Below are 144,179 nucleotides of genomic sequence, written 5' to 3'. Positions count from 1 at the left end.
CAGGGTCTAATGTGTCCGCTTGAAAGAACGGTCCTCTGTCCTACCCAAGCATTAACCATCATGAAAATCATCTCCTCCGTTATTTTATCTGAATTCAAATACTCACCATTTGTGCTGCAGTTAGAGAAATGGGAAGCCTCATTCATTCTTTTTGTTTTAGTACTGCTGTATTTTTCAGTTTTCTTACCCTGGAGTCCCTGCACACCAGGGGAGACCGTTGATGGTTCTTTCCTGGTAATGCTGATTAACTTCTTTTTGTTTTTATGTCTTTATTTTAATTCCATATTAGTTTGCTGATTAACTTTTGAATCTCTCTGGTAGAGCTTGTCATTTAAGGGTGGGGTTTTCTCTTGTAGTAATGGAGTATCTTCTGCAGATGTTTCAATTTTGAATTTAGGGCTTGTTTCTAATTCCAGATTATTTTTTGATTTCTTAAAGGTACAGTTAAACAATATCACTATCATGATCTCTGTTAGAGTGCCTTAACTTTAGTAATTGTCTGGCCTAGCTTATTTTTAAAATTTTTCTGTTTTTACTTGAAGTCTAATTGCTTTCTATTATTGTATTAGTCTCAGGTCTACAACGTAGTGATTCAGCAAGCCAAGTGTTCAGAAATACGGGAGTTCAAAGATACAGACGTAGTGAAGAGAAGGGCCATATGCACCCCAATGTTCATAGCAGCAATGTCCACAATAGCTAAATCGTGGAAGGAGCCGAGATGCCCTTCAACAGATGACTGGATTAAGAAGTTGTGGTCCATATATACAATGGAATATTACTCAGCTATCAGAAAGAACGAGTTCTCAACATTTGCTACAACATGGACAGCACTGGAGGAGATAATGCTAAGTGAAATAAGTCAAGCAGAGAAAGACAACTATCATATGATTTCTCTCATCTATGGAACATAAGAACTAGGATGATCGGTAGGGGAAGAAAGGGATAAAGAAAGGGGGGGTAATCAGAAGGGGGAATGAAACATGAGAGACTATGGACTATGAGAAACAAACTGAGGACTTCAGAGGGGAGGGGGGTGGGGGAATGGAATAGACCGGTGATGGGTACTAAGGAGGGCACGTATTGCATGGTGCACTGGGTGTTATACACAACTAATGAATCATCGAGCCTTACATCGGAAACCGGGGATGTACTGTATGGTGACTAACATAATATAATAAAAAATCATTAAAAAAAAAAAAATAAAGTGACTGAAAGAAAAGAAAAAAAAAAAAAGAAATACGGGAGTTTAGCAAGATGACTGAATAGAAGATATCTATATATCTATATCTATATGTCAGTCTCATTTGGCTTTAATGGGTGAGTTGTATGGTATATGAATTATATCTCAGTTCAGCTGCATGTTTAAAAAAAAATCAGCTATTTGCTTTTGGAAGAGATGTGAAGCCATTCCTGTAGTTAGCACAAGCTGTAAATGCTCGGTGACACAGCCCCCGCTCACCAAAGCTCTACACTCACCAGCCCTCGTCGATTTCAAAGACCATAATGGCTGTATCGAGATATAATTCATATACTGTACAATTTGTCCATTTAAAGCCAATTGATTTTATAAATCAATCTTATATTCAGTCATCTTGCTAGACTCTTGTGTTCCTAAACTCCTGTCTTGGCTTTTTTTTTTTTTTTTTTTTTGATAGACAACTCTATCTTCTATGAATAATGGCATTTCTCATTTTCCTTTTCAATCCTTATACCTTTTCTTTCTTTCTCTTACTGGACTGGTGAGGATCTCCAGTGAAAGGTTGAATAGAAGCATTGATTGTAGGCCTTCTTGTTTGTTCCTGACTTAAAGAGTATGCTTCTAATTTTTTTTTTAAGATTTTATTTATTTATTTGAGAGAGAGAGAGAGAGAGAGAAAGCGAGCTGGAGGGAGAGGGAGAGAGAATCTGAAGCAGACTCTGTGTGGAGCACAGAGCTGGTCATGGGGCTCAGTCTCACAACTGCAAGATCATGACCTGAGCTGAAACCAAGAGTCGGCTGCTTAACCGACTGAGCCACCCAGGCACCTCTGCTTCTGATGTTTTAAGATATAATGTTTGCTGTAGACTTTTTTTTTTTGGTGGATATATTTTATCAGATTAATTTATGCTTGGCTAAAAGTTTTTATAATTGGGGGCGCCTGGGTGGCTCAGTCGTTAAGCGTCTGCCTCCAGCTCAGGGCGTGGTCCCGGCGTTCTGGGATCAAGCCCCGCATCAGTCTTCTCTGCTGGGAGCCTGTTTCTTCCTCTCCCACTCCCCCTGCTTGTGTTCCCTCTCTCGCTGGCTGTCTCTCTGTGTCAAATTAATAAATAAAATCTTAAAAAAAAAGTTTTTATAATGTGTATTGAATTTTATCAAATATGTTCTCTGTTTATTGAAATAATTAGTTTCTTTTGATTAGGGAATGTTGTTTATAGATTTTATAATGTTAACCACCCTTACATTTCTGGGATAAATTCAACTAGTTTATAGTATTGTGGGGAAAATAGTTAACGAAGCTGATCTGACTGCTATCCTTTGAAAGGCCTGCTTACCAGGTTAGCTCTTGGCTAGCATCTGGGAACCAGGGGTTTTGGAAGGGTTCTAACGCCCTAACTGATAAGAATGGCTCACTCTGCCTAAATTGTTTGTATAAACAATGGGAAAAATGCTAAACACTTGCTTTCCTTCAGAGAGTCTGGAATTTTGGAATTGCTAGGCAGAGGGTACCTATGTGACCAACCCCAAATAAAAACCTTGGGAACCACGTCTCTAATGAGCTTCCTTGATAGAGAACATTCCACACATGTTGTCACAACTTGTTAGGGGAATTAAGTGTGTCCTGGTGACTCCACTGGGTGACTGGTAGAAGCTTGTGCCTTGTTTCCTCTGGACTTTGCCCATGTGCCTTTCTCCTTTGCTTATTTTGCTTTGTACCCTTTCACTGTAGTAAATCGTAGCCATGAGCCTGACTATATGCTGAATCCTGTGAGTCCTCCTTATGAACCATTGAACCTGGGTGTGACCTTGGGAACCCCACCCCTGACACAATTACAAGTTTTATTATTATTATTATTTATTATTATTTATTATTATTATTATTATTATTATTATTTATTTTTATGTAGGCTCCACACCCAGCACAGGGCTTGAACTCACAGCCCTGAGATCAAGACCTGAGCTGAGGGGCGCCTGGGTGGCTCAGTCGTTAAGTGTCTGCCTTCAGCTCAGGGCATGATCCCGGATCCCTGGGACTGAGCCCCACATCAGTTTCCTCCTCTGGGTGCCTGCTTCTTCCTCTCCCACTTCCCCTGCTTGTGTTCCCTCTCTCGCTGGCTGTCTCTCTGTCAAATAAATAAATAAAATCTTTAAAAAACAAAAAACAAAAAAAAAACCTGTGCTGAGATCAAGAGTCGGACACTGAACTGACTGAGCCAGACGAGCGCCCCTAGTTTTATTTTAATAGATACTTTTTTAGAATAGTTTTAGGTTAATATTATAGTTTTTATATATTTCTGGACTGGCTTTGCATTTTTATATTTTATTTTTGTTTTAAATTTTTTAAAAGATTTTTTTTTTTACACTTTACATGGGGCTCGAACCTACAACCCCAAGATCAAGCGTCATATGCTCAACTGACTGAGCCAGCCAGGCGTGCCTTGGTTTGCATATTTTTAATGTTTTTATAGCTTTATTGAGTTATAAATGATATATGATAAAGTATATATTAAAGCGTTCAATTTTATTAATTTTGACATATGTATGTATCCATGAAACTATCACCACAGTCAAGGTATTGAACATAGCTATCATCCCAAATAGTCACCTTATGCCCCTTGGTTATCCTTTTCTTTTTCCCGACACCCAGCCCCCACCCCTGCCACCCCCAGGGCAACCACTGCTCTGGCGCTATAGTTTGCATTTTTGCATTCTCCAGGATTTTATATGAGTAGACTCATACAGTATATACTCTTTTTCTGAGTTCTTTCCTTTAGCCTGCTTATTTTGAGATTGATTCATCCGTGTTGTTGCGTGTATAAATGTTCCTTTTCATTGCCAAGTAGTAATCTATCATCTGAACTTCTTATGAATCATACTACAATTTGTGTATCGATCGCCTCTTAATAGACAGTTGGATTGTTTCCAGTTATTGGCTATTACAAATAAAACTGCTGTACATAGTCACGTACGGATCTTTGTACGGGCCCATGTCTTCGTTTGTCTTTGGTAAACCTAGAAGTAGGATGGCAGGCTGGGTTGTATGGTTGGTATATGTTTAATTTTTAAAGAAACTGCTGGACTGTTTTCAAAAGTGATTGCAACACTTGGCATTCCTACCAGCTCCGTACTAGAGTTTCAGTTGCTGCACATCTTCAACATTTGATGGAGTCTTTTTAATTGTAGCCTTTATTTATTTATTTATTTATTTATTTATTTAAAGATTTTATTTATTTATTTGACAGAGATAGAAACAGCCAGCAAGAGAGGGAACACAAGCAGGGGGAGTGGGAGAGGAAGAAGCAGGCTCATAGTGGAGGAGCCTGATGTGGGGCTCGATCCCATAACGCCGGGATCACGCCCTGAGCCAAAGGCAGAGGCTTAACCACTGTGCCACCCAGGTGCCCCAAATTGTAGCCATTTTTTAAAAAGATTTTATTTTTAAGTAATCTCTGCATGCAGTGTTGGGCTTGAACTCACAACCCTGAGATCAAGAGTTGCACGCTCTACTGACTGAGCCAGCCAGGTGCCCCTAAATGTAGTCATTCTATTGGGTATATAGAAATTTCTCATTATGGTTGCAATTTGCATTCCCCTAATAACTAATTGATATTGGTCCTCTTTTCTTTTCTTTTCTTTTTTTTTTTAAAGATTTCATTTATTTATTTAACAGAGAGAGAGACAGCCAGCGAGAGAGGGAACACAAGCAGGGGGAGTGGGAGAGGAAGGAGCAGGCTCATAGCAGAGGAGCCTGATGTGGGGCTCGAACCCAGAATGCCGGGATCACGCCCTGAGCTGAAGGCTGACGCCCAACCGCTGTGCCACCCAGGCGCCCCATTGGTCCTCTTTTCTTATGCTTGTTTGCCATCTTGGGTGAACGGTCTGTTCTTATTGATTGGTTGATAGGCTGATTTTAAGTAATCTCCACCCAATGTGGGGCTCGAACTCACAATCTCGGAGTTTCTAGTAAATTTATCCTGGATTCTGCTTTAGGCAATTGGAAGTCTTTCCTCTGCTCAGTGAATTCTTGGTAATACTGCCCCTACTTTTGTTTCTTTCTACTTCTTGGTTTGTCTTGTTGATTTGACTCTATACAGTTTTACACACACACACACACACACACACACACACACACACACCCTTTACTCAAACTAGGCATTTTATGAATTTAGTAACTTTACTAAGATCTAGGGTAGGATATTTTCAAGAAATGAGTTCTGTTGCATAGCCCCTGCCGAGCCCTCCAGCCCTCGTGTAGTCTAGGCCTCCGGCTGCTTCCCTCCATGGGCTTCTTTGTTAAAAGGAAACAAAGTCCAGAGCTTTTCCTTTTTGCCTTCCTCTCAGGTCCACACCCAATCTCATAATACTGTACAATAAAAGCCTTATATGAAAAACCCACAGCCAACATCATACTCAATGGTGAAAAACGAAGAGCTTCTCTCCTAAGGTCAGGAACAAGGCAAGGATGCCACTGTCATCACTTTTATTCAGCATAGTACTAGAAGTCCTGGCCGCAGCAACTGGACAGCATAAAGAAATAAAAGGCATCCAAATTGGTAATGAAGAAGTAAAACTCTTACTATATGCAGATGACATGATACCATATATAGAAAACCCTAACGACTCTACCAAAAAACTACTAGAACTGATGAATGAATTCAGTAAAATTTCAGGATGTAAATTCAATGTAAAGAAATCTGTTGCATTCCTCTACATTAGAAATGAAGCAGCAGAAAGTGAAATGAAGGAAACAATCCCATTTACAACTGTACCAAAAACAATAAAATATTAAGGAATAAACTTAACCAAAGAGGTGAAAGACCTGTACTCTGAAAACTATAAAGCACCGATGAAAGAAATTCAAGATGACACAAAGAAATGGAAAGACATTCCATGCTTATGAGTTAGAAGAACAAATATTGTTAAAATGTCTATGTTACCCAAAACAATGTACACATTTAATGCAATCCCTATCAAAATTCCAACAGCAGTTTTCACAGAACTAGAACAAACAATCCTAAAATTTTGTATGGAACCACAAAAGATCTTGAATAGCCAGAGCAATCTTGAAAAAGGAAAAACAAAACTGGAGGCACCACAATTCTAGATTTCAAGTTGTATTACAAAGCGGTAGTAATTAAAACTGTGGTACTGGCATAAAAATAGACACAAAGATCAATAGAACAGAGTAGAAAGTCTAGAAATAAACCCACAATTATGTGGTCCATTAATCTTTGACTGAGGAGGAATGAATATACAATGGAAAAAGACAGTCTTTTCAACAAATGGTGTTGGGAAAACTGGACAGCAACATGGAGAAGAATGAAACTGGACCACTTTCTTTCACCCTGCACAAAAATTCAAAATGAATTAAAAACCTAAATCTGAGACCTGAAACCATAAAAATCCTAGAAGAGAGCACAGGCAATAATTTCTGTGACATTGGCTGCTGCAACATTTTTCTGGATGTGTCTCCTGAGGCAAAGGAAATAAAAGCAAAAATAAACCATTGGGACTACATCAAAACAAAAAGTTTCTGCACAACAAGGGAAACAATAAAAAAAACCTAAAAGGCAACATATTGAATGGGAGAAGATATTTGCAAATGACACATCCGATAAAGGGTTAGTATCCAAAATATATAAAGAACTGATACAACTCAATACCCCAGAAAGAAGTAATCCAATTAAGAATGGGCAGAAGACATGAACAGACATTTCTCCAAAGAAGACATACAAATGGTCAACTGACACATGAAAAGATGCTCAACATCACTCATCATCAGGAGACGCAAATCAAAACTACAATGAGATATCACCTCACACCTGTCAGAATGGCTAAAATCAACAACATAAGAAACACAAGAAACAACAAGTGTTGGTGAAGATGTGGCAAAACAGGAACCCTCATGCGCTGTTGGTGGGCATGCAAATTGGTACAGCCACTGTGGAAAACAGTATGAAGTTTCCTTAGAAAGTTAAAAATGGAACTACCCTATGATCCAGCAAGCACACTACTGGGTATTTACCACCAAAATACAAAAACACTACTTCAAAGGGATAAATGCACCCCTATGTTTATGGCCACATTATTTATGGTCATCAAACTGTGGAAGCAGACCAAGTAACAATAGATAGATGAATGGGCAAAGAAGGTAAAGAATATATATATATACATATATATATACATATGTATATATATATGTATATATATATGTATATATATATGTATATATATATATGTATATATATAATGGAATACTATTCAGCCATAAAAAGAGTGAAATCTTGCCAGTTGCAACAACATGGATGGAGCTAGAGAGTATAATGCTAAGCGAAATAAGTCAGAGAAAGACAAATACAGTGTGATCTCACTCATGTGGAATTTAAGAAGCAAAACAGATGAGCCAAGGAAAAAAAGAGAGAGACAAACTGAGAAACAGACTCTTAACTGTAGAGAACAAATTGATGGTTACCAGAGGGGGAGGTAGGTGGGGGGATGATGGAAATAGGGGATGGGGATGGATGAATGAGTACACTTCTCATGATGAAAAAAACAAAACAAAACATGTCAAGGAAAAAGCAAGCCCAAGAACATTCAAACATTCATCCTAATACAGACACCTGCTACTCTCTTCCCTCTGCTTTTGGTGAATTGGGGTGTGTTACTTTTACTTCTAGGGCTAGAACAGGTCTAGCCCCAAACACATTCCAGGTGTGGAATTTTAACTTTTGGCTTATCAGTGCCAAACATGGCCTGGTCGTTTTTTTCTCTTGATCGCATTTCTTAGCCAGGGCTAAGAGTTTGCTGTATTACGAGGCTTTGAGAGGGGTTGTGGAATGTGAGGATGTGCAGTGTGGATTTGCTCACAGCAAGGTTGTGGAGACCTGGGATGCCTGGGTGGCTCGGTCCGTTAAGCGTCTGCCTTCGGCTCCGGTCATATCCCAGGGTCCTGGAATCGAGTCCCACATCGGGCTTCTTGCTCAGTGGGGAGCCTGCTTCTCCCTCTGCCTGCTACTCCCCCTGCTTGTGCTCGCTCGCTCTCTCTCTCTGACAAATAAATAAAATCTTAAAAGAAAAAAAGATTGTGGAGATCATTGATGAATACTTACGGATGATTCAGCTGCACAGGGAATGGAAATGTTTTGAGCTAAGGGGGAGAGAAATTGCAATGGCCTTATCACAGATCCAAGGACTGAGGACATTTTCAAGGCCAGGATGCTTGGGCTCTAGGAATCATGGTTTGTTCAGAATCTTATCTAGCAAGCAAACATTTTCTTTATAATACAGCCTTTGGGCTTATGGCTGGAAAAACTTTCTACCTTTTTTTTCTCTTTTATATTTGTTTTCTCTTTTTTTTCATATATTTTATTGGTCCACTTGGAATTTATTTTGGCTTGAAATTGTATTAAATTGTATAGATATAAAATAATAAATGTATAATTAAATGTATTAAGTATATACATTAGATGTATACAGTGTCAGCACACTGACATTTCATGTTTGCAATTTACCAAGCGTTCTCGTTTTCATTTTTATTTTTTATTTTTCTTTAATATTTTATTTATTTATTTATTTGACAGAGATAGACAGCCAGCGAGAGAGGGAACACAAGCAGGGGGAGTGGGAGAGGAAGAAGCAGGCTCATAGTGGAGGAGCCTGATGTGGGGCTCGATCCCAGAACGCCGGGATCACGCCCTGAGCCGAAGGCAGACGCTTAACAACTGAGCCACCCAGGCGCCCCATGCGTTCTCATTTTTAAAATTCTCTTTCAGTTTTTGTAACTTCATAAAAGTCCCATACATTTTCAAAGTTTATCCCTAGATATTTTTGTTTTGTTTTGTTTTGTTTGCTGTTGCAGATGGGATCTTTTGTCCATTATATTTTCTAACAGGTGGTAGTTTTAGGAAAGCCATTGATTGTTTTAGGCAGTTGCTTGCTGGATTCTGTAACCCCCCACCTTGCTGAGCTTTGAGTTCTAGTAGTTTTCCAGGTGATTCTCTTGGGTTTCCTGCTTCTCGTCTGCAGGCGGTACTTCTCCATTGGTGTCTGGGATGTTGCAGAGCCCCGCACCTCCGCGAACACATTCTTCTTTGCTACCCTTTTTCTTCTTCCTTTCCTCGAGGCCTTTGCATTCGTGAGGTTTCAGTCCCTCAACTACTCAACACATAGTCTCTTCCTCAGAGAATTCATCTACATTTTTAAAAAGTTTCAGCCTCAATGCCAGTGGCTCCCAGTCTGTTTTGAGCCTTGGCTCTCATTCTGAATGTGCAACAGCATATTGGATTTTTCGAGGACCTCGCAATATCTGCTTCTCTAAAGCTGAATAAACTGGCTACTCTAGGATTTCTTTATGCCAGTTGTGGTATCCACCTCCTAGCTGTGTAGGTTTAAAATTTAAAAAATTTTGTGGTGATTCCTTTTTCTTTGTTCACACTTCCCTTAGTTAACTGATATATATATATATATATATATATATATATATATATATATATTTTAGATTATATTTCTTTATTTGAGTGTGAGGGTGAGAGAGAAAGAGAGAGATTGTGTGGGAGCACACGAAGGGGGAGAGGCAGAAGGAGAGGGAGAAGCAGAGTCCCTGCTGAGTGGGAAGCCCACCCTGGGGCTTGATCCCAGGACCCCTAGATCATGACCTGAGCCGAAGGCAGGTGCTTAACCCACTGAGCCCCCCAGGTGCCCCAGCAAATCTTTTTTTCTTCTCCCTCTCAGATGGCCTATATTCATCTATCTTTTCCTTCTAGTCACACTGAGTGCAGGTCATTTTCATCCCTTGTGGACCATTACAACTTCCTGCCAACTGGTTTTCTTTCTTCCAGTCTCCCTTTCTTTCATCGGTTTGTCTGTTCACCGGTAATTGAGCTCCTCCCATGTGCAGGCACTATGCAGGGTGCTAGGAATTTGCAGGTCAGTGACAGGGGCCTGCTGTCAACGAGGGGAGATGAGATGAGTTGGGGAAGCAGGTAGCCCAGCAGTCACAGCATGGCGTGATAGGTGCCATGGCACCAGTGTAACAGCAGGTGCCACCAGAGTATAGAAGAGGAAGGACTATTATCATATGATTTCTCTCATCTATGGAACATAAGAACTAGGAAGATCGGTAGGAGAAGAAAGGGATAAAGAAGGGGGGGTAATCAGAAGGGCATGAGAGACTATGGACTCTGAGAAACAAACTGAGGGCTTCAGAGGGGAGGAGGGTGGGGGAATGGGATAGACCGGTGATGGATAGTAAGGAGGGCACGTATTGCATGGTGCACTGGGTGTTATACGCAACTAATGAACCATCGAACTTTACATCAAAAACCAGGGATGTACTGTATGGTGACTAACATAATATAATAAAAAAATATTATAAAAAAAAAAGAAGACGAAGGACTAGGAATGGACAGGAGCAGAATCCTAGGGCATTAGTGTGAACTGGCCAGGAATGCAGCCCTCTGAGGTTGTTAACTCTTTGTTTGACCTAACTCTTCTTTGGGACATTTTTGTGTCGGAATGCAAGTTTTCCATGTATCTTATTACTTTTTTCTTTTTTTTTAATAGTAGACTTTAAGGTTCTTAAAATGCTATTTTCAGGTTTCAGTCATTGTAATTCAAGTACAGGACCAAATTTCAAGCTACCAAATGACTATGTTTACTAAGAAACTAAACTTCAGGTATAAATTTGCTAATTATCCCCCCTGCCATACCCCAAATACTATGCTATTTAGAGTGTTATGATGGCATTTTGGAGATCAGCCAGGTTCTCATAGATTTGATGTTGTCCTAGCCCATCTACAGATGTATAATCTGACCAAGTCAGGTTTATTAACCCATTGCAATGGGGGAGGCTACACACCAGAGGACTCCCCCCCCCCCAAAATAAAAAAGGAAAAGATAAGAGTTAATATAAGATTTGGGGGAGGGGAGCAAATAAAATTTAAATAAAGCAGTATTTTGATAGGCTAGAGGCAAAACAGACTCAGGTAAAGGGATCAGTGTTAGGTCTAAACTGTTGAGTGTTGTTTCCTTGGAAACTATAGAGTCCACAACCCCTTTTCTGAAGCTTTGCACCTAGGTTGTAAATCAAGACTGCTTCTCTATGTCCAGGAATGGATGTTTCCTTTTTAGTGATAACATTTTAAATAGCAAAATTTCTTTTTTTAAAAGAGATTTTATTTTATTTATTTTTCTTGTTATTTATTTATTTTATTATGTTATGTTAGTCACCACACAGTACTTCATTAGTTTTTGATGTGGTGGTGTTCCATGATTCATTATTTGTGTAAAAGATTTTATTTATATATTTATTAGAGTGTGTGTGAGTGAGCAAGAGGGAATACAAGCGGGGGGAGGGGCTGAGCAGGGAGCCCACTGGATCCTTGGACTCCAGGATCATGACCTGAGCCGAAGGCAGACGCGTAACTGACTGAGTCACCCGGTGCCCCAAATAGCAAAATTTCTGATAATCCACGACTCTGATAATCTAATCTCTAAAGAGAACAAAAGCTTTCAGTGAGGTAGAAAGCAGCAGTCACCCAAAGAAGGGGGTTTAGATACTTTAGAGTTATAATGTGTCCTTGGGAGAGTACTTTCTCTTTATTTTGTGGCTGCCTGCGTCCGTAACTGTTATCCTGGCCTGGGCAATGGCAAGGCAGATTTTTAATTTTCACAGTCCTGCCAAATTTTGGCTTTTGCAGTGCTCACAGCACAAAAGAGCAGGATCTGTAGCCAGAAGGCAGAGGGGTCTGATGAAGGCAGGTGCTCCTCCGTGAGGCCTGGGCTTGGTGCCTGCTGCTCCTGACATCAGCTGCTTAGCTCTGTAGTCGTCAGCGATTGTGTGTCATCACCTGTTCTGTGTTTGGGCCATGAGCTTCTGGAGAGCTGAGCCTTTCAAAGATTCCCTTTGTACGGCCAGTTCTTGGCACATGACATTGAGCGAATTCCCACATGAGTCATCAGGATTGCTCACCTCCAAGTTTTTACCAATCTGTCTGTGGCTCTTTCAACATATCCAAGGTGGAGGTAACAAGTGCTGCCTCTCTCCTGAGCAGTGTGTCCCCAGAAGCCCAAGGACTGTAAGAGTGCTTTTGACTCCCCGGTGTTGCTTAATCAGTGGAGAAGAAGGGTAGGCGAGTCATTTGCATATGTGTCAGAATCAGCTAAGCCCAAGTCTACATGCAGAGCCTTAAGTCATATTCTGAGCTTCTTGCAGAATCTCTGGCCCCGGCCTTTAAAACCACCTCCTGTCCTTTAGCTGTGGGGGCGGGGCACCAACGCTCACTCCCGCTCCGGCTTGAGCTGCCCTGGGAAAGTGGGACGCTCTCCCGGAACTTCCTTAATAAAATGCAAATATGGAAGCAACAGTCATGGATTTGTCGACTCACAGAGTTTAAAAGAAGCAGTATCGTATTTAGATGAACTCTTAGCTTCTTAAACCACCTTCACTGGGTGTGTAATCTGTATTGTTGTAGGAGCAGTCAATGAGTCGCTTAAAAAAAAATCCCCCCCCAATAATCTCTACCCCCAGTGTGGGGCTCAGACTCACATGCTCTTCCCACTGAGCCAGCCAGGCACCCCTAACACGAGTCACTTTACAGGCCTTCAAACCAAATCACTTCTTCTTGGGTTTTTATTTTATTTTTTATTTTTTTATTTTAAAATATTTTATTTAGGTATTTGACAGAGCGAGAGAGCACAAGCAGGGGGAGTGGCAGAGGGAGAGGGAGAAGCAGGCTCCTTGCTGAGCAGGGAGCCTGATGTGGGGCTGGATCCTGGGACCCTGGGATCATGATCTGAGCTGAAGGCAGACGCTTAACCAACTGAGCCACCCAGGCGCCCCATTCTTAGGTTTTTAAATTGCCAGATGGAGTGTGCTTAACCCAGGGCTCCTGTGCACATGCAGAAATGCCAGCTTTTGTGGGGCCCTAGGTACTAGGACCAGGGGGATCTTTCTCTTTTTACTGTAGTAAGCTGCTTTATGAAGTAACTTCAGCTTTCAGATTTCAGCTTTTGGTCCAGAATGATTTTTTTATCAAATCAAATGTCGTGGTCCCTGCTTATTAACTATGTGCATCCATCCACGATGTGACCATAATACACCCATTGCCAGGGCAGTTTTCTGCTATATAATAACATGATAAGTAATTCATAGGATCGTAGTCTGTCAGAATATACTTTGTGCCTTTGTTAGCTTTTATCTGGAGATCTCAAGAGAGATTTATACAGATGATCTAGACTGGCATGAAAAGTGTCCTTTGCCAATGTGTCTTGAATAAGAGAGTGATCTTCGTCTTTAGAGAAGGCCTACAATTTTGCCCTTTATCATTGCAAATCTTGGAATTAAAAAATTTTTTTTGGAATTTTTAAATTTTAGTTTTTATCAAGTTAATATGTAAACTGTTTTAAGAATAATACTAACACACACAAAAACAGTGTTTCTCTCCTGTAGCTATGATGCTGCTACCCACAGGCATCTCCTTCCAATTTAGTTGTTTTTTCTGGTATTTACTTTTCCTATCTCTATAATATGCTTATACCATGGATTCTTGATGCATCAACTTTAGATAATAGTGCTTACTATCTCTCTGGTCAACAAAGGCCTAGAGCAGCAAGACACCCCCCCCCCCCCCCCCGCCCTGCCCTGTTCGTGTGTGTCAGGCACGCACGCTTCCTCTAAAATAAATAAATAATAAAATCTTATAATGTATTTTTTGAGGGGGGAGGGGCAGAGGGAGAGAGAGAAAATCTTTTTTTTTCTTTTTTAAAGATTTTATTTATTTTTGTGACAGAGAGACAGCCAGCGAGAGAGGGAACACAGCAGGGGAGTGGGAGAGGAAGAAGCAGGCTCCCAGCAGAGGAGCCTGATGTGGGGCTCGATCCCAGAACGCCGGAATCACGCCCTGAGCCGAAGGCAGACGCTTAACAACTGTGCCACCCAGGCGCCCGGAGAGAGAAAATCTTAAGCAGGCTCCACACCCAGTATGGAGTCCTACGCAGAGCTTGAGATCATGACCTGAGCTGAAATCAAGAGTCGGTGTAACCCACTGAGCCACCCAGGCACCCCTAAAGATAAAATCTTAAAAAATAAATAAAAATTACCTTTATTCATTTGCTTAATTTTCTTGAACATCTAAGCAAGTCTTCCCACATCTTCAACTGCTTTTCAATGAATCATTTCATGTGGTCAAACCTGTCAGATAATCAATCCCTTCCAGGTTTTCCTAGAAACTAGGCTCCTGGAGTCCTTGATCTTACTCTGCCTCTCTCTAGCTCTGTCATACACTTGCCATTCTGGGCCTTCCTTTTTGCCATGATGTGGGGAATTTTCTTTGTTTCTCTCCTTTGTCGGATCTTGCTTCTGGGATTCTATGTCTTTTTTTTTTTTTTTTTTAAGATTTTATTTATTTATTTGACTGGGATTCTATGTCTTAATCATGTTTGGCTTAATCCCTCATTTTTTTTGCTAGAGCATACCTTTCAATACCTGAGAAAGGCTATATGGGACCTAATATGTAAGAAAGTTAGGCCAGTTAAGAATTTTGATGAGATGGAGCTCCTGGGTAGCGCAGTCGTTAAGCGTCTGCCTTTGGCCCAGGGCGTGAGCGCAGCGTTGCGGGATCGAGTCCCACATCGGGCTCCTCGGCTGGGAGCCTGCTTCTTCCTCTCCCACTCCCCTGCTGTGTTCCCTCTCTCGCTGGCTGTCTCTCTCTCTGTCACATAAATAAATAAAATCTTTAAAAAAATTTTTTTTGATGAAAGGGGCGCCTGGGTGGCTCAGTCGGTTAAGCATCTGCTTTCGGCTCAGGTCATGATCTCAGGGTCCTGGGATCAAGCCCCATGTTATTGGACTGTTGGGCTCCCTGCTCAGCGGGGAGTCTGCTTCTCCCTGTCCCTCTGCCCCTCATCCCCCTCGTGCTCTCTCTCTCTCCCTTTCTCTCGCTTACTCTCTCTCAAATGAATAAATAAAATATTTTAAAATAATTTTGATGAGAAATAATTGTCACTAAGAATTTTAAAGCCATTGTGGTCTGTACTCTAGTATCTGCGGTTGCTGTCAGATGCCATTTTGATTTCTTTGTACGTGCTGATGAAGGTACCTTTAGTGCCCATTTGTAACCCCTCCACGATCCCATTTTCCCGTGTGCTAAACGCTTCTCCCTGTACATGCCTGAAAAGCTCTGCCCCAGGACTTTCTCTAGGCCTTGGAGCCCGCAAGGCCCATGCCCACCGCATACTGAAGTGCCAGGCAGTTTTAATGGCTTCAGAGTAGCCTGCAGCCAATGATTACAGGAGTTGGTGGCTAGTCCCCCTTGGGTGGGGCAGCCCTGAAGTGTCTTCTACACTGTCTCCAAAAGATCCTGTGTGGGACTGAGTTGTCCGCATTAAAGCTTCTTTCTCTCTCTGTCTCACTACTTCCCTCCTAAGGTTTCTTTGGGATTATCTCCCAAATAAGCTACTTGTACTCAGCTCCCAGGTGTGCTTCTGGGGATACCTAACCTAAGACGGCCCGTATTCTACCCCTGTTCTTTTTTCTGTGATATTCTGACATTTCACAGTGATGTGTCTTTAGTTTAGTGGCTGTTGTTGTTGTTGTTTTTAATTCGTAGAGTGGGTCACTCAGATGGCCAATTCAATCTGGATCTTCAGTCGTGGAAGTGTTTTAGTTTTTTATAATTTCCCTCCTGCTAGGTTCTCTTTTAGGATCTCTTGTCAGATGTAGGAACTTTGGGATTTATTCTTACTCTGTGAGGTTTTCTTTAAAAAATGAATGGCTAAAATTTTGTTCATGTGTTTGTCTTTATTCCAGCCAGGATAAGTATTGTCCATCTCTTCATCATTTTGTTCTTTCTGGGAGATTTCCTCAACTTAATCTTCTAGTACACTCGTATTGTTTTCTGTGTTATACCTTAGTGTCTTGCCCGGGATTAACAGGTGTTCTATAACAGCTGCCACCATAACAACAGAGATGCTTTGGTCAACTCAGTTTGGGACACACTGAGTTGAACAAAGGCGTTCTAAGAGCAGTTGATATGTTAATGAGCATTATAACTCTCCAAGAAGGACCCCCCACCCCTTTCTTTTGAGAATACCCGTATTCCTTGGAACGTGTTGGGCAATCCTGAACTTGGTTATTTCAATAACTTCCTAATGGGGTTCTTCCTGTCTCCATCTCTCTTATCCTAAATCCATGATTTATATTGTTGCCACAATTTTATTTCTAACTCAAAGCCAATCTTGGCACTTCAGTTCTCAGAAAGCGTCCTCATTTTCATGAAAAATACAGTCCATACTCAAGATCTTTAAGACTTTCTGTGTTTTGTCTCCAACAGGTTTTCCTACTCATTCTTCCACCATTTACCTTATGCACCTGCATGTTTCAGCCAAATCAATCACGAGTTTTACCATTGGCTCACAGAGTAACATAAAGGTGCTGCTCCGGTCATTCCTTTACCCAGAATGCTCTTCCCTTACCTCCCACTCTCTTTCATGACGCCCTCTGTGATCTCCTTTCTCATTTGCCACACATGTTGGAATGACTTACTCCCTTCCCTGTGCTTCTGCCATTTTGTTTGTGACTCTGTTAGACTTATCACATTTAGCCTTTCAGCTAGTTGTCTTTGTGGTGGAGTCTGAGACCCCTCAGGGCAAGACACTGTCTTTCTCATCTCATAATTCTAGAATGTCTTGTATTGAGTACTCAATGAAAACTCATTCTAAAATAATTAGAAATAGAGGGGCACCTTGGTGGCTCACTCAGTTAAGTGTTTGACTTTGGCTCAGGTCATGATCTCAGGATCCTGGGGTCAAGCCCTGAGTTGCGCTCCCTGCTCAGCAGGGAGTCTGCTTCTCCTTCCCCCTCTGCCCCTCCTCCAATTCGCGGGCTCTCTCTCTCAAATGAATAAATAAAATCTTAAAAAATAAAAATTAGAAATGAAAGCACTCTTTGGGGATCTAATGTTATCCAATAAGAGTTGCTATAGTTAACATTATTGAGGAGTCGATTCTCAATTTCTAGGTTACCTGCGCACCGTATTAATTTTTCCCCCTCTGAATGGCCTTTTAGCAGCAGCTTCACCCCTTCCAGATCAGGGTGAAAGGGAACTGAGAATGAGATTACTCTCAGATTTGCTGCTGTTTAGCAATTTTTAAAAATGTAAGTATTTAATTGGAAAAAAGGTTGAACTGGGTGTTTTAGATTCCATTAATTTTATTCGTGAGTTCCTACCCCTCACTAGCACAAATTATCAAGATCTAACTGTATGTTGCCAGATGCATCTTTTATTTATTAAGCTACTGAGATACTAGCCTCAAACTCTTTCTCACTGTTGCCCTAACCTCGTAGAACACTGTGACACACTAAGGCCTAAAAGGAATCTAAAATGAGGTAGACTTTATTTTTTTTAAATGAGCATGATAAATTTGAGTGTCATAAATGAAAACACCCACAAAATCTAATTCTGATTGGTACTCACATCAATGTGGTTAACTTTGAAGTAGAAAATTCATCAGGAAAAGATTTTACGCTAATTCAACATATAAAAATGGTACTTTGTTCATCCTATAGGATGCCTGTATAATTAGTTTAGGCTCTTCACTTCCTAGTGCTGAGGAGATGTGGGAGGAGATGTAGCAAGAGGATGGGCCCCCTGGTCAGTCTTGCAAGTTGGCTTTCCTCTTCTCGAAAAGCTTTCTTGGTTTTCTGCCTGTGTCTCTGGCCTCCCCTTCTCAGTTTCTTACTGGTTCTTCCATCCCTTTTGACTTTAATATGTTGGAGTTAGAGTTTCTTGGCTGTGGTCCCAGCCTCCCTGTCTGGGCTCTGGATATAAACATCTAATGACCCATGCGGTTTCTGTACCTCGAGGTCTCATAGGCATCTCAGTCCCATCACGACAACTCAGCTCCCCGGCTGTCTCCCTCCTGCCTCTGCACACTTTAGCTGGATAACTTCTATTTATCCTTCAGGCTTCCCCTTTATTTATCTAATAATGCTAACTGAATGCCCAATATGTGTGTGTGTGTGTGTGTGTGTGTGTGTGTGTGTTTAAGCATATAATGTATTATTAGTTTCAGGGTAGAGGTCAGTGATTCATCAGTCTTTTTTTTTTTTTTTTTAAGATTTTATTTATTTATTTATCTGACAGAGAGCGAGCACAAGCAGGGGGAGCAGCAGGCAGAGGGACAGGGAGAAGCGGGCTCCCCGCCGAGCAGGGAGCCCCATGCAGGGCTCAATCCCAGGACCCTAGGACCACAACCCGAGGCGAAGGCAGACACCCAGCTACAGCCACCCATGCGTGCCAGTGATTCATCAGTCTTATATCATACCCAGTGCTCATTACATCACATGCCCTCCTTAATGCTCATCACTGTAACGCCATTCCCCCACCCCTCTCCCCTCCTGCAACCCTCAGTTTTTTTCCTATGATTAAGAGTCTCTTATGGTTTGCCGCCCTCTCTGATTCTGTCTTGTTTTATTTTTTTCTCTCTTCCCCTATGATCCTGTTTTTGTTTCTTAAATTCCACATATGAGATCATATGATAATTGTCTTTCTCTGACTGACTTATTTCACTTGGCATAATACCCTCTAGTTCCTTGCAAATGGCAAGATTTCAGTTTTTTTGATGGCTGCATAATATTCCATTGTGTATATAACACGTCTTCTTTATCCATTCATCTGTCGATGGACATCTGGGCTCTTTCCATAGTTTGGCTATTGTGAACATTGCTCCTATAAACAGTGGGGTGCAGGTGCCCCTTCAGATCACTACATTTGTATCTTTGGGGTAAATACCCAGTAGTGCAGTTGCTAGGTCCTAGGGTAGCTCTATTTTCAACTTTTTGAGGAACCTCCATACTGTTTTCCAGAGCGGCTGCACCAGCTTGCATTCCCACCAACAGTGTAAGAGGGTTTCCCTTTCTCCGCATCCTTGCCAACATCTGTTGTTTCCCGACTTGTTAATTTTAGCCATTCTGCTCAGGGGGTTCAGCTTCTCCCTCTCCCTCTCTGCTCTCTCACTCTCTCAATAAATAAAATCTTTAAAAACTGAACCAAATAAAACAAAAAAACAGTGCTGAGAGTGGACATACCTGCCGTGTTCCTGACCTTAGGGGAAAAGCTCTCAGTTTTTCCCCATTGAGAATGATACTCGCTGCAGGCTTTTTGTGTATGGTTTTTGAGATATTGAGGTGTGTTCCCTCTATCCCTATACTGTGAAGAGTTTTAATCAAGAAAGGATGCGGTACTTGTCAAATGCCTTTTTTGCATCTATTTAAGAGGATCATATGGTTCCTGTTCTTTTATTAAAGTGGTGTGTCACATTGATTTGCAGATGTTGAACCACCTTGCAGCCCAGGAATAAATCCCGCTTGGTTGTGGTGAAAAATCCTTTTAATGTACTGTTGGATCCTGTTGGCTAGTGTCTTGGTGAGAATTTTGGCATCCATGTTCGTCAGGGATATTGGTCTGTGATTCTTTTTGATGAGGTGCCTCATATATGTTTAAAAGTCCCATCCTCAGCGTGTCTGGGCGGCTCAGTTGGTTAAGCATCTGCCTTTGGCTCAGGCCGTCATCCCAGGGTCCTGGGATCGAGTCCCGCATCAGGCTCTCTGCTCAGCAAGGTGTCTGCTTCTCCATCTCCCTCTGCCTGCTGCCCCTTTCCTGCTTGTTCTCTCTTGCACTCTCTCTCTCTCTGTATCAAATAAATAAATAATATCTTAAAAAAAAAATAAAAGTCCCATCCTCAGAGAAGCTTTGTCTGATGCCCCGGATCAGGTTAGGTGCCTCTGTTACCAGGGAAACCACGTGCTTCCTATTAGAGCACTTATTACAGTGGAAGTTACATGACTTTAAAAAATAGGCCTATCTCACTAAATTTAAATCTGCAAGGGTAGAAATAATGTCTCTCTATCACTGTATCCCCAGTGCCTAGGATTGTGCTTGGTACAGAGTCGGTGCTCAGGTACATGTTTACAGAGTGCATGAACATAGATTTAACGGAACTGCTTATAATCTAGTTGAAGAAAGACAAGGTTTTCACACGCAACAGATGCTTGCGAAGCAAAGTCGATAAGGAGGTGGTTAGACTGTGTGACTTTTATTTTTTTTTATTTTTTTTATTTTTTTAAAGATTTTATTTATTTATTTGACAGAGATAGAGACAGCCAGTGAGAGAAGGAACACAGGCAGGGGGAGTGGGAGAGGAAGAAGCAGGCTCCCAGCGGAGGAGCCTGATGTGGGGCTCGATCCCGTAACGCCGGGATCACGCCCTGAGCCGAAGGCAGACGCTTAACCGCTGTGCCACCCAGGCGCCCCAGACTGTGTGACTTTTAAAGTCCTATCTGATCTTGAGACTCTGTAATTCTTATCATCATATCCGAGTTACTGTAGCGCTCTATACATTCTGAGGCAGTGCAGAGCAAAGGCCTAATCAGAGTTGGGTATAGTTAATTTGGGAATATTTCCTAATTGAAATAGACTAACTTAAAGAGGCGTGTTTTTTTTATTATGATGTTCAGTTAGCCAACATATAGTACATCGTTAGTTTTTGTTGTAGTGTTCGACGATTCATTAGTTGTGTATGACCCCCAGTGCTTATCACCACACGTGCCCTCCTTAATGCCCATAACCTGGTTACCCCCTCCCCGCACCCCTCTCCCTTCTGCAACCCTCAGATTGTTTCCCGGACTCCATAGTCTGTCATGGTTTGTCTCCCCCTCTGATTTCCCCTCCTTCAGTTTTCCCTGCCTTCCCCTAACGTCCTCTGTGCTATTCCTTATGTTCCACATACGAGTGAAACCATATGATAATTGTCTTTCTCTGCTTGACTTATTTCACTTAGCCTAATCCCCTCCAGTTCCATCCATCTTGATGCAAATGTTGGGTAATTGTTCTTTCTGATGGCTGAGTAATATTCCACTGTATATATGAACCGCATCTTCTTTATCCATTCATCTGTTGAAGGGCATCTCGGCTCCTTCCACAGTTTGGCTACTGTGGACGTTGCTGTAAAGCAGGATTTCTCAATCTGGGTACCACTGGTGCTTTGGGGCCAGATGATTCTTTCTGTGTGGGTGCTGTCCTATGTACTGTAGGATGTTTCATAGTGTCCCTGGTCTCTAGCTAGATGCCAGTAGCAGCCCTTAGTTCTGATAACCAAAATGTCTCCAGATATTATCAAATATTCCCTGGGGGGAAAAATCACCCCTGGATGAGAACCAGTGACTTACAGGAGGAGAATAAATTCGATTGCCTGAGGGAGATGCTTTTTGGAGGATGGCATTTATAGAGGCACTAATTTGGGAATGAGCAAATCGTGCTTAGGAAATGGCAAGATTCTCTTGGTTAGAATGGGAAGTGCTAGGATAGAGTGTTGATCAAGCTGGCGAAAGGAGCTGAATTCTGTTCACAGAGTGTTGTTTGGGGGCATCTTGAAAAAAAATGCAAGTTCTAGGGAAGCAGTAAGTATGAAGTCAAGGGCAGCCTGCTGATGAAATAGGGTGACAAAATGAGCTCCTTGGGGAATGGGTGGTGCTCCTCGCTGGGCTGGGTGGCTCCCATCTAGGCTCCGATGGCTCCCAAGTAAGCCTGCATCAGAGCGGTTATGGGAGACCTCTCTCAGACCACACTGCGAGTCTCACGAGCACAGTGCCTGCCCAGCACGTTGAAGAAGTTCATTAAACGAGCTCTTGGCTGGGCTGACCTGAGCAGGAGGAAGCAAAAAGCTGACCGACAGGGCGAAGATCTTCCAGTTTGTTGGTTTGATGCATATCCAATTAAGTCCTTAGAATGATATCCGTAAATCAGACACTTACTTTTTTTTCTTCCAAACAACTCCTTGCTAGTCATCAGATTTTCATACCTTCTGATTTCTATCTTTATCCCAGGCTGGAACAGGAAGAAGAAGGTGATAATTTCTGGCTTGATTCGTCATGCCTATTAGGTGTTTAAGTATGACACATTTTTAATATGTTTTTAAGTCAGGGGATGGTACCACTGAAACCTTTGTATTAAAAAAATGACTTTTCCCCCATGAGATCCAATGTAAGTATAATATGCCACTATTTTTATTTTTATTTTATTTTTTAAAGATTCATTTATTTATTTGTGAGAGAGAGGGAGAGAGAGCATAAGCAGGGGGAGCGGCAGGCAGAGGGAGAGGGAGAAGCAGGCTCCCCACTGAGCAAGCACCTTGATGCAGGACCCCATCCCAGGACCCTGGGATCACGACCCGAGCCGAAGGCAGACGCTTAACCGACTGAACCACGCAGGAGTCCCAATATGCCGCTGTTTTTTAAAATTAATTTTATTCTTTTTTTTTTTTTTTTTTAAAGATTTATTTATTTATTTATTCGACAGAGATAGAGACAGCCAGCGAGAGAGGGAACACAAGCAGGGGGAGTGGGAGAGGAAGAAGCAGGCTCCTAGCAGAGAAGCCTGATGTGGGGCTCGATCCCAGAACGCTGGGATCACGCCCTGAGCCGAAGGCAGACGCTTAACCGCTGTGCCACCCAGGCGCCCCCAAAATTAATTTTATTCTTAATAGCAGCGACTTTGTGAAACTGTGTGCTTATTATCCTGATGCTATTGTTGGTAAAATATTCTAAGAGCTCTTCATTCTTTTATTTCCTCAACAAACATTTGTTGAGAAAGGTTTTGTCCCAGACATTGCTGGGGACATAAAGATGAAAAGGCCTATGGGGGACACGTGGGTTGCTCAGTGGGTTAAGCGTCTGCCTTTGACTCAGGTCATGATCTCAGGGTCTTGGGATTGAACCCCGCATCTGGGGAGCCTGCCTCTCCCTCTCTCCCTGCCCCTCCTCCTCCCCACCTGTGCTCTTGTGCTCTGTCAAATAGATAAATAAAATCTTTAAAAAAAAAAAAAGATGAGAAGGCCTAGGGCTTGTCCTTCAGGAGCTCACTGAATGGTGGGGCGACCGTGACAGTGCAGTGACAGTGACTGTGGGTAGTAGGTGCCCCAGGGGAGGGGTGAGCTAGGTGCCTTGTCATTGTGGTGGGTGTGAGGGCGGAGGGCTGCTTGGGGTCTGGAGGAGGTAGAGAGGCAACATGAAAGAGAGGACTGTGGAGCTGACCCTTGGCAGGTGAACTGGAGTTCAGCAGGATGCAAGGGAGTGGGGACTCACGTGCTTCCTGGCAGAAGGAATAACAGTTCTTTTATGTAGAACAGGGGAGTGAGAGGGTGTGTTCCACAGAGAGTAGTGATCCTTCAGTGTGTGGGGGAGAGACAGGGCAGAGCAGAACCTTGCCTGTTGGTGCTGAGATAACAAAGAGTCATGGAAAGATTCTTAGAAAGTTCACTCCTACAGTAGTGAGGAGGAAGGACTGGGTTCGGGAACAAGACGGGGAGATGACGTACGGAGACTACTGCCGCTCACCCACACAAAGTTGGGGGCACCATGGGAGGGCTGAGGGAGTAAGCACTGCCCCCCCCCCCCCCCAGTTCTTAGGGGAGGTGAAATACCTTTGTAACTCTGAGGACGTGTTAGGACTATCCAGTACGTGAACCGTTTATGTGCATGGTGAAAAGTAGCCCCTAGTTGCATGTGTCCTTCAAGAACATAACAGTTAAACATTATTTTTTAAGATTTATTAATTTGAGGGGCGCCTGGGTGGCGCAGTCGTTAAGCATCTGCCTTCGGCTCAGGGCGTGATCCCGGCGTTCTGGGATCGAGCCCCACATCAGGCTCCTCCTCCGGGAGCCTGCTTCTTCCTCTCCCACTCCCCCTGCTTGTGTTCCCTCTCTCGCTGGCTGTCTCTCTCTGTCAAATAAATAAATAAAATCTTAAAAAAAAAGATTTACTTATTTGAGAGAGAGAGAGACGGAAAGTACAAGTGGGAGGAGCAGAGGGAGAAGGAGAGAGAATCCCAAGCAGACTCCATGCTGAGCACAGGGCCCGACATGGGGCTTGATCTCACAACCTTGAGATCACCACTTGAGCCAGAATCAAAAGTCAGTCACTTACTGTCTGCACCACCCAGGCACCCCTAAACATTAAAAAAACTTAAAAAAAAAAAAGTTTTTAAAGTAATCTCTGAACCCAGTGTAGGGCTTGAACTCACAACCTCAAGATCAAGAGTCTCATGGTCTGGGCGCCTGGGTGGCTCAGTCGGTTAAGCATCTGCCTTCGGCTCGGGTTATAATCCCAGGGTCCTGGAATCGAGTCCTGCATCGGGCTCCTTGCTCAGCGGGGAGTCTGCTTCTCCTTCTGCCCTCCCCCCCCCCCCGCCCAGCCCCACTCGTGCTCGCGCTTGCTCTCGCTCTCTCTCTCTCTCTCGTAAAAATAAAATCTTTAAAAGAGAAAAATGAGTCTCATGCTCCACTGACTGTGCCAGCCAGGCACCCCAACGTTTTTTAAGATAGAAAATGATAATCTGGCTTCCCCCACCTTCCACCCAACTAAAAAACGGATCAGTCATGTTGCACCTTTGGTTTATCCAGGTGAGAATCAATGGTTAACCTAAGTTCAGGACTCAGAGGAAAGGGATGAGGTAGCCAGGACAATGGAGTCTTTCCCTTCAGTGGTCAGGGAAAAAATTATAGATCTTGGTCAGTAATTTAAGGTGAAGGTAGAAGCAGAGGGAGTACCTTGGAAAATTCCTGTATTTCTTGCTTTGTCACTAACTTTTAAAACTGCCTTCTGAGGGTCGCCTGGGTGGCACAGTTGGCTGAGTGTCCTACTCTTGGTTTCGGCTCAGGTCGTTATCTCGGGGTCTTGCGATGGAACCCTGTGTCGTTGGGCTCTGTGCCTAGCGGGAAGTCTTCTTGAGATTCTCTCTCCCTCCCTCTGCCCCTCCCCAAACCCCCTTGCATGTTTGCGCTCTCTCTCTGAAATAAATAAATAAACCTTGAAAAAAAAAATTGCCTTCTGAGATCTTTCATGGGCGAAGACCCATGTCCTGCCTTTTTTACTCAGTCTATAGAGCATAAAGATGACTCATCTCGTCTTCCTTTTTACTCATTCCATAGTGCATGAACCAGTTTGGTAACCCACATGAATCATTAGATCATTCTTTAATTGACTTTGGGATATTTACAAAAAAGAATCTACTTTCAAAGGATAAGGTTTACGCCCCCAGGAAGGATTTGCAAGAGAACATGCCCGAGTTCTGCCCTATTCTTTAAAATGTTTTCTTTTCTTTTCTTTTTTTTTTAAAGATTTTATTTTTATTTATTCGACAGAGATAGAGACAGCCAGCGAGAGAGGGAACACAAGCAGGGGGGGTGGGAGAGGAAGAAGCAGGCGTATAGCAGAGGAGCCTGATGTGGGGCTCGATCCCATAACGCCGGGATCACGCCCTGAGCCAAAGGCAGACGCTCAACCGCTGTGCCACCCAGGCGCCCCTAAAATGTTTTCTTTTATCTGGAGTTGGGAAAACATATCATAACTAGAAAGATTTAGTGAAAATTCAGTCTTGAACTGAGCTAATGTGTTTGGTATTTCGAAGAGGCTTGGGCCTTTCATGTTTTCAATGCCTCTGGCTCAGGCAGTTTCTTCTGTCTGGAATGTCTACCCCGCCCCCCCCCCCCCCCCCCCCCCCGCCATTTTCCAACTTCAGGCTGGGGAATCATAACACACCTTTTGAGGCCCAGTCCACATATTGCCCTTCTGCCTTCTTGACACCCTCACATTGCAGGCGGAAGGATCACTGCCTCTTCTGGACTGTTTTCTCCAGCAGACTGTGTGCTCTTTTAACACAGGCTCCGTGGGCCCATCTTTGAGTTGCCATTATTCACATACCTGGAAACAGCATAAGTTTAATTCATTTGGTCGAGGTGTACAGGATTCAGAAATGTGGTACCTGGTGTTCTATCTGTCTGGGAAGGTTGGAACCCAGAGCCCACCACGAAGAGGCTACCTGAGGGTGCCCTGCCAGGGGGCAGGACCCCCTGGCCCAGGGCAGCAGCGATAGGTGGGTGTCAGGGAGGACTGGCAAGTACGCAAGAGGACGCTGGGGTTCAGGGCCAGGATCGTCGGAAGACCTGGAGGGACAAGGTAGACAGGGACCAAGACAGGGACTTGGCATGGCGTTGGGGAGTGGGAGAAGGAAAGGGGCCACTGGGATGGTTTAACAGGGGCTTAGGGACCAGAACTAAGGCATGACCCAAAATGTGAGAAAAAAATCAAGCGACCGGCCAAACTGTTAGTTAGCATAGGCTTCAGCTCTCACCTCATTCTTGAAGAGCAGGGAATCGTTACATTTGAGAAGGAAAACTTCAGCTGGGTCTGGAAGAACATGAGTTGGGTGTTTAGAGGTGAGTGGGAAAGAAATTCCAGGCATAGAGGTGGGAGCAAGCATGTCGTGTTTATAACTGGAGAGGCCATTTGTGAGTGTGGGACCACCAGCAGGTGTGGGGACTACAGTAACCAGGAGGACTCTGTCCAACCCTGGAGACTGAGGAAAACACGACAAAGGAGTTTGTGCCAAATGCAGAAGGCAATAAGAGGACCCCTATGCTTTTTTTTTTTTTTTAAGATTTTATTTATTTATTTGACACAGAGAGACAGCCAGAGAGAGAGGGAACATAAGCAGGGGGAGTGGGAGAGGAAGAAGCAGGCTCCCAGCGGAGCAGGGAACCCGATGCGGGGCTCAATCCCAGGACCCTGGGATCACGCCCTGAGCCGAAAGCAAGACGCTTAACGACTGAGCCACCCAGGCGCCCCCTCCCATGCTTTCTGAGTAGAAAGAAGAGTGATAAGGACAGCCGTGTGTTGGGGGAGATGGTGTGCATGGTTGATTGAAGCCAGGGAATCCTGGAGCCGTGGAATTGCCGGAGACATTGATTATCACGTCTGAGCTGGAGGTGAGGTAGGACAGGCTGCTGTCACGTTTTTAACTCAAGTCTCAGTTGGTGTGTGTGCTGGGGATACTTGAAACCACCATATACACAGGTCCCATCTTCCTGGAACAGAGGATTTATTTGGGAGATTTTGGGGGAAAATACTTATATACTTTTATATTGAAGCAAATGCAGAGGTGCCTGGGTGACTCAGTGGGTTAAGCATCTACCTGCTGCTTTGGCTCAGGTCGTGATCTGGGGGTCCTGGGATTGAGCCCCATATTGGGCTCCCTGCTGAGCTGGGAGTCTGCTTCTCCTTCTCTCTCTCCCCCTCCCCTTCATGTGGTCTCTCTCTCTCTCTCTCAAATACGTAAATAAAATCTTAAAAAAAAAAAAAACCCAAACAAATGCAGATATAGGGTTTTGAGTAGAATGCAAATTTAGAATAAGATTTCAAATCCACGTTGTGCCACCTCAGAGGTAAAGGGTGGAGAGGGCCAGTGAGATATTCTCTGTGCGGTGCTGGGAGAGTTGAGGCTCACAGACTTGTGATGGCAGTGCCGGAAGGTCCAAGGCTGACACCCACTGGGGCGGTAGGGCCAGGAATCCCTCTCTGTTTCGTGTCAACTTTTCTCCCACTGTCACTGGGTAGCAGCACTCCAATGCAAGTAAAAAAAGGACGCTCTCCACTTTCGACATCACCCACGAGTGTCCTTTTCATACCATCCCTGAATATTAATTTATGCCTCATTAAGTGCTTTAGCTACTTTATGTGTTGGAGGAATGGGAGTTTTTAGGTATCCAAAGTTCCCATTACTCAAGACTTAACACTTGTGGACCTAGAAGTAGATGTGGGAAGTATTGTTCATATAAACAGGCATAGTCAAGGAGTCATACAGTTGCTAACTGTAAGTTTTTCCTACATCACTTAGAGACTTAGAACAAAATGGCTGGAGTGAAGTGGTTAAAATGAGAATAACTTGAAGGATAACAGATTGTAGGACATACACTTATTTAACCCATATTTTTCTTTTTTTAAAATTAAAATTCAATTAGTTAAGATATAGTGTATTATTAGTTTCAGAGGTAGAATTGGTGATTCATCAGTCTTATATCATACCCAGTGCTCATGCCATCACGTGCCCTCCTTAATGTCCACCACCCAGTTACCCCATCCCCCCAACCCCCACCCCTGCAGCAACCCTCAGTTTGTTTCCTATGAATAAGAGTTTCTTATGGTTTGTCTCCCTCTCTGATTTTGTCTTGTTTTATTTTTCCTCCCTTCCTCTGTGATCCTCTATTTTGTTTCTTAAATTCCACCTACGAGTGAGATCGTATAATTGTCTTTCTCTGATTGACTTATTTCGCTTAGCATAATACCGTCTAGTTCCATCCACGTGGTTGCAAATGGCAAGATCTGATTTTTTTGGATGGCCGGGTAGTATTCCATTGTACATATATGCCACATCTTCTTTATCCATTGATCCGTCGATGGATATCTGGGCTCTTTCCATAGTTTGGCTATTGTCTACCCACATTTTTCTAAAAACTTCAAGCTTTCTGCCCTCTTCCTCTACTGTATAAATGATCACCATCATGTTACATGCTTGTAAGAAAAGCTAAAGAATATAGGAACGTGTAAAGTAAAAAGTGGCCTCTTTTCCTTCTTCCTGCGGTCTTCCTCTTGTCAGGGTGAGCCGCTGTAACTGTCGTGTGTTTTTTAAAGACACACTGTGGGATTGCCTGGGCTACCAGGTAATTTTCCAGCTTCTGGGAGACTGCAGGGAACATAGTAGACAAGATTGTAGGCCTTCTAGATTTTTCTCCTTACAAACGTGCCTCCATTCAACAGATATTCGAGCACCTCCTTTGTTCGAGATATTGTTCCAGGCATTGGGGTGCCTCCGTGTACAGGCGGGCATGCATCCTGTTCTACAAGTCTTTTCTCTTTAGTTCTACCTCTTAGACACCACTCTATTTCAGTCTGAAATGGACCCTCCTCACTCCCTTCAAAAGCTAGTCCATCGGATGACTGTATCATAATTTGTCTAATCCCTTATAGGAGCACATTTATACTGTGGCCTAGTTTTTCACTGTTACAAACATAATACCAGACACATTTTCATGTTCTTAGCAGCATTTGCAAACAATCCCGCCTCCTAGGCAGACGTGGTCTGGTAAGATGTGACTGCAAGGGGGAATGCCAGCCCCTGGGCCTGGCTTTTTAAGAAGGGCCACCAGATTTCCTGAGTAATAGTGACCTGGGAGGAGCCACAGGGTTGGCCAGAGGCCCAAGTGAAGAGGCAAATCTTTGGAGGAGTTTTCAATAAAATGCCACTGGGAGATGTGACATCCCACCTGTGTTCCTACCCAGCCCAGAAATCCCTGTGTTCTCTTTGTGCCTGGATTCCTGGTGGGGGCTGCTGAAGGGGCAGGTAACATGTGCTAGTTGGCACCTGGGAAACCTGAGTCATTCATGGATGAAGCTGGCAGCCCCATCCTGGGTCCCATAAACGATGCTTATGGACATTTGCTCCTCCTTGTGGCTTTATTTCCTTAGGGCAAATTCCCACAAGTGAAATTTCTGGTTCTCACATAGCTGGTCAAAATAACCCTCTTTTGGAGGTTGTAACAATTTACACCCTCATTTAACAGGGATTAAAGTTTTCTCCCACCTCTAACCCCCACCTGTGATAACCCTGGCTAGTTTTCAGTCTTTTTGACTTTTGTCACTCTGAGAGGGTGAAAGTGGCATCTAATCATTGCTTTAACTTGAATTTCTTTAATTGTTGCTGATGTCAAGCATCTTTTAATGTTTATAGATTGTATTTCTTCTGTAAATACTTTTTTATTTTTTAAGATTTTTATTTATTTGAGAGAGAGAGCACAAGCAGGGGGAGCAGGAGAGAGAGAAGCAGACACCCTGCTGAGCAGAGAGCCTGATGCGGGGCTCGATCCCAGGACCCTGGGATCATGACCTGAGCCAAAGGCAGATGCTTAACCAACTGAGCCACCCAGGCACCTTGTGAAACATTTTTTCATTTCTTTTGCCCTTTAAAATATAGCTTATCTTGGGGCGCCTGGGTGGCACAGCGGTTAAGCGTCTGCCTTCGGCTAAGGGCGTGATCCTGGCGTTGTGGGATCGAGCCCCACATCAGGCTTCTCTGCTATGAGCCTGCTTCTTCCTCTCCCACTCCCCCTGCTTGTGTTCCCTCTCTCGCTGGCTATCTCTATCTCTGTCAAATAAATAAATAAAATCTTTAAAAAAAAAATAAAAAAAAATAAAATATAGCTTATCTTTTTTTTAAGGAGTAAAGTGGATTTTACTGAAGATTCTATAGAGAGAAGTTTTTATGTCACTAGTTTATCTTTTTTATTGTTGACTTCTAAGAATTCTTTGTATATTATTAGGCATATTGGTTCTTTGTCATATCTGCTGCAAACATTATGAAGGAAAAATTATAATTGCTAACTAAGCCAGATTATTTTAATGAATTAAATTATTTTATTTTTATTACTTTTAATGAATTTAATTATTTTAATGAAGATCCTTCAGTTTCTTTTCCTTTTCTTAACCTCCTCCAGTTTCTTCTGTAGTATATTCGTGTTTCATGTATTTTTCATTATATTTGAAATAGAGCATTATAAAGATATTAAGTCATACTTAATATGCAAAGTTTGAAACAATGAAAATCCTCCCAAATTAAAAAATAATCAAGAATCATACATTCTAAAAGAAGTTGGCTTAGTAAATGCCATTTAAGTATTGCTACATGACATTTCTTCTTTAGAAAATAAGCAAAAATAAAGGCCACCCTTTGTCAGGCTCTGTCTTGAATTAATGCTTTAAATTATATACAGTCTTTAGAAACACATTCCCTGCATAAAATCCAACAGCCCTGTATCCTAAATCACATTTTATTTCTTTAAAAAAGGAATATCTTATGAATCTCTTAAGCTTATCTTATTTTTGAATTTTGGGAGAAAGATTTTTTTTTTCCCTTTCCTCCCTTTATCTGAAGACTTTGAGGTGACTCTGACATGTCTTCAGAATGTGTTGATGCTGGTTGAATTTCAGTATTAATAGTCAACTAGCATAAAGATTTATTTTGGTAGCACATCGGAGACATGGAAGATTCCTAGAACTTCTTAGAGCGATGTCAGATAACCCAGCTTTTATTGTACAAATAATTTATAAAATCATAGTGACATGACATAATAATTCAAGGCAGCTGCTCCTAAATCCCTGGCCTGCATAATATATGCTCCAAATGGGCTTGAAATTCAGCAGTAGGAAGCTCAGCATTCTAGCATTAACGGCAGAAAACACCAAGTAGCTTTAATGAGCAAATGTGCATTTTGAGCGAATCATTGGAAACCACCTCCACCTTAAGTTTTGGACAAGCTCTTCCCAGACCTTAGGTTAGTTATGTCTAGCTTAAATAGCACAGTCCAAAGACTATTTGATATAAGTTTCAGAGTCATAGAAGGGAAGTGATTTTACTTTATCAGAATGGTTATTTTGTAGAATCTTGTCTCATAGTGAACTACTAATCAGTTCAGATATCTTCCTAAGTAGTCAAGTCCCCTGCATATGAATTTTAGACTTGAAAAGTACAGCATCCTAGGGATGCCTGGGTGGCTCAGTCCGTTAAGCATCTGCCTTTGGCTCAGGTCATGATCTCAGGGTCCTGGGATCGAGCCCCATGAGGGGGTCCCTGCTCAGTGGGGAGTCAGCTTTGCCCTCTCCTTCTGCCCCCGTCCCCCCTGCTCTCTCCCTCTCTTTCTCTCAAATAAATAAATAACATCTTTTTAAAAAAAGTACAACATCCTAAAACTTGATCACCTATCAGAATGATTCACTGAACAGCAAAGTTGTAAGGTAAATTATTTTGTATTCTATATTTGCTCCCTCAGAGGTTATTTTAAAGACTACAGAGAATGCCACAATAGGAATGGCCTGCTATTTATTTATTTATAAATTTCAAGATGCCTTTTATTTTTTAATTTTATTTATTTTTTATTAATAACATATAATGTATTATTTGTTTCAGGGGTACAGGTCTGTGGTTCATCAGTCTTACACAACATGCAACGCTCCCCACAACACATACCCTCCCCAATGTCCATCACCTAATTACCCCATCCCTCCAACTCCCTCCGTTCCAGCAACCCTCAGTTTGTTTCCTATGATTAACAGTCTCTTATGGTTTGCCTCCCTCTCTGGTTTCATCTTGTTTCATTTTTTCCTCTCTTCCCCTATGATCCTCTGCCTTGTTTCTCAAATTCCACATCAGTGAGATCATATGATAATTGTCTTTCTCTGACTTATTTTGCTTAGCACAGTACCCTCTAGTTCCATCCATGTCATTGCAAATGGCAAGATTTCATTTTTTGATGGCTGAGAAATATTCCATTGTACATATATACCACATCTTCTTTATCCATTCATCTGTTGGACTTCTGGGCTCTTCCCACAGTTTGGCTATTGTGGACATCGCTGCTATAAACATTGGGGTACAGGTGCCCCTTCGGATCACTACATTTGTATCTTTGGGGTAAATACCCAGTAGTGCAATTGCTGGGTTGTAAGGTAGCTCTATTTCAACTTTTTGAGGAACCTCCACACTGTTTTCTGGAGTGTGGCCTGCTATTTATTTGAGACCTAGAGGAGACTAAGCATGAAATCACTATTGTGTTTGTACTTGGAAATTAGGCAGAATGTGTTGGAGGAAGTGGGACCTATTAAAGTGAGACTTGTTGAAGTGGGGCCTCTTGTTTCTATACATTTTCTAAAGAGACAGGCAGGTTTGCAACTGATGACCTCTGAAAGGGCACATTTGGCCCTTGCTCTTGGGTCTCCCTGTAGGATCCTCCCCTGCAGCCAGACACTGCTCCCTGCCTTCCTCTTCTCCCAGTGGCCTCAGCCTCCATAGCCTTCTCCATGCCCCCATCCTCCTTGCCTCCTTGTTTCCTTGCTTACTCAGCTTCTGACTTCTCAAGACTCAGCTTCCTCGGTTCTCGTCTCCTTTCATTCTGCATCTCCCTCCCCAAGCCCCCCTCTTTGGTTGGTCTAGGTATGTGGATGAATTCTTCTCATTTACTTCTGATGGGAGGAGTGTAAGATCATGCCATGCATCTAGTCCCACAGGTCTGTGGACTTGCATGTGGGGGGCATGGCTTTGCAAGGAGGAGCAAGTTTTCATTTCCTTGAAGACTTGAGGTTGGAGTGGAGACTGATGGTGCCGACCGTAAGGGGTGGTGGGGGAAACTCCTCACTTCCTGCCGCTCATCTCCCAGGAACACCTAGAGCACTGGCATCTGGACTACATGTCAGCCGATATCAGGATTCCTGATCTACCAGTGCCACCTCGTTTGCTCCTTGGCATTTCCCTGAAGTTCCCAGTAGTCAGTCACCCGGTGCCAAACACAGTGGGAGTACTAGAAATCAGGCCTATCACTTAGTAACCATTCAGTAACGATTTGTTAAATGCACATATGAATGAAGATAGTGGTTAGATCGACTTTCCTGTAGCTTCTTTATCTTCAATCAAATCACTTGCCATATTTAGCCATATTTTAACGAAACGATAAGGCATATTTACCTCGGGAAACTGAATAAAAGAAACCTTATTCGAAATGGAGTTGGGAGGCCAGAAGGGGAGCCCCCGGGTCCTACCACTGATTGCAGCCCTTTGTAGACCCATCAGGAAGAGGTATACCTTGCATTCTCAACAGGAGGAAGCCTACTTTACCACCCCAGCAGGAGAAAGGAAGGTCGTCTCCTTGCCCAGCAATGGCCCCGGCAGAGCGAGACTGTGACAGCTGGGCCAATGAAAAGCCACTACACTTTCAACTCGCAGTTTACTTTAGTGGACTTTTTGTGTATAACAGCCCTTCCCAACTCCCCCCATTCCCTCTATAAAAGAGCGTTCCTGTCCTTGTTCTCTGAACTTTCCTGTGGCTTTTGTTATAGCTTGCTTGCTTGTCCTGAATTGTAATTCCTGTTATTCCCAAATAAACCCATTTCGCTGATAAAATTTGCTTCTAAGGTTGGCAACTTTTACACGTAACATTGCTGAGGGAAACTCCAAAATTCATCGTACCCCATTTGGAAGCACATCCATTTGCTAAACTCTCTTACTCCACAGGAACAATCCATTTGAATAAATTATATGCGGCAGAAATGTTGATAGTCGTTCTATCATAAATAAGCTTACTTTCTTTGTGCCTTTCTGTATTTGCTGTAATAAAAAATGCACTAAAGTTTTACCAAGCATTTCCTGTGTTTTGAGACCCTGTGTGACATGTTTGGAGGGTTTTCCTTCGTTTATGTACTCAAATGGACTAGCCTTGGTTGGACCCTTTCCTGCCATACCAAGCCACCATAACAGCACTTTCTCTACCCTGGGGACCAGCTCTCCCCCTGCCGTCCCCAGAGCCCATCTGCCCTTCATCTTTTCTTTCTCTTGCACCCACCTACCTTTCCCTCATTGCTCCTGGAATAGCTCAGTGTCTAGAGGCTCTGCCCAGCCCCTGCAGGAGACACTTGGGCCAAGAACCCCAAGGTTACTGTGGCTGCTGGTCCAGGAATATCATGAAAACCTTGTGGGCAGGACGGATCCCATGTTTCATTGCCATTATGTGTCTTCCTGTCTCTCTGGCTGGGCCATGAACTCCTTAAATGCTGGCTCTGTGTGCCCGCCCTACCACTCCTATGGCCCCTGGCAAAGGGAGGTACTTACCACGGTTAAACTTAATTATAACATTCTTTCTGAGGGACATATGGACATATTTCTTATTAGACCATAAACTCTGAGGGCAGAGGTCGTGGCATGCCGGTCTTTCTGTAACCCAGCACGGCACAGCCAGCATTGTAGGCATATAGCAGTGGGAGGTGAGTGAATGGATTGGTGAATGACAGGCTCATTTTCACTGAAGGGATGATTTAAGTGAAAATGTTCAGGAGGTAAAAACAAACAAACAAACACGGGATAGTTTCTTGAAAACCTGTCATTCTTTTCTCATAAATTAGAAGGATTTTCAGGAGGAACGTTATCTTGGAACTCAAGTACGTGGTTAACAAGCAGGAATAGCCAGGGGTAGCTGGTAAGCCAAGATGGGATGACAGTAGTCAGCTTGTTATCGTGATAGAGTGAAGTTGTGTGTGGATCTCTAAAATGGCAGATCTGACCAAAGAAGGCAAACCTGAGGTACTTGGGAGAATGACTCCATATTACTTAGGGACAGAAATCAGGGGTGGGAAGAGGAGAAGGGAATTAAAACTGGTACAAGGTTTCTGCCCTGGAGATTGAGATACTTTTTGCCATTAACAGAGATAAGAAAGTGAGATAAGAAAGAAGGTGCAGATTAGTTTGGACTTGACTATGTCTCTGAACTCCAGCGTCCATAATTATGAAATAGGGGTTGTGCTTGCTCTGAGGAAATGAGATGATGTGAAAGCACTTTGAAATTTGGAAAGGGAAGGACTAGACAATTATGTTAATGATAACCTTTATTATTATTTTAATTATATTTAGATATATTCTGCCAACAGTTAGAATAAAGACTTAAAGTGACATTCGGGATCTAAGGGGGATGAGACAACTGAGGAAGCAGACATCAATGGAGAGAGCTAGAGGGACCAGTCAGTAAGTCTTTAGGGATGGGAGAGAAAATAGGGTTTATCAAAGAGTACTCTGTGAGAACTCCCCAGAGAAGGTTGGATAAGGCAGGGTGGTAGAAACCAAGACTATGGAGGAGTTGGAGAAGCTGGAAATGTTCGGCAGTGTCAAATGCTACCCAGAGAGAGGCTGAGTAAGAAGAGGACTGATTAATTTGCATCGGATTTGGTAAACTTGAGTAACTGGTTTTAGTGGGGGGTGGAGGGAGAGCCCAGACTCTCTAATTTGGAGGGGTGGGTGAGAATAGGTGTTGGAGATACTGGAAGAGAGGAGGTGATGGCCCAGGGTATCACCACAACTGTAGTTGCTGGGCAGCAAAGGGGAGATAGCTTGATAAATTTTTTTATACTGTTATTCCAAAAAGGATTTGAAGGGAAAAATAGGGGAAGATTGCCTGAGAAATGTATGGAGGGTGCAGGGAAGCTGGGGGTGTGGGGAGAGAGGAGACTCTTGGGAACTGTGACAAAGAGTGACATTCAAAGTCTGAGTGGACGGGGTAGCTGTACAGATTAGGTACAAATCTACTGAAGCTGAGAGGGACTCTGACCCAATTCTCACAGCCGGTATTAGGATTGTTCGCTCTCCACCAACCTTCTTGCTTCTTTGTTTCTCTCTTGTATTCAGCCAGCAAGACTCCACCTTGGAGCAAGTCTCCTAATTCATCCTCTCCAGTTTTATACAGGGGTCCTTGTGGATCAGTGGTGAAAAGTGTATGATTTTTTTGCTTGCCAATCCCTAAGAAGCTTTAGAGAGCTTCTCCCACTACCCCATTTTCTTTTTCAAACCCTCCACTTCAACATCTTGCTCACTCTCAACAGAGGGCCTTACTTTAGAAAAGGCCTTTCTTTTTCTCTAAAAAAACCGACGCTGTTAGTAGGGAGTTCCTTAACTTACTCTTTTGTGTTTGTGTCTCTCTGACCTCCACCTTTCCCCTCCTTCCCCTCTTAGGAAAAGAGCCATTGGCGCCAGCGTCCTAGTGCTTTCGATCTGATCCCCCAGCTCACCATCTTCGCCTGTCTCTTTAAGCCCATAAACTTGCTCGCACCTCTTCCATCTGAAAATCAAGCCCAACAAATACCCTTGCTACCATCCTATCTTTTTCTTTTCTTGGGCAAGGTTCCTGCAAAGATAAATCTGATTAGCTCACTTCTCTTCTGACCTCCCCCCTCCCACTCCCTCTCTAATTCAGTTTTTGCCCTTATCATTCCACAATGAATGAGTCATCAATTGAGCCCCAAGTGGACAAAACAGATTGATCCTTCCCTTCCTCCTTTCTCTTGTCCTCCCTGAGCCACTTGATCTCCTGGGTGTCCCTTTTTTTTCCTTGGCTTTTCCCATAGGTCACTCCTCTTTGCTATCAAATCTCAGCTCCTCTTGAATGCCATTTATTGGCTCCCTTTGGACTCTCATCCCCTAAATGCCCGAGTGGCTGGGTTTATTCTGTGCTCTGTTCTTCCCATGCTGTGTACTTTACCTGGGTGACCTTATCTGCAATCCAGCTGCAATTACTAGGGGCTTATTGAAAATTCACTTGCCTCTAGCTCTTGTTCAGGCTTCTCTTCTGAGTTCTAGGCCCATATGCCCAACTGCGCACTGAACACCTCCACTTGAATGTCCCTCGTGTACCTCAGACTCAGCCTTGTCCTAACAGAATTCATGTCTTTTCAGCCAAGCTTCTTCCCCTGGGTTCTTTGTTATCATCCGGGATCCCAGTCTCTTTTCCCCATTTCTAGTCAGTTGTCAGTAATAGCAAGATGAATTTTTGGTCCCTAGAGTCCCAGGGAAGTTGAGGGATGCAGATTGACTTGGTAGGGCCGCACTTCCAAACAGGTGCCGTGGGTTGAGGAGCTACACACATTGGGGAGAACCGTGTGGTAGGAATGGCAGTTACGGAGCTGGCCCAGTAACGGAAGGGTAGCTCTGGGTGATGCTTCCAATCCTGGGTAAACCTAATCGAGCATCATTAAGTGCCGAGGTATTTGGAGTTCTTGAAGAAAAAGGAACAAAGCTTGCATGTACCCAAACAGATGTGAAAAGAAATACTTCAGAGAGGAATGGGGCCAGAGAGAAGCCCAACACAGTCAGATTCGCAAATGGGAAGTCCAGGTGTACTTAGATCTCTTAAGGGTAAAGAGCTCCGGAGTGAGTATGGGTGACAGTTGCTCCATTTTTGGGTTCTACCTCTGTAATGGCTACAACCGGATCCTCTTTTTCTTAGTATCTTTTAGGGTACTGCCCACCCCGAAGTCTTGTTTAATCTGATTAAGCATTGGCTCTCTTAACTTTTGTATATCCAGGTAAAAATTCCTTGACTTCTTACATAAGGTCCTTCAGGATATGGTCCCTGTTTACTATCTAGCTCCATCTCCTGCTACTCACTGTACATTCTTTTTGATTCAGCCACATGGAAGTTCTTCCAGCCCTTTAAAAGCATCACACCTGCCTATTGTGGTTCCATGTGCCTGTGCTTGGAATATCTGTCTCACCCTCCCCTCTCTAAACTCATTCATTCTGCCATTTCTACTTTTCCTTCAGTACTAACCTCAAGTACCATTTCCCAGAAGGCTTTTACACCCCTAATCTGATTTTCTCTGGACTTTCATGGCAGCCTACACGTAACATAAAAATAGCTTTTACTACATCTTACTGTAATCAGTTAATTTGCTTCTCATCCTTAGTAGACAGGGTACTTTATGAAGGCAGATCTCAGTCTAGCCAGCTATCCCCAATATTTAACTCATAAACAGCAGCTGATAGTTCTAAATGAATAAACAAAAAGTTATCAACCATGGAAGTTTTGAAGTTTAAGCAGTAGGATATTTAAAAGAAACTTAACATTTAAACAGCAAGCCATTTGTCATTTCACATGCTGTTTATCTTGTTCCTGAAAGTGAGTGCAGTAGTGCTGGCCCATTTGCCAGTGGGAAGATCTGGACATTTGCAAGTTCTTCTCCAGGAGGGATCAGCCTACAGACGGATCTCAAGCAGCCTGTCATCTACAGAACCCACCAGATCAGCGTCCTTTTCCTGGCCTTGACCTACAGAGTACCTATAGCCACTAAATGAGGTATGTGGATAGACATACTTAAGGTAATCTTTGTCTTTAGGTTAAGGAGTGCATGGGATGGGTATGTTGGTCGATGTGGGAGTGTTTGTGTGCGTGTGTGCGCGCGCGCCTGCGCGCGCTCCCGCTCCGTGGATGGGGGAGGGAGGAAGGAGGCAATGCGTGCATCACTTCTTCAGAGACGCCTTTCCTGACCTCTCTGACTAGGTGACGTTCTTCTCGTCACCCTCAGAGCACCTTATTCTCCCACTCTGCACCGATCACAGCTTGACTTGAATTCGTGTGGTTAGTGCCTGTCTCTCCCGCTACATCGTACACTGCGCGAGGTAAGGAACCTCATACGTTCCTGTCACCCCTGTAATCCCCCTGCCCAGTAGGACGCCAGTTATTCCACAAATATGTCTTCGACGAGCGTTTCTGGGCCCAACTGCAGGTACCAATCACTCCCGGGAGGTCTGGGCCGGCTCTGGCGCCGCGACCCCACCGGGGACTAACTCCCCGCCCACCAACCGCCGGGGGAGGTGGGGCGGGCGAGGCGGGCAGGGCGCGGCAGACAGCGCGCGGCGGGGCGCTTTCGCGCGGAAGGTTCTCCCGCTCCCGTGGGCGCGGCCCGGAGAGGGGGAAACCGGGGAGCAGGCGGGCGCGACGCGTGGCCGCCGATGGGCCAATGAGCGCCGGCCGGGCGGGGCTCGCAGTCGGCTGCCCGGGCGCGCGAGGGGCTGGGCGTGCTCACGGGTGACGCGCCGGGCTGGACCGGCCAATAGACGCACGGTGGCGGGCGGGCGGGCCTCGCGGCCGGGGGCTGGAGGAAGCTAACCGGAGGCCGGCAGGACAGACTGACGCTCGGCCTCAACGAGGGAGGCGCGCGGCGGGGATGGCGCTGGCGCGGGCCTGGAAGCAAATGTCCTGGTTCTACTACCAGTATCTGCTGGTCACGGCGCTCTACATGCTGGAGCCCTGGGAGCGGACTGTGTTCAGTATCCTGCCCAGGCCGCGGGCGCGGGGGCCGGGGTTGGGGGAGCGGGAGCCCGGGCCTCATCCTCCCCGGCTCAGGCGCCAGGGGCTGGGGGGTGGAGGCTGGGGGGCGGAGGGTGGAGAGCCGGCCCTGCAGGGACGGCGCGCGCGCGGACTCGCCTCTTCGCTGCGGGCACGCGGGGCGGAGGTCTGGGGCAGAGGGCGGCGCTCCCGTGGTTGGGGAGGGTGGGGGACTAGAACTCTTGAGATCCTAGGGGGGCTGTGAGTCGCTTTGAGCGGAGGTGGAAGCGGCTTTACTATTGGAGGAAATCCCCTAGGGCGATGTCTAACCAGGTTTGTCCTCGCCTGCACTTCGGCCGCGCCTGCCTTTGGTTCAGTCCCCTGCTGTTTGGGAGGCAGGGACTGTGTAAGTGGAGCAAATCGTTCCCGGCTGGGACGGCTTTGACCTTTAACTGTCCCCGAGTTAGCTGACTTTGGTCCTAATGAGAATGCTAACCAGTTTAGCAGACTTTTAATCATGGGAACTTGTGTTTGTGACACCCCAGTATAGTTTTTTGAAAACAGTTTGTTGTACCTTATTGGTTTTCAGGATGGGGAATTTAAAGAGTGTGTTTTATTCATTAAGTTGCTGTTTTCGCAGTCCGTAGAAGTCGAGCCAAGAAAGGAATTTGTGGTTAATCGTAGATAGTGTTTGATACTGTGTTTTCATAGATAGCTGATAGATATTTGTTAATGATATTGAAGGTTCACTATGAGCCAAGTAACTGTGCTAATAAGCACATTGCCTGTATCTTAACTCATCTAACTTCATAACAACCTCACTTAATACGCAAGGTTGTGAAAAATAGGCTTTCTGAGTCTGTGATGTTTGTGTCATTTGTCTGCGTTGACATGCCTTGATATTATTCTTGCAGAATACATACTAATAATGAGGTGTAACTTTCTTCTTCTTCTTCTTCTTTTTTTTTTTTTAATTTGGGGGCCAATATGAAACTTTTCACATAACATGCTTACTTCATACAGGGTCCCCCCTTTTCTTTAAATTGAAGTATAGTTAACACAATGTTACTTTAGTTTTAAGTATACAACAGTGATTTGACAACACCGACACGGCCTCCTTTTCAATGTGGTTTAGTTTGCAGTAGCTTCAGAACAGCTTTGCAAATGCATTGTTGCATTCAGGTGGAGTGACTGAGATGATTTCATTCCAAGCATTAATAAGTGTGTTTATTTGTATTGAACTAGCATAAAATTGTACTCAAAACTGTCTTTTGTTTCAACACTTTGGAGGAATCTTAAGCTGCTTACAAGGAAATTTATTTATTTTTAATGTTTGTTTCCAAAGCTTTCCAGAACTTAAGAGCCATAATTCATATTTTGGATTTAAAGTCTGAATGTAAAGTATGTTCTGATTTCCTGCACCATTTATTTGTAGTTGCAGTTCTATAGGTTAGAGCTCATGAAGTTATCTTTCTAAAATGTATACTAAAATATAGAAGCACATGCTTCTTGACTCAGTTAAAATCATCTTTTTTTTAAAAGGGGGGGCAGAGGGAGAGGAAGAATCTTTTTTTTTTAAGATTTTATTTATTTATTTGAGAGCGAGAGAGAGAGCACAAAGGGAGAGTGAGAGGGAGAAACAGATTCCCCGTTGAGCAAAGAGCCTGATGTGGGACCCAGTCCCAGGACCATGAGATCATGACCTGAGCTGAAGGCGGACACTTGAACCGATTGAGCCACCCAGGCAACTGAGGGAGAGAATCTTAAGCAGGGTCCGTGCCCGGCGCAGAGCCCAACTCGGGGCTTAGTCTCATGAAACTGAGATTATAACCTGAGTTGAAATCAGGAGTTGGATGCTTAGTCTACTGAGAACCTACTGAGCCATCTTTTTGTTTGTTTGTTTATTTATTTATTTATAAAGATTTTATTTATTTGTCAGAGAGAGAGAGCGGGGGGGGGGGGCAGGGGGCGGGGGGGATGGCAGGCAGAGGGAGAAGCGACTCTTTGTTGAGCAAGGAGCCTGATGTGGGGCTCCATCCCAGGACCCTGGGATTATGACCTGAGCTGAAGGCAGATGCTTAACTGACTGAGCCACTCAGGTGTCCCTTTTTTTCTTTTTTTTAAAAAAATTATGTATTTATTTACTTAAGTAATCTCTACATCCAGTGTGGCGCTCAAACTCACAACCCTGAAATCAAGAGCCACATGTTCTTCCAACTGAGCCTGCAGGTGCTCCTTAGTTAAAATCATCTTAAAAGTGAATTTAAGGGGCGCCTGGGTGGCTCAGTCATTAAGCATCTGCCTTTGGCTCAGGGCGTGATCCCAGGGTCCTGGGATGGAGTCCCGCATCGGGCTCCCTGCTCTGCTGGGAGCCTGCTTCTTCCTCTCCCACTCCCCCTGCTTGTGTTCCCTCTCTCGCTGGGTGTCTCTCTCTCTGTCAAATAAATAAATAAATAAATAAATAAATAAAATCTTTAAAAAAAAAGGTGAATTTAAACAATGTTGCAGTAAATTGACGCTCTTTAAGTCAGAAGTTGAATGTAGAGCCCACTGCAACAGTCTGTTAAATCTTTTACACTGAAAAGCTTTTGTTTGCATGTGAATACACGCTACAGTGTGAATGGTATTAAGGTTTTTCTGTGTTACATGGTAATAGTAACAGTGTGCTATAAATAACCTAGATGCTGGCTTTTTGGGGGGATGGAGGAATAAATTATGAACTGAAATGTAGTGTGTCTGTAGATTTTTGCTTTTGACTTCTCATTGGTTTATGTGACCAAGTAATTTCAGTTTTTAAAAAAACTAATGGGAACTGCAACCAACTAGCGCTGGTTCCTGTAGAATCCTGTGGTTTTAAACCAAGAATTAAAAAAAATCTTATTTCAAAGCTCACATAAATGAATTAACCCAAGGTAGAAATGTTTTATTTATTTATTTATTTATTTATTTATTTGAGAGAGAGAGCATGAGATGGGGGAGGGTCAGAGGGAGAAGCAGACTCCCCGCTGAGCAGGGAGCCCCCTGGGGGACTTGATACAGGGACTCTGGGATCACGACCTGAGCGAAAGGCAGTTGCCCAACCAACTGAGCCACCCAGGCACCCCAGCCCAAGGTAGAAATATAATTCTTTTGACATAAGCCGATCTTAAATTACTATCAGCTGTTATATTATTCTAACTCAACTTCTAGAGCTGAAGTCAGGCATTTAATTTTTGTATAGTTTGGAATATTGATTTGCGATGAATCTGCATTCTAGCTTGGAGGAAGGAACTGAATGAGAAAGCTGCATTTCCCCCCACTCATTAGGAGCTTTAATTACTGTGAAGTAGTTTGAATTTCATAAATTCATTAATAATTAGTAAGCTTCACATAGAACAATTTTGTGGCTAGTTAATGGTTTTGAAAAGACATACTTTCTTAAAAATCACATTGAAAACAGTTACCACTGCTAGCACCTAACATTTCGTGTAGGAGAAATTTGTCCGGTTGTCTGAGAAATGGTCTCTGAGTTAGAAGGTCCTAAGAGAAAGACTCTAGAACAAGGTAATGGCGTTAGATTCCACGTCTTTGCTATAACTCCTTTAATAAATTGAAGTTGTCCTTGTTTTAGGGAACAGTGATACCTTGTTATTAACTACTTCTGTACATTTTTTCTAGAGGCATCCTTGAACATCTGAATTTGCTTCTCTGTTTCTCCAAATCAAATAGCTAGAAGTTCATTAACAGTTGTAAATTGAAAGGTCAATCCCAGTTGAATATAAGGGTTTTTTGAAATTATCTAAGTAAGGAAATTGTGATTCACAAAAAATAATTTTCAGTACGTTTTTAAGGAAATGCATCTGTGTCAAGTCGGGCACACTGCAAGTGGTCTTGAAAGAGTAAGATGTAAAAATCCGTTTTGTAAGTCCTTCCATGCTAGGGCCCGTACCCTAAATTTTTCTCTTATCATCTGCTTTCTGTTACCACATTTGAAATGATACATTAGCTTTTGCTTTGTCAGCCAGTATTTGAACTTTTTCCACGTGCAGACATGGTTTCTCTTGTGCAGGAAAAGGGGATGTGACACCTGATTAAAACAGAAGGTAACAATGAAGTGAATCACGTAAGTGCGGAGTAGTATTGCAATGAATACTGTAGCCGACCTGTGCAGACTGAAATCCATCGAGCTCCTCCTGCTCCAGAGGAGAAGTTTTAACATGTTTCTAAAGCCCCCTTTCCCTACTGGCAGCCATCAGTGGGGAAGGAGAAGAGGAGGTTTTGTAACCGAGACAGGTTTTGTAACCAGTGAGACACTCCCTGTGGTGCCTCACTGAATAACATTGTAACCATGCTGTTGAGGAGAGGTGTGGAAAATTTAAAAATACCTTGTGAAAATTATTTGAAGCATAAGTAAAAGGTATTTAGCCTTTTTTTAAAAATTAAATTTATTCTGTAGTCACTGAGCTATATTTGCTATCTTTCTATGGCTTCTTATGTTTCCATGGCATTTTATGCTTCTATTTATTTTAAGCAAAATGTGGGCAGTTTTTTTGGTTTGTGTTAGGAATTCGATTCCCCCTGAAAGACAGTCTATGTTTCTTTGTTTCTTCAAGGAAATAAAAAAAAAAATGTTTTTTTTTTTTTTTTTTTTGAGAGAGCACACGTGCTTGCACACGTGCACACACACGAGTCGGGGGTGGGGTAGGGGCAGAGGCTGAGGGAGAGGGAGAAAGAGATTCTCAAGTTCATCGTGGAGCCCCATGCAGGGCTCAATCCCAGGACCCCGGGATCATGACCTGAGCTGAAGGCAGACGCTTAACTGACTGAGCCGCCCAGGCGCCCCAGGAAAGAATTTTTTTAAACCACTGTGCTGGACACACAGATAGTCCTTGAGGAACATTTGTTTGTATATTGATTTGTCATTTCAAAGGAATTGCAGAAGTGTTTGGGAATGGTAAAAGAGACCTGATTTTAAATCACTTTTAGGGTAGCTTTGGAACTTGGCTGTTTCTGGCCAACAGAATTCAGTTCTTAGAAGAGAGAATTCAGGGGCGCCTGGGTGGCTCAGTCGTTAAGCGTCTGCCTTCGGCTCAGGGCGTGATCCTGGAGTTCTGGGATCGAGCCCCACGTCAGGCTTCTCTGCTGGGAGCCTGCTTCTTCCTCTCCCACTCCCCCTGCTTGTGTTCCCTCTCTCGCTGGCTGTCTCTCTATCTGTCAGATAAATAAATAAAATCTTAAAAAAAAAAAAAGAATTCAGATTTTAAGAAGTAGAAAATGCTATAGATTGAAAGAACTTCTTTGATTTATTTTAACAGATGTTAACAAAATTTGCATTGTTATGTCTATTCATCTGTAAAATATTTGTGCTTGCTGAATTCTGCATTTCACAATTATTAGGTACTTCCTAATTGCCAGATACCATTCTAGATAGTGGGGGTACGACTGAACAAAACAGATAAAAATATTTATTCTAATGCTGCTAGATAAATAGGTAAAAAATATAGATTATTAGATTGTTATAGTTGTTACAGAGAAAAATAAAACAGAAGAGGATAGGAAGTAAGGAAGAAGGAATGTTTTTCAATTTTAGCTAGAGTGGTCGGGAAGGGCATTTAGAGAGATTTAAGCAGGGAAAGAATTCCAGGGGAATGAGCATTCTAGGCAGAAGGGACAGTAAGTATGAATGCCCCAAAGCATGTCTGAGCAGCATGTCTGTCAGGTGTCACATATAGCCCGCGGGCCGGTGTGGCTGGGGCAGAGTGAAGGAGGGTATCAGTAGTAGGAGACGAGGTCAGATCCTGTAGGGTCTCCTAGGTATTGGATTCAGAGTTCAGGAGATGAGGGGAGGTACTCATACCTCTGGAGTAGAGTCGCTCAAATCCAGTAAGAATTTTCTCATTGATATTTTAATATTTAATAAACTAGGAAAATAAGCCATGAAAACATACATTTCTCCATGAGACGTGGAGCTCTTTTCATTTTGAATGGGAAAAAAAAAAAAAAGTCCTGGAACAGGTTTTTTTTTTTTTTTTTTCTTTCTTTTTCCATATTCAATGTACTGAGTTCTATAACAAGCTTTCAAGGAAGATGGACTTCAAGGAAATTAGAGCAAGTTTTAGGGAAAATTGGGATTCATGCATGTTCTCAGATGGATCCACCCTGGGGTCGTTGCAGTAGAGTGAGCTGGGCAAAAAGTGCCCTGGGACACAGGGCAGGAAGAACATGGGGACTGGGAGTGCTCAGAGAACTTTCCGGGAGGTATTTGAGTGTTTTGATTTTTTGTTTTCTTTTTGTTCCCCCAAATGGGAAGAAGGTGTGGACTTGGGTGTAGAGGTGTGCGGGGATGAGGAGTACCCCAGGCTGACTGGCTGGAACAGGGATTCTTTAAGGCAGAATAAGTGTGAAGTAAAGTTGAAAAAGCAGGTTAGGGCCATTTATTAATTCACCAGATACTTCTGTGTGCATACCTGCTACCAGACGCTGGCTTAGGTGCTTGCAAAACATCTGAGCAAATGAGACAAAGATCCCTGTCCTTGTGGAACTTTTATAATTGAATTATAGAGTATGCTAGGTGGTAAGCATTATGGGAAACAGAAAAGTAGGTCAGTGTACATTTCTTATCCCACTGACCTACTTTTCTGTTTTCCATAATGCTGTTTTTAAAGAGGATGTCGGGAGAGGCTTCATTGAGAAGGGCTATTTGAGTAAAACATAAAGGAAGTGATGGAGTTAGCAGGGTGGAAATCTGAGGGCAGAGCATAGCTGGCAGAGGGAACAGCCAGTGCAAAGTTCCTGAGTCCAGACCCTGCCTGGCATGTGTGAAGGCCACCCCTGAGGCAGGTATGGCTGGAGCAGAGTGACCATGGGGGGAGAGCAGTAGGTGATGACGTCAGAGTCAGTGGAGATCTTGGAGGATTTTTTAAAAAAGCTTTTATTTATTTGAGGGAGAGAGAGAGAGTGTGCACGCACACATGGGGGGCGAGGGGCAGAGAGTGGGGGAAGAAGACTCTTCACTGAGCTGGCAGTCTGATTTGGGGCTCCATCCCAGGACCCTGAGATCATGACCTGAGCTGAAGGCAGGTGCTTAACTGACTGAGCCACCCAGGAGACCCTTGGCTTTTACTCTTCATTGAGAAGGATGCTCTTAGAAGGTTTTGAGAGAGGAGTGATCTGATCTGATCTTAGGTTCGAAAAGGTTTACTTTGGCTGCAGGGTTTGGGGTAGATTAATGGTGGTGAGAGGAGGCAAGGGTAGAAGCAAAGGTAGGTATTTCGGATTAAGGTAGGCTTTGCATGATAATGAAAAAAAAAGCGTTGCAAAATTCATGGTGTATGCTGTTTCAGCAGCAGCTAAGTTAATTTATTTTCTCAGCTTTTTGCTGTATCCTCAAGTGCTTACAGCTAGAATTGAAACTTTTTCTTTGTATCTTAATATACTAAAATATTTGAGAGTTTAGAAAATATGAATTCTAAAATTGTAAATAAAATAGATTATACATCCTCATGGTTCAAAACTCAAAAGGCACCAAAAACGTAGCTGGTAAAAGTCTTCTTTCCACTTCAGCCAGTCCAGAACAGCCAGTGTCACCAGTTTCTGTGCATCTCTCTTGAAATATCTCTGAACACCTGGAAATGCTCTTAATCCGTGTTTAATAGTGCCTGGTTTGGTGAAATCAGAGTTTTTATAAGCCAGTGTGGAGGTGATTGGGGAATACATTTTGCCCTGCCACTTTTGAAGGTATTAATAATTAAGTCAGTATCTCTTTCTGTGTATTTCCTATGTAACATATTTTTGTAAATAAACAACAAATAAAATTGACTAAGAAAAACCTATATTTTGGCCCGGGAGGACCTTTAGATCACTTTCTCTGTCTTTGGCAGAGCTTCCTCTGAGCTATTCAGCAGAAGGAATTATCATAAAAACCCCAATTCACCAGAGTCTTCTACTAGAACTTTCTTCTTAATGAGTGCCTCTTGAAGAAAATGTATGTACAGAATTCTTTGACACTTTAACTAGAGTTCCAGTAAAAATCAGCATGTGGTTTGATGATTAGGGAAAAATTCTTAACATTAGAGAAAGTTACTTCTAGAAAAATACTCTTAGCAAGTCAGCTTAGTGCCTTTTAGAAAGATTTATCAAGGTACTTTCAAACAAAATGTGATTTCAGAATAATGTTGAAATAACCTGAACATTGCCTTCAAACTTAAGGAAAAAAATGAATTTCTTCTCAATAATCTTCAGTCTTTTATATTTCATGCCATTTCCTTTTGAACTTCCTTTTGTAGAAATGAATGCAGTCTCTGTTACAAGGAAGGGCTGGGGAGGGGGGAAGCAAAGGTAAGAATAATTGTAACTGATACATTAATACTTGCAAGTCTCTGCCGCAAAGGTATTCAGACTTTTCGCTTGTGTAGCCCCTAGAAGATCAAAGAGCATGTTATACTGGCTGTCCATCATCTTGTTCATTTAAGTTCACATCCGAAATATTTCATAGTAAATTTAGACAGTTACAAAGGATTTCATTCCTTGCTTTTCTTATATGTATTTTATTATTGCATATTTTTGTTAAAACCTTAAAACTCAGTTTTTTCTTGTACAATTCATAAAAAGTGTTCATCACATAACCTAATTGGCAAAGCCGGTCCTCATCATGAAGCCAAGTAGGTGAAGTCAGCCTTAATTTCTGTCAGAAAAAGCTCAGTGCCATTTTTCTGCTCAAAAAATTGTTACATAAACACGTATACTCCTGTCTCCCCCCCCTTTTTTAATTTATGACTTGATTTGACAATCAGTGGTTAGTTCTCATCCATATTGACTGTAGATTTTTCTAAGTGGTAACAGGTACATAGATAACCAATGTATTAAGCTTGTTTGGTGAACCTTCATCCTCACTGTGTCTCCTGGACAGCCACACTTGGGTGTGCTATGGGACATTTCTCACTCCTCTGACTCAGATAGCTTTGTTGAGCCTGACGTCAGTGTGCACATCTGGAGTTCCATCTCCTTCATGGCACATTTCCAGATTTTTTTTTTTTTGAGTGCCTGAAGTGCACGCTCCTTGAAGCGCACTCCATGGGTGCACTTGTAACTGTTGACAGTGTATTCTCTCGTCACTACCTCACTGATGGCAGAAAGGCCCCTCTTCTCACCATCCTTCTTTGTAGGTGTCATTCTGTCAGGCCCAGGCTGGAAAGGTGTCTCACTTCTGAATTCAAATTATTAGATGGTTAGATAGGTGAGGCTTGCAGCTGTGCCAGGAGTTTGTTACCCGAATGCAATAAAGTACAACTCGAGTTAGTTATTATTCCTTTGTTTGCTGTCCCAGAGGTTATTTCATGCCCTGGGGAAATGCATAATTATCAGATTCAGGAAGTAAAGTGGGAGAAATGAAGTTGTGTGGGGCATGGGAAGGGCAACTAGCAGATGACTATAATTGTCGGATCAGTTTTAGGAGAGAGTACAGTGGCAGCTGAAGATTCTGTAAACCCTTCGCCTTACCCCATCTTAGCCTTCTGGAAAGTCTTGGTCTGTTTGAGGCTCCTGGGCTTTAGTTCAAAGATAGCTGCTCTAGCCTGTTTTACCCTGCCTTGATATTAGAATGAAAATGTTAGGGGCGCCTGGGTGGCTCAGTCGTTAAGCGTCTGCCTTTGGCTCAGGGCGTGATCCCGGCGTTCTGGGATCGAGCCCCACATCAGGCTCCTGCGCTGGGAGCCTGCTTCTTCTCCCACTCCCCCTGCTTGTGTTCCCTCTCTCTCTGGCTGTCTCTCTCTGTCAAATAAATAAATAAAATCTTAAAAAAAAATGTTAGAATACCCCCTTATCTATACTCCTTAGGATATGATAATTTCTTCTTTAGTAGCTTTCAGGAAAGGCGGAAGATGAATAAAACTGCTGCACAAGAACTGAGTGGTCTGCACCAGGATGGGCAGGGAAAGCCACACACGGTTGGCAGTGGGGACAGAACACACAGAGATATTCTGCAGTGTTTCAGCACGTGGTACCAGCGATTTGTCAGTAGAAGTGACTGTGGGTCCTATATATGTATTTTTATTTTTTAAGTAAGCCCTATGCCCAGTGTGGTACTTGAACTTGTGACTCAGATCAAGCCACATGCTCTACAGACAGAGCCGGCCAGGTGCCCCTTCCACTACTTCACATTCTTGAAGTCTTTGTGACCTACCCCTAGGCTTTGAGTGTTGTAACATTTAAGGTACTTAGGAGCAAAGATAAGATAGATTCTTTTGCTTAAAAAACAAACAACTACAGTGTTCAAATTTAATAATTAAAACTGTATATCCCAGAAGATCCACTAAATAGAGCATATATTCTTTTCATAAATTGGAATGCTTAAAAGATCGTAGTTATGAAATGATGGAAAGATATTAGTTATGATCAATAGCTATGAAAAGTAGAATTACTACTAAAACAAGACTTCTCGCCATGATGTGTTCCTGAAAAATCCCCAAATAATGGGGTTTATGGGAAAAGAGCACTAGAGCAGGGCACCCAAAATCAGTGCAACGTAGTAATCAAGCACTAACCAGAACAATATTTGGCATCTTGAGGGATAACTTGGATAGCCCAGGCAGGCAGGCTGGAGGCTGCCTCAGGGGCCATTAAAACTGCATGGACATCAGTGGTGCGGATGGCGTGGGCTGCCATCAAGGGGGCGCAGGAGCCAGTGTGGAGCTAGCCTTTCTGCAGACGGAGCCTTGGTGCAGATGCTGACTTTTAACTTTCTTAAGATAGAGCTCAAAGGACTCCGGTCTGTGCAGCAGCTGAGCTAAAGGTTGTTTCTTGAAGAAGGTTATAATTCTCCCACTAATCTGGCTTCCCTAACTTATGAGAAATCCCATATGAAACAATGCAGCTCCTATGCTGTGCTAGTCAGGTGTGAGATAGCTGATGTTCCAGAAATGTATTACAGCATATTTCAGAACAGACTGGGATTTTTTTCCCCCCTTGACCCTGGGACTTCAAATCTGCATGAAATTAATAGACGCTTATTTATAAACTATAATTATCACACAGTGATACACAGTCTTGGTGTCTCTGGGCTCAGAGCTGCAAACCATTTCCAGGACTGGTTCAGAGTTGAACATGCTGGTTTCAGCAGCATGCTTTTTTGTTTGTTTAGTTTTTAAAGAGTTTGTCATCAAGTTATCATTTCTAAAGTGAATTTCTATACTTTGGTATAATCAACACACTACAGAATGGTCAGAAGCTGATGTGATGTCCTTCAATAGGACCCATAAATATAAAATTGACTAACATACACAGACTGTAACAGTATCAATATCTTCCACTTGCTTTCATTTGAAGGCAGTTAGAAAAGTATCAAGAGACAGTTGATATGTTTGGTAACAATACACTTTCTTAACACTTCTCTTGGTGATCTCCAGTTTTGTTTTTTTTTGTTTTTGTTTTTTTTTTACTAAGCTTTAAATTTTGATTTGAGTATAGTTAACATACAGTGTTAGTTTCAGGTGTACAATATAGGATTCAGTAATTCTGTACATTACTCAGGGCTCATCATGATAAATTACTCTCTCTCTTTTTTTAAAGATTTTGTTTGTTTATTTATTGAGAGAGAGAGAGAGTGTGCTCGTGAGTGCAAGTGACGGATGGGGGAGAGGGAGGGAAAATCCCAAGCAGATTCTGCTCCAAACATGGAACCTGATGCGGGGCTCCATCCCACGACCCCGAGACCATGACCTGAGCTGAAACCAAGGGTCGGCCAACGGACTGAGCTGCGCAGGTGCCCTGATAAATGTACTCTTTAATCACTATCACCTATTTCACCCATCCCCCCAACCAACCTCCCCTCTGATAACCATCAGTTTGCTCTCTATAGTTAAGAGTCTGTTTCTTGGTTTGTCTCTCTCCCCTTTTTTGTTTCTCTCCTTTGCTTGTTTGGTTTCTTAAATTCCACATATGAGTGAAATCATACAGTATTTCTCTGATTGGCTTATTTCACTTAGCATTATACTCTCTAGCTCTACCCATGTTGCAAGTGGCAAGATTTCGTTCTTTTTTTATGGTTGAATAATATTCCATTGTGTGTGTGTGTGTATGTGTATGTGTGTGTATGTTTATATGCATACATGCATACACACACACACACACACACACACACACCACGTCTTCTTTATCTGTTAATCTGTTGATGGACACTTGGCTTCTTCCATAATTTGGTCATTGTAAATAATGCTACAGTAAATATAGGGGTGCATGTATCCCTTTGAATTACTGTTTTTGTATTTTTTGGGTAAATTCCCAGTAGTGCAATTACTGTATCATAGGATAGTTCCATTTTTAACTTTTTGAGGAATCTGCATGTTGTCTTCCACAGTGGCTGCACCAGTTTGCATTCCCACCAACAGTGTACAAGTGTTCCTGTTTCTCCACGTCCTCACCAATGCTTGTTATTTCTTGTGTTTTTGATTCTAGCCATTCTGACAGGTGTGAAGTGATATCTCGTTGTAGTTTTGATTTGTGTTTCCCCAATCATGAGTGATTTTGAGCATCTTTTCATGTGTCGGTTGGCCATCTGTATGTCTTCTTTGGAGAAATGTCTGTTCATGTCTTCTGCCCATTTTTTTAATTGGATTATTTGTTTTTTGGGTGTTGAATTGTATAAGATGATCCCCAGCTTTTTGAAGTCAAGGGAAAAAAAAAACCCATAGTGGTAAGGAAGATTTCCTTTTTAGAGCCTTATTCAGTAGTCGACAATTGTTTTCACTTAGGGTTTTGATTGCTTTTCACAAAACAGCCTATAATAATACTTTATCAAATGATTTTTCTTTTTTTATTAAGATGGTTCCTTAAAATAAATTAGACTTATCAGAACTTCTGCGTATTTCTACGGATAAAAGTAGCATTCAGAATTGACTTTACAAAAGGACTTTGACTAATAGAAGACTGGATTTTTTTTTTTTTAATGATTTTTTATTATATTATGTTAGTCACCATACAGTACATCCCCGGTTTCCGATGTAAGGCTCGATGATTCATTAGTTGCGTATAACACCCAGTGCACCATGCAATACGTGCCCTCCTTACTACCCATCACCGGTCTATCCCATTCCCCCACCCCCCTCCCCTCTGAGGCCCTCAGTTTGTTTCTCGTAGTCCATAGAGAAGACTGGATTGTTTTAAGTGACATTTTAGCTTTGTTTTTTGAGTGAACAGTGCAATCAGAGACTTAAATGATTGAAATTTATTTAGATTAGTGAAGAGGTGTAAGTCATACCTGCTGGAACAAAGGTCTCTGGGTTTTTTCTGATAAGAAACTACCTTTGATTTCTCCAAAGTCTTATGAATAGGTTATCAAGGTAGGCAGTGATAGTGCAGTTATTGGTTGGTACAGAAAGTGTTAGTTACTGTGGTCTTGCTTCTGACGTACTGTACTTATCATGAAAGCATTTCCTCTGTTACCAGGATTTTTTTTTTTTTTTCTTAAGTTGCTGGGAAAAGGGTTGGGGATGGCTCTTGTATGGGCAAAAGAAATCTTTATTTTTTCCTATCTAGCTGGAAACTTCCCAGCTCATGATTAGTTGGGGATCCCTGTTAAAGAAACAGCAAACAACATACAGAGATATGGTTCCACGTTTGCTTTTAAATTCATTTGCTTTTAAATCCGCTGAACCCATAAAATATTTATGTTATATCCAGGTTATAAATAACCTCTGATTGTTCATTCAGTCCTTGAACAAACATTGATCTTCAGTGCCTGCACATATCCTGGCACATTATCTGCTCAGTTCTTTTTTTTTTTTTAAAGATTTTATTTATTTATTTACAGCCAGCGAGAGAGGGAACACAGCAGGGGGAGTGGGAGAGGAAGAAGCAGGCTCATAGCAGAGGAGCCCGATGTGGGGCTCGATCCCAGATCACCGGGATCACGCCCTGAGCTGAAGGCAGACGCCCAACGACTGCGCCACCCAGGCACCCCTATCTGCTCAGTTCTTGAATGATTTATGAAGGCCCTGCTTTATGTAGTCGTGCACCACAGCTGGAAGCAAAGGTGCAGCTGAACCAAGGCGCTCTCACTCTTAAGCACTTACCATTCCGTGGTAGAGACAGTTACGAACACACAAAACAAATTTTTGTTTTTGTTTTTGAGGGTTTTTTTTGGTTATACTCGAGATGTCATTAACTTTATTCTGTTCTTCTCAGATCACATAGCCCCCTCTAGAATGTCATCCTGGTTAATTTGTGTACAACTACTGATATGTCTATTATTAAAGACAACCGTAAGAGTTTGGTAGATAGAAAGGTTGTTCTCTCATTTTGTGTATTACCTTCCAATGTATGTGTGTTATAAAATATAGATTGTTTGCATTTTTTTTCTGTGTGTGTGAAACAGAAGATTACATGAAGGGTGATTGAGAGGTGGTGCCTAAGGGCCTGCTCCATGCAGGTGGGATCCTAAAATGTTAATGCAGGAAGTGGCCTCATTTTATGGAGAAGAAACTTGGTTCCAGAGGGGTTGTGATGTCCCAGAATTATACTATAAATTAATAACAAATTAGGAGTAGGGTGACCTTGGGCAATTCCCAAGCATTGTCTAAGTCATGATGTTAAATGCCTGAGCCCTCCAACAGTGATTTTAATAAGGCTTATATTGCCTTTTGTTGCCAAATGGATTTGATTCATAATTCTCACACCAGCCCTGAAAGGTAGGTGATGCGTGTCCTTATTTTATAGATAAGGAGACTGGTGACCAGAGAGTTTTTTGCACAGTCGGGGATTGGCGGAGTCACAGCTCAAACTTAGGTTTCCTCCAGGGCCCTGGTGTTTCCAGTACCGGTTCCTTGTACTTCACAGGGTGTGAAGGATACTTTAAGCTTTGAGAGGTGTGTTAAAGAATGCAGTGGATTGAGAAATCCACTCAAGTACCAGATAAAATTAGAGGTAGTGTATACTCTAAATGGTATATGTTTAGCTCTGTTTGTAAGAACACTTCTAAGGAGGCGAACCTTGCAAATGTCATGATAAAACCAGCGCCTAAGAGCATCAGTAAAACTACCGTTTTAAGTGGTGTCAAGCATCGTCTCAGGGAATATTCAACTGAGTTGCGTGGCAGCTACTTGAACTACATCACTTCAATTGCATTTGTAGAAAGTACTTATAAAAGTGGCCTTCTTTTTGCATTTTTTGGAAAGGTGATTATTAAGGCTAGTAGAAGTCCCTCGTGGTCCCATTGTCTACTTACTCACCTAGTGTGTCCAACTGTGTAGTTAAGTTGGTTTTAAATATTTTCTTATGTTTCAGAGCTTTAAGATAATTTTTGGGGATACTTTTGGCATTAAATTGTACAGAAAACTCACTGTTAGAGGCTCATTTAATTATTGTGATTCTGGGAATAATTAGGAGAAAGGGGATCAGAACATAGAAACATTTTTTGGAGACACACAGGATAAGGTTAAATTTAATAAGTGGCTATGGGTAGAAGGTTAGGTTAAGTTTTTTATTAAATAATTTTTTTGAGCAGCTTATGAATTGGCATTTTCGCATCTAGGTTCAAGTGACTTTCAATAATTTTCTCTTTATCTTGGCCAGAATCAAGAATTGTTTATTCTGTTTCTGAGAGCTTATTCTGTTTCTGAGAGCTGCGACTTTCTATTTATTTCCTAGTAACAAATTAGACCCAATGATGTCTAACTCAAATTTTGTAAAGGGGGAGAATCCTTCACACAAAACAGGTTTTAGTCTAGTACTATATGTAGTTTCATTTTCTCTTACAGTTTTTATTAAAAAAACCCTGACTATTTAGGCATACAAAACCTCCATAAAGAATAATATAGTGAATGTGTATATACTACCAACTAGGTGAAAAAAAGCGTTACTAATACATGTGAAGCTCCATTTATGCCCCTTCTCGGTTACTTCTCCTTTCTTCCTCTCCCTATTTCACCTCACCAAGTAACCATCCTGCATTTAGCATATATAATTATCATTTATTTCCTAGTGCTTTTATTCACAGCATAATGCTATATAAAGCCATGACCTCTAGTACCTTATGGTTTTTTTTTAAAGATTTTATGTATTTATCTGAGAGAGAGTAAGTGAAGCACGAGCAGGAGAGGGGGTAGAGAGAGAGGGAGAAGCAGACTCGCTGCTGAGCAGGGAGCCCGATGCGGGGCTCGATCCCAGGACCCTGGGATCATGACCTGAGCCGGAGGCAGACGCTTAACCGAGGGAGCCCCCCAGGCGCCCCTCTAGTACCTTATGTTTTAATCAGGCAAAAAACCTTTTCAAGTCTGGTAATTCTTGCCTCACTTGCAAAACATAATTTTATATGCATACAGGAATTTAAAATTTTGACACTTTAATGTTCACAAAATAGAACTTAAGTTTCAGATTCTTGTCTTACAGTAAAGTAACCTGTTAAGGTAATTTATGCATGTTTCTTAACTGATCTAGTCTCCATACTAAATTAAAGAATTATAGTGCCATAAAGAGTATGTAATATAATCATTCAAATGGCTGTTTTTACTAATTACTGATTACTTCCTAGTTGACTTTGAGCCATTGACCTGACGATCTTACCATTTCATTTGTTTGGTGTGTACATTTTATTTATTTATTTGGTGGGGGGGAGGGGCAGAGGGGGAGAGAGAGAGAGAGAGAGAGACTCTCCGGCTGACTCCCTGCTGAGCACAGAGCCAGATTCTGGCTCAATCCCAGGACCCAGAGATCCTGACCTGAGCCAAGGAGTCAATGCTCAGCTGACTGAGCCACCTAGGTGCCCCAGTGTGTACATTAATAAGACTTAAATAAAAGTGTAAAAAGCCTTAAAAACATTCTGAAAATACAATATTGCCTAGAAATGGATTTTATTTTCCTTTTTTGTGGTCACTATAAAGTTTTTCATCACAGTAATGTGTGAAATGTGTAGAAAGTGTCACAACGAATCTAGAATCAAATGTTTCTTGAGGAATTTCATTATTCATCAAATGTTTATTAAGCATGTATTATGTTAGATGTTGGAGATACAAAAAAGAGAAGACATTGTTCCTATGCTCAAGAAGTTGATAAACTGGATGAGATAAATACATAAAAAATAGGGGGCGCCTGGGTGGCTCAGTCGGTTAGGCGTCTGCCTTCGGCTCGGGTCATGATCCCAGAGTCCTGGGATGCGTCCCACATCAGGCTCCCTGCTCAGCTGGGAGCCTGCTTCTCCCTCTCCCTCTGTGGCTCCCCCTGCTTGTGCTTTCCTGCTCTCTGTCAAATAAATAAATAAATAAAATCTTTAAAAAAATTCATAAAAAATAGATAATGTCAAGTAATAAGGGCCAAATTATATGAATAAAGAGCTTTATGTACAGTAGGGCCAAGAGGCTGGGGGGTAAGAATGGGAAAAATATGAAAGCTAAGGAAGGCCTCATCTGAGAGAGGATAACTAACTAAGCTCTAAGAATGATTGGGTTTTATTAGAAGGAATAGGATTTTCCACATATAGGAAGGTATTATGCACAGTGGTTAAGAACACAGATTTTTGGTTTGACTGATCTGGTTTGGAATTGGCTCCATTGCTTACTCTGATTTCAAGATTTGGGATTACTTGAACTGGCTGAAGGACTTAACACCGTGCTGGGCACATACTGGACATGCACAGAATGAATGCTGCGGTTACTTCTGTTATTCTTACTATATTATTATTAAACCATAAGCAAAAGCGGAGCAGTATGAAAATATAAAGCATTGTTTTCTGAGGCTCACATAATATGGCTGTGAGTAGGTTGTGCTTATCAGGGGAATTATTTGGGTGTTGAAAGTTACATGGGAAAGTAGCGTAGTAGGGGACGCTCTTGGTCTCCACCTCAACCCCCTCTACTCGCTGGTGTAGCTCTCCCCCAGCCTCTGTTGTCTGCTCATCACTTCTCGCGGTCCCCTTGGCCAAGGCAGCTGTCTTACCCAGGTCGGTTTTTCTCACTCAATTCTGCAGCTAATGATTGATAGATAAAGGGATACAGAAAGTCAGGCCTCTCGCCTCAAAGCAAAACCACCATGTGGTAAAATTCATGCTCCAGCGCGTCCTATGGGAGCTGAGCCCCTGAACCTACTTACCTTTTTCTTCCTGCTCAGTTCTGCTCTACTTACTCCCTTCTGCTAAAACTCCCTCAAGAATAACTTGTACAAGAATCCCTGTCCCGATCTCTGAATTTCTGTCTACTTCTATGGACTCCAACCTAAGGTACTTTGGACTAGATTGGAAAGGTTCTTGGACGTTTGGCTTAGAATTCCAAGTGCTGTCCTATTGCATTGGGAAGCCTAATGTATTTTAAAAGGATCACTTTAGTAAAGAGTGGCATGGAAAGTGGCTAGAGGCTTAAGATGGAAGCTTTGACATAATTAAGGAATGGTAAATACCTCACTCATTTATCATTGATTAGGGTAGGGGAACATGAGATATAAAAGTCATTTGTAGGGATTGGGAAGAACTGAGACGTCTTAGATAATTTGAATCTGTGGAGGAGGAATCGAAGAAGTTTCTAGATTGAGTGACTAGGCAAACAGTTAATCAGTAGTTATATCAACTATTTCAAATAGTTGAAACAATGACTCCTAGAAAGAACTGGATTAAGGGAGGCTGAAACTAAATTTAAAAAATGATTATGGGAGACTTCATCCATGGTTGCTAGATGAGGAGAATGAATTGGGGGTATAAGTCAGCTGGCTTCAGTTTGTGCTCTGGCTCTGGGGACAGCTTCCTGTACGGCCCTGGACAAGTCACTCAGTGTTCTGTCAGGCTCTGATGAGTAATGGTCATGATAAACATTTCACAGGAAAGCTGTTAGGGTCAAGCAAGATAATATATAAAAGAGGTTTGTCAACTGAACTGTTATGCAAATATTATTTGGTAGTAAGCACATTGTTTATTTAAACCCTATCTTCTTGTGAAAGAATGTCACCCATTTTCCATGGTCGGAGCGTCTGAAAGATAGGAACGGGGACAGGGGAGAGAGAGAGAGGATGTGAAGGAATGGATTAATAAAATGTGGTCCCAGCCCAGAAGCAGTTATTCCTTCGAACATGGCTACATGACAGCAAAGCAGAAAGCCCTTAGAGTTTACATAATTTTTGTTAGCAGTATTTTGTGTGGCCCAAGAAGAGGGCTTCTTGCTGATTTGCATGTATGCCATTTCAGTTCCTTTGGAACACAATACAAATGTTTATTGTTTAGGTTGTCAGGACGACTTTTATTTGATGTTGCAAAGTTCAGTGATAGCAATAATAATAATAATAGTAAGAGTAATGATAATAAATGTTTAATAGTGGTAGGTGCTGTCAGTTTATATGTCATGAGGTTTATGATTGATCTTGGCTTAGACAAGCCAGTGCTTTTAGCCAAACAGTCTAAATAATTTAAAAATTGTTGGATCATACATTTTTTTTTCATTGGTGGCAGAAGGTGGTAGACCTTCTGAAGTCATTAAATACAATTTTATTCTTATACATTTCTGTTTCTTAGGTTCAACAGTGTCACTTTCTATGTTTCATTTTAAGCTGTCTGGTGTTTCAGAGTAAAGCAGGGAGAGTAACAGGCAGGTACCTGTCTTGGAAGGTGATAGTGAAGATAAAGTGAGCTCCGGAACTTAGAATGGTGCCGGGCATAGTTAATATTAGTGGCTGTAATGATTATTTCTTGACACAGATGAGAAAGCAGTCAGTGAGTGGGTACTTCACCATAAAACAGTTGAAAAAATTGGGGGATTTCCTTTGGAATCAGTGAAGAGAAAGGAGATTGTTTCCTTAACTACAACTCAGATTCCATGCTGGTCTCCATCGTGGGGATGGCCTTGTACACAGGATATGTCTTCATGCCTCAGCACATCATGGCGATACTGCACTACTTTGAGATTGTACAATGACCAGCATGTGACCGGACTCGAGCGGCTCCTTGGGGAAGAAGCGTCCTCTGAAGTTGGGGTGAAACCTCATCAGATGTCATAAGAAACTCTACTAGATGTCACCATAACCAACCCTACGGATATAAAGACTAAAATTCATGAGTAGAACAGGAAAATAATCCTGACTCATGTGTTGTGTTCTTTATTTTTAATTTTAAAAGAGGCTCTTGTATAGTAGTTTTTGTCTATTTTAACATTGTAGTCATTTGTACTTTGATATCAGTATTTTCTTAACCTTTGTGACCGTTTCAATATTACCCTGTGAAAGCTTTTCTTAATGTAACTTTGAGTACATTTTAATTGCCTTCTATTTCTAAAACCCAAAGTCATTAGTTGGGCTCTGCTGTTCTTGCTATTGTACGGCACATCCATCTGCCTGGGTATATTTCTACTCTTGACCAAAGTTTTGTAAGAAACAATACAAGATTTGGGGCAGGGGGATGGGGAGGGAGGATATTTTATTGAGAACTATTTACTAAAGACTTATCTGTAAGTTTGAACTCAGGAGTACAGTTTTAGCTATCTAGACTCTACTCTTAACAGCTTTTGCTTTAAAACTATTAAAGTATTTCTTAACAATGAAAAAGAAAGATCTTGCTAAAGTTAAAATAAGGAACATTTCACCTTTTAAATATTTAATTCTTATGTGGACTCATTTCCAGAAAACTTTGGTGATGATTCTTATGACAATAGGTTAAATAGCATTGTTATGTAATGCTTATATCCATAGAGTTTTTAGTAGAAAGTAAATCAGTTTCCTTTGAGGGTTATTATTAGCAATGTACTTCCTTAAATTTAGTTTCCTGATTGTAACGGGTGCTGCAAATGCATTTGCACATTGCAATAAGATGAGATGAATTGTTAAAAACTATAGCAAAAAGAAATGTAAACTTGGTTAAAATCCTTTCACTCTTTGTATTTTTTTTTAAAGATTTTTATTCCTTAAATGTAAAATGACTACCTAATTTTTTGATGTAAACTCATTAAATTCAAAGAAAAATCAGCTGGTGTAGCGGTATATTTTCCCCCCCGATTGTTAAATATTGATCTAGTATTTAAATTTCTGAATTGACTGCTGTGGACAAGTAAGTAGTAAGTATATCTTGATATGCCTCTCAACATAAAAGTATTGCTAATTAAAAAAACGAGACCTATTTTAACATGCCTTCCATAATAAGTTTTGCTATTTAAAAATATGTTAAGTATTTTTGCCTCTAACTTTTAAGGACTAGCCTTTTGAAGTGTTTTCTAGTCTAGAGGTATGGAGTAATATATAAAAGTTTGGTATTTTCAAAGAGTCAATTTATATCATCACTATTAAACAGGGATGGTGACGTTAATTTGTAATTACGTAGTTTCGGTATTCAAGCAAATTAACGATTATGAGGAATTAACTTTGAATTTGTTTAATTAATGCTCAAATTTGGCTTTGCCCCAGGGACACCCCCACCCCCATAGAGAACCATTGATAAGTGGATGTCTAATATCTGAATCTCTGGTGAGTTGAAGACAGAAGTTGAGAATCACTAGCTTAGATGGGTATACAGATGACTTATCCTAGTCTTCTACTCGGAAATCTTTAATCCATCCTCACTCTTCTCTGAAATCCGTTAAGTTGTTGTTGCATAGCTGGTGATTATTATGAAACACTGGCCTGACGTAGATGGAAGTTTGGCTTTACAGAGAATCTTGAGAGTCAGAAAGAGAAATAGGAACAGGTCTATTAAATAGAAGGCTATAATGAGAGAGTGTCTCCATCTGGAGTAAAGGACACTGTAAAAGAGTTGGGTTCCCTGTGCTCAGGGTTCCTCCCTGAAATGCCACGCTCTGCATGTATCCTTATGACCTGGCCTTTCCTTTGATCATCCTGTTGGAATTGGGGCTTGGGAACCAGAACAAGACAATGATACTTTGGCTCTTGCTGTTAGTAAGAAAGTCCTTTTGTGTCCAACCCTAGAATCTCAGGTCTTCTGCCAGCACCCACAAAACTGTGCCAGACTAGCTTGTTAGCTTGCAAGTAGGGTCAAGTCTCTGACCCTTCGCAGTTCTTGACAGTTTGGGAGGTGAGGATGGGATGCTGGCAGACACATGGTCTCTGAAAGAGGAAGCGTAATGGCCCCACAGGCCAGACTGAGGGTGGAGACGACTCCTTGTGATCCAGTAGTAAATGCTGTTTCCCAGGTATTGGATGGGTTATGGGAATAAGGGTCCCCCACTATCCTACTTGTTAATTAGTGATTAGAGGCTGAGTAGTGAGAAGTAAGATTGAAACATGCCGCCTAAAAGGCACCTTCATTGTTGGTCATTCTCTGGGCAGGGGGAAGAAGGAATCTTATCATAATGGGACAACTCTAAAGACAGTGTGGCTGTGGCTGCTAAGCAAAGCATCTCAAAAACAAACAAATGCAATGAGCAATGAGGCACATTTTAACATTTTATTTAACAAAGACCTGAAAACACTAGAAGTTCATTCAGGTGAGCCCTGAATGAGTGGCCACTGAAATTGAACGCAAAGCCTTGCTTGTTGGCTTAGAGCTGCTCGCTCTCCCCGTGCCCTCTTCTCCCTCCTCTTCTACCCTGACTTCAGTTTCATTAGGGAGAAAGATGATGAAGCCTGGTTGGTCAGGTTACTCCCTAGAACCGTCTGTTTTATTCCGTACTCAATGAGAGAAGGCTAGGTTCGTAGTCAGTGAGAAAAATATGACAGCTTGGACCAGGGCGGTGGTGCTGGGGGTAGAAACCACAGGATATGGTGACTAGTTAGATCTAGAAGGTGATGGGAAGGACAGAGGCCAGGCTTCTGTCTTGAGCCACTTGGTAAAGGGTGACATTTACTAATACAGCTACTGGGGGGACGGGATCAGATATACGGTGATCATGCAAGAATTAAGTGTGTTGTAGTTGGTAAAGGACTTTGTAAGCCGCATTAAGGAGTATGGACACTATCCCTAGAGCTGTGGGGAGTCATTGAAGAGTTTTAAGTGAGCCAGTGTTATCAGATTTGCATTTTAGAAAGGTTGTGAGGTTGAACACGGAATGGAGGGAATGAAAACTCTAGAAGGAGGGCTATTGGGAGGCTGTTACAATAATACAGGCAATACGTGGTGACCAAAACTAATTTTGTTGCAATGGAGATGAGAAGTGGATAAAATTGAGAGATACCAATTTGAGAAGAGAGAAGATTAAAGATAGAGGAGAGATGGACGTCATGGTTGCTGACCAGATTTTTGGCTCAGTTGAATGGTTAGTGGTTCCATTCATTAAAAATTAGATGAACGAGTTTGGCATAGGAGGAAATGATTTTAGTTTTTGATATGTTGAGTTTGATGTTAGTGAAATACTTGAGTGGAGATACTTAGTAGTCTGATGAATATGGAGATATAATAATTAGGAAATGGATCTGGGCTGAAGGTATATATAGGTATAGATATACAAATAGATAGAGATGTCGATATGTATCATATATATATTTGCCTGTCTTGATAGGTGATGATTGAAAAGGATCATCCCTTGGAAAGGACGAAAGTTCCTAGGAAGAGCATAGAAAGCAGAGGTTCCTAATCTTGTGCCTAAGTCTATTAAAGCTCCTGAAAGTATATGCAAAATTATATGTAAATTTTCTGAGGAACTTTCCCATTACGTTAATCAGATTTTCAAAGTCATCATTGACTTGAAAGGATTAAGACACATTGTCATAATCTCTATATATATATATATATATTTTTGCAATGGACATGAATTAATTAGTAATTGAAAAACCTATGGTACTATAAGATAGATTGGAACATGACAAAAAAGGGGGAAAACTGGCAAAATCTATGAAAAAGGGTTTACTTTCCTAATCTACAAAAACATTTTGGCAATCAATAAGGAGTAGAGTTCCATAACTCCTTATTGAAAACCCCTGGGAATAAAAATATTTCATTTTTGGAGTATTTAGGAAGGTAAATGGTATATATTATTTAATATTCCCGGGGTAGTACATGGTTTATCAAATACATTTTATTTTTTTTATTTTTATTTTTTAAGATTTTATTTATTTATTCGACAGAGATAGAGACAGCCAGCGAGAGAGGGAACACAAGCAGGGGGAGGGGGAGAGGGAGAAGCAGGCTCACAGCAGAAGAGCCCGATGTGGGGCTCGATCCCAGATCTCCGGGATCATGCCCTGAGCCGAAGGCAGACGCTTAACCGCTGTGCCACCCAGGTGACCCTATCAAATACATTTTAAAAAAGATTTTATTTATTTGAGAGAGAGAGAGAGAGAGAGATCACAAGCAGGGGGAGGGGCAGAGGGAGAGGGAGAGGGAAAAGCAGGCTTCCTGCTGAGCAGGGAGCCAGATGAGGGGCTCGATCCCAGGACCCTGGGCTGAAGGCAGATGCTTAACCGACTGAGCCACCCAGGTGCCCCCTCCCTTTTTTTAAAAAAGATTTTCTTTTCTTTTTCCTTCAATTTTTAAAATAAAATTATTAGCATATAATGTATTATTTGTTTCAGGGAAGATTTTATTTTCAAGTACTCTCCACACCCAGCATGGGGCTTGAACTCACAACCCTGAGATCAAGAGTCACATGCCCCACCGACTGAGCCAGCCAGGTGCCCCCACAAGGCTTTTCTTCTGACTCTCACCCAACTCCCCCTCCCTGACCCAGCCTTCTTTCCACCTCAGGGCTCAGGGTGTTTACCTAGGCTCTTTGCTTCACCTGGAGGGTGCCTCCCCACCCTCCTTCTGGATGTTCTCTTGTCTACCCAGTACAGGTGAGGAAAGCTCTGTGACACTCCAGACCAAGGGAAGGGCCCTGGGATGCAGTGTCACTTAGCACGCTTCAGTGATTTCTGTTGCAAGTCGTCCCTTTCCTACTAGGCTATAGAAACTTTGAGAGTAGGTCTCGTGTCTGTCTTGTTCTTTTCCATTTCAATATCTCTAAATATAATTGGGACGAAAAAACTTATATTTCGAAGATATGAAAATTACTTTTTCCCCTAGTTCCTGTTGCATGACACAGAACCACATTCCCCCTCCTGTTGAAGATTTCAGTAGCAGATTCTATAATGGATACTTGAAGACCATGCTTTTGAGAAAGCAAGACCCATAAATAGCAGTACCTTTAATTTTTCTCCCCAAGTATAACAATGATAGAAATTTACTGGATGAAATTTCAGTAAAATTGGATGGCACTTATCACATTTCGTTAAAATCATTGTGCTATTATCATCAGTACGTTCTGTTGAGAATCTATTACGTGCAAGTGCTTCACACACAGAACCCTTAAACTCGTCCTGCGTGGGAGGCATCGTCTCTATCTTACAGATAAGGAAAGCGAGGCTCGTGGAGACTTTCAAAGGTCACACACTAATAAGTGATGGGGGTGTGTGTGTGTGTCTGCAGATTTATGCCCAGGGCTATTCGGCTAGAAACTCTTATGTGCCTCCCTCTGTCAAGTGCTTCCTCACCAGGATGATTGTCCTTGATGATTCTGATTCAGATCTGGCAGGGAGCCTGAAAATCCCTACTAGTCAGTTATGCAGTTCTATACTTAATAGTTCTTTTCTTAATTAGGAGAAAAGTACAAGCAGGCCTAATTTAATATCTGATCATTTCACTTAAGGTGCTGAGTTGTCTGTGCTCCTGTTACTGACCCAGCAAGTGAGCCCTGAACATGGGAGCCCCTCTCCTTAGATCTGCTTGCTCATGCTCCTGGGTGAGCCCTTCTGTGGTTAAGGTCTCATTTTATCTCCAGGATTCCTTCCTTCTCTGCTGCTCACCTTCTGATCCTGGGGCATCTTGCCTGTGGGCTGTGAGCTCTTGGGATCCTTAGGTTGTGGGTTCGAGTTGAAGAGTAAGGAAGGAGAGATCAGAACTAAGCCGGGCAGTGTTGGGAAATAAAAGGGAGAGAGAAGGCAGAGGAAAGGGACGGAAGAAAGAGAAGGAGAGGGAGAGAGAGAAGAATCTGACAAAAGAGTATTTTGTGATTATAGAGTAATAAATCTCATTTTTCTTGTATGGCTCATAATCCATCTCTGAAGACAGTTTTATTAGGGGAGTTCCAAACATATATTTTAAACAGTTTAGATTGTCACATAAAAGGAAACAGGACTGTGATGATGCTGTGGAGGAGAACGGTTGGGCTAGTGCCAGGATGGAAAGATTTAAAAAAAAAATTCTGTGGAATCAAGGTCATCTTTGGCTTTGAGGTCTTTGCATTTGGCCACCACTCAAGCCAACACTTGACAGCATGAACAGCCCTGAAATGAAGTGTCCAAGTCTACAATGTTCAGTCCTGGGGCACCTGGGTGGTTCAGTTGGTTAAGCATCTGCCTTTGGTTCAGGTCATGATCCCGGAGTCCTGGGATCGAGCCCCAGGTCAGGCTCCCTGCTCAGCAGGGAGTCTGCTTCTTCCTCTCGCTCTGCCTCTGCCCCCTGCTTGTGCTCTCTCTCCCTCTCAAATAAATGAATAAAAACTTTAACAATAAAATAAAATAAAAGTTCAGTCCCAGTGAAAGTTGGTGATGCACTTTCAAGGTTTTTTCAGATTTTATGTAGCACAGGGTGAAGTTGCTGGCCTGGGATGCAGGCGCCCCATCGGTTTCAGAGGCACCGGAAGGACCAACAACCTGATTGTTAGTGCCTATGTATGCTAAAGGAGAGCTTGTCCTGAACGGGATATATTTTGTAATTTCTTGAGATAGTCACTGAGTGATTCTAACTCTTCCAATATCTTCTTATACCTCACTGTCAAAAATGTCTTAAAATTGAAGTGTTGCTAAGTAATTAGAGAAATGGGAGTTTTCATTCGTTGTTACTGGTCAGAGTGAGAATTGGTATAATCATGTGGAAAGTAATTTAGTACTATTAAATGTTTTAATGTTTGCATCATTTGATCTAGTAGTTATACTTGTTTTTTATTTTTATTTTTTATTAATTTTTTGAGAGAGTGGGCGGGGCAGATGAAGAGGGAGAGAAGACTTTTTTTTAAAAAAAGATTTTATTTATTTGAGAGAGAATGAGGGAGAGAGAGAGAGAATGAGAGGGGGGAGAGTCAGAGGGAGAAGCAGGCTCCCTGCTGAGCAGGGACCCCCCCCCCCCCCATGAGGGACTAGATCTGGGGACTCCAGCATCGTGACCAGAGCTGAAGGCGTAACCAACTGAGCCACCCAGGCACCCAAGAGAGACTCATAAATAGGTTCCATGCCAAGCACAGAGCCTGACTGGGGCTTGATCCATGACCCTGAGATCATGACCTGAGCCAAAATCAAGAGTCGGATACCTAACCAACTGAGCCACCTAGGCACCCCCAATAGTTACACTTCTATAAATTCATCTTTCGGAAAGACTTGCTCAAGTTTATGATGATACATGTACAGGAACATGCATTCAATACTTTTAAAACATTTTTTTGGATAAAACATGTTTGAAATTCACATGTATGGTTTAATAAATAATTACAATGCAAGTACATAATCAGCACTCATCTCAAGGAAAATAATAATGTCATTTTCCCAGAATTTCCCACATGTCCTTCCCAGTTACAGCCCTGCTTTTCTCCTGTAGACCTAACCTCTTTCCTGACTCTCATGTCTGCTAGAATTGGGCTGTCCAATGTGGTAGCCACCGGCCGCCTAGGGCAAATAAGCCCTTGAAATGTGGCTAGCTGGAATTCAGATGTGCTGTAAGTGCAGAATTCACATTGGATTATGAAGACTTAGTATAAGAAGAAGACTATAAAGCACTTCCTTAATGATTTTTAATATTGATTGCATACTGAAATGACAATATTTTGACTATATTGGGTTAAATAAAATACGTATTTATTTTAACTGCTTCCCCCCCTTCATTTACTATGACTACTAGCAAATCTAAAATTATGTGTATGGCTTATTTTTGTGGTTCATGTTATATTTATATTGAACAACACAGCTCTACAAGTAAGCACCGTCTTGACTTTTTGATAGTCATGTTCTCCCTTTCTTTAGATTTTTACCGTCTGTGCACATATCCATAAAATAATATAGTTTCACCTATATTTAAAACTTATATAAATAGAAAATGCTTTATGTATTTTTTTGTATCTTGCTGCTTTTTTAAATGTTTGTATAATTAATCCTGCTCTTACATGTAATTGTAATTCATTCATTTTCGTTGCTGTGTGTAGTATTCCATTTTACGAGTAAACACTACAATTTGTTTATTGATTCTACTATGCTAATTTATAGTCCTACTAGCAGTGTTTAAGAATTACAGCATTGTTTTTAGTAGTGAAAAATCGGAAATATCACAAACGTTCATTAGTAGGGGTTGGTAGGTAAATTATGGAACATCTGTGCAATGAAATGCCACACAATTATTGAAAAGAATGAGCTAACTTTCTCTGAAATGACTTGAAAAGATGCCCATAATATATTGTGAAATAGAAAAAAAATGCATAAAAAGTCACAAAATCGATTTATAGAACCATCCCATTAAAAAAAAAAAAACCCTGCATCTGGACATAAGAGCAAAAGTCTAGAAATGAAAAGAAGTTTCTGCAGCAAAACAGTAGGCTTGAGAGCCTTGGATTGTACGAGAGAGAACGGTGCAGAGTGAAGTGGTTCAGCGGCTTTGACCTGGAGGTGGGGAGCTATGTTAGATCGAAGACAGGGGGGCTCTGGGAGACTACTTCTCAGGCTGCGCATCGCCAACTCGGGACATGGCCACAGCAAAGGATGCTTAGTGACGAGCTGCAGAGGGAGGCCTTGAATTTGTGTCTCCCTGGGCTGCTGTAGTTCTCTAGGCATTTATGTAGGACCCAGAAACTGCTGAGAGACAGATTGGGGAATCAGAGGGGACCTCCTAAGGCAGGGGGAGGTATCTCTGTATGTTAGGGAGGAAGCTATGGAGTGGCCCCTCCAGTCTAGGACCTCGTGGGGGTCACAGTGAGAAATTGGAGGGGCCTATTGAGACAGCAGAAGCTGAGAGGAGGTTGAGTCAACAAGGAGTTGGCCAATAGTACTTGAGAACATCGAGTGAGCCTAAAGAACAGACCATGGGGTCTTCAGGGGGGCCAGCAGATGAGTTACACTGCGCCATCCAGCAGACACACAGAGTCACCCCGGAGCTCAGGGCACACGAGGCTCGTAAACCCAAGGATCAGCACAGGGCTGTGACTCCCTTTCTCCCAATACTCCCCAAGGCCGTGTAAGTATATTTCAGAGGGAGGAAGCCTTCTGAGATTCTGAGCATCTTTATCCAGACAGAAGACTGAAAAGACTGTTTAAAATACTGGATCTGACTAAGTTTAAACTGCAGTAGATGTTCCGTAAAATATTTGTTTTATCTATTAGTTTGTAGGCGGTTAAGGCCTAAGAAGAGAACTGTAACACAAATTCATTTTCTCTGCAAATATGCATTGTAGCAAATGAAACTTTGCAACCTCATTACATATGTATGTTAGTATATATGTGGAAGAAAGCAAGAGGAGGAAGAAGTGCCGAGTGGTTGGCAGTGGTCAGTCTCCAGGGGTGGGGTTCTTGGTGACTTTCCCTTTCTACACTGCATAGTTCTGTAATGTTTGCTTCTATCCCCCCTCCAGTTTTATTGAGATGTAATTGACATATACCATTGCATTAGGTTCAGGTGTACAAAATAGTGATTGGATAGCTCTTCTTGCTTTATAGATCAGCTGCCTACCTTTTTGGGTTGCTGGGGATTTGCCTTTGCTCTCCATTCCTGCTATCTATCTCTCACACCAATTTTTAAAAAAGAGTCATTCCTGAAACATCAGTCTTTAGTTGGGAGCCTGGAAAGTAAAAGCTCACTTTGTTATTTACCATTAAAGTTTAGCTGGCAGGGAAGCCTGGGTGACTCAGTCGGTGAAGCATCTGCCTTCCGCTCAGGTCATGATCCCAAGGTCCCAGGGATCCCAGGGATCCAGTCCTGCATTGGGATCCTTGCACAGTGGGGAGCCTGCTTCTCCCTCTGCCTGCTGCCCCCTGCTCGTGCTCTCTTTCTCTGACAAATAAAAAAAAAAAATCTTAAAAAAAAGTTTGGCTTGCAGAAGAAACTACATTTCCAGGACAATTTTCCCCTTCTATTTATGTGTTTTCACTAAACCCTCAGCATAAATAATGTAAAAATATCATTAAATCTAGGAAGCTTTTATACTTCCCCCAAGTCTTCTAGAGCTTATTACAATTAGTGCAACCAGAGTTGTGTTTTATTTTAAATATGAGATGGTTTGGAGAATCACGGTATTTTTTAATGCAAGATTCTGGGTAAAAAAAATTATACTTATAACTGAAAGATTACTAGAGCAGACATAAATTGTCACCGAGTAATTAGAAGTAGATGTAGGCTGGTGAGACTTGGAGACGTAATAACACGGTAAAGCTAGCATTTCTTATCAATCATTTCGGGAAAAAATGGTGTCCGACAAGAGTGGGAGAAATCAGTGGGAGATTGCAAAGTAATAAATTTTGGACCTTTGAAAGTTTTCATGGACATCCGCTTCTGCCTTTATAGAAATCTATAGAAAAATTCAGTTTTGATTTAAGAAAATTTTGATTTGGTGTTAGGGTTTTTTCAACTAGCTAGGAATCCAGAGACAGTTTTGGATTTACATTTTTTTGTGTCCCTTCCTAGGCTTAGAGAATTTATCAGATTCATTCTCATTGCCTTTTACTTTTAAAGAATAAACTCTAATTTATGATATTTGTGAATAAGTTTCATTTGAGAAATACTGGTCATTTCTCATGGATTTAATAAAACTTTATGCTTTGTAAAGCTTAGAAAATTGATTCTTTTTTCCCCCTCAATTCACCTATGTTAAAGACCATTATCAGAGACAACATTATTTTTTGCCTTTTTGTCTTCTCCAAAGTCTTTTGAAACTGCTGAACGAGGACATAGGTAGGTTCATTATTTGTTGTGATCAGTATGAAAATGCTGATTGATAGATATTTCTCGTTTTTACCATGCTAGGTATAAAAACGTTAGTATATATAAAAATAGATACCATTTATTAGAACAGTAAAAATGCAAGTAACTATAAGAAAAACAGAAAGATGAGTACACAAAATTATTTTTATGAGTTAAACCACAGCTACTTTTACTTTAATACCAACCATGACAAGATCTTTTTCCAACTTCTGAATCAGAATATTTTGAGTCAAAACAGTTGAAAGAATGGTACAAGTAACACTATATGCCCTTTACCTCAGGTTTACGAGTTGGTAATATTTCCTGACGATTCTAAAAAGTTACAACACATCTTTTATTTGGGCAGCTGAGAATTGTATTTTGTTTCTGTTCTTTTTTTTTTTTTTTTTTTTTTTTTTTGTTAGTTTGCTTCTTGGTGATTAGTTACAGAGACAAAAAGATACTGTAACAATTATCCCCTCACTTTGGTCAGTGTCAACCTCATGGTATCTGCTACTTTCGAGCCATTCATTGAGGGCATGGGTTCTCTTGGATAGTAGCAAGAGAAGAAGAGTAGAAGTAAGAGTATCTTTCCTCCATAAAATGTCTTTTCACTTTGGCTGAGTACTTGCTGGTCTGAGGAATTAGCCGTGTGCACCAAGGCAGGGTGAATTCAATTTTCTTTTTTTTTTTTTTTTCTTATCAAGTGAAGAGAGTTCAGTCTTTCTAGGTTTTTCTGATATACTGTATTATCCATCAGAAAGTTTTGCTATGATTCTGGATTCCGTTATATTTCCCACAAACCTGTCTTCAGAGTTAATGGTTTATAGCACTCTCGTTCAGATAAGAAGGATTGGCGCTGGAGGATTTATGATATCTAACCTAATTTTCCATCACCATACCTTGGCCTTGGCCTTATAAGTTGTAGCCCAGACAAAGCAATCGATTGCTATCTGATAGAAGCAAATGACCCTCCTTAACTCTAGGGCAATAGCTAATAAGGTCTTGATAATTGTGATTTATCCACTGTCAGCTGCGATTGCGTATGCCCCTCAGAAGCCCCGAATTGATGGATGCCACTTGTATGACAGGAAGCCAGTTCCAGAGGCTTTCTCCTTTTATCCTTAGCCTCACCAGGGCTCCTAGAATGGGATTGATGTAGTCATTTTTCTTTCATTGTGGTCTTCTATCATGAAATATGGTAAAAATTCATCTTCTCTGGAGCATGCCATTTTTTCCTTGTCAGATCTACAGTCTTTCCTCGACTGAACCAATTTGTTATCTACAAAAGCAGTGGCCTTGCACTTCCCTTTGAGTCAAGGAGCTCTGGATTGGCCAAGAGGAGTTTCCTTCTATAAATTTAGGAAAGGGTCAGCTCTTGCCTTAGCCAAGACGTTTGGTTTCCCTTTTAATGAATTTGGGAGAAAAAAAGAAATGACCGTGATTGGTGACCCTCTGGAATACTTCAAACTGTTTCATCCTTCAAGCATAACTGGCCGAAACTCTGGAATAGGAGAAACCAAAACTTATTTTTCTATAGGTTCTAGGATCGGAGGATACCTTAGTCATCAGTAGAAATGAGGATGCAATAGTCTGGACCCCCTCATTGAAAGGCGTTATCACTTAGGAATTTGAGGAACCCTTAGAGCTAAGCTCTTCGTGCTTGAGGCGCCCAAAGTGGAACCCTCCTGCCGTGCCCTCTCAAGTACTGAATCATGGATGATACCAGATTTAATATTAACACGTGAAAGTGGCGGGGGCAGGAAGTGATCTTTTATCCCGATACCCAGCCCTGCCACGATGATACCTTTTTGCATATTTTTTCAACTGACTTTTGCTTGGCAGTACTGGATTTCAGTTCATGTGTATCTGAAGTTCAAGTGCACGTGAACTCCTGCTTGTTTTTGTGTTCGCACAGATTTATTGCCTAAATAAAACTGTGTGATAAACATGTCTGGGGCCCAGGAAAATGAAGACTCCTTATGTGTAAGCAAGGCCTCGTGTTTTGGTTGTCATATTAAATGCGAGGCCTCTTATCATCAAAGATAATGTTGATTGTAGCAGCATAATTGGGATTGGTGCTTAGGCAACATCGCCCATGTGACCCAAGATACCTGCCTATTAGTGCCAATGGGATCACACAATCACAATGACCCGAATGACATTGGTTCTTCTCCCACCCACTCCAGCAGGGCTTCACCCTGTAAAACATTTTTAGAAGTCTCCAGGAGGTTTCTCCTAAGTGCACACGAATGAGCCCTCTCAGCCTGGTGCTGCTGCTGTTTCCCCACCTCCCAGGGTACTCACCTTCTGGGTCCTGCTGTCTCCTGCTAGGTCCCAGTGCCATGTCTGAGTCCCGAGTCCTGATACTGTCCCTGCTGCCTGAGGCTTTTCACAGACCAGAGCAATGCAGCATCTGTGAGGTGGGGGGGATGCCCTCTGACCTAGGCGCTTGACGCTGCTCTCAGCCAGAGGGGTTGCCGAGCACGACCGGCCCAAACATGCCGCTAGAGCTTTCTCCTTCTTATGCTACTGTATCCCTTAGGACCCAGGTGTGTATTCATGGGTGGTGGGCTTGGGAGGGTCGTAATTGTTGATAGATAGTTAACAGTTACTGAGCATTTACTATCTGCCTAGCTGTGTGATAAGCCCTTTAGAAATTATTCCTTTTAATTCTAGATTCTGCAATTATTTTCATTCTACAGAGGAGGAAATCAAGGCTTCAGAAGTTAATTTCCTTGCCCGAGCTTACCTAGTCAGTACTGGCATTCTGACCTCCAGTCCACTATCTTTTTTTTTTTTTTTAAGAATTTATTAATATATTTTGACTGAGAGAGAGAGCGAGTGAGAGAGCACAAGCAGGGGGAGCGGCAGAGGGAGAAGCAGGCTCCCCGCTGAGCAGGGCTGGATCCCAGGACCCTGACCTGAGCCAAAGGTGGACACACAACAGACTAAACCACCCAGGCGCCCCTCCACTCCACTATCTTAATCACTAAATCCGAACTGCTGACCCGGCTGTTCTCAGCATCACCCCAGCCTCTGATAACCAAAACTTCCTTATTGTGTTAGTTTGTGGTGCCAGGTTCCTTCCTTTTAGGACAAGTTTTCTTGCAGGAAGATCCTCAGGCTCCTTCCAAATAAATTTCAGTTTGGTTCTTCCACCGGCTCATCAGACATATACAGATTTATGCAAAGTTTAGCAAAAACACAGCATGATTTTTCTCCCCCTCAGAAGGCGCTTCAGTGTTTTAGGCAAATAGGCTACATTTCTGGCAATTCCCAAATTGGGCCCCCTACCGCTGTCCCCCCTTACACACAGTGGTTTATGACTGATGTTGTTCCTTTCAGAGATAGGCGTTGTTTGTAACTCAGCGTTCTAGACTCAGGGTAAACCTGTTTTTTTTCAGCTATCAACAGGATAGTTTTACTTAGGTGTCCCACTTTAACTTCATATAATATATAGAAAAGGAACCTCATCCCAACATTTTATCTTTGTGGGTAGGACTTTCATTCAACCTTTTCCCAAGAATGAAAATTCAGAAAAGTCTTTGGCTCCTTCCTTACCTCTGTTATATCTGGTCAACTCCCCAGCCTTCCACACGAACTTTCTCTCCACCCTGATGCGTCGCATTATTCCAGTGAGGTTCCAAGTCCAAGTAAACAATTACTCAACATCCTACCCTGAAAATCTTCGACTGTCTCAGGTCTAATTGTTTTCCCTTTACTACTCTAGTCACTCACCCCATGCCACGTGTGGGCCGCGTCAGCGTGTGGCAATGTTCTGTCTTCAAACTCAAGCTCTGGGACGTGTTCTTCCTACCCCTTCAGACTTCTCCAGGCCCTCTCCTTACTGTACCCGCTTTCACAAGAGCCATCGGCCACACCGTTATAGTTGTCTCTCACGGTACAGACTGCTAGGCCCCCTCAATGTCATTTTCTCTTTCTTGTGGAAAGATAAGACTTTCTAATTTTGAGCTGGGCCCATGGTTAGAACAAAGGCTCTATTTCTCTGCATTCTTTGCAGCTGGCTGTGACCATGTGACTCCATTCTTGCCAGTGGGATGTGAGGGAAAGTGCCACGTGTGGCTTCCCGGGAGAGGGCACGCCCTGTCTTTTCCCCTTCTTTTACTCTACTGAGTACAATGTGAACCTGACAGCCAGTCATATTAGATCTTGTGGACAATGGCAGCCCTCAAGGGATGTTGGTGTAACAAGATAGCCTCGGTCTCTGGACCGCCTCATAGAACAGAGCGGCTCTGCCAGCGCTCCACCTGTCTCTGTCCTGTGTCACGAGGGAGAAAGAAGCTTATTCTATTCGACTCACTGCAGTTTGGGGTCTCTGCTTCATGCCGCTGAACCTGTGTCCTAATTACAACCCTGTTGTCCGCTTTCCCCAAGAGTACTCGAGCTCCTTGAAGGTGGGCACCATGTCTCCAGTCACCAGTTGTGTTGGTCTAGTTCAGGACGAGCTGGTTGGTTCCAGAGGTGGAAGGGGAAACAGATTAGTTTTTTTCCTCCAAATAAGAGGACCTTTTTGATAAGACACTGATATGGAGGGCATATGGCTAAACACAAAAGCAAATTTTATGCTGCCTCTTTTTAAAAAAATTTGATTTAAATTCCAGTTAGTTAACATACAGTGTCCTATTAGTTTCAGGTGTATAATACAGTGATTCAGCACTCCCATACAACACCCAGTGCTCATCACAAGTGCGCTCCCTAATCCCCATCACCCATTTCACCCATCTCCCCACCCACTTCCCTCTGGTAGCCATCAGTTTGTTCTCTGTATTTGTTAGGAGTCTGTTTCTTGGTTTGCCTCTCTCTCATTTTCTCTTTGCTTGTTTGTTTTGTTTCTTAAATTCCACATAGGAGTGAGATTTGTCTTTCTATGCTGCTCCTTGCCTTCCTAGACTCAGTGGGGAAGGAAGGAGAGTGTCCCCAGGCAGAAAGGCAAGGGCTTAGAGGGCAAAGTTCCACCCACACTGACAGTAGAGAGGGAGGATGGTGATGTCTCAGTGGGCCACAAATGCTGGACAAAGCCTGGTATTTCTTATCCTGCCTGGGGGAAGAGAGACCCTGTCAGCACATTGGAGCTGGCACCAGGAGCGTGTTCTGTTGCCTAAGGCTAGTCCGCGGGGCTCTCCTTGAATGGGGTCACTGGTGGGGTCCAGACTCTGGAAAGAATTCATGCAGGTGGGCTGGGCAGCCTGATTCTATCCAGGTGGTCAGGCATTTAGGGCTGGGCTACACAGTCACATTAAGGGTGACCAGATACTCAGGAGCTGGGACTCCCGAGGCCGAGATGACTCACTCATCTTAAAAAATAATGGATCTAAGCCAATTATATGCTTATATTAAAAACACCTGGTACCATCACTGTCCAGTCAAGAGTCAGAGACCATACTAATTGTTTGAACAAAGAGAATTTAGCATATGGACTGTTAACTAGAATAAAGTGGTTGGGGCGCCTGGGTGGCACAGCGGTTAAGCGTCTGCCTTCGGCTCAGGGCGTGATCCCAGCGTTCTGGGTTCGAGCCCCACATCAGGCTCCTCTGCTATGAGCCTGCTTCTTCCTCTCCCACTCCCCCTGTTTGTGTTCCCTCTCTCGCTGGCTGTCTCCATCTCTGTTAAATAAATAAGTAAAATCTTTAACAAAGAAAAAAAAAAGAATAAAGTGGTTAACTGGGTAGCCAGAAAGGCAGTAAAAGAGCGTTAAGTTATCACAGACAGAGCAATTGCAGGAAGCAGTCAGTGCTCACAAAGGCTGGGATTATTAAAATTTAGAAACTTGGAGGAGGGGCCAAATGGAATGTACCTCAGACCTCTAAGGGGGAGGCACAGCTCTGCTGGGAACAATGTCTCAGCTCAGAACAGGGGGCTGTGGCCTTGAGACTCAGACCTCTGGGAAGGAGAACATAGCTGGGATGAGGCTAGTAGCACAAGCTTTGGAAAATCTGCAAACTAGATCTCACTGCTGCTCTTGGGGTAGACGCCTTGCGGGATCCTCACAGGACTTGTGAGCAGGCAGGAAGGAGTCGCTTCTCCTTCCTCCAGCCTCCCAGTCTCCCCTCTAGCAGAGCAGAGCCCAACTGGGACACTACGGGCCAAGCAGAACTGTGGTTTGCAGACTCCCAGTCCTAGTGCCAGGGGCCTGAGTATAGGAGCTGGGTTTGGAGCTGAGAGGCCGTCTAGCTTAGTGATTGGCACACACCTTGATGGTGTCTAAATTCAGATTGGTTCAAGTTGCGTCAGTCAGCCTTAGAGGTAAGGCCTACAGATTTCAATTACTTAAGGGACAATCTGGTGACTAAAGAAAGAATGATTTATTGCAACATGACATTTGAATTGTTCCAGAGGGATAAGGCAGATAAAACATCACAGGGCTGGTGATAGGTGGTGAGTCTGGAAGGATGAAAAGGAGTTCCTTGGGCAGTGGGAGAACCAGTGGAAGAACTAACCACTAACCAGGGTAAGAAGGGTGTTCCAGTCAGAAGGAACAACAGGTGCAAAGGCCAGAAAAGAGGGCCTGAACCCTTAAGTAGGCCGAGTTGCACGAAAGCCTTCAGGGCAATACTACGCAAGCTTTTGGGCTTCTGGAGGATAAGGCCAGAGTTGGGGCATGGGTGACTGGGGAGAACAGAATGCTCCCCCAGGACCAGTGACCTCCGCGGGATGTCACCCTCAGAGTAATTAGGACTCTCTACCAGTTCTTTCAGTTTAAGAACAATGTTTTATGCTGGGCGGACTTGGACCAGTTTAATTAAAATCTCTGATTAGAGAATATTAATCCCATTTGAGCACTGTATGTTAACTAAGTAAAATTTAAATAAAAAAATTATTCCTGTTGACCCCAAAAGAGACTGAGGCTCTAAGAAGTTAAGTAACCTGCCCATGATCACAGAATCAGTGGCTCAAATCACCTAATTTCCTACCGGACATCCTCACCTGGCTCTCCCCACAGATCCTCCAACATGCATGCCTTCCTTCCTCCGTGCCTGGCTTCCGACCTCCCCTCTGGATCCCTGACATCATGTCCTGGGATCTTCCTGCCTCCATGCCCCCACCTCACCCCATGCAATCAATCACCACGTCTTGGAGATTTGACCTTCTAAAGGTACTTTCTCTAGTCTCTGTCATTGTTGGTTTGCTGTTGTTCAAGGACTGACTTGATTGTTTCTCAAACTTTCCACTGGTCCCCCTGCTTCCAGCTTTGTCCTCCTCCCAACCCCGTCATCATTCTGGGCCAGAGAAAGCCTTCAAAAACGCAAACATCATGCCATTCCCCTTCTTAAAACTTTTCAGTGGTTCCCATGGCTTATTTGAGAAAATCCAAGCTCTTTGGTTTCACAGTGAGGCCCCTGTCATAGGGTCTCTAGTAACTTCTCCAGCTTTGCTGGCCGTTGTCTCTCTATCCTGGGGGGAGACCAGGGGACAACTCTGGCCAAGGAAACAAGATCAGGGTTCACCTTCCTACCTCCACTGATGAAGCTACAGGCCAGAAATTGTAATGATGCCCCTGTGTTTTCTGTGACTTGCAGCAGGTCACCTGCCTCTGATTTAGTGGCTCTGCCACTTTAGTGGCTGCTCACTCAGTGTAGCAGTGGAGCACGCCCGCTGGCGTCTGCTTCCAGGGCTGGAATGACTGTGTGAGGACACCCCTGGGTATTGTTTCTGTTCGTTTGTCTTTCTTTTCCTTTCTTTTCCTTTCTTTTCCTTTCTTTTCCTTTCTTTTCCTTTCTTTTCCTTTCTTTTCCTTTCTTTTCCTTTCTTTTCCTTTCTTTTCCTTTCTTTTCCTTTCTTTTCCTTCCCTTCCCTTCCCTTCCCTTCCCTTCCCTTCCCTTCCTTTCCTTTCCTCCTCCTCCCCTTCCCTTCTTTCTTTCTTTCTTTCTTTCTTTCTTTCTTTCTTTCTTTCTAACTGTATTTATATTAGACAGGACCCTTTTAACGCAAAGGGCAGAAGCTCAGTTCAAATTAGCTAAAACCTAAAAAGGGAATTTATTGACTTATTTAGCTGGTAAATCTAGGGGCAGAGCTGAATCTGGGATATAAATATTATTTTCTTTCTCTTCCCTTCTGTTTTGCTGCTCTCTGTGTTGGCCACATTGTCTCCTATTTCAAGATGTGCTCCCTGTGTGTAGGAGGTGAGGGGCGGCAGGGCTGCAGCCTTAGGTCTTCTCATAGGAATGGGAAGCTTCTCTCAGCATCTCTCCATAAATTCCTGAGGAAAGACTCTGGGGGTGCCTGGGTGGCTCAGTCGGTTAAGCATCTGAACTCTTGATCTCAGTTCAGGTCTTGAGGGTCATGAGTTCAAGCCTCGAGTTGGATTCCACATTGGGCTCCATGCTGGGTGTGAAGCCTACTTAAGAAAAAAAAAAAAAAAGAAAGAGAGTTTGATAGGTTCTGCTTTACTAATTTGTCCTTGCTTCAGTTTACCCCCTTGCTTCTAATTCCTGGGGCCAGAGGAAGGGGAACACTGATTACAAGGGCCTGGATCAGAAGCTCATCCCTGTGATTAAGGGAGTGGGACACTGTGATTGATATTCATCCAGAAGCACAAAGAATTGGAGGGGCAGTTACCCCCCAAAATGGGGGTGCTACTACTAGAATATGGAGGAAAATCATACTGGGCAGATAGAAAAAAAAGAAAGACAGACAAAGTGACGTCTATACAACAAGCATCACCATCACTACTACCACCACCACCATTGTTACCGAGCAACTGCTGTCCCTAGGCCCAGGGCAAGTCCTTTCTGTACAAAGGCTCTTTCTGAATATTACACCGGACACTCACCATTTTAGAGAAGAGGAAACCGACACTTAGACAATTTAACATTCTTGCTTGAAGTCATGGAGCTGGCCTGTCTGACTCCTGGTCTGTGCACTTCTCGTCACACTGCCTTCTCTTGGGTGGGGAGTCCTCTGTCTCGCCGTTGCACGTTAATTACAGCCCACACATGACCCCATGGGGGAGCAGGTGACGAGTACCTGGCTTATTAAATTGACCTTCAGTCACACTGGCCGACTTATGTTCTTGCAACGTTGAAGGGGCATTTTTATGATCCAGTGTGAGGAGTAAGGTTCATGAACTGGTACTGTCCTCACCCGGGCTGAGTGTGACAACTGAGGGGAAGATGCGGAGGGCCGAGCTGTTTAACGGAACAGGGCTGCACATGCCGGGAAGACCAAGCCCACCTACAGACATATTGAGTTCAGTGTTGCAAATACGCCTTTAAGAAAGTAGAAGCCTACAAAACATTCTCGCATCTAGCCTTTTACTTTAGATTGTTTAAATTAAAAAATCATTGACTATTGGTTTGCCACTAGCTGTTAAAGACTTTAAGCATATGGGTACCCAGTAATCACAGACACATGCAATTTAGCCTTCATATATGAGCTATATAGTGGGTTAAGGGAAGGAGTCAATGTTATATACTTAAATACATATACTATATATACTTAAAAATATACTATATATCCTATATAGTACTTAAGTATACCACATACACATTGAAAATGTATGTACTTAAAATATGACTCACCTGTTCAGTGAAGAAACTTGGAGGTGTTAATATGGACTCTGGTCTCATTTTGATTAAGGTATACTTCACTAGGTGGGGGGACTGTCAAGGCACTTGAAAAACATGTATTTGACTTAAGTCTCCTGGTTATACCCCTTCAATTATGGTGGGCTGTCACAAAGGGGTTAGAGAGACTGGGCTTCTTTACGGGCTGGTCCATCATGGTACTGTCCCCTTCACCATCTCCTGCTAAGGGTGCGAGGTCATATTTCTATTTTCCTAGTCAGAGGTGAGTACCCAGGCCAAGCTGAGTCAGGCTATAGGCCGGTCAGTGGTCCCTTCCAGTCATTGTGAGGGCGGCGTACAGCCGCCCTTGGGCTGCCGTAATATTTCAGTATTTCTTACTACTGTGAGCATTCTTATCTCAAACCTCCACTAATTAAGATGAATTGAGTGAGTCTTTTTTTTCTTGTAGCTGAGAGTCTGACTAATGTAATAGGATGTTAGAGTGACTTTTTAGTTGTCTCCCCAGATACCTTGACAGGTGACAAATGCCCCACTTCCTCATGAAATGTTGGACCACCTGTGGAGGACATGCTGCGAGACTGTGGAGCTGGGGTGGCCACTACTGGCCCCTCAGATGCTCTGGGGGAGGGTGAAGAGGGTGAAGAATCTTCATGAGTGTGGGCAGTGAGAATTCTTGGGGAGACTTGTCTGTGTGCCTTGCTGAGGGAGGAGAGAGAGCTTCCCTGGGGTCATCAGCCGTGTGAGGGGAGCTTCCGAGATGGAGGTGAAGGGACTGGTACATGTTTCTGTCCTGCCAGAGCTGGCAGGTAAGGCAAGAAGGTGCAGACAGAAGACTCCTGGTGCTGGAGGAGGTAAGGTGGGAATAGGTGAGGCCCCAGGGAAGAGGAGGCGGGACTTGTGTTATCTTAAAAAGGTTGCTGTCCTGGAGGGCGAGGCGAACCCAGCATCAAGAGGCCGGAGGCAGGCAGGAGGGGAGCTAGAGCTGAGGGACAGCACTGGTGGCTGGCTGGAGGAGCGCCCACCTACCCTGGGGACGACATCGAAGTCCTCGGTGGGGAGGAGGGTCCTGTGAGGACGAAGAGCCAGTAATTGTGCATCCCCAGCACTGAGTCCCGCTTTCAGAGTACAACCCTGCCAGTGTTGGAGGACTTCGATGTCCCTGCCTGTTTTCCCTTGCAGCCCTAGGAGGGGCCAGAAGCAGCAAAGGGCACAGGGCTGGGGGGTGGGGTAGGCATAGAAGGGGCGGACTAGGCCCCCGCACTCCATCTTTGGCAGGTTTTCCTATTGAAAATTAAAGAACTTTTAATTGAATGAGCATTGTGGATTAGCAAGACTTTTTGCCTAAAAGCGACCGAAGGATTTTTATTTTCGGAGTGACTGGAGAATCCGTGAGCCTTAAGCTGGGAAGGAGCGGTCTACACAGTGGGTTTTCCAGAGGTAGCCATGCCTTTGGCTCGTTCAGTTCTGCACTCTACACCCTGGGAATCAGACAATCCTACAACTCAGTTTGAAAGGTTTATAAGTGCTTACACTGCCTCCTAAGTAACTATTGTGGACCTAAATAAAGAGGTAAACTGAGGCACGCTCAAAAAAATGAGTTTATTCAGGAAGGGCAAAGGGATTGCAATTCAGGAGAAGCAAACTGTAGCAAGCTGCGGGCGGGTCTGCTGCGGGTTCGGGTGGGCTGCATCTGTGGGCAGGGAACACAGGGAGAGGGGAGTTCAGTTAGAGTCCGTTAAAGCAAAAAGCAGAGACCAGCCTTGAAAAATTTCCCAAGCAGATAGAATCAGTCCAGTCACACACACAAAGCTCAATTCAACCGAGTTTGTGGGACCGATCTGACCTGGGTCATCTCCAGTTCATGCCTGTGGCAAAATTTCTCAAGGCTGGTCAGAGACAACCTCTGATCAACCTTCAGGCAGCTAAGAAAATTCCAACCCTATCAGTTTTCTGTAAATCAGGCAGGCATTTATGGGGACTCACTCTTAGTTTTGTCTTCCCGAGGGCACATACGTGAGATTCCCCATTTTATATCCTCTTGTTGTATTCTATTCTATTCTATTCTATTCTATTCTATTCTATTCTATTCTTCTATTCTATTCTATTCTTTTCTATTCTATTCTATTCTATTTATTATTTTTTTTAGAGAGAGAGAGTGTTGGGAGGGGCAGAGGGAGAGGGACAGAAAGAATCTTTTTTTTTTTTTTTAAAGATTTTATTTATTTATTTGACAGAGAGAGACAGCCAGAGAGAGAGGGAACACAAGCGGGGGAGTGGAGGAGGAAGAAGCAGGCTCCTAGCGGAGAAGCCTGATGTGGGGCTTGATCCCAGAACACTGGGATCACGCCCTGAGCCAAAGGCAGACGCTTAATGACTGCACCACCCAGGCGCCTGGGACAGAAAGAATCTTAAGCAGGCCCCATGCCCAACATGGAGCCCGATGCAGGTCTCGATCCCAGGACTGATGAGATCATGACCTGAGTCGAAATCAAGAGTCTGTTGCTTAACCAACTGAGGCACCCATGTGCCCCTCCTCTGGTTGTATTTTATTTTATTTTTGTAAGATTTTTATTTATTCATTTGAGAGAGAGAAGAAAGAGAGAGAGAACAAGTGGAGGGGTAGTGGGAGAGGGAGAAGCAGACTCCCCGCTGAGCAGGGAAGCCAATGAGGGGCTCCATCCCAGGACCCTGGGATTATGACCTGAGCTGAAGGCAGACACTTAACCGACTGAGCCACCCAGGTGCCCCCAGGCACTGAGTTCTTTTTTTTTTTTTTTGAATGTTTAGGTAATTGTTTTATTAAAATACACATACAGAAAAATATACAGATCAGAAGCGTACATCTTGATGAATGTAACCCAACTGAAAACTAAAACATTATCAGCTCCCACGAGCCTCCTGCTACATCCTGACTTCTTTTTTTTTTTTAATTTTTTTTTATAATGATTTTTTATTATATTATATTAATCACCATACAGTACATCCCCAGTTTCCGATGTAAGGCTCGATGATTCATTAGTTGCGTATAACACCCAGTGCACCATGCAATACGTGCCCTCCTTACTACCCATCACCGGCCTATCCCATTCCCCCACCCCCCTCCCCTCTGTAGCCCTCAGTTTGTTTCTCATAGTCCATAGTCTCTCATGTTTCATTCCCCCTTCTGATTACCCCCCCTTTCTTTATCCCTTTCTTCCCCTACTGATCATTCTAGTTCTTATGTTCCATAGATGAGAGAAATCATATGATAGTTGTCTTTCTCTGCTTGACTTATTTCACTTAGCATTATCTCCTCCAGTGCCGTCCATGTTGTAGCAAATGTTGAGAACTCGTTCTTTTTGGTAGCTGAGTAATATTCCAGTGTATATATGGACCACAGCTTCTTAATCCAGTCATCTGTTGAAGGGCATCTCGGCTCCTTCCACAATTTAGCTATTGTGGACATTGCTGCTATGAACATTGGGGTGCATATGGCCCTTCTCTTCACTACGTCTGTATCTTTGGGGTAAACACCCAGTAGTGCAATGGCTGGATCATAGGGTAGCTCAATTTTTAACTTTTTAAGGGACCTCCACACTGTTTTCCAGAGTGGCTGTACCAACTTGCATTCCCACCAACAATGTAGGAGGGATCCCACATCCTCTCCAACAATTGTTGTTTCTTGCCTTGTCTATTTTTTCCCAGGCACTGAGTTCTGACAACGCCACTCTCCCAAGAGCAGGCTGGGCTCAGGGAGGAGGCAGCAGGAATTTACTGGTTTAATGGTGGCTAATGATTGATGTGAGGAGCCCAGAGGAGGCCAGGTACCTGGTAACAGAATTTTCAGAAAAAGTCTGCAGGAGAAAATGGACCAGAAGCATGTGAACGGATAATTCTAATCCCCATTTAGCTGTTTGTCATGGACATTTGGACAAGAGTCTTGCCTTTTCTGTTGCCCTGATTATATAATTAGGACAGTCCCGACTTTTTTTCATAGGGTTGTTGTAAGGAATAATGAATGGAATCCCATGTTTGCACTTGGACACTTTATGAAGATGAGGTTTTCTTTTTTCCTTTAAAGGTGGGTTTTGGTTGTATGTTAAAAATGCAGAGTAAGTGGGAGAAGATAGTTTTTGTTGCAAGATGTTGGACTTAGTTTAATCTGGCCCTCCCTTATTGTGCATTGTTTATTTCCTTTATTGTTTGTTTTGATGACTCAGTTTACAGGTGTGATGTGATTTTAAAGTCAGTTGTGATTAGATTTATTTTTATTTTGTTTTTGTTTTTGTTGTTATTTTTCAATTTTATTTTATCTTTAAAGATATTATTTATCCATTTGAGAGAGACAGAGCAAGAGAGAGAGCATGAGTCGGGGAGGGAGAGGTGGGGGAGGCAGAGGGAGAGGGAGAAGCAGACTCCCTGCTGAGCAGAGAGCCTGATTCGGGGCTTGCTCCAGGAGCCTGAGATGACCCGGACTGAAGGCAGATGCTTAACCAACTGAGCCACCCAGGTGCCCCCCGACCCTTGTAATTAGATTTAAAAGAAATCCAGTGTGCAGGGCTCAGTCAGTGGAGCGTGCCACTCTTGATCTCAGGGTTGTGAGTTGGAGCCCCACGTTAAGTGTGGAGATTACTTAAAAAGAAAATCTTAAAAAAAAAATTTAATGTGGGAACCAGTGCAATTAGAACATAGGGTAGCTATATTTTTAGAAACTGAATAGGTTTTCAGGGATAACACAAAGGTGCAGAAGTATGCTAGGCAGCTGAGTATAGACTTACAAGCAGAGGAGTTCATACTCTTTTGGTTATTAATATGCCAAGGGGCCCTGAGCCATGAATATAGGTGAAAATCTATGAAAAAATTGACACGTGTGCTCAAATTGGGGCACTGTATCATCACCACACCCAAGTTATGGTGCAATAGGAACATCTTAAGTATTTAACGTCATGCTGTGCCGTCTAATTACATGTGTGGCATTATCTTTAATAGGAGCTGATTAATGGAGGTGACAGAAAGCAAGGATGAATGTTAGCTATTCCGACTCCAAGGTTCAGATAGCCACCTGAAAAGTCATTTTTCTCCAAGTTCTATTCCTTAAGGATTATAGAAATGTCAATTGTTTTTGCAGAGTTTCCATTTCAAGAAGCAGTTACTCATCCTCCCCAGAGAACTCTTCCCTAACAGACTACAATAAAATTTAGAAGTGATGGCAGTGATATTTTAGACCTAAATTACTGCCTTCGTGGCTTAAATAATTATCCTGCCGTGTCCATGCAAGAGACTTTCAGATTTTTCACTTCATTCCTGGCTTATCTCTCATCTCCCCTGCTTCTCTCTTACAGCCCAATGCAGGATGCTGAATTTCTAATTTTCTCCTGAAAACTCTTCTTCTTATTTTTTTTAAAAGATTTCATTTATTTATTTGACAGAGAGAGACAGCCAGTGAGAGAGGGAACACAAGCAGGGGGAGTGGGAGAGGAAGAAGCAGGCTCCTAGCGGAGGAGCCTGATGTGGGGCTCGATCCCGTAACGCCGGGATCACACCCTGAGCCGAAGGCAGACGCTTAACGACTGCGCTACCCAGGCACCCCTCTCCTGCTTATTAAGAGTACTTTTATGGTGCTTCATCTAAAATAGTTTTTCAACAAACTCTTCTCAAATGTCCTCTCTTGCTGTCCATTTCTTTCTTCATTTTGGTGTTGAATAGCTGCTATGTATTGGTCCTTTCTGGCATGTATATGTTTCTTTCTATTTTTTTGTTAACTGTATTCCTCAAAGGTGACCCCACTATATATATAATTTTTATATTATGTATAAGTCAATATATAAAACAATATATAGTATTATATATAATGTATTGTAAATTATATAAATTTATTTTTAAAAAAGACTTATTTATTTATTTGAGAGAGAGAGAGAGAGAGTGCATGGGGCAGAAGGAGAGGGAGAGAGAATCTTAAGTAGACTCCGTGCCGAGTGTGGGGCTGGATGTGGGGCTCGATCTCACAACCCTGAGATTACGGCCTGAGCCAAACCAAGAGTCGGACGCTTAGCCGACTGTGCCACCCAGGCGTCCCCACATGTAATTTATTTCTTAGAGCAGTTTTAGGTTCACAGAAAAACTGAACAGAAGGTACAATGATTCCTCATCTATACCCTGTCCCCACACATGCGGTCTCCTCCATTATCAGTGTCCCCCCCACCAGAGTGGGACATTTGGTCCAATTGGTAGAACGTACATTTATGCATCATAATCACCATAGTCCATATCTTTCATTGGGTTCGCTTTTTCTTTCTTTCTAAGTCTTGCCGACACACAGTGTTGCATTAGTTTTAGGCGTACAACTTAGTGTGCATTTGGGTTGACTATTGGTGTTGTACCTTGTGTGGGTTTGGACAAATATATGATGACACGTACCCGCCATGATAATATCTTATGGAGTAATTTCACTGCCCTAAAATCCTCCGGGCTCCACCTGTTCATTCCTCTACCCCAACTGTCAATTTTTAAATAAACAATTGTTAAGGGCCTGCTATCAGCTGGGGATGGACTCGTCTCTACAAAAAAACAAAGTAAAAATCAGGTCGCATGCCATTAAGAATTGTACAGTCTGTTGGGAAACCAGTTACATCAACAGATAACCTAATATAATGAGCTAAATTGCTTTAATGAGGTTGTGTGTCAGTGTGGACAGGGCCATTGGAGAAATGGAGCTCCTAAGTTGACCTGGGGAACGTAAAGAAGGCTTCCCAACAGACATGTCTTCTCTAGTAGGAGTGTGCTGGTATGAAGTATGGGGAGGGGTTGGTAGAGGGGTGGCAGGGGGTGGCATCTAAGCAGAGGGAATGGCATGTGCAAAGGTCCAGCAGCTCTGGAAGACACGGCATGCTTGGAATGACCACAGCAGTTTAGTATGTTTGAAGAACTGGCCGTGGCATGGGTGCAGAAAGAAAGCAGGGACAAAGATCACGAAAGGCCTTGGCTATCATGGCAAAGGAGTTTACTAGGTTTTACCCTGGAGACACGGGAGAGCCGCTGAGGACTTTTGAGCAGTACACTGATACGATCGGATTTTTATGTTAGAAAAATCCGGTCTGGTGGAAGGGTGGAAGATAAGGTAGAGGGCAGAAGACGGGAGGTAAGAAGGGCCAGTGAAGGTGCTTTCATAATATTTAGTTTGGGAGATGGCGAGGGAAATGGTAGGGCAGTGAGGAGGAGTCGAAGAGAGGAGACTTGTGAGGTACCCAGGGCTTGGTAGTTGATTAGATGGGGGGCAGGGAAGAGGAAAGGTTCTGGCTTGGTCCGTTTGACATTTATCAAGATAGAGAAGACAGATGGGGCGCCTGGGTGGCACAGCGGTTAAGCGTCTGCCTTCGGCTCAGGGCGTGATCCCGGGTTATGGGATCGAGCCCCACATCAGGCTCCTCCGCTAGGAGCCTGCTTCTTCCTCTCCCACTCCCCCTGCTTGTGTTCCCTCTCTCGTGGCTGTCTCTATCTCTGTCGAATAAATAAATAAAATCTTAAAAAAAAAAAAAAGATAGAGAAGACAGAGGGGCGCCTGGCTGGCTCAGTCGGTGGAGCATATGACTCTTGATCTCGGGGTTGTGAGTTCGAGCCCCACACTGGGTGTAGAGATTACTGAAAACAAACAAAGACAGAGAAGACAAAAAGAGGAGCCGGTTTTGTGGGGAGGGGGTTGGGAAGAGGAAAGATGTGTTTGGTTTTGAGGATAGTGAGTGTAAGGAGCTACTGGAACATTCGGGTGGGAATGTCAATTAGAGAGGGGGCTCCACAGGTCTGGAGCTAAGAAGAAAGTTCCAAGCCAGAGATATTGATTTGGGAGATATGCTGTGGGTGCGGGTGGTAAGTAAGTGGGAGTGGAGTAGGCGAGGGGGTATGAGTAGAACCGAGGAAGAGGAATGAGAAGACAAGAGGGAAAATGACAGGCCATCGGGCTGCAGACAGCATGACAGGAGATTCTCTTGGACAACCAAGACGTCAGTTCTCTATCCAAGAAAATCCACGTTACTTCAATAACATTCAAAATCTTGTCCCTGCTCAAATTCCCCAAACTGTACTTTTATGATGTTTCTTAAAATCCAGGCTCCCAGCCAGTTTCCTGCATGCATTTGACTGGTAGCTTTCCTTAGTCCCCGTCTGCGAAGTGCCCCTACCTCCCTCTGGTCTCCGAGCAACGAGGCTTTGGGAGTCCAGGTCTGTTGTTCTACAGGGCAGTCCACATTCTGGACCGTCATTAGATTTAGGTCAGCCGTTTCCGGCAGTTCACCATACGTGATGTTTGTACCGCCCACTGTGGCACATCAGAGAGATTCTAATGTCAGGGTCAGGCCCCTTTTATAGTCAGATTTTTGACTACTATATCTGAGACCATCCAGAGCACCTGACAAATACATATATATAAAATGTTAGATTTATAGGTGGCCTTTTCTGCAGAGTGATACATGTTCTGAGTCTTTCATCTTTGAGCGATGGCCTAAGTCGGCTTTGTAGCTGTTTATTCTGACTGTTTTCTCTTGATTTAATTTCCCATAGAAACCTGTGTTGCATACAGCGTGCTCGGAGTGAGGCCTCGGCTGGCTCAGTGCTATCCAAAGACTTTGGTCAGACTGGTTCACTGACATGACTACTTTTCTGTCTCAACAACCACTCTCCCCCACAGTTCTGCTAGGTAAACCGATGTTGAAGAGATGGACAGAGAAAGGGTTGCCTGCTGAAAAGACTGAGAAGGAGAGCCAGAGAGAGGGGAGGTGAACCAGGGGTGAGAGTACGTTTATATCAGTCGGAGCTCTTTTGGTGGTAAGTAAGAGAAGCCCGAGTCTTCCAGAAGCGTGAGCCAGGAGGCAGGATTCAGAGAGTAGGTGCTTCTGTGGGTGGATATTCACTGGAGTTAATTAATTTACAGTGAGTGATCTTTCTTTCTTTTTTTAAAAAAGATTTTATTTATTTATTTGAGAGTGAGAGAAAGTGAGAGAGATCACAGAGGGTGTTCCTTCAATGATTTTGAGCCAAAAGGCAGGGAAAGGGCTGGGGCTCAGAGTCTGGAATCTGAATTTCCCTTCTTATGGAATGATCTCAGCTCAGTCTTTCAGATTTCCCATGCCTTCATTTTACAATCTGTGAAAGCAAATCATATTATCCACTTATGTCATCGGGGGACGGTGTCTGTTGACGGTTCTGAGAAGACCAGCTGTGTTGAACGCATTATTGTTGAAGGGAGAGTTGGACACCCTTATAAGCCGCTCCTGTGATCTGAATGTTCTCTAAGCCCCAACTGTGGAAGAACTGGTTTCTGAGAGAAAAGCTTAGTGACATTCTTCAGAAAGTCTTACTCATGGACAACACTTGTCCACCAGAGAGAGTGTATTGATTTTTGCCATAAGGGCCTGTTTGGCCTAAGGGCATATATTTTCTTGCCTTTGATTTTCAGAAACCCTCGAAGCTGGTAACCTTTTCTGTAATACTGGGACTCTGTTTAAAAATAATTTAATAATACTAAATCAGGGATCACTAAGCTGCCTGGGACTTAGCTGTACTTAAAAAAAAAATGTTCCATTCAATTTATTCTTTTTTTACTTTTCAAAAATTGTGGTAGAAAAGACATCACATAATACTTCCCATTTTAACTGCTTTTAAGCGTACGGCTCAGTGGCATTACGTAGACTCACAGTGTTGTGCGACGAACACCCCTACCCATCTCCAAACCAGCTGTGTACTCCTTTAGAAGTGAAAGTGAATGATCTGTTTGTTGGCCTCAGGGACGCCTTCTGCGGGGGCCCTGTACTGGGGCGGCAGGCTGAGGAACTCCTGGCCCCTGGGAAGCCTCTGACTTTTGAGGAATGGTTCGGAAATGAAATGAAAAGATAGGAAGACCCCCGCCCCCCATTAAAGACTGACCTTGTCAGGGTCCACAGTAGTTCAGGATTTCTATCACAGCTTCGCCCGAAGGTTCCACCGCTCTTGTGTGCTGACGAGCTACGGCGAGGTTAGTTGGAGGGCAGAGCGTTCCCAGGCTTCCCCGCTGTCTGGAGCTCCAGCGGGCTTCGTGCCGAGTGGTGTGCTGGCAGCACCGTCTGGGGCCCAAATCCGTCGGCTTCCTCTGCTGCCTGCGTGGATGCTGCACTGAAGCAGAAGGAGGAGCGGGAAGTGGCTGTGAGCGGGTCAGGTGGGAGCCAGAAGGGCACTGTCCCCGCCTGCGGACCGGAGGGACGAAAGGTCACAGCCATGCAGTGGGAATCAGCTTCACCTCCTGTGGGAAACTGCCCCTTCTTCCCATGTAATCTGAGAACGCTGTGGGGTGGGAGTGGGATGGCCGGCGGGTTACAAGTGTCAAGCACAGAACTGTGGTGGTCTTCAACTCTTTCCCCACGAGTCAGTCTTTCTTTGGCATCACTTGAAAGAGAGATATCGTCTCCAAAATGATTCACTCAACATCCGTTCCCTAAAGACCTTCTTGTTCCAAATGTGACCTTACCCACACTCACCCTGTTGTGTTGAAGTGCATTGGTGGCAGGTGTTCACGAGCTCACAGTTTACAGCCAGTGCTCGACCGAAGGCCAACAACAGCAAGGAGAGGCCCGAGGTGTCTTCCTGACCGGGTTAAGTGTCTCCTTTGGGGGACTGGGTTGTTTTTCCCTTTGATGTGGAAATAAAAGTTTGCCCTTTCTATTTGTGGAGGAAAGTGCCTGTGGTGTTGCCAGGGATGGAGATGGGTGTCCTTCTCGTTGGTTAAGGAGCCCTCTGCAAATGAGTTTGAGGTCATGGGGTATGCACAGCCAGGACTGGACGGAACAAGGTGCTACACTGTTCTCCTTGAGGGATGCCTCCAAGGGCACCAGGACCAGCGAGTTGCCAGCCATGCACGGCTCCGTGATACCATGTTGGGTGTGGGCACCAAACCCCCCTATTGCTCATCTGTCCTCTGTAGCGTGGGAAGCCTGGTAGTGGGATATGACCTCCTTGTTTATCGTCTATGTTGATTTATGAGAATCATGCAGGGAAATATCTGGACCCACAGTAGGAAAGGAAAATCTAGACAGAGCAAGAGACTTGGTCATTGGGTTGATTGGTGTGTCTGTCAGTCTGTGCATCTGTCTGCCTTTTCCTCCCTCCCTTCCTCCCTCCCTCCCTCCCTCCCTCCCTCCCTCCCTCCCTTCCTCCCTTCCTCCCTCCCTCCCTCCCTTCCTCCCTTCCTCCCTCCCTCCCTCCCTCCCTCCCTCCCTTCCTCCCTTCCTCCCTTCCTTCCTTCCTTCCTTCCTTCCTTCCTTCCTTCCTTCCTCGTGTCTGTCTTTCCCTTGGTTTCTCTCTCTCTGTCTGGTGTCTTTCTATGTGTGTCTCAGTATGCCTTTCTCTTTCTATCTTGTTTTTCCGAGCATGTGCTGAGCTCCAACTATGTGCCAAGTATTTTGCTAGATTCTGAGTCTAAAGGCAAGTAAGACACTCTGAATAATAATAGTAACAATATAACTGGTTTTGTTGCTAGTTGCTTAGCATATACCAGACTCTGTGTTAAGAGCTTTATATATATTATTGCATTTAATCCTCCCAATAGCTGTATGTGGTGGTTACATTACCTGTTTGACAGGTGAGGAGACTGAGGTTCATGTAACTTGTAAGAGATTGTATCAGTCTGACTCGTGAACCCACGTTTTTTTCCTGCTACCCTCATTTGCCCTTTAGCAATGAACTTGAATTCCTGGGGTCTTCAGGCTTCCTGTAGGAATGTTTTATGATACTGAATTGATTCTAGATTATTGGTGTGCTCCAGGTCTGGAAGCATTGTGTGGCTCTGAAATTTAACTGGGAGAAGGAGTGAGGAGAAGGGAAGGAGAAGGAGAGAAAGAGACAGATACAGAGAGAGACAGCAGCAAGCCAGATAGTGATGGAGGGACCTAAGGGTAAAAAGAAATTGGGATGGAAAGAGACAGACATACTAAGCAAATTTGCCCAGCAAAAAAGTCAGATCGTCTTGGTCCCACCTTGCTTCTCCCCTTCCCAAACCAGGCGCCGTTGCCTAAGCACACTGGGCACTTTCACATGCTGGCACGTTTGATGATATGTCTCTGTGATCAGGACGCCCTTCCCTTCACTTTCTTGACATTTCCACCTGTCCAAAGTCCAGGAAGTGCTTCTGGTAGCTTTCTCCAAAATCCTCAGATAGAATGAATGCTTTTCTCTCCTGTACACCCACGCCTCTTTGGAAATACCCTTATCATGGCCCTTGTTAACAATGTGCCCGATTAGAAGCAGGTGTCTGTCCGTCCCTGTAGACTATGAGCTGTTCGCCGGTGGGCAGTGCCTTAACTGCTCTGTGCCCTTTTCAGCTAGGCGGAGCCCCAGAAGATTCCTTTTGCCATTTGTCGCCTTCTACAGCTTGCTTTCCTTTGCTAAGGTGTTACCACGAGAGCCCGACCAGCATGGCCTGGGCATTTCCATTCCCCAAGAAAACGACCAGGGCATGGTTGTAGATTAGTTTTCTATTTTACATCGGGCTTGTATTACATCATGATAATATTTTCAGCCTTGTTACTTTGAAGTGTCTCTGGCACAGATTAGAGGACGCCCACTCGTCAAGCCCAAAGGAAGTAAGAAACGTTGTGCGTGGAAACTGTCACTGAGAGGATAGGGAGGCGGCTCACCTGGAGAGACAAGGGCATTCTGGGTGGCATTCACTGTGCTGGACTGTGGGCACGGCATGGTTGGTTCATCCTTTCTAATTTGGGGGATCATGACCATGTATTTGGGCTTTAAAAATGTTGACAGTTTAAGGAGAGAACACCGAAGTTGGAAGTCTGATAAACTAAAGTAAGTCATATCTAAGTATTCCTTCCTATTAGATAGAAAAAAGGAGACTTCACTGTAAAACCCTTCAGACCAATGTCTCAGAGTCCAGACCTTTTTGCAACTTAATTTGTAAGAAGAATGTGGTTATCGTTTCTGAGGTTTCTGGGAGAAGGAAGACTGCTGTGATATTGGGACAAAACTGTCCCTGAAACACCAGGCTATATTACGGTCACAGTTCAGAGCAGGTGGTTGGGAAATGCTTACTGAACAAGAGAAGTTTATGTTGCTTAAAAGTGTTCCTTATGACAGATTGCAACGTCTACCGTTTTGGTAAGAGATGAGCCAAGCCCTGATGTAAGCCGAGGAACTAGTTTTGCATGGCCTGAAGTTGAACTTCTTTACATTTCACCACTTCATTACACCACGCTGATTCAGATCCTGGGAAGGAATTTAAATTCCTGGACCCACTGCGGACTCTGGGCAGGTGGCAACCATGGGACTCCACTGGTTTGGCCTTGACTAACTTCAGCCTGAGAGCCTGGGACTCTGGTGCAGTCTTAAGAGTTGCACAGAATGGTATGAGGTCTCCCTTCCCCCTGATCAACTGGAGAAATAATATGAGACCCTTGTCCCCTCGACCAGATCTGAGATCTGCAGAGAATGAGTTCTCATCTCCTTAGTCCGAGCTCAGTTTTTGGTCTCAATCTGGCCCCAGTAGAGTGAACTCCCATATGCCTCTGGCTACAGTGCTGCTCTGTTTTGCAGGAGGGGAGCGAGTGGGAAATTGCCAGAATCTTCCGCCATGTTTAATGAGAGTTGCTGGCTGCCCTCAAGGTTTGGAGCCAGGTTGTTCTGGGCAGTGGCTCGTTGAGCAACTTTGGGTTCACACTTGTCCTTAGCCCTTCATTTACAAACCGTCTTTTGAGGTTGGATGTGCCATAGGGCTGGCCAACCTGGCCAACCCGTCAAAGGGTGACTTCGATGATGATTTAGCTTCTGAATCTGTACGTGTCACTGGCCAGGCAGGGCAGAGAGAGTCTGCTTTTCCTGGGAGTCCTGAAAGTCCTGACGTGGTGTGCAGGAAAGCAGGAGGTGTGGACGAGGCCATAGGCTCTCTGACCCTCAGAAACCTCATCTGTTATTGTAACACACACCTCATAGGGCTGTGGGGGAAGGACCAGCGAGCCGCCTGTGAACAGCGGTGCTGCAGGGGCTGAGCTGGGCGGGGGAGGGGGGTCCTTCTTTCTTGCTGTTTGCGTGTCGGCATGTACTGTCTGTGGTGTGTGGTGCCGTCCTTGATGCCGCATGGAAGGAGACGCATGGGGTGGTCTTTCAGGAATTCTCAATTTAAACAGGTATTTTTTTTTTAATTAATGATTTTTTATTATATTATGTTAGTCACCATACAGTACATCCCCGGTTTCTGATGTAAAGCTCGATGATTCATTAGTTGCGTATAACACCCAGTGCACCATGCAATACGTGCCCTCCTTACTACCCATCACCGGTCTATCCCATTCCCCCACCCCCCTCCCCTCTGAGGCCCTCAGTTTGTTTCTCATAGTCCATAGTCTCCCATGCTTCACTCCCCCTTCTGATTACCCCCCCCCCCCTTTCTTTATCCCTTTCTTCCCCTACCGATCTTCCTGGTTCTTATGTTCCATAGATGAGAGATATCATATGATAATTGTCTTTCTCTGCTTGACTTATTTCACTTAGCATTATCTCCTCCAGTGCCGTCCATGTTGCAGCAAATGTTGAGAATTCGTTCTTTCTGATAGCTGAGTAATATTCCATTGTGTATATGGACCACAACTTCTTAATCCAGTCGTCTGTTGAAGGGCATCTCGGCTCCTTCCACGATTTAGCTATTGTGGACATTGCTGCTATGAACATTGGGGTGCATATGGCCCTTCTCTTCACTACGTCTGTATCTTTGGGGTAAACACCCAGTAGTGCAATGGCTGGATCATAGGGTAGCTCAATTTTTAACTTTTTAAGGGACCCCACACTGTTTTCCAGAGTGGCTGTACCAACTTGCATTCCCACCAACAATGTAGGAGGGATCCCCTTTCTCCACATCCTCTCCAACAATTGTTGTTTCTTGCCTTGTCTATTTTTGCCATTCTAACTGGTGTAAGGTTGTATCTCAGTGTGGTTTTGATTTGAATTTCCCTGATGGCTAATGATTTTGAACACTTTTTCATGTGTCTGTTAGCCATTTAAACAGGTATTTTTAGTGCACTTGAGACAAAGCTTACATAGATACACATAAAACAGTACAAACACGTTTAGATAATAGGTTCCTGAACAAAAAATTACATTTCGTATTTTGGTGAACAGAAAATCGCACTGATTGGGAGACAGATCTTCATGTGACTGCAAATGCGTCATTGGAGACTTCAGGACCCAGGTGGAAAGAAATCTTTGGTTAATAAAAGACAGAGAAGTTGTAAAATGAGGGAGAGGATGTTTCATGCTAGCACTTTCCCAAATGCCTCCAGAACACTTAACCTATAAGATTTTCTGGGGTAAAAGGGGTCTGTGCTCAAAAAGGGTTGGAAACAAAATCAGGTTAAGAAACGTCCCTTTACTCTGCAGGTGTCCTCCCCCAACTGCACAGGACAATGCATATTAAACACAGTAAGATTTCTGAGGGCCTGGTAGCAATAAAACCTTGCATAACCAGGCATTTTTCAAACTTATTTGAATAAGAAATCTTTTCCAGGTGTCTTCTATTGAGAACCAGGGGGCAAAGGTTGAGAAATGCAGCTTTAATTGTTGGGTGTGGTGTGAGGCTGTTGTATAAGACTGAGTTGTGAGTGGGTTTTCCTGGAAAATTCTAGAGAGAAGTAATACCGATGGAAATTATATGGCTTTATGAGTAGGTTTTTATCCTTGTTTAAAATTTTCCTCATTTCTTCACCTTTTTCTTATGAACCAGTTCAAACATACAGGGAAGCTGAGAGATTAGTGCAATGAACTGGAAGGTACATACACATTGTAACACATCCCTTCTCAGTTGTTCAGCATACCTCACTTAAGAATGCAGATACTGGGGCGCCTGGGGGGCTCAGATGGTTAAGTGTCTGCCTTCGGCTTAGGTCATGATCTCAGGGTCCTGGGATCGATCCCCACGTTGGGCTCCCTGCTCAGTGGGGAGTCTGCTTCTCCCTCTCCCCCCTCCCCAGCTCATGCTCTCTTTCTATCTCAAATAAATAAATAAAATCTTAAAAAAAAATGCAGATACTTATCTATAGAACCACAATGTCATTATCCCTACTAAGAAAATCAGCCATCTAAAATTGACTTAATGTTTAAATTTCCCCAATTGTTCCCCCAAATGTCTTTATAATTGTTTTTTTTTTTTTTTTATCAAATGTCCACACTACGTTTTTTGGTGACTTATTTTAACCTCTTTCCTTTTAATCACTTTCCTTCGTCTTTCTTTCCCCCCGTGACATTGACCTTCTGAAGAGTCCAAGGTCTCCCAAATGTCCTACATCCAGATTTGTCTTTTTCCTGACGAAGTTCGCTGTCCCTCAATCCTCACTGCACAGCAGAACCACTTGTCCTGACTGATGGGCCAGTGAAGGTTACTGAGATAAAACTTACAACCTAGAAAAGAGAATACTGATGCCTGAGTTCCAGTACAAACCAATTAAATCAGAATCGCTGGAGATGAAGGCCAGGTGGCCCTAGTTTCAAAATTCTCCTGGTGATGGTAGTAAGCGGCCAGCGTTAGGAACTACAGCTCTAGGTCTTGTGTACCCTTGTCAACTAGAAGTTACACTCAGGATATTACATTTTTGTCCAGAATACCTTGGCTGTATACTGTAGTCCCCTGGGAAGCTTTATTTATTTATTTTTTATTTTTAAAGATTTTATTTATTTGAGAGAGAGAGAGAGAGAAGGAGCATGAGCAGGGGGGAGGGGCAAGGCGAGAGGGAGGAAACAGGCTCCCTGCTGAGCAGGCAGCCCGATGTAGGACTAGATCCCAGGACCCCGGGATCATGACCTGGGCTGAAGGCAGACACACCGACAGAACCACCCAGGTGCCCACCTGGGAAGCTTTAAAAAGTACAAGGCTTGGGTCGCACCCCGGAGGTTCCGGTCTGGCAGCATCGCCTAGGAATTGGGAGTTTTAAAATCTCAGGTGATTTTAATGCGGTCAGGAAAGCCCATTGCCTTAGGTTATATTGTTTGTTTAATTTGCATCCTACCAGGAGACGTGTGATGTCACACCTTTCCATTATTTGGGATGCTATGTTCAACCACGGGATTAAGGTGGGAGTCACCAGACTTCTCTGTCTCGAAGGTGCAATAGCTCGCCCTTGTAAAGGTAAGTGGTGTCTGGGATGATACTTCCGCACGGTATGAATACCCTGTTTGCTAATGAGTTTTCTTCCAGTGGCTTTAGCCTCTGTTGGTGATTGTTACCTCAGTTATTATATTGGGGGTTAAAATGGTGATCTAATCTTGTTATTCCTTCTGTGTTTATTAGTGGCTTTCTTTTATAAAGAAGAGTTGTCCTGCTTATCTCCTCTTTGCTCCCTGGACTTATGTTTTTTCCTTTAATAACCAGCTACAATCATTATCCTTTTTGATGTTCAGATTGTACTAAATTTGGCCGGTGGGAACCTCTTCAAGCTGGCTTTTTTAAAAGTAGAATTTTTAAGGGGTGCCTGGGTGGCTCAGTCAGTTAAGCAGCTGACTCCTGATTTAGGCTCAGATCATGATCTCAGGATCATGAGATCGAGCCCCATGTCATCAGGCTCTGCACTGAGCATGGAGCCTGATTGAGATTCTCTCTCTCTCTCTCTCTCTCTCCCCCTCCCTCTCTAAAAAAACGATAAATAAAAATAGAAGTATAATTTTTATATTGAATTTTAACATAAAGAGCAATACACAAAAAATCAAGTCAGGAGTTAAATTTTTTTCCCCACAAACACCTGTGTAACCAGTTCCTAGAACAAGAAACAGAGCATTGCCAGTAGCCCAGAAGCCCCATCACACCCTCTTCCTATCACTACTCTCCCTCACAAGTGTAACCACCATCTTATTTCTTCTTCTTTTTTTAAAGATCTCATTCATTTATTTGAGAGAGAGAGCAGGAGCAGGCAGTGGGGAAGGGCAGAGGGAGAAGCAGATTCCCCACTGAGCAGGGAGCCCAACGTGGGGTCAGTCCCAGGACCCCGGGATCATGACCTGAGCTGAAGGCAGACGCTTAACCCACTGAGCCACCCAGGCGCCCCCACCAGTCTTACTTCTAAGCTTGTTGACCAGTTTGCGTCTGGGAACGTCGTGTGTGTGGCCTCGTACCGCTTGTGCTCTTACGTCTGGCTTCTCTGGGCAGCACTGTAATCATGAGATTCACCTGTGACGTGTGTTGCCGCAGCTCTTGGTTTTTCATGGCTCCTGCAATTTATGTGTGCATCTGAGTACAGATAGGTGTTTGGGATGATTCTGGGTTCTCTTGCGGTAGTGCTGCTGTGAACATTCTGGTACTTGTCTCTGGGGGAACGCATGGTTTTGGGGGATGGGGGACACATACAAAGAGCAGAATTGCTTGCTCGAGGCTATGTTCAACTTTGATACTGCCAAACAGATTTCTTTTGCTATAACTGCATTGATTTTTATGGACTTCTTTCACTTTCTTTGCAAAGGTGTCTGGGCTCGTCGTGTATGCTTTCTGATGGGCCCTGGAATCAGCCATTTCTCTGAGGAGCCCTGGCTCTTTTGAATAGAGAATAGTATTTAAAAGCCATGTCTGGGTGCTCGTTGTGCTCGAGACTGGGATGTCTGCCTTCCGTTCCTTTTACTGGACAAAGCTAGGGAAGACGCTACAGAAAACAGTCATGTGTTTGGACTGATCCTTTCAATTCCAATCCAGTTTAACATTAGAGGGGTTCCCCCCTCAAAAAAAGGATTTTTATTTTCTGTGCACATCTCTTTTATGTTGAAAATCTTAGATCCTCATAACATCAGTATGTTTTGCATATTTGCTTTCCTTTGCATGAAACAGTTGCAACATTGCAATGCTGGCACTGTTGACAATAATATTATATGAGTGCAGTATGTAGGAAGCCTCCGATTTCCTTGGAGATTTTTTTGGTCTCTTGTGAGCAACTCTGATCTTAAATTGAATGGTTTAAATCTAGTGAGGAGGATGAGGAATTTATCCAGTGATTGCAGAAGGTGAGTGTCGTGCTCGGAATGCTGATTGTGGCGCTTGGCCCTTCTAGACAATTATGGCTGGTAAGCTCCTGCTCTTTGCCCCTCCCCTCTCCTTTCTCCAGATCACTTCAGAGGGTTTTCAAGGTGTCCCTGGGGTGGGGTGCGCATCTGGGGGTACTCTTCCTTCTCTCCTTTAGAGGCTCTAGGGTCATCACCCTCCCCCTGGGTCCTCACCCAGGTGGTGATGGCTAATTTTGTGGGTCAACTCAATTAGGCTCTGGTGCCCAGCTGTTTGGTCATCTATCAGTCTAGATGCTGCTGTAAAGGCATTTTTTTTTTTTTTTTAAGATACGACTAACTTTTAAATCAATACACTTTGAATAAGGGAGATTACCTTATGTGACATGGTAGGCCTCACCCAATCAACTGAGAATCTTAAGAGAAAAGACTCAGATGCTTTGAGGAGGAAGAAATTCTGCTTCCAGACTGTGTTCAGACTCAAGACATTAACTTACTGCTGGAATTGCCAGCCTACCCCCTCGATTGGGATTTGTTTGGCCCCACAAAGGTATGAGCCAGTTCCTTAAATCTTCCCCCCTCTACACACACACACACACACACACACACACTCCCCCCTCTCTCTCTCTCGGTTCTTTTTCTTTTTAAAAGATTTTATTTAGTTATTTGAGAGAGAGAACAAGTGGAGAGGAGAGGCAAAAGGTGAGGGAGAAGTAGGCTCCCTGTTGAGCGGGGAACCCGACATGGGGCTCGATCCCAGGATGGGGGGCTCGATCCCAGGACCCTGAGATCATGATCTGAGCTGAAGGCAGATGCTTAACCGACTGAGCCATCCAGGCGCCCCTATTGTTTCTGTTTCTATAGCGAACCTGACTAGAACAATGGTTATCTCAAATTTCAGACAAAAATGATTGGGGCTCTCTGCTGGGTGGCCCAGCAGCGGCATATCAGGATGACAAGCAGATTGTCATCATCCAGGCAGAAGAGGAAAAGAGCAGGATGACAAAGGGCTCTGCTAAGGGAGTGGGTGCAGGGAATGGTGTGTAAGAACCTGTCTCCACTCCCACGCAGAACTTGGCTAATGTGGTTACCAGTAGACAGCAGGTGTGACCTTTATTTGCTTTAAAACCAGAGCATCCTCCTGGATTAGGAGCAGCTGAAATCAACCTGCTTTGGTGAGAAAGGAAGAGGCTCTCTGTTACCCTTACCCTTACATGCCTCCCAGGTCCCTTGATTTATGGTTCCTGTCAGTAACTCTCAGATGTGTGCCCAACAGGTGGCTCATGCCTGGGAATCTCTTCCCCTTGGCAGAGGGAGAAGCTGGTGTTTCCCAGAAGCTAATTGTTCTCTTTGCTTGAAGATTAAGGCCAAGCAGTTGTTATAAGAGGAGTATAGGATTTTCTCAGCTCCTCCTCCTTTTTTTTTTTTTTTTAAAGATTTTATTTATTTATTTGACAGAGATAGAGACAGCCAGTGAGAGAGGGAACACAAGCAGGGGCAGTGGGAGAAGAAGAAGCAGGCTTCCAGCAGAGGACCCTGACATGGGGCTCGATCCCAGAACGCTGGGATCACGCCCTGAGCCGCAGGCAGACGCTTAACGACTGAGCCACCCAGGCGCCCCTCAGCTCCTCCTCCTTAATCCCTCTTTTACCTTATCCCTCCCCAGGAGGAGACTGGTACAGCAGAAGAAAACCCAGAATATTGGGGAACATAATGCATTGGAGTTATGCTATGAGAGAGTAGTATAAACAACAGAAAAGTTTATTTTCTGAAGACACTCCATTCTGGGATTAAAAGGCAACTCCGGTGATCCCCAGTGACTGCCACTGTCCTTCCAGGAGGGAGTTGGACCCTTTGGGATGGACACACTTGAGTGGGAAGGGACCAGGGGGAAGTGGAGGAAGAGAACAGTGATTGGAGAGGGAAGAGACCCTGGTATCCGTGGCATTGGAAGGATGAAGGTGACAATGTTTTGCACCATCTTCTGGACACCGTGCTTTTCTGTACACATCTATTATCAGGATCCCCCTCAGTAATGGACTGAACCCACACACCCTCCTACGGACATAACCAAGGAGTGACATCGATCGCCAGGCTAGAGGAGAGCTACTGTAGTCCTGCAGGGGTTGAAATCTGGTTTGCGTGCTCTACTTAGCTCGGGTTTGACAGAGTGGCATCAAGAGTAGACACGTGGCCTGTGTAGTCCACGGTCAGGTTCCAGATCCTGGCAGTCCACTTCATAGCCGTGTGCAACACGGAATCAGTCACACGATCTCTCCAGGCTTCAGCTTTCACACTTGTTTTTGTGAGCTCGATTGTGTATCTGACAAGTTTGTTTTTTTTTTTTAGGTTATATTTTGTCCAACATTCCAGATGATTATAATTACCATGCTACCCAGATCTAGAAGTCCCATCTTGTTCAAACTTTGATGAAGTGGAAGTTTGAAAACATTGTAGAAACGTTAGGTGGTAAATGGAAAAATAATTGCACACTACACACTGCTCTGCATTTAAGACCGTGAAATGTGGCTGGTAATTCCCATTATCCAGTGTCATCTTTAGTGTTCAATTTTTGTAGAGAACATGAAAAATAGTTTTTATAATTTCCTTTGTGACCTTGCGCCCTCACTGTTTTCCCCACAAGATCTCAGGATCCTCATTCGCTGGTAATTCTTCTGCCTTGAGGGTCAGGCTCCAGCCTGGTAGAGTCTCTTCCTGGTGCCGGGCTGTGGTCCAGAAACACGTACGCTCTTGGTCTTTTTTTTTTTTCCTTAAGATTTTATTTGTGAGAGAGAGAGAAAGAGAGTGAGCGAGCATAAGCGGGGGGGCTGCAGGCAGAGGGAGAAGGAGGCTCCCCACTGAGCAAGGAGCCCGATAAAGGACTCGATCCCAGGACCTGGGGATCATGACCTGAGCCGAAGGCAGACGCTTAATCACTGAGCCACCCAGGCGCCCCTGCCCTTTGTCTTTGAGCGCTTCAGATTGTCAGATGGAAGGAGCAGCCAGTGAGACGGTGTGACCCTGGACGAAGCCCCCGTGTGAGCAGTGGGTTGTTCAGTGGGTTCCGCTTGGAGCAATAGCAGACGTGACCACTAAGGTCACGCGAGGCTTAAAGGCCCAGTGCCCTCAATTCCAGGCGGTTGGCCCCTCTTCCTCTGCTCAGCGCAGACAAGAAGAGCAACAGGAAAGAGACGTTGGCTCAGAGGCATTGTAACAAGCTTGCTGGAGTTTGCTTTTTTCCTATGGGTAATGCATGGGAGGAACCTGGCTTCTCAGACCTGAATCCTGAACCTCCCACGTTTTTCTTTTGGATTATTTTCTCTGTCCTCATGCACCATTTTTCACCTTTGGTCACTAGCAGTTTTCTTTGCCAATTGACCCTCTTTTTCCTCTTCTCTCTACAAGAGCCAAGGCCATTATGTTAAGTCTTCAAGGACATACTATGGAGATTTAATCCATCCATTCCTTTATGGAGAACCAGCAATTTGGATCCGTTTTGTTACTTTCTGAGTGTCTGATTTGATGTTGGAATGGAGGGAGGCAAACCTGGAGACAGGGACAATGAAAATGTCCTAAAGGACACCTAAAGGATCGGTGTTTCTCAACCATTTCACTCCGCGTTTGTGACGCGCTCGCTTTAGTTCCCATAGAGGACAGACTACGCCCGTTGGACACTGTTGAGAATTCCTGCTTCTCACACATTAGATAACTAGGGGGACCTCTGGATAATGTCCAAGTCGAACTCTCCAAGGAGCGTCGGGAGTGCTGATAACTTTGGACTAAAGCAGCTGCGTGCACTTTAGATGCTGTTTGTGCACATTTTGGTGACGATTAGAAGTCAGCTTCGTGTCCTCATTCACATTCGCTTGGTGGAAAGATGCACTAGTCGGGAACGTGCTTACTGTGGGTGGCCCCAAACCTCAAACAAACTAGCTTACGCAAACAAACAAAAGAATCTGCTGCCTCTTATCGCTGAGAAGACCACAGGCAGAGCTCCGCCCGGTGACACTTGAGTCAGGACTCACACGATGCTTGTACGGTGTCCCGCGTGGCTCCGGTCTTCTGTGTTGGTTCCTCCTAAGACTCCGCGTAATGGGCCCCGGAGTCTTTAGATTCCCATCTTTTTGACAGTCTTTTGGAGGATAAGAGGACGTTTTTTTTTTTCCCCGCGAGCCTAGCGAACGTCTCCTCCACTGATAAAATTATTGTGGCCAAGAGAATGTGCTAGGCTAATTGTGGAGCTGGGCATGGAGCGAGCTTCAGGCAGCCCCTAGAATGAATGAATGAGTGTTGAAAAGCCCTTGGGATAAAGTCTTGTCTTCTACTCACAGCACAATCTGACCCTTGTTTGGCCTCTCACCTGGTGTCTGTTCCAGCCTCTTGGGACTCCATTCTGGTTTCCATGGAAGCATGTCTTCTTCTCTGGTTCTCTTTCACACTCTCTTCCCCCTTTCCAGAATACTTCTTCCCCGGTTGATTCCTTTTCACCCTTGACCCACTGGCCTGAGTACGGACCCCTTCCTGTGTGCTCTCTGGGCTTCCCTCACCACTGGATTATTTTGCTGTATTATTATCGCCCATTTATTTGTCCAGACTCCTCCAGTAGATGTAAAGTTGGGGGAGGGGCCTGCTAACTCTCTGGTTGCTGGAGGGATCTGGACAAATAAATGGGCTCGGAGCCTGGAAGAGGGCCTGGCATGTAGATATTTGTTGAACCAATGAATGAATGAATGAATGAATGACTCAAGGGCTTGCAAAGGGCTTGGAAGTGATTCCACTTTGGTTTAACTGGAAGTGACATGATAAATTATGTTTTCTTTATCACCACTACTCTGCCAGAAAGCAGGATAAGGGAAAGGCCAGAAATCCTGGACCCAGAGAAGTGATTTTCCCAAGCCTGGATCTGTAATAAACAGGAGATGTGGGACCCTGGCTGGGGATCAGGACACTTGCATCTACTTCCTCATTCGGCCACGTTGCCGGATTTCTAAAGCGTTGAGAGTAGATTCCAAAAATACTCTCAGGGTGGGAAAAAAATGCAACCAATTCCTTTTAGGTTTAAAGGTTTTGTGATTCTATACTTTCCGATTTGTCACTACCATCAATTAGGCAGAGCCAATTAATCTGAGCCGAAATGAGGTGTAGCGGGGCCAGATCTTTATCGGCAAGATTTGTGGGCTTCCTACTCTAGTCCATTTGAGGAAGGGAAGGGAATGTTCATCAAGGAGTCAGCTGGATGCTGAGGAGGTCTTGGTCCCTGTTACTAGAGGACAGTACAGCCAGGGCTCAGCCCTCAGGAATGGGGCTGGAGCCAAGAAAATATTTGAGGGGACTTGGTTGTTAGTGAGAGAGAGGGTCATCAGGTTATGCTCCCTACACGGGCCTTGGGCCAATAGAAATGACTTATTTGGGAACTAACTGGACACAGAGGCAGGATGAGTGGGAAATGTAGTTGGCCAGAATCATACCAGAGAAGATTCTTAGTGGGGGGACTTTGAGGGCCTTAAATGGTTTGTTCCGAAGGATCTTAAGCTTTTCCACCACAGCTCTCACATGCCCATAGGCCATAAAGGGCTTTCAGAGAACCCCCCCCCCCCAATGCATTCCATGTGTCAGAAGGTCTGTGGAGCCTTGACCTGGGAGGAGTCATGAGTCCCCATAATGGTGTCCCTGGAGGCCCTCACACTTTAAATGTTGGGACACTTTAGCTGTGTCTGTTGTTGAAAGCCTGGGGGACTATGGCCACCTTTGTTTTAAACACCTGATTTGGAATATTCTGGGACAATTTCCCCTTGGCGTCAGTGATGAGGGAAGGTTGTTGGGAAAAACTGACTGCTGGGAGAATCTTTCTGGACTTTTGGTCAGTTGGGCATAGGAGGACTTTTTAGTAGTCTAGTCTTTCTAAGAAATTGGAGTAGAGGGGCACCTGGGTGGCTCAGTTGGTTAAAAGTCTGTCTTTGGCTCAGGTCATGATCCCAGGGTCCTGGGATCGAGCCCCCCATTGGGCTCCCTGCTCCGTGGGGAGTCTGCTTCTCTTTCTCACTCTCCCTCTGTGCTCTCTCTCTCTCTCATATAAATAAATAAAATCTTTAAAAAATAATAAAAGAAAAGAAATTGGACTAGAAAGATTCACGAACTTCTGGGCATTGTCTGAAATTAAATCTGTGAAGAGATTAAGGCAAAAAGACATCTTTAGTTTGACTTTCATACTTAAGTTCCTTCCAGTCAAGATACAGATTGATAGAGAGTCTTGATTAATATCAGAAAATTGGGAATGTTGGAGATTTTAATTGACGGATTTTTTTAAATACAGGGACTGAATTACCCTCGATAAATCAGAAAAACAGCCAAATTTTCACTGGGCTCTCGAACTGGGCTAGTTGCTCTTGTGGGGTTAATTTCAGCTTCCAGAGTTGGGGAATTGCCAGAGGCAGTGGTTCACATGTGGAGCCAGCATCTTTTCCCAGAGGAGAAGGCTGAACTAAGTGAATTTTGAGGGGTGAGGGGATGGCTGATGCCTTTGCCCTGGGAGCGCGGCTGGGCAGGCCACTGCCGGAGGGGCCCGCATTGATGCCTGCTGGGCCGCACTTGGCCTGTGCGATGGGGTTTGTGTGATGTTTCTACAAGCAGGAGTCCCGCAGTTAGCTAGATTCTATGCAGGGTATTCCCCAGCCATTTTCAGGCCCCAAGACAAGTAAAGCTTCCAGGCACCTGTTGCGAGGACACACTGTGCTCTTGGCAGATTGAAATCTGAAGGCCTGTGGTGGAGTTTGAAGGGAGAGCTTGCTCCCTGGTCATAGGGAGTTTTCTTGTAAAAGTGGGATCACCTGTTGGGTTCAGCCCTGGGCTGCCGTAGGTCAGAGCTCTCATTCTGGGCCTTACATCGTTCACCAATGTAACAATGACCTGGAATGCTTGGGTCCATTCAACTTACTCCCCACCGGCCACTCCTCCAGTGTCAACAGTTAATGACTCTCTACTCAGGGTTTTCAAAGTTGTGACACTTTGGAGAGGGGGTGTGGCCTGAAAATCCGTATTATAGCAAACCTTCCAGTAGTCCGTAAAGCAAATGTTTGAGCGGATGGAAAGGAAACCTCCCCTTCAGGCCAATATCCTCCCTGCATCTCTGAGTTTTCAGGTCTGAGAGACAGAAGGAGTCCTTTTCATCAAACCTCTCATGATCCGTTTATCTGTGTGGATCTGCATTTAATACCCTTTTGGTCATAGATGTGAAGCAAAACGGCAAAGGGTGCAGCTTCTCGGGATGTGAAAACCAAGTTGTGTTAAAGTAGGTCCCTGACCCCCCAAACCTGTGAGTCTGACATTTCTTTTCCTGGCCTCCTCTTTCCTCCTGCCATTTGCCGAGGCAGTCTATTGGGAGCTGTGGTGCCAGTCGGTACAGGTGGGGCTAAGAAGGGGCAGTGTGTGAAGTCATGTGTTTCGCACAGGCTGAGATTTTTGGGTCCAGCCTGGGTGCCCTTGAAGATGCAAGGCTGAGCTGGTCCCAGGGGACAGCTTCTAAATCTGGAGAGGCCTGCTGCTCTCTGCTGCCCCCTAGTGGAGTGTTCTCACCACGCGCTCCAGGCCACCTGTAAGAGACCAGGATTAGCTGGGGGCGTCACAAACTGGGGACTGGGTATGAAGGAGAGGTTCACTGGTTAGGTTCACGTATAAGGAAGAACGCACAAGATACATGGAAAATCCATGCACTCCAGCCCTTCATCCGAAGTTTCAATTCCTGCTACAGCATCCCCATATGTGACTGTCTCTGTTCCTGGGGGCCAACCTTGAAGAACCCATCTCAAACTAATCGTTCTCCCGAATAATAAAAATCTTCTCAATGCTTTGCTGAAGTCAGGCCTACCCTAGTTTTCAGACCTGTTCGTTTAAGAAGTTCCCTTTAAAGAGTTCATACAATGAGGCATGGTCTATTCTTAGTAAATCCCAGCTGGGTCCCAGCAATTACGGCCTCCTTTTGTATACTGGAACACAGTATGCTGGTTAAGAATTCTGGTGTCAGAACTCCATGGGTTGAAATCCCAGCTGCATTACTTAGAGTGAGCGTACCGCCCCCCTATGTTGTGGGGAAGAGGTGACAGCACTATACAGTGCCTGTCACAGAACTCAGTGAGGGGTAGCTGTCTTGTTAATTTCTAAGTTCTCCCAATTCATTCATTCATTCAATAATTTGCTCTAGACTTGACCTGGGACAGCTATCAGGTCCCGTAGTTTGCTGACCGCATTCTTTGTGATTTTTCAAGTGCTGCCGTTGTAGGGGAGATAGCAAGCACAGTCTCAGCCCAGTGGGGTCCCAGCGGGTGGTGGGGAAAATCTGGTCCCCCCCCCCAGCACACCGAGATGCCACAGGTTAAAGTGCGGGTGCTTTTGACAGATCACGATGTCCACATGAAAGCAAAACCTGCTTTGCTTCCAGTCTAAACTTTTCACCAACCATTGCAAGAGCCAAAAACATAGGCAACAAACTTTGCACCCTGCGATAAATCAGAGAGAGGAGAGTCACACTGACTGGTATGGTCCCCTAAATAAGAAAACATGGACTATTTCCCCGCAGACCTGGTCTCCTGAAAGTAACAGTTTATCCCGGATTTTTGCTATGTTGCTGGCTGGAGATATGTCAGGAGCTTTGTGAATGTAACAGATGTACGAGTAACTTGCTGCTTTCTTACCATGCAGGGGCTAATGTAAACTTTTCAATCTTGGTAATACTGTATTTTTTTCCTGTAAGTCTTTGTTATGTTTTTTATTTGGTAAGCCAATCCTTTTGAAGTCTGATTCCCTTGCTGTCTTTGAGGGAGAACTTTTCTTTTCTTTCTATCTTTTCTTCTTTCCTTCCTTCCTTTTCTTTTCTTTTTTTTTTTTTTAAAGATTTTATTTATTTATGTGACAGAGAGACAGCCAGCGAGAGAGGGAACACAGCAGGCGAGTGAGAGAGGAAGAAGCAGGCTCCCAGCAGAGGAGCCTGATGTGGGACTCGATCCCGGAACGCCGGGATCACGCCCTGAGCCGAAGGCAGACGCTTTAACGACTGCGCTACCCAGGCGCCCCCCTTCCTTCCTTTTCTAAATGCTTCTTTCTTTGAGTATTCCCAAAGGAATACCCTGTCCTGCCTGGGTCATCCTAAAATGCAAAATCTCAAAGATGTCTTGTCTGGGCCTCTTTGTTATTAGGTTATGATTTTAAAAAATTGATTTTGAAATACTATTAGACTTAAAAGAAGAGGCAAAAATGGTCAAGTGAGTTCCCATATACCCTCTCTTCAACGCCCCTAATGATGAACATGTTATTACCAACCCAGGAAATTGACATTGATATTAGCTCAATTACAGATTTCATTCAGATTTTTACCAGCTTTTATGTACACTACCTTTTTTTTTGGAGGGAGGATGTAGCTGTATAATTCTATGAAATATTATCACAGGTGCAGATTTGAGGAAACGACGACACATCCAGGGTACAAACTATTTCATCACCATAAAGAAACTCTGTGATGTTACCCCCTTATCATCATGCCTTCCCCCAGCCTAACCCCTGACACCTGCTGATCTGTTCTTTATCACTGTAACTCTGTCATTTCAAAAATGTTATGTAAATGGAATCATATAGTATGTGAACTTCTGAGATCGGCTTTTGCAATCCGCTCAAGTTGCTGTATGTATCAGTATGTTTATTTTTGTCGTGGAGGAGTATTCCATTGTGCGACACACAACATGCTGAACAATATTTGGGTCGTTTCCTGGTTTGAGCTATTACAGATGGAGCCGCTATGGACACTGGTGTACAGCTGTTGTGTGTGAATGTAAGTTTTATTTCTGTAGATTTAGGTGATCATCTTATGTTGTAAACTGTGTTTGCAACTGTATTTATAACATTACTGCTGTTGAGTTGTGCTTCTTGAATTTTCCTGGGCAAATGAGAAAAGACCAGAGGTCACTTCATATACAAGTGATGCGTTTAGGCCAAGTGAAATCAAATAATCTCATGATACTTGATGCCATTGATTGTTGACTGTACTTAAAATAGAGGCACAAAGTACATGGTAGCACAGACCTGCCGAGCTCAAAAGCATTTGTGTGGAAGGATCGGTCCCACAGCCATGGTGGGAAGAGTGATTTTGTACTAGCAGAAAAACATCATCCATCCCATTGTATTAAAACAATTGTTCATTTGGATTTTTATTGGTTTTATAGTTTTGTGTTTTATTTCATTTATAAATTTGCTTTAGTTTTATGGCTGTGGACCAACACAAAATCAGCTCAATGACTCAAAACAACCACTGTAGTATATGTGATTTAGTAGTGGTGATGGTAGGGAAGAAAGTCACAGGAAAACACAAATACACTTTTATTTTATTTTATTTTTTTTACACTTGTATTTTAAAAAAGCCACAACGATGGGGATTTATACCATGTTTTATATTTGTACATATGAATATAGTTCATGTATTGGATCAAACGGGTAAACATAAAAGTGGCTTAAACAAGTGGAGAGGGTCTGCTGTCTCATGTCTGAGCTCATAGGTGGTCGAGTAGTGTAGTATCATCCAGAGACCTGAGTTCCTTCTAGCTCACTCCTCTACCTTCTCTTAGATGGGTGCTTCTCAAATTTAATGTGAATTTGAGTCACCAGAAGATCTTACTTAAATGAAGAATCAGCTTCACCGAGTCTGGTGGGCCCGGGATTCTGCATTACTGCGAGCTCCCAGGTGATGCCGAAGTTGCTGGTCCATCGAACCCACTGTGAGCAGCGAGGTCCGGGAGTATTGCCCTCATTGGCAGGCTTGAAGTCAATCTGTCACTTCTTTAGGTTTCTAGCCTGCAGGAAGGAGTGGAGAATGAAGTGAAGGGTCAGCAAGTTACTTATGAGAACATGATCCGGAAGTTGCGTATATTCTCTCTGCTTCTTATAGGCCGGAACGTGGTCATAGGACCATAATCAGTTGCAAGGGAGACTGGGAAACATAGGCTATAGGTAAAATTTGAGGCATTTTATTAACTGAAAGGAAGATGGGGGGAGCACCTGGGTGGCTCGGTTGGTTAAGCATCTGACTCTTGATTTTTTTTTTAAAGATTTTATTTATTTATTTGGGAGAGAGAGAGAGCGCGAGAGAGCGAGCAAGCACGTGAGTGGGGAGGGGGCAGTGGCAGAGGGAGAGGGAGAAGCAGACTCCCCACTGAGTGGGGAGCCCATAGCAGGGCTCGATCCCAGGACCCTGAGATCATGACCTGAGCCGAAGGCAGAGACTTAAATGACTGAGCCACCCAGGTGCCCCAGTGCCAGTTCTTTTGGATGATTTGCTTTTACCCGAACAAACATCTCTCATACTCACATGATATTCCCTTTGTCCTTCTCTGTTTGTCATTTGTACCCTTATTAGAGCCAGCTGGTAAAGCTGTGTTCCTGGACAAAAGAGGGCACCCCTCGACACAGGCTAGGGTCTGCACATTTGTGTTTTTTTTCACAGAGAGCCCTCGAGGGAGAATGATTGATAAGCACAATGACAACTTCTCTTATCTTTCAGAACTTCTGCTCTCCTGGTGGAAGCCACCAAGTTCATTTTCATAATCGAAAAGCATGACTCTAGATTTTAGACCCTGTTCATTTCCCAGCCCCACTGCCGCACACTGAGGAAGGCCCACATGGGGATAATGAGTTCTTGCTGTGCGGAGATTCTAGGGCAAACCTAGAAGCCAAGTGGCCTAGATTCTATTTGAAGATGTTATCGACTCATTGGGAAGCCTTCAGATATTCAACTTAATTAACTCCCTTACAGAATACTAGTTTATTTCTTTAAGTTAGACTGGAATTTGTAACAGGCTAAGGTTTTCCTTTCTTTGAGACTATCTTAGAGATAAAAATCATCAAAATCGAGTGTGTGCACGTGTGTGTGTTGTGTGTGTTAGCAGAAATATAAAATTCTCTTTAATGTTTTAATTTTTTCCCTTGGCTTTGTCTTCCTAGTTATAGTTGACTTCTCAAGAAAGTTTTCCCTGATGCAGTCATGCTTCAAGTGATGTTTCCTTTAGGAAACAAAGCAAGTCAACAACAAAAGTTAGCCAGAGGATTTAAAGAGCTCACTGTATTTTCCCATTCTTTTTATTTTTGTTTATTTATTATTTATTATTTATTTATTTATTTGACAGAGATAGAGACAGCCAGCGAGAGAGGGAACACAAGCAGGGGAAGTGGGAGAGGAAGAAGCAGGCTCCCAGCGGAGGAGCCTGATGCGGGGCTCGATCCCAGAACGCCAGGATCACACCCTGAGCCGAAGGCAGACGCTTAACCGCTGTGCCACCCAGGCGCCCCTATTTTTGTTTATTTTTAAAAAAGATTTTATTTATTTGAGAAGGGGGTGCGGTGGAAGCACAAGCTGTGGGAGGGGCAGAGGGAGAGGGAGAAGCAGACTCCCTGATGAGCAAGGAGCCTGATGTGGGGCTCGATCTGAGGACCCCAAGATCATGACCTGGGCCGAAGGCAGATGCTTAACCAACCAAGCCACCCAGGCATCCCATTCCCATTTTTTAAATTCTATTTTTCTTATCTTTTTATCCTCTTCATATCAGGAGCTCATCACTGCTTTTTTTTGGGTGACAATACCATTGCTGTATTATCCACTTTTTTTGGTGTGTCTGTGTCATTGATTCATTTACCTAAAAAAATATTTACATGAATGAAAACATAATGTCCTAAAAATCCTCTACTTCACACAAGGACCAACTTCCAGAAAAATAAGTACTTTTGACTCCATTCTCTGTATTCTGTGCCTTCGATATGCGTGGTGGTTAGGTAAGCCCAGGAGTGAGTCCCTGAGTCAGTGACCGTAGTCAGTCTATGTCTGAAAAGGACCTAATCTCTGGTAGCCTTTTCTTGTTCTTTAAGTTGAACACCTCTGTTCTTTCCCGAGAAAGTAGGCTTCGCACTTTGGATTGTCTATGTCAGTGCCACGAGCTTTGTCATGACAAAAGAGATGGAAGTATGAACAAGGAGGCTTCCCTGCATTTGATCAATATTTATTTAGCACCACTGTGACATTGTCCAGAATCTAGCCCCTGGCAACTAAGAGCTTTCAGATTTAAGGGCGGACAAAAAATGTTTGAACGGGGGCTACAGGGAGTTCTTCGGGTACCTGGTTCTTCTAGCGCAGTGTCCGTGCAGTTGTGTCCGGGACGTCCACGTTTTCCTTCTGGCATCTTTCCGAATTTTGACTTTTGGCAGAGCTGTGCATGGCAGGAGGGGCTCCCTGGTGGTGACACTGGACCAGCAGGGTCTCCCTGCTCTCCCCTATGGAGAGTGAGCTAAGAAGGAGTTATGTTTTCCCAAACATCCACTCTGGGGGCCAGTGCAGAGGAAAGAATGTAGGTTTTAGAGGAGGGCCTGGCTCTGTTGTGTATCACGAGGGTAAGATTTTAGCCTGTCTGGGCCTCAGTTTCTCATCTGTAAAATGGGGATAATCATACTTGCCTCATAAGGTGGATGTCACGATTAAGTAGAACGGGACAGAAGGAAGCATGCAGAATGCTCTGAGCAGTGCCAGGCATGAAGGAGTGTTTGGTTGCTCCTCCTCTGTCCTTGTAAGCCTCCCATAGGACAGAGCACTTTCAGAACAGTGGTGTCTCTCTCTGGAAAAAGGCTATGTTATTTGTTAAGCTGCTCCAGTGGCCCAGTCAACAGACTAAGAATTATGGTCCCCAGAGTCAATCGACCTATTGTTATTAAATTGCCTTGGCCCTGCTAGTTTCTGGAGTTGTCATTTTGCACCGTAATTGATTTACAGTTTTCTTCCTACCCTTCTCTCGCAGATGTTGTTACTGGTCCTGGGCACTAGATGGCGCCATTTTACCAAGTATCAATGGCTCACATGGCAAAACCTGTTATGACTTGTCCAGAGCTATAAAAAAAGACAGTTCTTACAGCATGCATCAGCATAGCCATATATTCCAGCACATCAAAGAAATCCCTTTATAATTCTGCATTTCTTTCATTTATAATAGGGAGTGTGTAGTGCTTGGAAGTTACCCAGAAGTTAACATATTTCATTTGGATCCATGGTTTAGGAGAGCAAGGAAACTTGGAGTAGATTCAAAGAGAAACCATAAATTTGGTTGGGATGGGAAAATGGAATATATGAGGAAAGGTCAAATAAATATGGATTAGTTGGTGTTTCAGGGATGGTTAGGCAATGTCATGGTGGGCTCTAACAATGAAAAGTTCCTAGGGAAGATGGGAAGCAGCTGTTATTCTCCACCATAGAGTAAACTAGAATAAGAAGAAATGGACTTATTGAGCACAGGAGAGGTATGTTAGTTGCAAGGAAGAATATCTGAAACCAAGAGTATGCAATATCATGATGAGGAAAATTACAATTTTTCTTTGCCTAATGTTTTAAAAGATTTATTTATTTATTTGAGAGAGAGAGAGTGTGTGTGAGTGGGGGAGAGGGGCAGAAGGAGAGGGAGAGAATCTCAAGCTGATTCCCTCCTGAGCACAGAGCCCAACGAGGGGCTCAGTCCCAGGACCCTGAGATCATGACCTGAGTGGAAATCAAGAGTCAGACACTTAACCAAATGAGCCACCCAGTCATCCCGCCTAATTTGTTTTTAATATTAATAAAGTCTCAACGTATCCAGATCAGATTATTTTCAGTCCTACTAGAAGATGGAAGAATTTTCTCTTCCTTATTATGGTGGTAATTTGATGCCCGGCATGTTATAGGCTAAGGTGGTGCTCATTGCAGCCCATTGGCACAGGGCTGGATATGACTTAACGGCGGATTAGGAATGATTTCAGAAGTGTCCCATTATTGTATGTGTGTGCGTGTGTTGTATGTAATATTAGAGGTCTATAGTGTCACTAGCATTTTTTCTTGGTTTCTAAGATATTTCTGTAAGGGCTGGACTAGAGGGGTGACAGTGACCATAGGAGAAATCAGAATCAGATGTCTTCCTTGATACTCATTTTTGAACCTCTCATTTGTTAGTTATATGATACCTCAGACTTTTTGTTTTGTTTGTTTGCTGTTTCTTATTTATACCTGTAATATCTGGTAGATAAGTAGGTGAAGGACTAGCTTATACCGTTCCATAGTCGTAATTATACATGAAGTCCACAGGAGGGCGCCAAATTTTAAAAAATTTTCTCCGCAGACTCCCCTTGGTTCATCTATAAAGTCCACCTTGGGGAACGCCTGGGTGGCTCAGTCCGTTAAGCATCTGCCTTTGGCTCAGGTTATGATCCCAGGGTCCTGGGATCGAGCCCTGTGTTGGGCTCCCTGCTCAGCGGGGAGCCTGCTTCTCCCTCTGCCCCCAACTTGTGCTCTCTCTCTCATGCCCTCTCTGTCTCTCTCACATAAATAAGATCTTTTTTTTTAGAGAAAAGTAAGTCCACTTTGAATGGGTCTCCTTTCTTCCTTTCCTGCCCCACAAAACTGGCGGCCCTTCCCCAGGGTCCCTGTTTCAACCTGGAGGAATGGCATATAACTTTTCAGGTCCTTCCAATTCCTGAGAGCAGATAATATATAAGACAGTAAAACTTGACATTGCTGTTAATGACTGCTCCTCATTGCTTAACTTAGCTGTGTATGCTAACAGTACTTTATCTTTCCAAAGATCATTTACAAGGAAGGGCCGAGGTGGAGATATGATGAAAGAGGGTGCAGGTGATGGAAGATTGGGATGAGGTGGGGGGAAAAACATGGTCCAGCTATTTTCTTCCTTGCTGATGATAAATGTAATACACGTTCATTGTAGAAAACTTAACAAAAACACGGACTAGTATAGATAAAACTATTCATAATTCTATCACTTATGGGTAACTAAAATTAATACTTTGAAGTGTTTCCTTTTGTATAGCTATAGGAAGTTGGAAAAACAGAGCCAACTATTTGTAGAGAGCTGATCTAGGAGATCACTGATGGGGCTGAAAGATGGAGAGCAGGAATGACGATTTTTACGCGCGTGGATCGCTGCGGGGAGAAAATCTGTTCTCAGGGAGAAAAGTGAGATAGAGATTCAGAAAGATTCTTGATCTCTGAGGGCGACAGACAGCAAGAGTGGCCCCCAGTTTCTTGTGCTTCCCCTGTTCTGGGGGCCTGAGAGCAGATGCCCAGCAGCCTTCCAATCACTCAGAGAGGGGGTTTCAGATCAAAATCTCTGATCGGAATACCCACACAAAATAATAGGGGCAATATAATTACTTGCTGTTGCTGGGTGTTGGAGAAGACTGAGCTGTACCTCTGAAACTAATAATACACTCTATGTTATTTCATTGAATTTAAATGAAAAAATACAGGCATAGTTACTTGCTGTTACTAACTGCATGGAGAGTGCCCTCTTACACTCTCGCATTCACCGTGCTGTACGACGCTGATGTGCTGCTCAGACCCCCTCGGATTCCTCTTAACCGGATTCGCTGTGCTCCGCTTCCAAGAGCCAGTCCCCATGACTCTTTATTTATTTATTTATTTATTTATTTTTATTTATTTATTTATTTATTTATTTATTTATTTATTTATTTAAGGACCGCCCTAGACCACTGGGACCCACCTTAAACATGCATGCATAAAAAGCTGGAAGCGCTTGAAAATTTGTGCCCTGCTGGGGGTGATCCTTAACCAGGCCTGGATGGGGGAGGGAGTATAAAGGTCTGGCTCTCTTGCCCTGGGTTGCAGCAACCCCGAGGCCTAAGGCGCTCTCCAGAGTTCCCCTGCGGGTCCTGCCGAAGCTGTCCTCCGTGGAACTTTGCCTGAGATGTCACCTATGATTGAGAGGTTCCAAGGCGGCTCCCCATCACCCCACCCCTGGTATTCACTTGTGGAATCCACTCTCCTCGAGTGTAGGATAGACAGAGTGACTTGCTTTTGACCAGTAGGATATAGCAAAGGGGGGTGGGATGTCATTTTCATGATTTGGTGTCCAAAAATTGTGACTTCTGTTCGCTAGCATACTCTCTGCTGCTTTCTCAGCTCGCGTGCTTTGGTCGGAGAGGCAAGCTGCCCTGTCGGAGAGGCACACGTGGCGAGGAGCTGAGGACTGCCTCCGGCCAACAGCCCAGCAAGGAACCGAGGCCCTCAGTCTGACAACCCACATGGAACTGTGTGCTGCCAACGTCCGCTGAGTGAGTGCGGGGCTGTGTCCCTCTCAGGCTGACCTCTCAGGTGAGACTACAGACCCTGGGCCAACACCTTGATGACAACATTGTGAAGGACCATGTAGCAGAGGCTTTAGCTAAGTTGTACCTGGATTCCTGTCTCGTGGAAACGGGGGGATAAGGAGTGTATGTTGGTTTTTGGTGCCAGGTGTTGGGGTAATTTGTTACGCCTCAATAGAGAGCTAATACGGTGTTTTGCTTGGCTTCCTCCTTTCCCCGTCTCATTCCCACAATTCTCTTATCAGTTTTTCCAGGGGACTGTTTCTTAATACATGACTTGTGCGTGAACCTTGCGTAAGACAGGACGGGATTCTAAAGTTGGATAACTTGGCAGCCAGAGGGCAACAAGGGCCATCGCTGTAATAGGTGGAATGCTGTAGTGTGGCGTATTGACGGAGTACGGCCTCACAAGTACTCACACGTGCACCCGGGCCGAACTGGGATGGGGAGATAGATTGAAGGGGATGTTCTCATTTACACACCATCTCTAGTGTTTAAAAGGACCATGGATGAGTTGGTTGATTTCGGGTACCTACTGATGCATGGAAGGGAGAAAATGACGAGTTTATCACCCTAACAAATTATGGTGTGAAAGTTTGAAGGCTTCCAACGCAGCATCCAGAGAGCAGACCGTGTTTAAGATACAGCTCAGGGTCTGAGTGTAGGAGCAGCATAACTCGAGAGAACAGTCCATTAGCAGCTCTTCCCATGTGAAAGTCGAGATCGTAACAGGGAAGGTGTGCGACTCTGAGATTTGCAGTAAGGACAGTTGGAGGCACTGGAGACCTTCGGATCACCAGATTCCCCAGAACCCTCTAGGTCTTTAGGAATGGACCATTTCCCCTTGCTAGAGGCGGGCGGCATTGTCTGAAGACGATGCCGAGGTGGCAACTGAAGCAGATGCTTTAAGACTGTGCGTGCTGTCCTCCTAATCTGGCCCCACCTCCCTCCCTGGCATTAGACTAATGATTTGGGTCAAACATTATCATGTCCCAATTAGGGAAGTGCTGGCCCTGCTGAAGGAGAGAGGACCCGAGCTGTTGAAACTGGCGAATATATACCAGCGCGTTAGCCTGGGGAGATAGTTCTTGAGATTGATGGCCTGGGAGTGAGATTATAAAGTTAGATAAGGAGAGAGTTTGTTACTACGGATATACTCTCCTGGGGTTCTGAATCTAATGTTCTAGCAAGAGCTCCTGGAGCCGGTCTCAATATGCTGCTGGATGGCTCCTGGAAGCTTGGCAAGAATGACGGCCCACACTGAAGGACATAGAAAGGCCAGAGCTGCCTTGGCGTAGTGTCAAGCAAGGAATCAGAAGTCTCAGAGCAGCGAGCAGATGTGCTAGTTATCAACTTATTATCTCTTAGCTCCAAAGTCACTTTTTATTTTTTTTCCTGCTTTGCAGTTTTGGAGATGGGCTATGTAATCACCTCTCCTTTGCCATCTGGTGCGGTGTGAGGCTTCGGCCATAGAGGGTGCAGGAAGGATAGTGTGCAGCATAGGGGAGGAAGAGCTTCTTGTCCTGGTTTTGGTGTGCTTTTTTTCATTTTCTTTTTCCTCTGATGGCGTGGCTGCTACCAGTGGACAGAGGCCCATTGGCGCTCATTGACGTGCAAGTTGCCGTGGTCATCCAGCAGGCCACTAGCCACGGACCGGTCCAGTCCACTCAGTCCACTTCACTGTTAAGGGTGGGAGGGTGACTGGTAATCAGAATGGCTTAGTCCAAAGGGCTCTCCCACAGAGCCCAAGTGATCATGGCATAATGATGAAGGAAGAGGATGGGCATTCTACTAGAATATTGTTCCATCCATACAGCAGAAAACAACAACAATAACAACAACAGAACGAGCTCCAGATCTGACGGCCAATAGCCTCGTTTGAATGTCCACAATGGAGAGTCATGGCCATTTACCCATTTTCCAGACCCAGACTCAGATTCCCTTGACTAAAGGGCAGCTGGGTCCTCTGGCAAAGGATTCTCCAATGTTGCCACAAGTATAGACTGCAAATCTTACTCCAAGCCTTCCCTGATGGGACTGGTGGCCATTTACTAGAGTGACTGTGCACTGAGGAAACGTCAATATCCAGACCTTTTGGCTCTTACTAGATATTATCTCTGTACTGATGCTAATTTCTGGGGAAGTAAAATGCTACCAGGGCCTAGGAGTCAAAGCAGGGGCTTGCAGTGGTCAAGTGATAAATGGAAAATTAACTCTTCTAACTTCAATGGCCCCTTGTTAATCCTTGGACCCTTCTTGTGGTTATTTTCCCAGTTCTCGAATGCAACATTGTAATACACTCAGTTCTTGGGGCGCCTGGCGGGCTCAGTCGGTGGAACGTGTGACTCTTGATCTCAGGGTTGTGAATTTGAGCCCCATGCTAGGTGTAGAGATTACTTAAAAGTAAAATCTTTGGAAAAAAAGCATACACACACACACACACACACACACACACACACACACACACCTTTTAGAGAGCATCTCCTGAAGGAGAGACGCTGGGTAACCAGGTTGTCAGGACCCATTCAGTAGATGGCAGCCAGCCTTTGTCCTTGGTTACCCGGTGTTTGTACAAGGGGTCTACGAATAGAGTCGTCTTGGTGCCAGGGATGGAGGTTAGACACGTGTCGGGGTCACTAAGGCTGATTTAGCTACTGCCACTGCTTAATATTTGTTCTGTCAGCAACAGAGACTGAATCTAAGTCCTCAACATGGTAAATACTTGGAGGAGACCAAGCAGACACTTGGTGACCAGTTGATCATATGTGACACTTTTACCCTGGAAAGGGCAACAGTTTGTCTAAATGGAATCAAAAATGTATTCTAGGTGTGGATTTGCCTTTCCTGCTTTTTCTTCCTCAGTCAGCACCTCTATATAAGATCTCCCAGCGTGTCTGATTTCCACCATCTGCGGGCTCACCAAGTGGCTGGTGTACCGAGAGGGATCCCGCCTATTACCCTAACCGAGGTTCCCTCACTTTATGGTGGGGAGGCACAGCGATGGACATGTGGTCGTGGAGTCACCGATGTTACCATGTATTGCACAGTATGCCGATGGGTTGAAAAGCATGGGAATGGCTTTCTGGAGCTGTGGCTGAAGTGTCACCTTGGAGATGGTCATCTCTGAAGCTGGAACCTTGTTTATCAAGGTGTGGTGTTTCTTTTGAGTCAATGGGCATTATTTTCTGCAGAGAATGAGTCTGGTTTCCAGGGGTTAGGAGAAATGGCACTGCTTGCCATCAGTCTCAGTGACTGGTGTGGGGAATAGACGCTTCTTGTCACTCACGGTTTTAGGTTCTGGAGTTCTAGAGGTTTCTGGTTCGCGGATGGGGATATTTCCATCAGGGGTAAACTAAACCTAAACCTACTAAACCTAAAACTGTATTCGTATCTTAACAACTTACACTTCTCATGCTGTTAAATTAGCGGGCTAAGAATGGAGTTCTACCTGCAGAGGTAACCGCCCCGGTCATCATGGGGCGGTATGACTGCCACTCCACGATGACAGGGAATAGCGTACTTAGAACTCAGGAGATCACTGGTGTGTGTCTTGGTGCTCTCGTGCAAAGAAGGAATTATAGGGGCGCCTGGGTGGCTCCGTCGGTTAAGCGTCTGCCTTTGGCTCAGGTCCTGATCCCAGGGGCCTGGGACTGAGTCCCGCATTGGGCTCCCTGCTCAGTGGGGAGTCTGCTTCTCCCTTTCTCTCTCCCCCTGCTTGTGCTTTCTCTTTCTCTCTCAAATAAATAAATAAAATCTTAAAAAAAAATGAAGAAGGAATTATAGCTGCTATGACCTAACAGGGGCAAAGTAGCCATGGGATCAGACCATTCAGGACCGAAGGTCTAGGTCACCCACCAGGCAAGCAACCTAGACCAGCAGTAGTGCTAAACGAAGGGTCTAGAATTGGTGGTAGAGGATCTAGAGTGGGTGGTACCGGTTAGAGTTTTGGGACCAACTGCCATAGTAGAGGCTGTAACTTGTCCTACTAACTTCCTGCTGTAAAGAGTATCATAACAATATGAATAACCATAACTTATAGAGCTCATATGTATATATATTTTTAAAGATTTATTTATTTATTTGACAGAGACAGCCAGTGAGAGAGGGAACACAAGCAGGGGAGTGGGAGAGGAAGATGCAGGCTCCCAGCGGAGGAGCCTGATGTGGGGCTCGATCCCAGAACGCCAGGATCACGCCCTGAGCCGAAGGCAGACGCCTAACGACTGCGCCACCCAGGCGCCCCAGAGCTCATATATTTTTGGCATTCTTTTAGGCGCTTCACACTTATAAACTCAATCCTCACAAAACCCTGTAGAGTTTAGTAGTAGTATTTTGATAGTTTCACAGATGAAGAAAATGAAACCTAAGTGGAAGTAACTAAGTGATCGAGAGTTGAAAAGAATGTGAATGGTAGAATAACTTTTGCATGGAATAACCAAGAAAGAATCAAGAAAAAATTCACGAATAGGCTTTTGTTGCTTTGCGTCAAGTTGGGTTGGATGAATAGCAGATTTGGCGGTGGGTGCGTGGATGCAAAGAAGACAGGTATTCCGGATGGGAGGGATGGGATGAACAGGTGCGTGCAGGGAGTAAACAGAGATGCACGCTTGGTGAGTAACAGATACATGACTTTGGCTGAAGGATAAGGCTGATGATGGCAGAGAATGGGAGATAAAAGTAGAACTGGGTCCTACTAGGTGGAGTTCTGAAACCAAGTTAAAAACTGTGATTTGTATTTTGGCACAGGGAATGATTGTGGGTTTTAAAGGACATGTGTGGCATGATCAAAGAACTCTCTAGAAGAGTGGTTTCTGATGCCAAGGGGTAAGCTGATCTTGGTCTGGCTGCATACGTAAGAATTGCTGGGAGCCATTTTAATAATACAGATCCCCGGGACACACCCCAGGAATTCACCAGGCATATGTCTCTTTTAACTGTCTTTCCCTTTTTCTTTCTCCGTGACAGCCAGGTTCCATTTCCATTTTAAAGTGGAACCCTTCCGTTTCCCTTTCTCGCTTCCTCACATTTGTTTGTGACATCAGTTAATTGTGACTTCTGGCTCATGTGCCTCTTTTGCCTGAGTTTACTCCAGTCCATTCTCAAATGTTTGGCACCCTTAGGTCCCTCCTTTTTGAGGTCTTGGTAATAAGACTCATGAAGATCCCTGTCTTGCCCTTGGAATCCAAAAATGAATGGAATCCTTTTGATAATTTTTTTTAAAAGACAATTTTCAGAGTTCTCTTTTGCCTTTTCTAAGCTAAATAGTATCTTCCCTTCTATTGTTCCAATTTTGTCATGGTGTCAGACCTTCAGTGTTCTGTTGGGTTCCAGTTTGCCTGTAGTCCTCTTAGGCTGGGACACTCAGAATGGCATGCAGTACTCCAGACATTCTTTCTTTCTCCCTCCCTCCCTTCTTTTCTTTTCTTCCTTTTCTTTCTCCTTTTCTTTCTTTCTTTCTTTCCTTTTTTCTTTCTTTCCTTCCCTCCCTCCCTCCCTCCCCCTTTCTTCCTTCCTTCCCTTTTTTCTTTCTTTTCTTTTCTTTTCTTTTCTTTTCTTTTCTTTTCTTTCTCTTTCTTTCTTTCTCTTTCTTCCTTCCTTCCCTTTTTTCTTTTCTTTTCTTTTCTTTCTCCCTCCCTCCCTCCTTCCCTTCCCTTTCCTTCCCTTTCTTTCCCTTCTCTTCTCTTCTCTTTTCTTTTTCCTTCCTTCCTTCCTTCCCTCCTTCCCTTTTTTCTTTCTTTTCTTTTCTTTTCTTTTTTTTTTCTTTTCTTTTCTTTCTTTTCTTTCTCCCTCCCTCCCTCCTTCCCTTCCCTTCCCTTCCCTTCCCTTCCCTTCCCTCCCTTTTCTTTTCTTTTCTTTTCTTTTCTTTTCTTTTCTTTTCTTTTCTTTTCTTTTTCCTTCCTTCCTTCCTTCCTTCCTTCCTTCCTTCCTTCCTTCCTTCCTTCCTTCCTTCCAAACCTCTACACCCAACATGGGGCTCAAACTCACGGCCCTGCGATCAAGAGTCGGAACCAGTCAGGTGTCCCAGTACTCTAGGTATTCCGACCCAGCCACACTAGAGTGGGACCTCCCCTGTCATCCCACTGGACGCTAGATCTCATAGCCACCTGCATTCATAGCTCAGCAGTCCATCTCTCTGCTGCTGCTTATAAAGCTTGTGGCCACTGAAGTTGCCACAACGTTTCCATTCTAGCTCTTTGTCATATCTGTTTTATCAATTGTATGTACAGTTAGTTCCTGGCGAGTTTTTGAAAATTGGACCCACTGCTTTCACTGATTTATTGTCCCATCTAACTTTCTTGTGTTGGGCAATTTAGTATAATATTGTTGCAATTGTGATTTCATCTTTTTCTCTCTTTTTTCCCTCTTTTTAAAATGACATAAACCAGTATTTTCTTTTATTAATTTATTTTTTAATGTGCCAGGTTTGGTTATATCTTTTCATTTTTTTCCCATAAGACTAAAATGCAAACTGTTTTGTTTTTATGTTTTCTCATCAGTCACAAAGAAGAACTTTCAAAATGGAATTTGGTTTTGTCCTTTAACTGGTGGAGATGTAGCCTGGTCACTGATTTTTTAGATAGGTGGACATAGAAAAGGAAATTGATACTGAGGACATGGGTAAAATATGATAATGTATTCTTCAAAGAAAATTGAGATATAATGCACATACCATAAAATTTAGTTTAAAAAATATATAATTCAGGGGCGCCTGGGTGGCACAGCGGTTAAGCGTCTGCCTTCAGCTCAGGGCGTGATCCGGGCGTCATGGGATCGAGCCCCACATCAGGCTCCTCTGCTATGAGCCTGCTTCTTCCTCTCCCACTCCTCCTACTTGTGTTCCCTCTCTCGCTGGCTGTCTCTATCTCTGTCAAATAAATAAATAAAATCTTAAAAAAATATATATAATTCAATGTTTTTTAGTATATTCATAAGATTGTGAAACTATCACCACTATCTAATTCCAGAACATTTCTTTTTAAAAGATTTATTTATTTATTTAGAGTGTGAGTGGGGCAGGAGGAGCAGAGAGAGAGGGAGAGAACAACTCAAGCAGACTCCTTGCTGGGCATGGAGCCTGATGAGGGGCTTGATCCCACGAACCACGAGATCGTGACCTGAGCCAAAACCAAGAGTCGCTGCTCGACTGACTGCACCACCCGGATGCCCCTCTAGAACATTCTCATTACCCCTAAAGAAGCTCCATACCACTTAGCAGTCACTCTGCGCACCCCTGTGTCCCTAGCTGCATTCGGACCTCTGACTTCCTGCCATTAGCTGTGTGAGAACTGTGAGCCTTGCTCTGGGAGCACTGTCTGGCACGTGTTTTGTGCATTCTGAACGGCACAGGGGAGAATCTCGCATGACAGAGTTTCACCGTCTCATCTACTATACTGGATTCTTAGGAAGAGATGAACTCACTTTCGATAGAAACGGGCTCACCATCATCTCTCCAACCTGGGCATCGGTTTCTTAAATATTCGTGCTACTCTTTGCAGTGAAATAATACCCATTGTCTTAAAAAAAAAAAAAAGCGAAAGAGAAGTTGAGTAATTTTGCTTTAAAAATTTTTTTTCATTTAAATTTTAGTTAACATACAATGCAGTACTGATTTCAGGAGTAATAATTTTGTTTTCTTTATGATCTGTTAAGGACAGACTCATATGCTCCTTGTTTCTGCTCCAAAAGAAATCACAGAAACTTTTTCCTCATTGTCCTTAGTATCACTTGTATATTCTGGGCTTTAGCCCCCCTGACACAGTTCCCGTTGATCTGTGCTGACTTTTGCATTTAATCTTGGTCATGGGTCCCTCGATCCGATTTGTGGTCTGCGTACCCTACATCTGAGCTTGCGAGGACGCTTTCTGTGTAGCGACATCAGTCCTTGCTCTCTTTTTTTCTTCTCAGGAATAGTTTCTAGACGTTAGATTAGAATTTTGTTTTTGAAAGCTCCATCCTTGCTGAGTAATCTTCCCTCTAGAACCATAGACTGTGGCCCCATCACTATGTTTTCTTCCCGTCATACAGCACGAAGGTTTGCTTCTGACTACGTCAGCTCTCCCTTCCCTAATAGTCATTGCTCCAGGATGACAAAGTTCCTTAGTTCCCTAAGGTTCTGTCACTTCCTCCTTGCCAAACAGTTCTCCCGTGTTGGTCCAGAAGAGTAGTTTCCCTCATTATTTCTTCTACCTCTGAGAGATGGTCCTGTCAGGCTGAATTTGTCAGGTGCACTTTCATAAATGGACTAGGACGTTGTCTTTATAAGACCTTTGTAGCATGTGATCATTTGTTCTTTTATAAACATTCACGAAGTACAGCTTGCAGAAATCCACCTGAGAGCAGGAACGAAAGGAAAGGAGGAAGCTTATCCTGAGCTGATGGAAAACAGGGCCACGGAGGCACATGCCTCGTTTCTCTAGAAGATGATGCCGTTTTAGGCATCACTTTTTGGGAGTAGAAGCTAATTGACTTACTTTCCCATGCGGATAGATGGTTAGATTATAATTCTGGCTCTACCCTAATGTATGACTTTGGGCAAATTACTTGATCTTTCTAAATTTGGTTTCTTCATTTGTAAAATAAGAATAAGAGTACCTAGTTCATAGAATTTGTCATAGATTAAAAATGGAGGCACTCCCCCCATTAAGAGGTAGAATATATGTTTCTGCTCCTTAACTCTGTGCTCTATGACTGCTTGGCCAATGGAATATGGCAGAAATGACCATGTGCCTGTTTCTGGCAAAAGAGTATGGCAGCTTCTACTTCCCTTTTCTAGGGAAACTTTCTTTAGGTATCCTGGGCTACCATGTAAGAAGTCCGAATACCCTGAGACTGTCATGCTGGAGTCTGAGTATGGGATAATCTTAGCTGAGCGCAACTTTTTAGCCATCCCCACTGATGTGACAGACATGTGAGCGAAGCCATCGTGGACCCTTCAACCAGCTCCTCCATGAGCTGAATACCACCAAGTGACTCACTAACTGCAGCTGATGCCCTGTGGGGCAAAGGAATTGTCCAACTGAGCCTTGACAGAATTCTTGACCCACAGAATCATGAGATACAATGATTGTTTTAAGCTCTTCAGTATGCAGCAATGGAGGACTGTCACAGAATTTGATACCTGGAAGTGGGGTGCTGCTCTAGTAATCCTAAAACACGTGGCTTTGAGACTGGGCAGCAGTAGACAGAAGTTGGAAGGCCTTTGGAGAAAGCCGGAAGGACAGGGAGAACACCACTGCTGGGGAAGTCTGGAAAGACAGGGAGAAAATTGGTTTTGTGGGTTGGAAACTCACGACTTTTGTGTTGTGGAGGGAAGTTTGACCACCCCATAGTCTGTAGTAATGGGGAAAATAGAACATAACCCTAACAAACTGGCGGATTTGGCCAGAGAGATTCCTGGCAGAATGTTGAAGGTGTGTGTCAGGTTCTTGGGACACTTATGATGATAAGGTGTGGGTAGAGAGACTGAAAAAAAAAAAAAAAAGGAAATTTTGTGTTCACACCATTTTTAAAGGAAATACAAACAACCCAGGACTTGATGAGCCTGAAAATGAAACGTTCTCGTCCTCTTCAGTGGTGAAAGGTTTTGAAATGAAAACTGACCTCATGGTAAGATCATGTCAAAGGTATGGCTGTAAGACCCTGTGTTAATATTCCAGAAAGATTTAAGGGCATGTCTAGAACTAGACAAAAAGGCTTCCATGCCAGAAGTGGGATTCAAACCCACACCTCCATCTGGAGACCAGAAGCCCCGAGTGTGGGAAGCAAAAGCTTGAGTCTGGCACCTTAGACCACTCGGCCATCAAATTGAGCTACCCTATGATCCAGCAATTGCACTACTGGGTATCTACCCCAAAGATACAGATGTAGTGAAGAGAAGGGCCATATGCACCCCAATGTTCATAGCAGCATTGTCCACAATAGCTAAATTGTGGAAGGAGCCGAGATGCCCTTCAACAGATGACTGGATTAAGAAGATGTGGTCCATATATACAATGGAATATTACTCAGCTACCAAAAAGAACAATTTCTCAACATTTGCTGCAACATGGACGGCACTGGAGGAGATAATGCTAAGTGAAATAAGTCAAGCAGAGAAAGACAATTATATGGTTTCTCTCATCTATGGAACATAAGAACTAGGAAGATCGGTAGGAGAAGAAAGGGAAGAAGAAAGGGGGGGTAAACAGAAGGGGGAATGAATCATGAGAGACTATGGACTCTGAAAAACAAACTGAGGGCTTCAGAGGGGAGGTGGGTGGGGGAATGGGAGAGGCCAGTGATGGGTAGTAAGGAGGGCACATATTGCATGGTGCACTGGGTGTTATACGCAAACAATGAATCATGGAACTTTATATAAAAAACTAGGGATGTACTGTATGGTGACTAACATAATATAATAAAGAATTATTATTAAAAACAAAAAGGCTTCTAAGCCTCCCAGAACACTCTGACTCAGCCCAAGGGAGAGGAGGACCTGTTTCAAAGTGATCTGTGAGTATGGCTTTTATTTAATGGAGTGAACCCCAATAAGATCCATAGAAATCCAACTGAGTTTTTAAGAGAATTGAGTTTTTAGAAGCACCGTTAGCTTTGACTGAAAGGGATAAATAACTCAAAAGCCCTTGGGGCTCTCAAATTCAATGGGCAAGAAGCAGTTTAAGGAAGCTACTAAGCAACACCACAAGCGAGTTCTTATGGAAAAAGAAGGGTAGTTCAGAGGAAGGGATCAGGAGCTATGGGGTATAAATCCCAGGGAACACGAGTGGACCCTAATCCAGGAACTGATGGCAATTGACAAGTGCATTTCAGAATTATCACGGCCTGGGGAGTGCTATGTGCCTCTTATTCTTTTCCTTTTTGAATGAGAGTGTCTATTGCTGTTCTCCTATGCCTTTCTCATTATTGTACTCTGTGTGTGTGTGTGTGTGTGTGTGTGTGTGTGTGTGTGTGTGTGTGTGAGATAACTTGTCTCTTTATAGATCTTCAGATTGAGAGGAACTGTACCTGGGGGGAGGGTCTCCTCCACACCTGGACCTGACTTAGATGATGAGATCTTGAACTTTAAGCTGACAGAGTCTTTTGGGGACTTTGGAGAGGAGTGAATTTTGCATGTGGGATGTAAATAATTTGTGAGGGCAATTTGTGGTGGATTAAACATGGTAGCAAATTCTTTGATACTCCTTCCATCGTAAGGTAAAATCTATGTCCCTGCTCCATGAATCCGTGGATTCTGTGTCTGGCTGACAAATAGAATATGGCCAAACTGATATTGTGTCAATTTCCAGACTCAGGTCTTAAAAGGCTAGCGGCTACCACTTTGTGGATCAGTCTTTTTAGAGCCCTGAGCCCCCATGTAAGAATTCCAAATACCCTGAAACCATCATGCTGGAGAGACTATGTGTAGGCATGGGTGTCACAGTCCCAGCTGAGCCAAGCCTTACAGCCATCCCTGCCGTGGTGCCCGACTGGGAGTGATCCCATCTTAGCTCTCCCAGATGACCCCATCTCGTATCTGCACGCCCCTGATTAACTTTAGTCCATGCCATATGGAGGAGAAGAATCACCTGGCGGAGGCCTGGTCGAATTCCTGACCCATGACATCATGAGATATAATAGAATGGTTGTTGTTTAGAGATGTTAAGTATTGAGGTGGCTTGTCATTTGGCAAAGAAAGCTGGAACAGAGTTGTGAGGATGAAATGAGATTATAAAGCACTAAACGCAGTGCCTAGAACATACTAAGTACTGAATGCGTGCTGGCTCTCATCAGTGTTATTCTAATTCTCATTCTCCCTCTGAAACCACACCCTTTATACCAAGTACCGTGTCCAGTATTCATCTTTCAACAGGACTTACTGAATGCCTAATCTGTGCATACTTTGAGCTCGTTGCTGTCATATTGTAGCTGTTTGATAGAACAGGTCCTTGAAGATTGAGCTCAGACTACACATTGTTTTGGAAGCTGTTTGCAAGGCGCCCTGCCTGGCTTGACTGGCCCTCCACGGCAGCCCTGTCAGCTCTCTGTGTGCTCTGTTTGGACTCTGTTACTCTACCTTAGTGGATATATTGCTTCATAGGTGATGTACGGTTATTTCGTGTCCCTGTGACTTGTCTTCCCAATTAGAGTGTCAACATCTTAAGGGGTGGGATCTTGAATTCAGGGTCCTTTGCCTTTCCTCACAGGGCCTTTGGTAGGTCCGAGTGCCTGTTAATCTTTGAATAATTTGGAATTCTCAGTACACTAACTCTGGAGCAACCTGTGTGAATCTGAGGGGGAAATAGCCTATCTTTTGTGAATTTCATCTAGAGAGAAATCCTTAAAGAAGACCATGAAGACCAGAGATCTGACCTTGAAGATGCTCTTCTTTTCATATATTCTCCATGTTGTCTCCTTAGAACTGAGGCTTGTTGAGGGTGGTAGAAACTTTTTTTTCAGTTCTTTTGTGAATTCGCAGTAAAGGTAGTTGTGCCTGGCCCACCTGGGGCTGAGATGCTGTTAGAGTAGCATAGATGACACCTTCACTCCTTTTCCTCACCTCTTCGTACCCAGCCGTGCACCAAGGATTTATTATTTTGCAAGGGGTGAGAAGGGAGGGACTTTAAAAAATTGTTATTATTGAAGTATAGTTGACATACAACATTCTCTTAGTCTCAGGTGTACAACACAGTGAATCAAGAAGTTGATACATTAGTCAGTGCCCGTCATGATAAGTGCAGTCACCGCACAGTGTTACTACGGCATTACTGATTGTCCTCCTTCTGCTGGACTTTTCCTCTCCACGACTCATTGATTTGATAATTGGAAGTTTGTACCTCTTAATCTCTTTCACTTATTTTGTCCATCTCCCACACCCCTGACAACCACCAGTTTGTTCTCGGTATTTATGAATCTGTTTCTGTTTATTTTTGTATGTTTATTCATTTGTTTTGTTTTTAGATTCCACATATAAGTGTAATAATATGGCTTTCGTCTTTCTCTGACTTATCTCGTTTAGCACAGAACACTCTAGGCCCAGCGATGTTGTTGCAAATGACAAGATTTCACCTTCTTTATGGCTGAGTAACATTCCAGTGTGTGTGTGTGTGTGTGTGTGTGTGTGTGTGTGTGTGTATTACATCTTTACCCATCTATCGATGGGCTGTATCCCTCTATTGATTTGGGTTGCTTCCATATCATTTCTTCAAATTTAAATTTCTAAATTTTTATTTACTTATTTGGTTGTTTTTAAAAATCTTATTTATCTATTTTAAAAAGAAAGAGAGAGAGCAAGTTGGGGGAGGGCAGAGGGAGAGGGAGAGAGAGTCCTAAGCTGACTCCATGCTGGGTGCAGAGCCCGAGGTGGGGCTTGATCTCACGACCCTGAGATCATGACCTGAGCCTAAGCCAGGAGTCTGCTGCTTGACTGACTGCACCACCCAGGCACCCCATGGATGCAGGATGTTTTTCAATCATTAAAGAATAGCCCATTTTTTATTGCATGGACTCTCAGTTCCATTCACACTTGGGTAATTGCAGGCCTTGATCTCAGTAGTGGGTCCCACGGTTTTCGTTGGTGTGTCTCTTAGAAGTGAGATCAAGTGATCCCCTACCTGGCATCAGCTCTGCATGTCATCTGCAGTGTCTTTTAGTGCACGGTGAATACGACTGCTAGAAAGTCTACATGCTGTAATTTTGAAGAGCTGGATTCACCATTGAATCTGATGTTTGCCATATCAGTAATCTCGTTCATGGACCTTTGGAGCAAGCCAGGGCAGGAACGGAAGTAGGGAAGGTTGGAAAGCTAAGGGAAAGTAACACTTAGTCGAATCACACAGTTAGAAAACTGTAAGAAAAAGCCTGTCGAACTTTCCCCATCATTAGAAAGAAAAATAAATAATGAAAATTGATAATAAAGACACCAAGAGCTAATTTTCAATTTCAATTCGTCTTCCTGAACGATGCCTCTTTGGTCTTTTATGAAGGATAAATTACATTTGAAATGAAATCTTTTAAATGAATTATCTCTTGGGTAGTTATTTTGTACACTTTTAAAGTGCGTTTTACTTATTTGTGGGGGGTGGGGCAGAAAGATGAATTCCGAAGAAATTGAGAAGGAAATAATTTCAGGAGGTAACGGATGAACTTGGTCTGGAAGATTAATCAGGGCAGTTGCAAGAGAGCGCCAAATGCATAACGGGAGTAGAACTAAATATCTGATTGTAATTAAAACTTTAGGTTTCTAATGGCTGCATGAAAGATATTTTAATAAACGTGAAATGCACTTTCTAAATGGCACGCTAACTTTTAATGACTTGGGTGTTTCGTTTGATTAGTAACCTGGACTGTTAAATTAAAGCCAACTGCAAGGGCATGATAAAATATTGATGGTTGCAGGCAAATGAATTGGGGGAGTTATGCTTGACAGATTTTTTTGTATCATTAAGGATTTTAACTGGTGGAAAATATATATTGCTGGTGCTTAAAGATAGTTAAAGAGGATCTTCCTGTTTATATGACCTCGTTTTAATTTTACAGTAATAATAAGGGGGAAATCTGAATTATTCACAGATGGTTGGTCAAGAGAGGTCACTTAATTAAAAAAGTGTTACTTTAATTACACCTGTTTCACATTCCTGGAATAGGAAATTAAATATATTGAAGCATTTGATGATTTCTGTTTCACAGAGTACCTGGACTTTTGCTGACTCTTGTGAAGGCCTGAGATTTTTGTAGGTGAAGCTTTTACTTTTTGTTAGCAGGGAGTTTTGTTTTAAGAATCAGGATTTTAAAAACAATCTTTTCATTGATAGTTTTAGAAATAATACAGAAGAAGACCTGTGTAATTAGTCCACACACACACGACCCTCTTTTAGATGCAGGACAATTTTTAGAAGGATGCGTAAGAACATATGAAGCACGTTTACTTGGGAGTTGAGGAGGGAAGTCAAAAGTGAGGGAGATTTTATGTCTTACTTTAATCTTTTGGGAAATAGAATATGTTTTGTGGGGCGCCTGGGTGGCACAGCGGTTAGGCGTCTGCCTTCGGCTCAGGGCGTGATCCCAGCGTTATGGGATCGAGCCCCACATCAGGGTCCTCCGCTATAAGCCTGCTTCTTCCTCTCCCACTCCCCCTGCTTGTGTTCCCTCTCTCACTGGCTGTCTCTATCTCTGTCGAATAAATAAATAAAATCTTAAAAAAAAAAAAAAGAATATGTTTTGCAGTGAGAGCACCTTCATTTTATTAAAAAAATGTCCTTTTGAAACTCAGTTTTCTTTCCATGACTCCTTTTTCATGCCTTTCTCACATAACAGAATTTTTTAAAAAAGATTTTATTTATTTATTTGAGAGAGAGAGAGAAGGAGCAGGAGGAGGGCCAGAGGGAGAGGGAGAGAGGGAAAAGCAGACTCCCCACTGAGCAGGGAGCCCAGCATGGGGCTTGGTCCCAGGACCCAGGGATCACGACCTGAACCGAAGGCAGACGCTTAACCGACTTAGCCATGCAGGCGCCCCCAACAGAGAATTTTCTTGATTCTATTAGGAGATACGGTTAATTTTAAGAAGCTTTTTTCATTGGATCAAGTTAGTTTCTTTCCTTCGCTTCTCAGCCTTTATGCATCCTCAACATTTAGTGCTTAGTGTCTCTTACTGCTTTTTATCGCCTAAGTAAAAGTAACTCTTTGGAAAAAAGAGACCTAAGCAGCATTCTCGAGGTCACTGTCCCTCTGATGGGACTTCAGCTGTGTGAAGAAAAACACTGGTGAAACTTTTGGGAAGATGGAGTAATTTTGCAGAGGATGTAAGGACAATGATTCATGGTGGCCTGGGTTCTCTGTAGCTAGATATTCCCTCACATAGAAGGAAAAGAAAACACTCACGCTTCTCAATTAATGAGAGACTTGCAAAGTGCCGGGAGGACATCTGGAGGAATAGTGAAGGAAGAGCCACTGCAGGGGGAGCAGCTCTTCCCCAGGTGCTGACCTTTGGGTCCTTTGGCAGCATCGGTTGTTGGAGGTTGGAAAGACCCAGGGAGATCCTTGGATAGTATTTGACACACACGCACATGTCCACACCTCTGCCCAGTTGCTTGCCCCAATGATTGAGCCTAAGGGGAGTGAAGGATATCAAATTAATTCAAGTTTTACCACTTACTTATTGTTTTGCTCTGAGTTTGTACAAAGTCTCGATACTTTTCTGGGTCTCTTGACTATGAAATGAAGATATTTATTCTGTGTCAGAGTTGTTCAGCCTAATAAACTAGTCCTCAATTACTATATTAAAATGTAGTAATTTTTTTTTCACTACTAAAGAATTAGAGCTGTTTTGAGATTGCAAATCTTCATCTCAATTGATAGTAATAGTAACAGTTTAGTTGTAGCTACAATTTATTGGGTAGTCACTGTGCCAAGTAGATTTATACACATTCTCTCATTTAATTTCTTCTGCAACCCTATGGAGTAGGCTGAATTTTACAGATGAAGAAACTGAAGCTGAAAGAAGTTCAGCAACTTGTTAGTGAATGACAGATGCAGAGATTAGAGCCAAAGTACTAGTTAGAATGTAATTTGGCTCTTCTCATGGAAACCCAAATGAAATAGCTTAAACAAAATAGGAGTTTAATCCTCTCTCATGCAGATCTGGGACTAAGAAGGTGAGCATATGTGTTTACACAATTATGATGGTCTCCAGCTCCTCCTCTCTTATTGCTTTGCCGTCCTCAACATGCAGCCTCATTGTATTCAAGGTGGCTGCTCCAGCTGCCAGCAACCCGCTCACATTCCAGTCAGTGAGAAAGAGGAAAAAGAAGCAAGTGTAACGCAGGGTCTTTCCATTGGTGTGTAAGGCAAGGTCTTTCCATTTAAGGGCATCACCTGAAATTCTCCATATCCCTTCGGCTCCCACCCTTTTGGGCAGAGTTAGGTCCCATGGCTAACCCACTGAAAGAGATTCTGGGGAAGGTAGTCTTTATTCTGGGTAGTCAGTTGTCCCACTTAAAAACAAAGAAAACAAAAAAAAAACAACTTTTTTTCCTAAGGAAGAAGGGGAAAGTGGATATCGGAAAAGTAGCACCTAATTTGTAAGTTTGCTGACTTTATGCCTAAGGTGAGCTTTGTTTTGCCAAAGTATACCAATATTATGAAAAACTTTTAATAAATGGAGCCACCTAGAAAGAGCAGTGAGCTATTTTCGCTAGAGGTTATCCAAACAGATGCTGGTGGAAAACACTGCTGTACACTGTGTAAGCATTCGAAGCATGTACACTGTATATCGTATAAACAGAGCTTATGCTTCTTCTAATTCTAACATTCTGGAGTTCAATTAAAATTGCTTAGGGGCTGGGGCATCTGGGTGGCAGTCGGTCGAACATCCACCTCTTGGTTTTGGCTCATGTAGTGATCTTGGGGTCATGAGACAGAGTACTTAGTCGGGCTCCATGCTCAGTGGGGAGTCCGCTTGGGATTCTCTCTCTCCCTCTGCCCCTCCCCCACTCACGTGCGCATGCGTTCTCTCTCCCTCTCCCTCTGTCTCTCAGATAGATAGATAGATAGATAGATAGATAGATAGATAGATAAATAAATAAATAAATAAATAAATAAATAAATAAGTCTTACAATAATTTCTTAGTGGCTATACCAAAGTTGTTGACCCTACAAACATACCCATGTATGAAACTATGAACAAATTCTTGAACTCTCTGCTGTGTGGGCCTGTATCTATATTTGAGCTTTCTCAAGTTCTAGATCACATACTGAGTTTTAGTATCTCCCTCTCTTCATCTTAAACCAGGTTTACTTCCCTTTTCATAAGCAGCTCCTACTACTGTCTTAGGCTCCCCACTTGAAATTTTGACCTATTTCTCCCCATTTATCTCCATTGGCCCAACTGTTACCAACGTTGAATAGATTTGTCCCTTCAACAGGTTCTTCAGTTTTTTGTCCTTGTCCCATTCCTTTTGCCATTCCCATAGGTCAAACTCTCATCTTTTCTTGTGTCTGGACTGCCATGATGGCTCCCTAAGGGCTCTGCCCCCCTTCAGCCCGTGGCCTCTCCAGTTCAGCCCATTCAGTATGAAGCCATTCATTTTCCATGGCTTTTCTTCTCTGAAGCCTCGAGAACCCATGGGTTTTCCATCTGGCTCTTTCTTGCCTTCTACTTCTTCTTCTTCTTCTTCTTTTTTTTTTTAAAGATTTTATTTATTTATGTGACAGAGAGACAGCCAGTGAGAGAGGGAGCACAAGCAGGAGGAGTGGGAGAGGAAGAAGCAGGCTCCCAGCGGAAGAGCCTGACGTGGGACTTGATCCCAGAACGCCGGGATCACGCCCTGAGCCGAAGGCAGACGCTTAACGACTGCGCCACCTAGGCGCCCCAGTTGCCTTCTTCTTCTGACTCTGTGCCCTGACTTTGTTTGGTCAAGGCCCTCCTACCCTCGCTCTACCCAGTTTTACCAAGCTTATTCCCCTTCACACCCAACACACACATTTTCTGTGATCAGACATTTCTACCTTCTACATTTCTACTCTGTGTTCCGCATTTCTTCATTTCAGTTCTCTCGTGCCCCCTCTCCTACCCCTTCTTTCCCTTCTTCCTTTCTTTCATCACCAAGTAGTTCCTGAGCGCCTACCATGTGCTAGTCTTTGGAGACAGAACTGTTCAACAAGAGAGACACAGTTCCTGCCCCCATCGGGCTTCTGATCTAAATGAAAATTCCCTGTGTTGTTAATGCTCATTTGTGAGCCTATCTGAGTCTGGGTTGGTTTCATGTACCTGCAAGTCCTCCTTTTTCCTTCCATCCATCTAAGTTGTGTTCCTCATTTAAGGCCCGACTCAGGTTTTACCTCATCTTCAGGTACATTCTCTGAATGCTTCAGTGCACTTGTGTTCCTGAACACATTCACTACACAGCCCCACCGCACACTCCAGCTTCTAATTGTTCTTTTGTACGATATGCTAATGGCGTTCTATTCTGGAGAGCAGGAACTATGTCTTATCTACATCTCTATTAATATTCACATACCGGTCTCTTATTTCTGTGTGTAAAACACTCAGCACCCCAGATCTTTTCAAAATTCTCTAATCCAGAGAAGTGGAGTTGTTTTAATTCAGGCTCCTGGCCTTTTCCAGATTTATATTTGTATCTGGAGACAAGTGTAATCTCTGTGTATTCTCACACCAGTCTTCTCGCTGTTCACTAAAGGTATCTCTAGCCCCTACAGCCATTTTTCACATGGTGACAAAATTCTGATGGCTTCATAATCCTTGCCGCACATCTGGAGTGAGAATGACACGGGATGCAGAAGTGACATGGTTAACTGCTTGAGCTGCTGAGGAGGGCACACATGGGGTCGTCCCTGATCAGCTAGCTCTGTGATCTCTCTCAATCACCCTAACTAGCTCTGTGATCTTACTTAATCACAGTGATTAGTTACACGATCTTGAGTATATTTCTTAACCTCTTTGGATCTCAGTTTTTTGTCTATAACGTGGGGATAAAGTGGTTATAATCATGGTTAAATGAGATAATATATGGGAAGTAATTAGTCCAGTACCAGGAATATGGTAAATTAAGAAAATAATGATGACATTGTGTTTTTAGGATCGCTAGCTAGCTAGACCAACTAGGCTGAATTACCAAGGGACTGTCTCCCAAATCCTGGTGTCCTGCTCTTTATCGTTCAGATTTGGGCCTCGGCAAAAGACAAATTGCTTTTTGGTCACGAGTCTCTGGGACTGCTGTGAGAGGCACACCTGCGGGTGCCGGGAGTTCAGTATAGTATCCTTTTGTGTACTTCTGGTCTGCTTCGGACCTGGTGTGGGACCTCTAGAGAGACTCAGCCTATGATTTATTGACTTATGGTGTGGACAGCCAGATAAGGAGCATTAGGGCAGAGAGGACAGACAGACCGCTCAGGGCCCTTCTAGCCACCTGCATCTAAATCCAACTTCATTCTGGACTGGGGCACAACTTGATCTGCTCTGCGAGAAAGCAGCACATGGCCTTCTGTAAAGATTTTATGAATGGGAGTGAGGCATGGAGGAGAGCCAAAGAGAGCAGCTGGGCTATTCTCTCAGACCATGCAGCATAAAGAAGTCTTTTATGGACTAGGTTTTGGGTTTGTCTGGCACGCTGCAGTCACGCTAGACCTTCTCCAGTGACCTTTCCCACCCCCTTCTCCATCCGCGCCCTCCTTTGTGAGCCCTGGGAGGGAGCACGGCTCTAGCACAGGCCGGGGAGCGCATAACAGTGCGGGCAGGGAAGAACAATGCTCCTCTCCTTGTCTTCTCCAGAGGCTTCCAGGCCAGGCAGGGCAGGACACAAGGCAGTTGCAGAGGAAATAAAGGTACGCGCATGTGGCTCGGGACTCCGAACCAAGCCCAGGCAGTGACCGGGATCACCGGAAACCAGACTTGCCCGAGAGCTAGTTGCATACTGCTGTGTGTGCCAGAATGCCACGGATCCACAGAGGGAGGCTGCGTGGGGCCTCACGGAAGTAGAGCGCTGAGGGTCAGATTCCCTAGGCATCCATGGGGAGGCCTGGATGGAGAGCATCACTGGCTGGGTACAGCTGACGTGATGCGGGTCGGGGTTTGTTCTCAGTGATTAGCTTTTGCGTTTCGAGGGCCCCCAAATACCTTGAGAGCAGATTTGTGTTACAGAGCCCAAATACTCATTTCCAGGTTCCTGGTTTCTTCCTTACTAATACATTCCTCCACCCTTTCCCTGACCTCTGTCCCTTTCCTCCTGGCTGGTCCCATCCACAGGCCCAGCGGTGGACCAGCAAAGGAGGGACAGAAGAGAGGAGGGTGGGGGAGGCCCATGCGGGTGTTTGCTGAGCTCTGCTCCCACCCACGGGGGCACCTTTTCACAGCATCACACAGCAGCACCTTTGAAGCGGAAAAGAAATCCCACCCTTCCTTTGAGGTGCCTTTTGTAATATTGCTTTCCTCTGGCTGGTTGGATTAGTTAAAATTTCATCAGCTTTTCTTTAAAAAAAAAATTTCCCTGTTGTCATATCATGAAAAGAGAGGATATCTCTTGAAGATGTTTGCCGCCCTCAAGAAATAAGAAGGAAAAGAATCTGATCCGTTCTTATTCCAGAAACTTAATTTCTCTTGCAAGCTTAAGCCGGTCAGATGATGTGTTTTGAAGCAAAAAACTTCATATATATATATTGTGGTCGTTCAGGTTTTATTAAAAGAAAAAAAAAATAGGCCCCCTCCCCCTTTCACTGTTCCAATGTTCTCCGTGTTCTTTGGGGGCACGAGGGGCAGGTTTAGGGACCCTGGTAAAAAACACATTCTGAAAACCAACCCGAAACCGCAGCAGCCAGGATGAGATTATGAGACCAAATCGGTAGGGGGCAGTCTGACACAATGTAACAGAGGTCGATCGGCTAAGAAAACATCAGAAACAAGGCTCTTTGAGACAACAAAGGCCAAAATTGTGCTAAGAGCTGTAAATCTTGCATGCTAAATTCCTGTGTAAGAGACTGTCGTGGTTGTATCATAATTAAACATGCTACTAAAATGTAAATTCCTTACCGATAACTTCTTAGTGGCCTCATTTGCCGTGGAATGAACCAGAGGCTGGTCACCCATTAGCAGTAATTGAAAGGATTTCTGATGTGTTCAGCAGACTCATCTTTTGTGTATCGGAAGCAAGAGAAGAGAGATGAATGATCATCGTCCTTGCCACGAAGCATTCCGTAACCGTCTTGTTGGACGTGCGGCTGTGTTGGTGCCGAAGGATGGTGAGATCCAATGGTTGACTTCAGTACCTTACAACCTAGAAAGGCGGTGGGTGGCGAAGAGAGATCATTTTTGGTATTGTCTTAGTTTCTTAGGGCCATGATAACAAAGTGCCACAAACCGAGGGGCTTTAAATCACAGAAATGTATTCTCTCAGTTACATCTACAAGGACCCTATCTCCAAATCAGGTTCCATGTGAGGTATGCGGGGTTAAGGCTTGAACGCAACTCTTTTTTTGGAGGGCGGTGTGCACAGTTCAACCCATCACAGGTATACAGATATTTTTGAGTCATCTGGACTCTGTTACACAATCTTTTACTGTATCATGGCATCTCCTTTACCGGGTCAATCAATTCAGTCTTCCCAGAAATTCTAGTCCCTGCTTAGGCTAATTCTTACGAAGGAGTAGAAATGGTATAAATGTTTGTTCAGCGATTACTAAGTGGTACTTTGTAGAAGTCATTTTCAGTGCCACTGATTCCTACCTCAGCCACTGCTCCTTCTGGTCCAAACCGCCGTTACCCCCGGGGGGATGGCCTGTTTCCATGCCCTGTAAAACCCCGTCTTCCTGCTTTCCCGCTTGCCTTCTGTATTGGTTATCTACTGCTGCATGGCAAGTTACCCCAAAACTTAGACGCAGCAGTTATTATCTCAGGAGGGTTTTTGAGGGTCCGGAATCTAGGCGCGCCCCCACAGGGCCCTCTGACTCTGGGCCTCTCAGGAGGTTGCCATCAAGGGGTTGGCTGACCGCAGGGCCTTCTGACTCTGGGCCTCTCAGGGAGTTGCCATCAAGGGGTTGGCTGACCGCAGGGCCCTCTGACTCTGGGCCTCTCAGGAGGTTGCCATCAAGGGGTTGGCTGAGCTGCCGTCACCTCAAAACTCCGAGTTTGCTCGCTTTGCTGTTAGAAGGCCTCCGGTCCTCCTTGGCTATTGGCTGTGGACGTCAGTCCTGGTCACAGGGACCTCTCCAGAGCCTTCTCTTGACCAGGCAGCTGGCTTCCCCTGGGCGAGGGCTCTGAGAGGGAGAGCAGGCCAGAGCGGCCGGGCAAGAAGAAGGTCCCAGTCTTTCGTAACCTAATCTTGGAAGCGGCCCAGCATTACTTCTGCAGTATTCTGTCAGAAGCGAGTAACTAGGCCCAGCCCACACTCAAGGGGAGAGGATGAGAGGAAGGCACCGTAAGGAAAAGCTCACTTCCTCTTGTGTGTCTGTCTCTCCTTTACTCTCACAAAACTGCTACACTCACAACCCTTCCGAATGGCAGATGTGTGAGTGTTCCGCGCACCCGGCAATTCTGTGACACCAGCTGGGTGTCCTACAGTGTGGCTTAGCTCTGACACGATCTGTAGGCATACCTCGTTTTACTGTGCTTTGTTGCACTTTGCAGATACTGCTGGCTTTTTTTTTTTTAATTTTACGTTTTTTATAAATTGAAGGCTTGCGGCAACCCCGTGTTAGCCGCATTATTCCAACACATTAGCACCATTTTTCCAACAGCACTTGCTAGTTTGTGTCTCTGTGTCACATTTTGGTATTCTTGCAATATTTCAAACTTTTCATTATTCTATTTTTTATGGTGATCTGTGATCAGTGATTATGACTCACTAAAAGCTCAGATGATGGTTAGCATTTTTTAGCAATAAAGTATTTTTTAATTAAGGAATGTAAAAAAAATTTAAGGACATAATGCTATTACACACTTAATAAACAGATTACTGTATAATGTAAACATAACTTTTATATGCACTGGGAAATAAAAAAATCCATTTGACTCCGTTTGCGATATCTGCTTTACTGCTGTGGTTTGAAACGAAAGCCGCAATATCTCCAAGGTATGCCTGTACCTGGAGATAGCATCAGATCCCACAGGCTAAGGGCTCAGTTTCACAAGAGAAAACAACTGGGCTTTCAAGAGCCAGTCACAAATCCAGGTTGTCACCTATGCTTCTGATCAATCGGCTATAAATCGAAAGTTCCTGAGACTTCCTCTTCCAGTTCAATTAATTTGCTAGAAAGGCTCCCAGAACTCAGGAAAGCATTTATTTATTAGATTACTGGTTTCTGATAAAAGGATACAACTTGAGAGATGCCTGGGTGGCTCAGTCGGTTAAGCTTCTGCCTTCAGCTCAGGTCATGATCCCAGGGTCCTGGGATCCAGCCCCGTGTCGTTGGGGAGCCTGCTTCTCCCTCCGCTTGCCACTCCTCTCTCTCTGGCAAATAAAATCTTTAAAAAAAAAAAAAAAAAAAGTCTAGAACTCAGGAACAGCTAGATGGAAGAGATGCCTAGGGCAAGGTGTGTGGGAAGGGGTGCCAGCTTCCATGTCCTCTCCAAGGTGCCAATCGCCCAGCAGCTCTGCGAGTTCCTGCGCCCAGAAGTTCTCTGAACTTCATCCTTTGGGGTTTTTATGGAGGAGGCTTTCTTATGTAGGCACTGTTGATTAAATCATTGGCCACTGGTGATTGAATTTGGTCTCTAGCCTCTTTCTGGAGTTGGAATGGGGCTGGAAGTTGCAATCCTAGAATCAAGTTTGGTTCCCCTGGCAACCAGCCGCCGTCCTTAGGTTACCTAGGGGTTTTCTCTTAATCATCTTGTTACTATAAAGTGAGGTGTGGTTGGAAGGGGCTTGTCCTGAATAACAAAGATACCTTCCTCTCTCTCATCACTTAGAAAATTCCAAGGGTATTATGAGCTCTGTTCGGAGCATGGGGAAGACCAAATGTATATTTCTTATGAAATCATATGTAAGTCCCAATATCACGGCACTCACACGAGGAGGCAGGAATTGCTGGGAACCATTTTAGAGGCTGCCCGTCATGTCCTCCTACAGATTACTGGCTAAACATTTTCCAGAGTGACCCAAATCAATCACAACTCACTTCTGCTCAAAACCCTCCAGTGGATTCCATCACTCTTAAGAGTCTGAAGTCCCTACCCAGGCCTAAGTGATTTGGTCCTAGGTGTCTCTCTGATCTCACCTCCTTTAACTTCCCTTTCTCCATTGCTTTACTTCAGCCCTGTGATCTCTGACATCATGTGCTGACCCCACCTTGGGACTTTGCCCTTGATCTTCTGTCTGACCAAGTGGGGTGAGGGGCCACTGGTTCTGCGGTCTGGAAAGGAAGGTAATGTGACCTTTCTGGGCTGGAGGCAGAGGAGGAAGAGGAGTTCTGGGGGTTTCACAGAGGATTCTGGAGCTGACAAGTATCAAGAGGACAATCAGACACAGTGGATGAGGTGGGCCTTGGCTTTGACATTGGTGCCGAGAAGCCAAAGAGCCAAGAAGGAAGCACTGCGGAGTCACCAGACCTATGAGGGGCCTCCCAAGAGCTTGAGGCCTCCGAAGGTCGGCACTGCTGGCAGCGCTCAGAAGGCCCGAGAGGAAAAGGCACTGCTATGGGCAGGACTATAGGGTGATGGCTCGGACGGTCTCAAGTCCATGTGTCAGTGTCTGAGCACACACACAAACATTCCCTCGGGTTCAGGGGAGGCAGGACCAGTCCTGGCAGTGATAGAAGCCCCAGTGTGAGTGGCCACTGACCCAGGAGGAGCTGCTCAGGGAGGCCAAGATCACACAGGAACACAACTTACCTTCACCAGAGATGACATATGGTCACTGCACTAACGTGAGTTGGTTCCTTGGTGAGGTACAGATAGAGGTAACTTCCAAAGCCGGGACTCCCCAAGCAGGGGTGAGCAGCTTTTTTAATTTAGGGTTTAGGATGAATATTCAGAAGGGGGAGATTTGTCACAGTGTAAAGGCAGGTAGGTGTAAGGTGCCCACTTAGAAAACACGCACATATATATATATATCTCCTTATTTTTTTTAAATAATAATTTTTTATTATATTATATTAGTCACCATACAGTACATCCTTAGTTTTTGATGTAATGTTCCATGATTCATTACTTGCGTATAACACCCAGGGCACCATGCAATACATGCCCTCCTTAATACCCATCACCAGCCTATCCCAATCCCCCACGCCCCTCCTCTCTGAAGCCCTCAGTTTGTTTCCCAGAGTCCATAGTCTCTCATGGTTCATTCCCCCTTCTGTTTACCCCCCCTTCATTCTTCCCTTCCTTCTCCTATGGATCTTCCTGCTATTTCTTATGTTCCATGTTATGTTAATGAAGCTTGTGCTCCCCCTAGGGTGGAGACTTTTATCCTGAAGCTTCAGGAACTGTCCGACGGGAGAAGGGGTTGTGGGCGCGCTCTGAGAACCGGTATAAACTGGATGGGGTCTTGGGTTCCTTATCTCAGGTTAGGAATGCAGGGTCTCGCTTACTTTTAATAGCACTGGGAGTTTTACCACTGATTTATTGTCTGTGATATCCTATTTCCTGGCCTGGTGGAGACTGTTAGATTTTGCATTCCCTTTGTTCCCTTAAAATCCTTAACTACTGTGGTTTTTGCATTTCTTTGTAATTCTGACACTTTCCAGAAAAGTCTTCTTGAGAAGTGTGTTTGGGCAAGTAGGGCAGAGATCATGGGAAATAGCTGGAGGCCTGCAATGACTTCTCTAGTGTCACGAAAGCTAGGTCTCATCTTTTTTTTTCTGGGGACCCCTCACTCTTTCTGCTTACAGCAGACGTAGCTCGAGGCTGCCAGAAAGAAACAGGATTGTAAGAAGCAGGAGTTCCCAGGGCACATGAGCACTTGTTATTCAGTGACAGTGCCCCTGGTTGGGGGAGCTGGGCCCCAAGGCAGAGAATGTCAGTGGATCCTGCTTCCACTGCTACAGCCTTGACCTCTGTGCTGGCACTGGGTCTGTCTTCTGCCCTACTCCCTGCTCATGTAACCTCATTGATGTAGGAAAGACGTTAGGGTTGGAAGCCGACGGCCAAGAAAGAATTCTTGAGACATCTTTGGTGCAAAACGGTGATTTTATTAAATTATGGGGACAGGACCTGTGGGCAGAAAGAGCTGCGGTGGGGTCATGAGGAGTGGCTCATTCTATACTTTCAAGTTGGGAGGGGATTAGGGATAGCGTAAGTCTCTAAGGAATTTTGGAAGCAAGGTTTCCAGGACCTTGAGAGGGCTAGCTGTTGTGGGGGTAAAGGTCATTTATAAATAAAACCTTAGTCATGAGACCTTTAAATAAAACCTTAGTCATGAGACCCTTCAGAGGTATATCGGTGGGTACATGCCGATATGTATAAGCTCGGGGGATGATTGCCAACACGTATCTTGGGGGGGGGTGCATTTAGAGATAAAGGAAGTTTCCAAAGGAATTTTTATACATTACAGTAGACTTACAGCATCCTGGTTGGGGGGGTTGTTCGGGCTAGGTTTGCCTTTTGCCCTTAGCTAAGTTTTAACACGGAGGCAGCTGAGTCCCTAGAGGAAGGTCACGCTGCCTGTCTCAAGGACTCGTCGGTGGGCTGTAGGGAGTGAGGAACTTTAATAATTTTTCTTCTGCCTTTGTTTCCCACGTCACTCATCACTTTATGCTGTGACATTTGAAGAGTGGGTTCCCTAGGGGTGGCCCCCCAAAGGTCCCTGTTCTGAGGGTCTGCTCGGTGACCCATTGCGCAGCCCGGTCCTGGTGTAGCGGAACCAACGTGAGTTTGCTCCTCGGCGAGTCATAGAAACTGCACCAGGTGAGATGGTGCGCGGAGGAAACTTTATTTGTAGCGATTAAGGATATCACAGGAATGGCTTCCAAAGCCATGACTCCCCGGTAGGGGACGAATGGGTTTGTTTAGGGTTCGGATGACTGTTTAGAGAGGGGAGCCTTGTCATGGTATGTGGAGGCCAGCGTAAGGTCGTGCCTGCGCCTTCAAGAAACATGCCCGTACACACGTTGTGCGGCTCTGTAAACGAGGCTGAGGCTCCTCCTGGGGCGGAGAGTTTAGTATTACGAGGAGGGGAAGGCAATTGCCAGTCACTCCTGGGATCACTTTCCAGTCCCTCCGCATAGGCATGAGTCAGGGGTTTAGCTCACACGGTGTGGGGGGTCTGGGCCGGCTGCAAGTCTTGTCAGGGCACTCGCCATCACCCGACGGGCGGTTTGGGGTTCATTTGTCTGCGGTAAGAGGTTAACCAGAAATAAGAGCGTAAGGCAAAAAGTGACAAAGGTTAGTGAGTACAAGCAGGTGGGCAGGAAAGGTCGGGTCTTGGGGCGTAGCTGGTTGACACTGGGAACCTGATAGAGACACAGCTTATGCCCCTGCTGGACCCTTCAAGGTCATCCTTGAGGCCTGCAAGAAGGGCCCATACACTGCTGCCCACCGCCCGGCCCGGGGCCCTGGGCCACCACC

At 43.8% G+C, this 144,179-nt stretch overlaps 1 protein-coding gene and 1 long non-coding RNA gene across 4 annotated transcripts; both read left to right on the top strand.

The window, feature by feature from the left end:
• Positions 1-38,533: 38,533 nt before the first annotated feature.
• LOC123001849 (uncharacterized) lies at positions 38,534-119,897 on the top strand. 3 transcript variants are annotated; one of them, XR_006411130.2, is made up of 4 exons: positions 38,534-38,743; positions 38,973-39,066; positions 116,010-116,201; positions 119,057-119,897. It is a non-coding gene; the product is annotated as an uncharacterized LOC123001849 (long non-coding RNA). The 3 variants fall into 3 exon arrangements; XR_008957240.1 differs by having other exon boundaries at positions 38,948-39,066; XR_008957239.1 differs by lacking the exon at positions 38,534-38,743 and having other exon boundaries at positions 38,816-39,066.
• SPTSSA (serine palmitoyltransferase small subunit A) lies at positions 39,536-60,616 on the top strand. Its single transcript, XM_026513576.4, has 2 exons — positions 39,536-39,717; positions 59,471-60,616. Exons 1-2 carry the CDS (start codon positions 39,615-39,617, stop codon positions 59,572-59,574), a joined length of 207 nt encoding a protein of 68 aa, XP_026369361.1. The 5' UTR covers positions 39,536-39,614; the 3' UTR covers positions 59,575-60,616.
• Positions 119,898-144,179: the final 24,282 nt, after the last annotated feature.

This window comes from Ursus arctos, unplaced genomic scaffold (genome assembly GCF_023065955.2).
Source record: "Ursus arctos isolate Adak ecotype North America unplaced genomic scaffold, UrsArc2.0 scaffold_37, whole genome shotgun sequence".
NCBI lineage: Eukaryota > Metazoa > Chordata > Mammalia > Carnivora > Ursidae > Ursus > Ursus arctos.
Note: the sequence above shows the minus strand (reverse complement) of the source record. Positions and strands in the feature narration are given on the sequence as shown.

What these genes read in the sequence shown, in the direction of transcription:
- SPTSSA (XM_026513576.4), top strand. Translation starts at nt 39,615, where the DNA reads ATGGCGCTGGCGCGGGCCTGGAAGCAAATGTCCTGGTTCTACTACCAG. An exon ending in CTGGGAGCGGACTGTGTTCA is followed by an intron (nt 39,718 to 59,470) that starts GTATCCTGCCCA and finishes ACTACAACTCAG; the next exon opens with ATTCCATGCTGGTCTCCATC.